Source organism: Ranitomeya imitator, chromosome 4 (genome assembly GCF_032444005.1).
Source record: "Ranitomeya imitator isolate aRanImi1 chromosome 4, aRanImi1.pri, whole genome shotgun sequence".
Lineage (NCBI taxonomy): Eukaryota > Metazoa > Chordata > Amphibia > Anura > Dendrobatidae > Ranitomeya > Ranitomeya imitator.
The window spans coordinates 379519988-379664166 of record NC_091285.1 but is presented as its reverse complement, the minus strand read 5'-3'; the positions used below and the strand labels follow the sequence as shown (position 1 = coordinate 379664166).

Sequence of the window (144179 nt, the reverse complement as noted above, 5' to 3'; positions counted from 1 at the left end):
AAAAAGGGCTCTAAAAATGAACCTGGAAATTATAGGCCAGTAAGTCTAACCTCTATTGTTGGTAAAATATTTGAAGGGTTTCTGAGGGATGTTATTCTGGATTATCTCAATGAGAATAACTGTTTAACTCCATATCAGCATGGGTTTATGAGAAATCGCTCCTGTCAAACCAATCTAATCAGTTTTTATGAAGAGGTAAGCTATAGGCTGGACCACGGTGAGTCATTGGACGTGGTATATCTCGATTTTTCCAAAGCGTTTGATACCGTGCCACACAAGAGGTTGGTACACAAAATGAGAATGCTTGGTCTGGGGGAAAATGTGTGTAAATGGGTGTTAAGTCCTTCTCAGTCCCTGGCTTACTAGAGGTAGGGATCCTGAGTAAATGACACGCAAACAAGGTATTGTGTGATCATATACAAGGGAAGCCCAGGAGCACATCTCTCTCTCTGGGCTTTGCCCTCCCTTTATATAGAAAAGAATTATTCTTTTACAGACATGCGCACAAGCGCTCATATTTCACTATCTCTTACATAAACAATCTATACCAGTCTTTATCAGTAGAAAGTTACATCATCTGGAAGGTGAATGAAAGGCTGCTATTGAAAGAAGGAATGCACACATGATTACTTCCATAAAAGGAAATGTCAAGTCAGCAGAAATGTATCTTGTTGTAAGCGAGATTTCTCAGGAAGAAGACAAGATGGATTCCTTTAGTTCAGTCTGATCTCCACAATTCCCCCCTTTGACATTTTCTTTTATTTATTTTATTACCACAGGGCCAAAGACAAAGCCTTTATTTGGTATTACATATGTACATGCTTGTATTCAATAAGAGAATCAAATCTAGTATTAATTCTTCCGTTTAACTCTCGCAACCTTTTCTTTGTTTTGCAATAAGTACAGATATTACAAAGGGATAGCAAAATAAGCGCAATAATCAGTATTAGCAAAGGATAACATAAGAGAAGAAGGAAAAAAAACTTTATACTCTTGCATCTATTACACAAAGTTTATCTGTGCATACTGAGATACTCTTGAGCACAATCTGGAATAGTACGTATATGACTACAATAATCATAACTATATGTATTATGCTCTGCATAATCCCAGCAACCCACCCACCGATTCCTCTGAACCAGTTGGCTGGGTTAAGAAAAGAAAAGGTATCTGACCACCAGCTATCCTTATTCTGGTCATTGTCTTTGTCATACTGATCTCTGAGTCGTTGTACGTCCTTTAATTTAAATGTCATACTCATAGTACTATTCGGGTCTATATAATGACAGCAGGTGGGTCCGATGATTTGACACATACCCCCTTGTGAGGCAGTTAGGTAATCCAATACCAGGGTATGTTGGTTAGTGACTATTATAAGCTGATTCTGTACAGCTATACTAGTGTTTAGTATATCCAATATATCCCAGATCTGATCATCTAGATAATCCGTGGCTCTAACTAATTTATCCCACATCTGTGTTAACATAGGATAAATAAAAATGGTACTAGCAATTTTGTTAGGAATTCCCATTTGTACTATATGTGGCCTCCCCGAGGGACGTGGTGAGTTATCTGCAGCTCTTTTATACAGTGTGTGCTTGGGCACGGCTTGCATATTCACTTGTTTATTTGAAATTATGAATGTAGCCGGGGTTAGGCGTCCTAATGTACAAGTACCCTTTATACCTACGGGAAGCCATTTATATGCTCCTTCTCCGCATATCCAAAATGTACCTTCAGGCAGATCCCATAGAGCTGAGTGCTGCAATACCAATCTGTGAGCCAAGTCCACAAATCTAGATACATTCTGAAGCATACACCAAGAGGGTTTTTGTCCCAAGGGGCTACAGTACCCGGCTGCGGGATTCCCACATACAGGCATTCCTTTGATATACTCATTGGATTCATTACAAACCAGGTTCCCCAGCTTACTTGTACAACTGTTTGCATCACCTTGGGGGAACAATTTAGAATGTTTCCATTTTCTATTATGTATGTATCTTTCCAATACTACAGGTTTGAAAGCATCAGAGGGGGGGACGGTTGTACTGAAACTAAGCTGTAGATTTTCTGTGGGGACCTGTCCTAAATTAGTTAATCCAGTCTTATTTCTAGGTACCCATTTTCCTCCCCTAAATGCTAAATATTGTAGATGTGTGTTACTCCCTGAGAGATTACCCTGCCACCAAGGAAATTCTACCCATCCCACAATTGGTATGGCGATTGTAGTATTCCACAGCCTAGCATTACCAATTTGGTTGTTGGCCAGGTTGTCTGAACAATTAGGCCAAGCGAATATTTCTTCTGCTAATACGGGAACTGCTAGAAAAGGTATACTTGTGGCTGATACCGGCGAATGGGTACAGATCCAACAATCTGTCAGGGTTTGTGTATTGTTTAACAAGTCATGCACTAATTTTCTATGATGTTGTACGAATCTATTGTTCAAAGGGGCTAGAGAATTCAGTCTATCCCACGCCTCCGTTGAGGTTATCATTATTAACATCAATATCATGAGTTTATACTGCTTTTCTTGCAATGGCTTGCATGTATCCATGATGCCTTTCCTTCAAGCTTGACTGATGTAGGTGTTGTCAACAGGACTTGGAAGGGTCCGTCAAACCTTGGTTCTAGAGCCTTTCTGGTGTGTCTTTTTACATAGACTTGATCACCTGGTTCCAACTTGTGACTTCCTTCTGTGTTGTCAGGATCTGGAAGGGAAGCAAAAACTTGTGCATGCACCTTAGTTAATTGTTTCTGAAGATTTTGCACATAAGAAGTCAATGACTCAATATTTAACACAAGTTGCTGTGGAAAATAACATCCTAAATTGGCAGTCCTGCCAAACAAAATTTCATATGGAGACAGTTTAGTCTTACCCCTTGGGGTATTGCGTATTGAGTAAAGGGCCAGTGGAAGGCATTCTGTCCAAGGCTTTCCTGTTTCAGCCATGGCTTTCTGTATTTTTAATTTTAAAGTTCCATTCATGCATTCTACCTTACCAGAACTTTGAGGATGGTACGGAGTGTGTAACTGACTTTCAACACCCAACATTTTCAGTACATTTTGAAATATTTCTCCAGTGAAATGAGTACCCCTATCTGACTCGATCACTTCAGGGAGACCGTAACGGGGTATCAGTTCGGCAACTAGCTTTACAGCAGTGTTTTTAGCTGAAGCCTTCCGAACTGGATAGGCCTCTGGCCACCCCGAGAACATGTCCACACATACCAACACATACTCATACCCATTACTTTTTGGCAGCTGGATAAAGTCTATTTGTAATCGCTGAAACGGGTAGAGAGGTCGGACGTGGTGCTTCATAGGGGTCTTTGTTGTCTGTCCGGGATTATGTGCCAGGCATATAGCGCATGCAGCACAATAGTCTCTTGCATAGTTGCCAAAACCTGGAGCCAACCAGACTTGCTTTGCCAGTAGTGTCATTGCATTTGCAGACACATGAGTAGGGTGGTGCAGTCCACCAACTACAATCGGATACCAGGCTCTAGGTAGACATATTAGTCCATCTTTCTTCCAAATTCCCGCTTGTTCTTCTGCCCCTTCCTTTTTCCACCTGTCCCTCTCCTCTTCTCCTGCATCTTCCTGTGCTTGTCTCAGTCTATCTTCAGTATTTTCTGTGGGGTTTACAGTATGAACCTGTTGTAAGGGTTTGACAGCTGCTGCTTTGGCTGCTTTATCAGCCCTATCATTTCCCCTAGATTCCCTAGTGTCGAGTCTCACATGTGCAGCTACCTTGATTACTGCTACTTCTTTTGTTTCTTGTGCAGCCTCTAAGATCTGTTTGATCAGAGAAGCATGTTTTACAGGTTGTCCTGACGCTGTCATGTAACCTCTAGCTCTCCAGATTACTCCAAAATCAAACACAATACCATGTGCATACCTAGAATCAGTGTATATATTAGCTGTCTGATTCTCAGCTATTTTTAGAGCTTCAATCAATGCTGTTAGTTCTGCTTCTTGTGCAGACTGTTTCGGTGGAAGTGGTTCTGCTTTGAGAGTTTCAGATTCTGACACAACTGCATACCCTGTATGGAAGTTACCTGTGTCATCTGCAAACCTACTACCATCTATAAACAGCTCTAAATCTGGATTTTGAAGTGGTGTTTCGGATACATTGGGTAAGCCTACCGTTTCTTGTAAAATGAGCTCTGTACAATCATGTGTGTCTGTAGGGAAAAAATTTGCGTGTGGATCAGTGTCCTTATTCCCCCCTTCAGACTCGAGAGGTAGCAGTGTAGCTATATTGAGAGTCTGAAGCCTAGCAAATGTGATAGTAGAGGGGAGCAACAAAGAACACTGTAGCCGCAAATGTCTGGCCATGGAAATGTGTTTTGGTTGGACCTGGTTTAATATCCCATAAACATCATGTGTAGTTTGAACTGTGAGTGGATACTCTAGAACAATTTCTGATGCTTTGTCCAACAATAGTGAGACAGCAACAACTACACGTACACAGGTTGGCGCTGCTCTAGCTACGGGATCTAACCTTGCTGAAAGATATGCAATTGGTCTTTGTTTCCCTGCATGCTTCTGGGTAAGAACTCCTGTAGCATGGGAATCAACTTCTGCAGCCATAAGCTGAAACGGTTTGGTGTAGTCTGGTAGCCCTAACGCTGGAGCTGAAACAAGGGCATCTTTTAATTGTTGGAACGAAATCTGACCTTCTTTTGTCAACAAATAAGGTTCACTTTTTACACAGTCATACAGTGGTTGCATTAGTTGACTGGCATGTATAATCCATTGTCTACAATGAGACACTATTCCTAAAAATGCTCGTAGCTGTTTATGATTTCTAGGCTCATTCATCTGTCTTATTGCTTCAGTTCTTTGTGGTGTAAGATGCTTTTTACCTTGAGAAATGCAATGACCTAGAAAGACCACTTTGGTCTGACAAACTTGTAGCTTTTGTCTATTCACTTTACACCCTTCTTTTTCTAAAAAACATAGTAAACTCACAGTGGACCTTTCTGCAGTTTCTAGATCTGGGCAGCAAAGTAGTAGGTCATCCACATACTGCAAAATTACTACCTGTGGTTCGGGTTCAAACCTCTGAAGGACTGTTTGTAGGGCATTTGAATAAAGAGTAGGGGAGTGTATCATTCCCTGTGGAAGGCGTGTCCACGCCAACTGTTTGCCCTTAAATGTAAATGCAAACAAATGCCAACTATCTTGGTGTAAAGGAACCGAGAAAAATGCATTTGAAAGATCTATTACAGTAAATACTTGAGAACTGGCTGGTATCTGTGATAGTAACGTATGAGGATTGGGTACAACTGGGGTGATTGGATCTAGAACTTTGTTTATTTCTCTTAAATCATGTACCATACGATATTTGGGCATAGAACTCTTATCAAGAGTTCTCTTTTTGACTGGATACAGAGGAGTGTTAGCAGGTGATTGTATCTCTACCAAAACTCCTTTCTCTTTATATCCCTCTATCTGTTTTGTAATCGCTAGTTCCTGCTGGGCACTCACAGGGTATTGTCTGAGCTGTGGGAGAACAGTTCCTGGTTGCACAGATAGTTTTACAGGAGAGATATGCAATAGTCCCACATCGGTGTCACCCTGTGCCCACAGTGTTTCTGGGACCATTGAGAGGTCTAGATCTGTGGTGTACTCTTTTTCTTCAGCATAATCCTCAAAAGCCTGAATTCTAACATATTGTTCTAATGTTTCTGCATCATCAGGGATAGTCAGTATAACTGTGCCATCTTCCCTAAAATTGATGTTAGCTTCTAATTTCTTTAGGACATCAGTTCCTAACAAACATGTTGGGGCACCTCTGGCATACAAAAATCTGGATGCAAAACATTTAGGTCCTAATGAGACCTCTAGGGGCACAGTATATGGCAGTGTTCGAATTACCCCATCATAACCCTCAGCAAAAGTTGTTTGTTCTGAAATATCTTCCGGATTCGGAAGAAAATCTTGATTCAAAATTGAGGAAGTTGCACCTGTATCTATCAAAAATGGAATCTCTCTCCCCCCCACATTCACCTGTATCATAGGTCTTCTAGCTGGTAGGGAAGTTTGTAACACATCGAGTCAATCTGAATCTGGTATGGGACCATCTATGATGGTAGATTTCTGCTGGTTGTCCGTTTGGGGAGGGTTATTTCTGGGAACAAATTTGCCTGACTTTATATCTGCCAACTTCTTCCTGCACTCTCTTTGGAAATGACCTGGCTTTTTACAGTAGTGGCAAGGAAAGTTGTGTCTCACTCTTCCTCCTGTATTAGCTTGTGCTATTCTAACAGGCTTACGATTCTCTCTCATATCCATGACTATTCCTAAACATCGTTGTTTCACAATATTTGGTTGTTCAATTGTTCTCCAATCTGGAGTAGAGGATTTAAATTTTTCTCTGATTTTCGGATCTAGCCCCTCTATTAATTGTTTTGTAAAAAGTCTCCTTACTGAAGCATCAGTCAAATCCAATCCTTCATCCCTAAAGCTATTTTCTAATTCTTGACTATATTCTTCAATACTTTGCCCAAATTTCTGCATAATCACACCCGTAGATCCCCTTTCCCTCTGTTTTTCTCTCATGAAAATTATTAATGCCTCTGTGAACTGGGTACCTGATGCTTCTGTCTGTAAGGCACCCCCTTCTGCCACTGGTCTATTGGGCTGTAGGTGTGTCAATAATTCCTGAAAAAGTCCGGGGGACATTTTCATTCTACATAATTCTTCCCCGTCCGCCCAGACCCCAGCATGAGTCTGCATGATTTGTTGTATGTATTGTGCAAATCGGATGGGATATTGAGTGGGATCAGGCGCATTATGCAGGAGGGACATACCTTCAGCAGGGGACCAAGGAAAATACTGTCGGGTCTGGTGATATCTAGTTCCCATTACCCCGTCAGCACCAGGTTCCCTAAAGGGTCTTGGTACTACCCTAACAGGGGCAAGTACAGCGCCATGTCTAGGTGTACCACAGACTAGGCAATCATTTCTCCAATCTGGATTTTGTTGTCCACAGTGTGAACATACCCATCCTCCTACCCCACCAAGATTGGGATACAAGGCTGGAAATTGTTTTCCTCCTTCTGCTCCTCCAGATGGTACAAATGATTGGGCTTTTGGATCTAGGTAAGGTGGTGGGATTATGTCACAACTTTTTCCCTTCCCCATAATCCATTTGGAAGTGTCTGGATCATACTTCCAATTCTCCTCTTTAGCTGTTTTTGAGACCTCTATCATACAGTGTATGATTTCTTCCCACCCATTGTCTTTGATAATTCCACCTCGTTCTTTACTCAGTTTTTCCCATTCTGTACTGAACATAAGTGCTTCTGAAATTCCCAATTTTTCTCTTACCCTTCTAATCTGACTTCTGACTGTCTTCCCACATCTTTCCTGTATGATATCTGCTGCTTCCACTTGTCCTAAGACGGTTTTTGTCTGTTTATTTCCCATTTTTCTTTTTTATTTTTTTTTTAATATTAGCTATTTCTACCCCAGGTGACGTTTGGACAATCACTTATCCTAGGTGATGTCTCGTTGCCTTCTCTCCTAGGGAGCTAAAATATTGAAGGGCTGATCTGCTCCATTCTTTCTAATGTGCAGAATGTACTTAAGTGCTATTATGCACGCAAACAGACCCAGCAACACCATACAGATCACAAAACTTTCTGTGTCAGTTAGCATACTTGTCCCAGGCTCATGGACCCGCGTCCTGGGCTCATTCTATCAAACCTTATCCAGAAATGAAGGAGGTTAAGCACTTAAATGAGAGTCAAGCATGGGCGGAGGTCTCCCCGAAAGGACGCAACCACATGACCCAGTTAGGCTGACTTCCGTGTATAAGGCTTATACCCCAACTATTTCGGCTTATTTTTCTACGCACTTTTGCTCTTCTTTCACAACATACCACAACCTTCACACTGTTCACACACTGCCAGGGACAGGACTCATAAATCTATACAATATAGTAACCCGAGTTTTATAGGTATCTACTCACTACTAGACTAACCCAGCGTGACACGGCTCATAGAGATCTTTCGGACAATACAAGGCAGATAAAAGAGAACTAATAATGTCTCTTACCTGGCCAGGTTTTTCAGTTCATTTGCCGTCCATTATCCCAGATCTCCATTGTCCGTATCTGCAGGTGAATCTCGAGCAAATACTCTCATCTCGGGTCCCTGTTCGGTGCGCCAAAGAAATGTTAAGTCCTTCTCAGTCCCTGGCTTACTAGAGGTAGGGATCCTGAGTAAATGACACGCAAACAAGGTATTGTGTGATCATATACAAGGGAAGCCCAGGAGCACATCTCTCTCTCTGGGCTTTGCCCTCCCTTTATATAGAAAAGAATTATTCTTTTACAGACATGCGCACAAGCGCTCATATTTCACTATCTCTTACATAAACAATCTATACCAGTCTTTATCAGTAGAAAGTTACATCATCTGGAAGGTGAATGAAAGGCTGCTATTGAAAGAAGGAATGCACACATGATTACTTCCATAAAAGGAAATGTCAAGTCAGCAGAAATGTATCTTGTTGTAAGCGAGATTTCTCAGGAAGAAGACAAGATGGATTCCTTTAGTTCAGTCTGATCTCCACATGGGTTAGTAACTGGCTTAGTGATAGAAAGCAGAGGGTGGTTATAAATGGTATAGTCTCTAACTGGGTCGCTGTGACCAGTGGGGTACCGCAGGGGTCAGTATTGGGACCTGTTCTCTTCAACATATTCATTAATGATCTGGTAGAAGGTTTACACAGTAAAATATCGATATTTGCAGATGATACAAAACTATGTAAAGCAGTTAATACAAGAGAAGATAGTATTCTGCTACAGATGGATCTGGATAAGTTGGAAACTTGGGCTGAAAGGTGGCAGATGAGGTTTAACAATGATAAATGTAAGGTTATACACATGGGAAGAAGGAATCAATATCACCATTACACACTGAACGGGAAACCACTGGGTAAATCTGACAGGGAGAAGGACTTGGGGATCCTAGTTAATGATAAACTTACCTGGAGCAGCCAGTGCCAGGCAGCAGCTGCCAAGGCAAACAGGATCATGGGGTGCATTAAAAGAGGTCTGGATACACATGATGAGAGCATTATACTGCCTCTGTACAAATCCCTAGTTAGACCGTACATGGAGTACTGTGTCCAGTTTTGGGCACCGGTGCTCAGGAAGGATATAATGGAACTAGAGAGAGTACAAAGGAGGGCAACAAAATTAATAAAGGGGATGGGAGAAATACAATACCCAGATAGATTAGCGAAATTAGGATTATTTAGTCTAGAAAAAAGAAGACTGAGGGGCGATCTAATAACCATGTATAAGTATATAAGGGGACAATACAAATATCTCGCTGAGGATCTGTTTATACCAAGGAAGGTGACGGGCACAAGGGGGCATTCTTTGCGTCTGGAGGAGAGAAGGTTTTTCCACCAACATAGAAGAGGATTCTTTACAGTTAGGGCAGTGAGAATCTGGAATTGCTTGCCTGAGGAGGTGGTGATGGCAAACTCAGTCGAGGGGTTCAAGAGAGGCCTGGATGTCTTCCTGGAGCAGAACAATATTGTATCATACAATTATTAGGTTCTGTAGAAGGACGTAGATCTGGGGATTTATTATGATGGAATATAGGCTGAACTGGATGGACAAATGTCTTTTTTCGGCCTTACTAACTATGTTACTATGTTATGTTACTATGTTACTATGTCTTGCGGAAAACTCCAATTAGTAGCTTTCCATTATTGCCATCCCCATGCACATTTACCCATACTGACTCTACATTGTCGCAGCTCCCCCCAATGCCGTTATTGAGCACTGGTCTTAAGTTAGATTTAAGAAAAATACACACCCCTCCGCCTTTTCTGTCTTTCCTGTCCTTTCTAAATGTAGTGTAACCTTCTATGTTTGTCCAGTCATGGCTTTTGTCCAGCAAAGTTTCCGTAATGCCCACCACACCGTTTTCTGTGCCTGACATAAGAGAGTCCCCAGTTCATTCATTTTGTTTGCAAGACTTCTTGCATTTGCCAGTAGATATTTAATATAATTAGCACATTTATTACACATTCTCACCTTCCTATTTTCATTGCATGTCCCAGCCCTGCCCTAAATCCTCATTGATCCCAACTGTCTCACTCTCTCCTCCATCCATCTGATCATTTTTTCCCTAAGCACAGCTGACCTTCACTATTGAGGTACAACCCTTCCCTACTGTAGATCCTGTAGCCGACAGAGAACTTGGCCCAGTTCTCCATGAACCCAAACCCTTCCTTCCTGCACCTATTTGTAAGCCACTTATTTATAAGCTCCCACTGTCTTTCTAGTGATGTGTAGTATTTCTGAAAACTCCACCTTGGAGGTCCTGGCCTTCAACTTCTCTCCTAGTTCCCTGTAATCATTCTTAAGGACCTTCCACCTTCCTCTGTGTCATTGGTACCGATATGTACCATGACCTCTGGGTTTTTCCCAGCCCCTAACAGCAATCTATCTATCCGATCCACAATATACCGAACTCGAGCACCCAGCAGACTGTCAGCATTCACGGTCTCAGCGGCAGATGACCCTGTCTGCCCTCCGAATTATAGAGTCCCCAACCACCAACATCTGTCTGGCCTTTGCTGCACTCCTATCTTCTTTCTTCCTACAGCAGTTGTTTTCCTGGTTGCTAGGAGCAATGTTCTGCTGTAGTGATTCTAGTCGTGGGCTTGCAATATCAGCCAAACAGGCATATTTACTAGGTAGTGCCAGATCAGGACTGAGCTCACTGGCACTTTTCCTGACTACCTCTTATTGTAACTGTAATCCAGCTACATACTTCTGAGTCCTGATCTTCCCCACCTCCACCCTCCTCCATATCATTGGCCCCAGCCAGTGCATGCCCAGTGAACTCTAAACTCCTCTCCAGGTTTGCAGTGCTCTTGAGTGTTGCCAGATGCACATTTAGATCCATTACTTGGGCTTCCAAACATGTAACTCGCTGACAGGGGCGCCGCTACCATGTGGCAAGTTGAGTACTTTGCCTCAAGCGGCACTGCCTTCAATAGAGAGAGAGGGCGGCAGATTCTGCCGCTATAGTAACTGAATTTGCGTCCTGAATCCTTCCTTCCAGCCCTCCCCGCCTCACATGTCTGATCACGTGATCGTGACATCATCACAGGTCCTGAAGCTGCTCCTCTCCTGCATCTGTTTGGGCTGCTCAAAGAAGGCTGTTCTGGTTTCTGTGCATACAGGACCTGTGATGAGGTCACAGGAGGGGAGGAGTCAAGGGTCACATGATCAGTGGCCTCGGCGTATACATGCAGGACTCTGCTGTGCTGGTTGTCTTGATGCTGGATGAGGGGAAGTTTATGTGTGGGGTCAGGAGGGGTTTACAGTGTGGATGTAGTGGAGCCGTGTGTGTCCAAGGAGTTTGGAGCGGAGCCGCGTGTGTACAGAGCAGAGCCGCGTATACGAGGTGTATGGAGCGGAGCCGTATGTGTATGAGGTGTATGGAGCGGAGCCGTGTGTGTGTGAGGTGTATGGAGCGGAGCCGTGTGTGTACGAGGTGTACAGAGTGAATATGCATGTGTACGAGGTGTACGGAGCGGAGCCGCGTGTGTACGGGGTGTATGGAGTGGAGCCGCGTGTGTACGGGGTGTACGGAGCGAAGCCGCATGTGTATGGGGTGTACGGAGCGGAGCCGCATGTGTACGTGGTGTGCGGAGCGGAGCCGCGTGTGAACGGGGTGTACGGAGCGGAGCCGCGTGTGAACGGGGTGTACGGAGCGGAGCCACGTGTGTACGGGGTGTATGGACCGGAGCCGTGTGTGTACAGGCTGTATGGAGCTGAGCCGTGTATGTGTACGGAGCGGAGCAGAGCCGTGTGTCTACGGGGTGTATGGCACGGAGCCGCATAAGTACGTGGTGTACGGAGGGGAGCCGTGTGTGTACAAGGTGTATGGAGCGGAGCCATGTGTGTACTTGGTGTACGGAGCAGAGCCGTGTGTACGGGGTGTAGAGCGGAGCCGGATCTGTACAGGGTGTGCGAAATGGAGCCCTGTGTGTATAAAGTGTACAGAGCTGAGCCATGTGTGTACAGAGCCGAGCAGAGCCTTCTGTGTACGGCGCGTAGCCGCTTAAGTGCAAGGTGTATGGAGCAGAGCCGCATGTGTACAAGGTTTACGGAGTGGAGCCATGTGTGTACGAGGTGTACGTAGTGTGGCAGCGTGTGTATAAGGTTTACTGAGTGGAGCCGTGTGTGTGTGCGAGGTGTACGGAGCGGAGCTGAGTGTGTACAAGGCATACAAAGCGGAAACGTGTGTATGAGGTGTGCAAAGCCATGCATGTACGAAGTCGGTGAATAGTGAGGAGCAAATTTCATACCTCCCAGCCATCCTGGATCCAGCGGGACAGTCCCAGTTTTGAGAGTCTGCCCCGCTGTCCCGTCCGGGAGCTTACTTTTCCCGCGGCACAGGAGTACACGGCGGAGCCCTGAGGAGCACTTTAAAACTCGCACGTGATGTTCCACCGGAAGTGACGTGCTGGAAGCTGACAGGAAATGAGGTGATTTCGGGAGGAGATTGTGACAGAACCATGGAGGCACTTCAGGGAATGATTCAGATCCATCACTGTGTCCTCCGACAGCGGGATCGCCTTAGAATCGGGGATGCCAGCCATGTGAGCGGATCATGATATGTCCTGCATCAGGAGGCTCAGGTGGGCATTACAATGGGAGCTGTTATGATCCGGTGACCTTGGAGCAGCATGAAAACTTTCACTGAAGTAGGTGGTAACTATACTGACCGCAAATCCTGATCTTAACACCGCAACTAGAAGTAGCCGTGGGGTGAACCTAACAAAACCTAGACACCTTGTCACAGCCGGAGGACTAAATACCCCTAAAGATGGAAATAGGAATACTATCTTGCCTCAGAGCAGAACCCCAAAGGATAGGCAGCCCCCCACAAATATTGGCTGTGAGTAGGAGAAGAAAGACACACAGGCAGAAAAACAGGATTTAGCACAATAGGCCACACTAGCTAAAATAGGAAAGGATAGGACAGAGTTCTGTGCGGTCAGTATTAAAACCCTTCCAAAAATATCCACAGCAGATATACAAAAATTCCTCCATCTAACTAAAGACGGGAAATGTATATCTGCAACTCCAGAGAATCCTACATTCAGAGTAGGAACAAAATAAAAAAACAAGCACACAGCCTGTGTGCCATAGAAAAAGAAACAGACACTTATCTTTGCTGAATTGGCAGCTAAGCAGGAGAAGCCAGACAGAGATCCAACACATCCCAAGAAACATAGACAACTGGCAAGGACTAATGAGTCCTGCAAACCTAAATACCCCAGTCAGAATTGCAATTAGCAGATACACCTGTCCAGGCCTGCAGCCCAGGGACAACTGCATTACCACCTACAACCACCGGAGGGAGCCCAAAAGCAGAATTCACAACAGGGAGCCAAGCTGCTGTAGTATCTTTATAGAATCTTTCTTACTCTCTCTGTTTCTTTCTCTCTCTCTGTTTCTTTCTCTCTCTCTGTTCTTTCTTTCCCTCTGTAATCTTTCTTTCTCTCTCTGTTCTTTCTCTCTCTGTTCTTTCTCTGTTCTTTCTTTCTATCTGTTTTTTTTTCTTTCTCTGTTATTTCTCTCTCCTCTTTTTCTTTTTATGCTCTCTGTTCTTTCTATCTCTCTGTTGTTTCTTCCCCTCTTTCTCACTCTCTCTATTTTCTTTCTTTCTCTCACTGTTCTTTCTTTCATTCTTTCCCCTCTTTCTTTTTCTCTGTTCTTTCTTTCTCTCTCTCTCTGTTCTTTCTTTCCCCTCTTTCTTTCTCTCTCTGCTCTTACTTTCTCTCTCTGTTCTTTCTTTCTTTCCCCTCTTTCTTTCTCTCTCTTTTCTTACTTTCTCCTTTCTTTCTCTCTGTTCTTCCTTTCCCTATAACAACTATAGTTTGCTATCAGTTCAGATTAATATTGAGGATCTGAGAGACCAGTGGTACCTTTTTAACAACCCTCCACCCTCCCCTTTTCCTGTTCGTTGGTTATAGGGCACTTCCTTCACTGTGGTACCCCTTGATTTTTGTTTAACTAATTTGGCTTTTTACAATTTTACCTAATAAAGGATAAGTTTTAATATGCACCTTTCTACACAGATAATCTATTTTGTGGATTGTTCAATTCCTGATTTATGCTAATTAAGGGATATTATTACTGCAATGATGTATTTATTTTATTTTTTTGAGGATACTGTTTTAAATAGGGGAGGCTGTCCTGTTAATGTGCAGAGCAACGCTGTCTCTTTTTTTCTTCATCTGGTGTAGTTTAGTGTTATGACCTGGTGGTTAGCAGCACCCGACCTGATAGTTAAACTCATACAGGACGAGCTCTGGGATGTGGGAGCTCTGCTGACCGCAAGCCCTAATCCTATCACACACACTAAAAATAGCCGTGGAGCGCTCCTGACGCTCCCTAGGCGCCTCGTCACAGCCTCAGAGCTAGCTAGCCCTAGAGATAGAAAATAAAGCCTACCTTGCCTCAGAGAAATTCCCCAAAGGAATAGGCAGCCCCCCACATATAATGACTGTGAGAAAAGATGAAAGTCACAAACGCAGAAATGAAATAGGTTTCAGCAAAGAGAGGCCGGACTTACTAAATAGACAGGAAAGGAATCTTTGCGGTCAGCACAAAAACCTACAAAAGACCACGCAGAGTGTGCAAAAAAGACCTCCGCACCGACTCCCGGTGCGGGGGGGGGGGGGGCCACTCTGCATCCCAGAGCTTCCAGCTAGCAAGACAAAATCAGGATAACCAGCTGGACAAAGAAACAATGAGCAAAAATAACAATAAGGAACTTAGCTTCTTAGCTTCTGCAGGAGAAGACAGGTCACCAGGCAGATCCAGGAGCGAACTGAACCAATGCTAAAACATTGACAGCTGGCATGGAGTAACGATCTGAGTGGAGTTAAATAGAGAAGCCAACCAAAGGATAAACCACGTCACCTGTGTAAGGAACCTCAGAAGCAGCAGCTTCACTCATAGCCACCAGAGGGAGCCCATAGACAGAACTCGCCGAAGTACCATTCACGACCACAGGAGGGAGTTCGACAACAGAATTCACAACAGTTTAGACTTTGGGATAAAGTTAAGTAATGTGTTCTGGAAGTGGTGCTCTAGAGAACTTTGTTATTTCCTGCAGAGATGAGCTCTGGCTGGAAGACGTGATGGCGGTCTGTGCTTGATGAAGATTAAAAAAGAAGACAAAGGAATTCACCTAGAGATGTCACTGAAGAGTTAGTGTATTACATGTACACACACACTATACGCTGCATACTATATACAGTGGTCCGGTGTATAATGTCCCCGGTGATCACTGTATTACCTATACATTATATACAGAGCTCCTGTGTATAATGTCACCGGTGATCACTGTATTACCTGCACACTGACATTGTATACAGGGCTCCTGTGTATAATGTCACTGGTGATCACTGTATTACCTGTACACTGACACTATATACAGAGCTCCTGTGTACGTCACTGGTAATCACTGTATAACCTGTACACTGTACACTATATACAGAGCTCCTGTGTATAATGTCACTGGTGATCACTGTATTACCTGTACACAGACACTGCATACTAAGTACAGATCTCCTGTGTATAATAGCACTTAAGGTGATATTAGTATTGTGTTTTTTTTGTTAATGATCAGTATTGTCGTATTCAGTCACTATGTGGTGGTAATATGTGGTTTGGTCATGGTGTGGTGTTTTTTTTTCCTTGTATGTGGTATTATTCTGTCACTGAGGTAGTAATATGGTGTCTGGACATGGTGTGGTGGTATTTGTTCCTTGTATATGGTTTTATAGGTCTCTATGTGGTGTTAATATGTTGTCTGGACATGGTGTGGTGGTATTTGTCCCCTATATGTGATATTATTGATCATTTTAAAAATTGAAAGATAAAAATATACCTAAATTGTATTGGATATTTTAACCCCTTCATGACCCAGCCTATTTTGACCTTAATGACCTGGCCATTTTTTGCAATTTTGACCAGTGTCCTTTATGAGGTAATAACTCGGGAACTCTTCAACGGATCCTAGCGGTTCTGAGATTGTTTTTTTGTGACATATTGGGCTTCATGATAGTGGTAAATTTAGGTCAATAAAGTCTGCGTTTATTTGTGATAAAAACGGAAATTTGGCAAAAATGTTGAAAATTTCGCAATTTTCACATTTTGAATTTTTATTTTGTTAAACCAGAGAGTTATGTGACACAAAATAGTTAATAAATAACATTTCCCACATGTATACTTTACATCAGCACAATTTTGGAAACAAAATATTTTTTTGCTAGGAAGTTATAAGGGTTAAAATTTGACTTTTTGAATGAAAAATTATCTCCATCGTTAGCGGACACCATGTCGCGTTTGGAAAGCCCCTGTGTGCCTAAACATTGGAGCTCCCCCACAAGTGACACCATTTTGGAAACTTGACCCCCCAAGGAACTTATCGAGATGCGTAGGGAGCACTTGAAACCCTCAGGTGCTTCACAAATTGATCCGTAAAAATGAAAAAGTACTTTTTTTTCACAAAAAATTTCTTTTCGCCTCAATTTTTTCATTTTCACATGGGCAATAGGATAAAATGGATCCTAAAATTTGTTGGGCAATTTGTCCCGAGTACGCCGATACCTCATATGTGGGTGTAAACCACTGTTTGGGCACACGGCAGGGCTCAGAAGGGAAGGCGCGCCATTTGACTTTTTGAATGGAAAATTAGCTCCAATTGTTAGCGGACACCATGTCGCGTTTGGAGAGCCCCTGTGTGCCTAAACATTGGAGCTCCCCCACAAGTGACCCCATTTTGGAAACTAGACCCCCCAAGGAACTTATCTAGATGCATATTGAGCACTTTAAACCCCCAGGTGCTTCACAGAAGTTTATAACGCAGAGCCATGAAAATAAAAAATAATTTTTCTTTCCTCAAAAATGATTTTTTAGCCTGGAATTTCCTATTTTGCAAAGGGTAATAGGAGAAATTGGACCCCAAATGTTGTTGTCCAGTTTGTCCTGAGTACGCTGATACCCCATATGTGGGGGCAAACCACTGTTTGGGCGCACGGCAGGGCTCGGAAGGGAAGGCACGCCATTTGGCTTTTTAAATGGAAAATTAGCTCCAATCATTAGCGGACACCATGTCACGTTTGGAGAGCCCCTGTGTGCCTAAACATTGGAGATCCCCCACAAATGACCCCATTTTGGAAACTAGACCCCCAAAGGAACTAATCTAGATGTGTGGTGAGCACTTTGAACCCCCAACTGCTTCACAGAAGTTTATAACGCAAAGCCGTGAAAAAAAAAAAAATTTATTTTCTCAAAAATGATTTTTTAGCCGGCAATTTTTTATTTTCCCAAGAGTAACAGGAGAAATTTGACCCCAAAAGTTGTTGTCCAGTTTGTCCTGAGTACGCTGATACCCCATATGTGGGGGTAAACTACTGTTTGGGCACATGCCGGGGCTCAGAAGTGAAGTAGTGACTTTTGAAATGCAGACTATGATGGAATGCTCTGCGGGCGTCACGTTGCGTTTGCAGAGCCCCTGATGTGGCTAAACAGTAGAAACCCCCCACAAGTGACCCCATTTTGGAAACTAGACCCCGAAAGGAACTTATCTAGATGTGTGGTGAGCACTTTGAACCCCCAAGTGCTTCACAGAAGTTTATAACGCAGAGCTGTGAAAATAATAAATACGTTTTCTTTCCTCAAAAATAATTATTTAGCCCAGAATGTTTTAATTTTCCCAAGGGTAACAGGAGAAATTTGACCCCAATATTTGTTGTCCAGTTTATCCTGAGTACGGTGATACCCCATATGTGGGGGTAAACTACTGTTTGGGCACATGCCGGGGCTCGGAAGTGAAGTAGTGACGTTTTGAAATGCAGACTTTATAGAATGCTCTGAGGGCGTCACGTTGCGTTTGCAGAGACCCTGATGTGGCTAAACAGTAGAAACCCCCCACAAGTGACCCATTTTGGAAACTAGACCCCGAAAGGAACTTATCTAGATATGTGGTGAGCACTTTGAACCCCCAAGTGCTTCACAGAAGTTTATAACGCAGAGCCGTGAAAATAATAAATACGTTTTCTTTCCTCAAAAATGATGTTTTAGCAAGCATTTTTTATTTTCACAAGGGTAACAAGAGAAATTGGACCCCAGTAATTGTTGTGCAGTTTGTCCTGAGTACACTGATACCCCATATGTGGGGGTAAACCACTGTTTGGGCACACGTCGGGGCTCGGAAGTGAGGGAGCACCATTTGACTTTTTGAATACAAGATTGGCTGGAATCAATGGTGGCGCCATGTTGCGTTTGTAGACCCCTGATGTGCCTAAACAATTCTACCTCCAACACTAACCCCAACACACCCCTAACCCTAATCCCAACTGTAGCCATAACCCTAATCACAACCCTAACCACAACCCTAATTCCAACCCTAACCCTAAGGCTATGTGCCCACGTTGCGGATTCGTGTGAGATTTTTCCGCACCATTTTTGAAAAATCCGCGGGTAAAAGGCACTGCGTTTTACCTGCGGATTTCCAGTGTTTTTTGTGCGGATTTCACCTGCGGATTCCTATTGAGGAACAGGTGCAAAACGCTGCAGAATCCGCACAAAGAATTAACATGCTGCGGAAAATACAACGCAGCGTTTCCGCGCTGTATTTTCCGCACCATGGGCACAGTGGATTTGGTTTTCCACAGGTTTACATGGTACAGTAAACCTGATGGAACACTGCTGCGAATCTGCAGCGGCCAATCCGCTGCGGATCCGCAGCCAAATCCGCACCGTGTGCACATAGCCTAATTCTAAAGGTATGTGCACACGCTGCGGAAAATGCTGCAGATCGGGTGAAATTGGAGTTAACCCTTTCACCCGATCTGCAGGGAAGCAATCTTTCCATGACGCCACATAGGCGCCATGGGTCGGATTGGCACCGACTTTCATGACGCTTACGTGGCGTCATGGGTCGGGAAGGGGTTAACAAATGTTTAATATGTTAGAGTAGATTAGAGCTGGGCCAAAAGAGTCTGCCTTTTCGTGGTGGAGGCTTAAAATTTTTTTTCCTATTTCCTAAACATATTTCTATTTAAAAGTGTATGTATTCTACATGTGCGTCAGGTTAGGCTAGTAAAGAGTAAACCAGATTTATTTGTACTGATTTTATGACGGGGAAGGGCACCATTTTGCAGTTCGCCTCAGGCAGCAGAGAGGCTAGGTTCACCCCTGCTCGCTGACATTGAGTGCAGATATATTCACCCTCAAACAGCTGTTCAAGGTATGCATACATCTCACAAGGTGCATGCTGGGCAGCATTGTCCATGGACTGTAGGTAATCAACAGTCAAAAGTAAGGGTCATAAGGTCCAGGGAACATTTATTCAGGATCTGTTCATAAACTTTACATACTGTAACTCGTTTTTTTCCATGAAAATGGTAGGTTTCAGAGGAACCCATAGTCCTTGAGAGATCCTTTGGATGATTATATGGATAAGTAATATATCATCTTTAATACTTGTTCGTTATTCTTTTGTACATCTGTTTACACATTATTTTTTCTATATTTCACTTGTTTTATACACAGTATATCTGAAGGTCTAAACTGAGATAAATCATCTTTGTTCTACATCAACTGAGTGCCAAGCGCTTCACAGATATTATATTACAGATTGGGTTCCTACATGTACACCTGCTGTCAGGAGTGCCGTACTAACTGTACTACTACAATTTTTGTTGCAGACATTTCTGCAAGTAAAATGCTGCATAAAATAAACATACATTTTTTCTTATTCATTAGCATGAGTGAAAAATGTTGCAAAAATTGAACTGCTGAAAATCTGACACAGATCCTATAAGGAACATCCATATTGCATCCAATTTTTACAGTTACCTTAAAGGGGTTGTCCACTACTAGGACAACCCCTTCTTACACTAAATGTTATGCCCTGATAAAATAATAAAGCCTCTCTTCCCTCTCTTACTCTCTTCCCGAGGCTGTGATACGGTATTGTGACACATGACACTGGCGCCCAATCAGCGCTGGTGTCACTGTCTCTGCCTTTGAACTGAACATGGAGAGGAAGCCAGGGCTGCATCTGATCCCGGACTTCCTCTTCATGATCAGTTTGTCTGAAGGCGGAGACAGTGACGTCAGTGCTGATTGGGCATTGGACATTAAAATGTCATTCCACCGTATCACAGCCCCCCGGGGACCGCGAATGCTGACACCGCGGGAATGAAGCCGGCACGGGAGGTGAGTAAAGGCTTTATTATTTTATCGGGGCAGAACAGTTATTTTAAGAATGGGTTGTCCTAGTAGTGGACAACCCCTTTAACCGGGGGGGAACTGTGTTTGATCATGTACATTAAACTGATGATCTATAAATACAGATGAAAATCGTTTGAATTTTTTGGATGAAAATTGGGTGATTTTTCACACAGTTGTCTGACACTAGATCTTAACCATCAGTGATTCTTTTTTTTTTAATACAAGTAAAACTGATGAAAGAATGATGTAGATATCCCAAGCTTCTCCTAGTAGTCAGTGAAAACCAAAGAACACAAAGATGCAACAAAAAAATATCATCAGTGTCAGCATGTGGTTCGAGTTTTCCAAGTATGTTTAAAGTTTGATCCGTGACAGAACCAACAAAGAACATGTTGTTTTTGTTTTTTTCTGGACACATAGGCCCCAATTCATCAAAGCTTTTACAATAGAAAACTGGGAGGAGCACTCGCCAGTCAAAGTCAGCAAACCTGCTAGCAATTCTAGCAATCCGCCCTGAGGCGAACACCACTAATAAGATGTGTCTAATTCGGTAAGTGGTGTACACCTCTCAATTACTTTGGTGCATCGCTACTCCAGTGCGCCCTTCATTAAGACTGGGGAAACCACATAGAAAAAAGACATGTTGTAAAGGAGATCAACAGGACTAAATGGTAAGAAAAATATCAAAAAGTTTTTATTGCACAACATGATAAGCAAACAACACCGTTAAAAGCAATTAAAAACTACCCGTGATAACGGGAATGTAAAACATATCCCACAGACTGAAGTATAGTAATAACAATTGGCACCTGAGAGGTAAAGGACACAATTATTGACAACACGACATCTCCATAATCAAAATAATAGATCAGTTTGTACCAGATTGCTTATATATATATATATATATATATATATATACAGTGGGGCAAAAAAGTATTTAGTCAGTCAGCAATAGTGCAAGTTCCACCACTTAAAAAGATGAGAGGCGTCTGTAATTTACATCATAGGTAGACCTCAACTATGGGAGAGAGCTCTTGCCTCAGAGAAAATTCCCCAAAGGAAAAGGCAGCCCCCCACATATATTGACTGTGAGTAAGATGAAATCACAAACACAGAGATGAAATCGATTTAGCAAAGAGAGGCCCGACTTACTAAACAGACAGAAGATAGGAAAGGTCACTTTGCAGTCAGCACAAAACCCTACAAAAGCCACACAGAGAGTGCAGGGAAAAATACCTTCCGCAGCGACTAACGGAGCGGAGGCGCCCCTCTGCGTCCCAGAGCTTCCAGCAAGCAAGGCAAAATTCACATAAGCATGCTGGACAGAAAAAATAGCAAACAAGAAAAAAGCAAAGAGAAACTTAGCTTCTGCTGGAGGAAACAGGTAACCAGAAAGATCCAGGAGCGAACTAGACCAATGCTACAACATTGACAGCTGGCATGGGGCAAAGATCCAAGTGGAGTTAAATAGAGCAGCCCACTAACGAATTAGCCTCGTCACCTGTGGAAGGAAACTCAGACACACCCACAGGCACCAGAGAAAGTCCATGGACAGAACCAGCCGAAGTACCATTCATGACCACAGGAGGGAGCCCGAAAACAGAATTCACAACAGGAGACAAACTGAGAGAAAAAAAAATCCAGAAAATCACATTGTCTGTTTTTTTAACATTTTATTTGCATATTATGGTGGAAAATAAGTATTTGGTCAGAAACAAAATTTCATCTCAATACTTTGTAACATCTCCTTTGTTGGCAATGACAGAGGTCAAACGTTTTCTGCAAGTCTTCACAAGGTTGCCACACACTGTTGTTGGTACGTTGGCCCATTCCTCCATGCAGATCTCCTCTAGAGCAGTGATGTTTTTGGCTTTTCGCTTGGCAACACGGACTTTCAACTCCCTCCAAAGGTTTTCTATAGGGTTGAGATCTGGAGACTGGCTAGGCCACTCCAGGACCTTGAAATGCTTCTTACGAAGCCACTCCTTCGTTGCCCTGGCGGTGTGCTTTGGATCATTGTCATGTTGAAAGACCCAGCCACGTTTCATCTTCAATGCCCTTGCTGATGGAAGGAGGTTTGCACTCAAAATCTCACGATACATGGCCCCATTCATTCTTTCATGTACCCGGATCAGTCGTCCTGGCCCCTTTGCAGAGAAACAGCCCCAAAGCATGATGTTTCCCCCACCATGCTTTACAGTAGGTATGGTGTTTGATGGATGCAACTCAGTATTCTTTTTCCTCCAAACACGACAAGTTGTGTTTCTACCAAACAGTTCTAGTTTGGTTTCATCAGACCATAGAACATTCTCCCAAAACTCCTCTGGATCATCCAAATGCTCTCTAGCACTCTTCAGACGGGCCCGGACATGTACTGGCTTAAGCAGTGGGACACGTCTGGCACTGCAGGATCTGAGTCCATGGTGGCGTAGTGTGTTACTTATGGTAGGCCTTGTTACATTGGTCCCAGCTCTCTGCAGTTCATTCACTAGGTCCCCCCGCGTGGTTCTGGGATTTTTGCTCACCGTTTTTGTGATCATTCTGACCCCACGGGGTGGGATTTTGCGTGGAGCCCCAGATCGAGGGAGATTATCAGTGGTCTTGTATGTCTTCCATTTTCTAATTATTGCTCCCACTGTTGATTTCTTCACTCCAAGCTGGTTGGCTATTGCAGATTCAGTCTTCCCAGCCTGGTGCAGGGCTACAATTTTGTTTCTGGTGTCCTTTGACAGCTCTTTGGTCTTCACCATAGTGGAGTTTGGAGTCAGACTGTTTGAGGGTGTGCACAGGTGTCTTTTTATACTGATAACAAGTTTAAACAGGTGCCATTACTACAGGTAATGAGTGGAGGAAAGAGGAGACTCTTAAATAAGAAGTTACAGGTCTGTGAGAGCCAGAAATCTTGATTGTTTGTTTCTGACCAAATACTTAATTTCCACCATAATATGCAAAAAAAAATGATAAAAAAACAGACAATGTGATTTTCTGGATTTTTTTTTTCTCAGTTTGTCTCCCATAGTTGAGGTCTACCTATGATGTAAATTACAGACGCCTCTCATCTTTTTAAGTGGTGGAACTTGCACTATTGCTGACTGACTAAATACTTTTTTGCCCCACTGTATATATATACAATGAAATAACAATATGGAATGCCTGTCAAAACTAATGCCTACCAAACATGGTGCATGAAAGAAGTGGAGGATATGGACCACATACAAGTATATGCTCTCTCTCACATACAACTCCTACCATATAAACAGTGAGGACTAGGGTTGAGCGAAACGGGTCGTTCATTTTCAAAAGTCGCCGACTTTTGGCAAAGTCGGGTTTCATGAAACCCGATCCGACCCCTGTGCGGGGTCGGCCATGCGGTACGCGACTTTCGCGCCAAAGTCGCGTTTCAATGACGCGAAAAGCGCCATTTCTCAGCCAATGAAGGTAAACGCAGAGTGTGGGCAGCGTGATGACATAGGTCCTGGTCCCCACCATCTTAGAGAAGGGCATTGCAGTGATTGGCTTGCTGTCCGCGGCGTCACAGGGGCTATAAAGGGGCGTTCCCGCCGACCGCCATGTTACTGCTGCTGATCTGAGCTTAGGGAGAGGTTGCTGCCGCTTCGTCAGAAGCAGGGATAGCATTAGGCAGGGTCCATTAACCACCAAACCGCTTGTGCTGTAGCGATTTCCACTGCCCAACACCACCTTCGGTGTGCAGGGACAGTGGAAGCTACATTTTTTTTTTTTTCCCCTCAGCGCTGTAGCTCATTGGGCTGCCCTAGAAGGCTCCCTGATAGCTGCATTGCTGTGTGTACGCCGCTGTGCAAACCAACTGCTTTTTTCAAAGCACAAATCCTCTTGTTCCTTCCTTTCTGCACAGCTATCTTTTTTGTTTGTCCACACTTTTTATTTAATTTGTGCATCAGTCCACTCCTTATTGCTGCCTGCCATACCTGGCTGAGATTACTGCAGGGAGATAGTAATTGTTGGACACTCCCTGTTTTTTTTTTTTTGTGGGAGATTAAGATTGACATTTCTGCTAGAGTGCCATCCCTGTGTGTGCCATCTCTCACTCAGTGGGCCATAGAAAGCCTATTTATTTTTTTGCTTGATTTGGGTTATAAAATCTACCTGAAAAAATCACTACATCAATCAGTGGGAGAAAAATATTGGCCTCAGGGCTTGTGTGCCACTCCTGACTCCTGTGTGCATCATCACGCACTCAGTGGGCCATAGAAAGCCTATTTTTTTTTTTGCTTTATTTGGGTTCTAAATTCTACCTGAAAAAATCAATAAATCAATCAGTGGGAGATTAATATTGGCCTTTGGGCTTGTGTGCCAGTCCTAAGCGTGCCATCTCTCTCTCTCAGATAGTGGGCCATAGAAAGCCTATTTATTATTTTTTTTATTGGGTTTATAAATTTTCCCTGGAGCAAAAAAAAAAAGTGGGAGATTAATATTGGCCTCTGGGCTTGTGTGCCAGTCCTGAGCGTGCCATCTCTCTCACAAATAGTGGGCCATAGAAAGCCTATTTATTTTTTTTTTTTTGGTTTTATAAATTCTCCCTGAAAAAAAAAAGGGAGATTAATATTGGCCTTTGGGCTTGTGTGCCAGTCCTAAGCGTGCCATCTCTCTCTCTCAGATAGTGGGCCATAGAAAGCCTATTTATTATTTTTTTTATTGGGTTTATAAATTTTCCCTGAAAAAAAATAAAAAGTAGGAGATTAATATTGGCCTCTGGGCTTGTGTGCCAGTCCTGAGCGTGCCATCTCTCTCACAAATAGTGGGCCATAGAAAGCCTATTTATTTTTTTGGTTGATTTGGGTTCTAAATTCTACCTGAAAAAATCAATAAATCCATCAGTGGGAGATAAATATTGGCCTCTGGGCTTGTGTGCCACTCCTGACTCCTGTGTGCGTCATCTCTCACTCAGTGGGCCATAGAAAGGCTATTTTTTGTTTTATTTGTTTTATAAATTCTCCCTGAAAAAATCATTTTTATTTTAATTGGTTTCTAAATTCTTCCTGAAAAAATTATTTTTTTTTTCTAAAGTCTCCCTGGAAAAAAAAAAAAAAAATCAAATCAGTGGGAGATTAATATTGCCCTTTCTGCTTGTGTGCCAGTCTTGACTCCTGGGTGTGCCATCTCTCTCTCTCTCTCCAATTGTGGGCCATAGAAAGCCTATTATTTTTTTAGCTTGATTTGGGTTCCAAAATCTACCTGAAAAAATCACTACATCAATCATTGGGAGAACAATATTGGCCTCTGGGCTTGTGTGCCACTCCTGACTCCTGTGTGCGTCATCTCTCACTCCGTGGGCCATAGAAAGCCTATTTTTTCTTTTATTTGTTTTCTAAATTCTCCCTGAAAAAATCATTTTATTTTATTTGGTTTCTAAATTCTTCCTGAAAAAATCATTTTATTCTATTATTTTTTTTTTCCTAAAGTCTCCCTGAAAAAAAAAAAAAAAATCAAATCAGTGGGAGATTAATATTTACATTTGTGCTTCAGTGACAGTCCTGCGTGTGTGGCATCTCTCTCATTTGTTGCCACCAACAACAGAGTGTGTAACATTGTGCCTGATTTTCGTTGTGGTCTCACTCACCTGTAAAGGGGTAGCTAAATCATACTGAAGTTATAGCTCACCGTGTAAGTTGACAGCAACAAATACCGTTAGTTTGTTTACGTTTTTAAAACAATGAGGAAGTCTGGTGGAAGAGGTCGTGGCCAGGGGCGTTCATTGTCAGCTGGTAATGAGGGTAGTGGTAGTGGTGGAGCATCAGCTGGTCGTGGGAAAAAAAATATTGCACCTAAGTCTGGAGCTGTGGAGCCAGGTCCGTCGTCTGGCTACACAAGGCCGCGAACGCTCCCTTTTCTGGGAGTAGGAAAACCGCTTTTAAAGCCGGAGCAGCAAGAGCAAGTTTTGGCTTATCTTGCTGAATAAGCCTCTAGCTCTTTTGCCTCCTCTCGTGAAACTGGTAAATGTCAAAGCAGCGCGTCGTTAGTGGATGTTCACGGTCAGGGACAAGTCGCTTCCTTGTCCTCTTCAGCAAAAACAACAACAGAGAAGAATGCAGCAGGCGACACAACGGGTTACTCCATGGAGCTCTTTACACATACCGTCCCTGGCTTAGAAAGTGAAGCAGTTAACAGTCCATGCCCATTACAAGTTGAATCTGACATGGAGTGCACTGATCCGTTATAATAAATGAAATGTGGATTACATCCGCGCTGCTGCGACAAATAATAGATACAGATATACACAAAGATCTTTGTGTGGAAACTTCCTGAAGAAGAAGCCTTTGAGCTTCGAAACGCGTTGAATAAACCACCCGAACACCCTAACAGTATATCTGGATCTATTATTTGTCGCAGCAGCGCGGATGTAATCCACATTTCATTTATTATAACGGTTCTGAGAGGTCGCAGCGCCGACCTGTGGATCTGCAGCAGCTGACAACTACACGCTTGTACTGTGTACTACCAGGTGAGCAGTTCTCTCACAATTGATTAAGAACAATCCTGGGGATAAGACCCTATTTGCGCTTTTTTTGTCTCCTATCTTTCAAGACTAATGGAGTGCACTGATGCACAGCCACAGCCAGACTACTATGCTGGTCCTTTGACTCAGACCACAACATTGCCCTCGCAGGGTAATGATCAAGAATCAGACCCTGATGAGACTATGTTGCCCCATCACGAACGCTATACCACCGACCGACACGGTGACACAGACGAAGTTGCACACGAGCTACAAGAAGAGGTAATAGATGACCCAGTTCTTGACCCCGATTGGCAGCCATTGGGGGAACAGGGTGCAGGCGGCAGCAGTTCTGAAGCGGAGGAGGAGGGGCCGCAGCAGGCATCAACATCGCAACAGGTTCCATCTGCCGGGCCCGTATCTTGCCCAAAACGCGTGGCAAAGCCAAAACCTGTTGGAGGACAGCGTGGCCATCCGGTTAAAGCTCAGTCTGCAATGCCTGAAAAGGTATCCGATGCTAGAAAGAGTGCAGTCTGGCATTTTTTTAAACAACATCCAATTGATCAGCGCAAAGTCATCTGTCAAAAATGTTCAACTACCTTAAGCAGAGGACAGAATCTGAAAAGTCTCAATACAAGTTGCATGCATAGACATTTAACCACCATGCATTTTCAAGCCTGGACTAACTACCAAACGTCCCTTAAGGTTGTAGCACCCTCGGCCAATGAAGCTAGTCAGCAACGCAACATCCCTTCCGGCAGTGTAGGGCCACCATTTTCCGCACCACCTGCAGTATCTGTGCAGGTTTCTTTGCCAGGCCAAAGCAGTCAGGGTCAGGGAATCACCAGTTTCGTAGTAGGAAACACTGCATCTAGGGCACCGGCGGCAACAATACCATCTCCCACCGTCTCTCAGTCTGCCATGTCCACCGGCACCCCCGCTAGTTCCACGATCTCCAGCTCTCCAGTCCAGCTCACCCTACATGAGACTATGGTTAGAAAAAGGAAGTACTTAGCCTCGCATCCGCGTACACAGGGTTTGAACGCCCACATAGCTAGACTAATCTCGTTAGAGATGATGCCCTACCGGTTAGTTGAAAGCGAAGCTTTCAAAGCCCTGATGGACTACGCTGTACCACGCTACGAGCTACCCAGTCGACACTTTTTTTCCAGAAAAGCCATCCCAGCCCTCCACCAGCATGTTAAAGAGCGCATCGTCCATGCACTCAGGCAATCTGTGAGCACAAAGGTGCACCTGACAACAGATGCATGGACCAGTAGGCATGGCCAGGGACGTTACGTGTCCATCACGGCACACTGGGTGAATGTTGTGGATGCAGGGTCCACAGGGGACAGCAAGTTTGGGACAGTTCTGCCTAGCCCACGGTCTAGGAAACAATTGGCTGTAGCCGTTCGCACCCCTTCCTCCTCCTCTTCGTCCTCCTGCAGAAGCGAGAGCTCGTCCACAGACCGCAGTCGCACAACCACTCCATCCACAGCTGCCACTGTTGCACACCAGGTCTCCCATTATGGGGCAGCTACTGGCAAACGTCAGCAGGCTGTATTGGCTATGAAGTGTTTGGGCGACAACAGACACACCGCGGAAGTTCTGTCCGAGTTCTTGCAGAAAGAAACGCAGTCGTGGCTGGGCACTGTAGATCTTGAGGCAGGCAAGGTAGTGAGTGATAACGGAAGGAATTTCATGGCTGCCATCTCCCTTTCCCAACTGAAACACATTCCTTGCCTGGCTCACACCTTAAACCTGGTGGTGCAGTGCTTCCTGAAAAGTTATCCGGGGTTATCCGACCTGCTCCTCAAAGTGCGTGGACTTTGCTCACATATCCGCCGTTCGCCCGTACATTCCAGCCGTATGCAGACCTATCAGCGTTCTTTGAACCTTCCCCATCATCGCCTAATCATAGACGTTGCAACAAGGTGGAACTCAACACTGCACATGCTTCAGAGACTGTGCCAACAGAGGCGGGCTGTTATGTTTTTGTGGGAGGATACACATACACGGGCAAGCAGTAGGATGGCAGACATGGAGTTGTCAGGTGTGCAGTGGTCGAAGATTCAAGACATGTGTCAAGTCCTTCAGTGTTTTGAGGAATGCACACGGCTGGTTAGTGCAGACAACGCCATAATAAGCATGAGCATCCCCCTAATGCGTCTGCTGATGCAAAGTTTGACGCACATAAAGGATCAGGCGTCTGCAGCTGAGGAAGAGGAAAGCCTTGATGACAGTCAGCCATTGTCTGGCCAGGGCAGTGTACAGGACGAGTTAGCGGGCGAAGAGGAGGAGGAGGACGAGGAGGATGATGGGGATGATTATATTTTTAATGAGGAAGCTTTTCCGGGGCCACTGGAAATTGGTGGCGCGGCAAGGCCGGGTTCTGGTTTTTGGAGGGACACAAGTGACGTGGATTTGCCTGAAACTGCCCCTCAACCAAGCACAACCGCAGATTTGAGAACTGGAACTTTGGCCCACATGGCGGATTATGCCTTACGTATCCTCAAAAGGGACACACGCATAACTAAAATGATGAACGATGACGATTACTGGTTGGCCTGCCTCCTTGATCCTCGCTATAAAGGCAAATTGCAAAATATAATGCCACATGAGAACTTGGAACTAATATTAGCAACCAAACAATCAACTCTTGTTGACCGTTTGCTTCTGGCATTCCCTGCACACAGCGCCCGTGATCGTTCTCACACGAGCTGCAGGGGCCAGCAGACCAGAGGAGTTAGAGGGGCAGAAATCAGAAGTGGCGTTGGCCAGAGGGGTTTTCTGACCAGGTTGTGGAGTGATTTTGCTATGACCGCAGACAGGACAGGTACTGCAGCATCAATTCAAAGTGACAGGAGACAACATTTGTCCAGTATGGTTACAAACTATTTTTCATCCCTTATCGATGTTCTCCCTCAACCGTCATTCCCATTTGATTACTGGGCATCAAAATTAGACACCTGGCCAGAATTGGCAGAATATGCATTGCAGGAGCTTGCTTGCCCGGCAGCTAGTGTCCTATCAGAAAGAGTATTCAGTGCTGCAGGTTCAATACTAACAGAAAAAAGGACTCGTCTGGCTACCCAAAATGTAGATGATCTAACCTTCATTAAAATGAACCACAACTGGATTTCAAAATCTTTTGCCCCACCTTGCCCGGCTGACACCTAGCTTTCCTATGAAAAGGTCTTGCCTGTGGACTATTCTGAATGCCTTTTCCAATCTCGTAATTTTCTGCACCTGATTGTCCAGCATACGACATGTTTACACCTCACTAAATGGCCAAACTCCCCACACGGGGCCGTGGTATCGACACTTGGCGACAGCACCCGTGAGAGTGCTGTTTGTCTGAAGAGGTGGGTGTGCCCGCTTTTGGTCGACGGCACTGCCACTGGGTCCCTCCTAGTACAATAAAGTGTCTCTGGCGGTGGTGGTGCGCACCCAACGTCAGACACACCGTTGTAATATGAGGGGCCCTGGGCCTGTACCGCCGGCCACAAGACAGTTCCCCCCCCCCCCCCCAGCTCAAACAGTGCTCTACCACTTGCAAAATTATCTCACAGCTCCACCAATGTTTAGTCTATGCGCTGACATCCTTCAATGCCTGCCACTGACAATACCATTGTATTGACATTTTTGTTATGTTAGGCCTTCGAAGCCTGTCTGCGGTCACTCCTTCCACTATGCCTCCACTGACCACACCACTGCTGCCCGTGTACCCCTGGAACCAATTTAAAATTGCCTACAGCCATGTGTTATTATTTTAGGCCTTCGATGCCTGTCTGCGGTCACTCCTTCCACTAGGCCTCCACTGACCACACCACTGCTGCCCGTGTACCCCTGGAACAAATTTAAAATTGCCTACAGCCATGTGTTATTATTTTAGGCCTTCGATGCCTGTCTGCGGTCACTCCTTCCACTAGGCCTCCACTGACCAGGCCACTGCTGCCCGTGTACCCCTGGAACCAATTTAAAATTGCCTACAGCCAGCCCAATTTTTTTATTTTAGGCCTTCGATGCCTGTCTGCGGTCACTCCTTCCACTAGGCCTCCACTGACCACACCACTGCTGCCCGTGTACCCCTGGAACCAATTTAAAATTGCCTACAGCCATGTGTTATTATTTTAGGCCTTCGATGCCTGTCTGCGGTCACTCCTTACAATATGCCTCCACTGACCACACCACTGCTGCCCGTGTACCCCTGGAACCAATTTAAAATTGCCTACAGCCATGTGTTATTATTTTAGGCCTTCGATGCCTGTCTGCGGTCACTCCTTCCACTAGGCCTCCACTGACCACACCACTGCTGCCCGTGTACCCCTGGAACCAATTTAAAATTGCCTACAGCCAGCCCAATTTTTTTATTTTAGGCCTTCGATGCCTGTCTGCGGTCACTCCTTCCACTAGGCCTCCACTGACCACACCACTGCTGCCCGTGTACCCCTGGAACCAATTTAAAATTGCCTACAGCCATGTGTTATTATTTTAGGCCTTCGATGCCTGTCTGCGGTCACTCCTTCCACTAGGCCTCCACTGACCACACCACTGCTGCCCGTGTACCCCTAGAACCTATTTATAATTGCATAGAGCATCCTTTTTTTAATAGTAGGCGTACAAAGTCTGTCTGCGGTTCACTATTGAAATTGTCCTCCACTGCCCAGAGCACTGCAGCTTGTGTACCCCTGTAACTTTTTTCTGCTGCAGTGAGCCACATTTTTGGTTTGAGTCCTACTACCTGTGTCTGTCTGCGCCACTCAATTCAGCTGTGTTCCTTTGAAAAAAGCTGAGCGTCAATAGTCTTGTTTTCAGCCTCTAGGAATTTTAAAACTGCATTGGGTGTACAACTTTGGTAGGGCCTACTAACGGTGTCTGCCTCCCCAAGGCGTTCCCCAGGTTTCCTCTCCATTGCTTCAATCTTCATGCTCTCGTTTAGTAGTTGTTGGAAACTACGCTGCATTAGGCCTACAAATTGGGTATGGGGTGTAGAGAGATGGTGTGTTCCACTCCAAGGTGTTCTCCAGGTTGCCTTTCCTGAGCTTCAATCTTCATGCTCTCGTTTAGTAGTTGTTGGAAACTACGCTGCATTAGGCCTACAAATTGGGTATGGGGTGTAGAGAGATGGTGTGTTCCACTCCAAGGTGTTCTCCAGGTTGCCTTTCCTGAGCTTCAATCTTCATGCTCTCGTTTAGTAGTTGTTGGAAACTACGCTGCATTAGGCCTACAAATTGGGTATGGGGTGTAGAGAGATGGTGTGTTCCACTCCAAGGTGTTCTCCAGGTTGCCTTTCCTGAGCTTCAATCTTCATGCTCTCGTTTAGTAGTTGTTGGAAACTACGCTGCATTAGGCCTACAAATTGGGTATGGGGTGTAGAGAGATGGTGTGTTCCACTCCAAGGTGTTCTCCAGGTTGCCTTTCCTGAGCTTCAATCTTCATGCTCTCGTTTAGTAGTTGTTGGAAACTACGCTGCATTAGGCCTACAAATTGGGTATGGGGTGTAGAGAGATGGTGTGTTCCACTCCAAGGTGTTCTCCAGGTTGCCTTTCCTGAGCTTCAATCTTCATGCTCTCGTTTAGTAGTTGTTGGAAACTACGCTGCATTAGGCCTACAAATTGGGTATGGGGTGTAGAGAGATGGTGTGTTCCACTCCAAGGTGTTCTCCAGGTTGCCTTTCCTGAGCTTCAATCTTCATGCTCTCGTTTAGTAGTTGTTGGAAACTACGCTGCATTAGGCCTACAAATTGGGTATGGGGTGTAGAGAGATGGTGTGTTCCACTCCAAGGTGTTCTCCAGGTTGCCTTTCCTGAGCTTCAATCTTCATGCTCTCGTTTAGTAGTTGTTGGAAACTACGCTGCATTAGGCCTACAAATTGGGTATGGGGTGTAGAGAGATGGTGTGTTCCACTCCAAGGTGTTCTCCAGGTTGCCTTTCCTGAGCTTCAATCTTCATGCTCTCGTTTAGTAGTTGTTGGAAACTACGCTGCATTAGGCCTACAAATTGGGTATGGGGTGTAGAGAGATGGTGTGTTCCACTCCAAGGTGTTCCCCAGGTTTCATCGCCATTGGTTCGATCTTCATGCTCTCGTTTAGTAGTTGTTGGAAACTACGCTGCATTAGGCTTACAAATTGGGTATGGTGTGTAGAGAGATGGTGTGTTCCACTCCAAGGTGTTCCCCAGGTTTCCTCTCCATTGCTTCGATCTTCATGCTCTCGTTTAGTAGTTGTTGTAAACTACGCTGCATTAGGCCTACAAATTGGGTATGGGGTGTAGAGAGATGGTGTGTTCCACTCCAAGGTGTTCTCCAGGTTGCCTTTCCTGAGCTTCGATCTTCATGCTCTCATTTAGTAGTTGTTGGAAACTACGCTGCATTAGGCCTACAAATTGGGTATGGGGTGTAGAGAGATGGTGTGTTCCACTCCAAGGTGTTCCCCAGGTTTCCTCTCCATTGCTTCGATCTTCATGCTCTCGTTTAGTAGTTGTTGGAAACTACGCTGCATTAGGCCTACAAATTGGCTATGGGGTGTAGAGAGATGGTGTGTTCCACTCCAAGGTGTTCCCCAGGTTTCCTCTCCATTGCTTCGATCTTCATGCTCTCGTTTAGTAGTTGTAGAAAACTACACTGCATTAGGCCTACAAATTGGGTATGGGGTGTAGAGAGATGGTGTGTTCCACTCCAAGGTGTTCCCCAGGTTTCGTCCACATTGCTTCGGTCTTCCGACTCTCGTTTAGTAGTTGTAGAAAACTACACTGCATTAGGCCTACAAATTGGGTATGGGGTGTAGAGAGACGGTGTGTTACACTCCAAGGTGTTCCCCAGGTTTCGTCCACATTGCTTCGATCTTCCGACTCTCGTTTAGTAGTTGTTGAAAACTACACTGCATTAGGCCTACAAATTGGGTATGGGGTGTAGAGAGATGGTGTGTTCCACTCCAAGGTGTTCTCCAGGTTGCCTTTCCTGAACTTCTATCTTCAGGCTCTCATTAAATTGTAGTTAAATGGAACAACTGCATTTGGCGTACTAGTTGGTTTGGGGCCTACTATCGGTGTCTGCCACTCCTTGCTGTTCTCCTGGTTTCCTGTCCTGAAATTCCATTTTCAGGCTCTTGTTAAGTAGTTGTTAATGTTAGACTGCATTTGGCCTACTAGTTGGGTTGGGGCCTACTATCGGTGTCTGCCACTCCTTGCTGTTCTCCTCAACTGAACAAAGCTGGGCCGCCTGTTTACTACGATTGCCAATTTTGAACTGCATGTCGACTACTTACTGATTTGGGCCTACTCTCTGTGTCAGCCTCTCATTCCAGTTGTCCTCCACTGCAATGCCCCCTGGTTAGTCCTGTGTTACCAATTTTAAACTGCATTTAGCCCACTTTATTCTTTGGGCCTATATCTGTGTTTCCTCCTCATCCTGCCCATTGCCCAGCCAGTGATAGATGAGTCTGCTGGTACATTGACCCATAACGCAAAATTCCCCGTGCACGCTACACAGCAAGATTGTGACCCTGCTGAAAGTCAGGTTCCTCTTCCCGCATACCATACCACCTTACACGGGGACAAAGAGGAAGGTGCAGATGAAAGTGCAGGTTCCTTCATCAGGTGGGGGGAGGAATACTAGTTGGCAACGTCACTGGCACAGGGCCTCTCATAGTACGCAAAAGTGTTGCTGCCGGTGGGAGGCGCCCCCGCCGTGCAAACACACCGCTGTACTTTGAGGGGCCCTGTGCCAGTGCCAATGCCAACGAGTGGGCCCCCCCTGCTTGCTCAGGATCACAGCACTTGCAAAGTTTAAATACTTACCTCTCCCTGCTCCACTGCCGTGACGTGGTCCAGATTTACTGGGCCCACTAATTACTTGAACCAGCCCTACCCCCCACAACTTTAGCCAAATGACCCCCAATTTCAAATGCCTTCCAATTATTATAAGGTAAATTATGATTGACAAGCTTCTTTAACAAGAATGGATGTTTTTGCCATTAAAATGGGCAGTGTAGGTGTTTTCCTGGCCTCCACTCACTGCCAACTATGCTCCCCCATTGACTTGCATTGGGTTTCGTGCTTCGGGCGATACCCGACTTTTCGCGATAATCGGCCGATTCCACTCGACTAGACTTCTAAGATAGTCGGGTTTCGCGAAACACGGCTCGACTCTAAAATGGTCAAGGTCGCTCAACCCTAGTGAGGACATATCTGCCCGACTACCATGCCGCCATAGTTACTGCTGCATATTGAGTAAGATAGCCCAAGCAGGAAAGTGCAAAAAAGGCAGTCTAAATCACAGGAGATTCACGCATATGCATACCAACAGAGTGCATTACGCTCAGAGCCTATTCAGAGCGATGACAAATAAGTCATGAGGTCCAGTCCGTCCTGTCAATCAAGGTGCCAAGGGAAGTCCGTGGGGCGCAGTTTCTCTTCTAAAGAGCCTTTCCTCTAGCGCCGTGGTGGTGTAGTCCCTTACTGCTAAGCTTCTCATAAGGTCCTCTCAGATGTCATCTCTCTCTCTCTGTCCCCCGGATTGGATAGGACATACCCGTATGACTGGTGACTTGAGGGGGTTTATAGGGACTCTAGCACGCCCCTGCCTGTAAGGTTGTCACCGTGCCTCCTGGGTGTAGGTGCGGACAGGTAACGTGCAATTAGCTGTCCCGCCGGTCTCTGATGTAAGTCATAGAGGTCCTTACAACCTCGGTGTTCCGGCTACCGGTCTCTGTGCCTCTGAATGAGGCAGCCTGCTCGGGGCTGGTCCCCCTCTGATATCCTCTCCTGTGCTTCCTCTCCTGCAAGCTCACTGCAAACAATTCGGCCTTGAAATGTCTCTTTCTCGGAGCTGCAGCTCTTTGGACATGCACAGCTCCTTGGACCCTCTGTCCTCCTCAGATGGACGTCTGGAACTTTCTAACTTTCCCTACAGACTACCAGTTATATATATATGGGGAGTCACCTAGTAAATAGGATCAGAAGCTCCCTCAGGTGGCCTGGAGTGTGAAGTGTTGCATGTTTGTGGAACCTGGATGCAGTAATCCTTCCTTGCCTCCAAACGTAGCATCACTCTCCCTGGGAGGAAAGCAATACCACTGTGATGACCAGGACCCTGGGGTGCCACACTCCCCCCCTTTAAATCCAGTAATCCTGGACTGGGAAAAGAAAAACAACAGTTACAGGTTAGCAAAAAGACATACAAATTTTTTTAAAATGCTATAAAACAAGTTAATATAAACTGGCGCTTCCCTTTATGGGAGGTGAGGACACTTGAACGTTACAAAACATATTTACATGGTAGGCCTACTTTTAAAAACAATTTAATAAAACAGTGCAACAACTAACTATGAAGTGCTACGACCCTCACGGGTATACTATCTGTTAAGTGCAAAATCTTCATCCAACCCCCGCGGGTTACTTTATTTTCTCCATTTTATCAAAAGTGCATCATCTACTTCTTTCTTATAATACTATTTAACTTCAACTCTCAATTTTATTATTATTTACCTTATTAACTCAGTAATATAATAACCTACTACCTTGGATCGTACACTTCTAACTGGTAAGGTGCAATAAGTAAACATTCCCCTTAAGGGTTCAAACAGTATTCAAATCTTTTTCTTTTAATACTGAGGTAGTGCTATCAATACTCAAGTCAATCAATACTTTAGAACAGCAGCAACGATGCGATGAACCCGTCATTAACCCTCAACACTGGTCTTGGGCGGGCTACAAGGCGTGTACTGTTATGACCAGGTAATTCAGTACCACAATGGACATAGAAGTCAGAGCACATACAGTGACCTCACAAAAACCCCAAAACATAGAACGAGCTCTGAGACGTGGGAACTCTGCTGACCGCAATCCCTAATCTTCTCCAACCACACTAGAAGCAGCCGTGGATTGCGCCTAACGCTCCCTATGCAACTCGGCACAGCCTGAGAAACTAGCTAGCCTGAAGATAGAAAATTAGCCTACCTTGCCTCAGAGAAATACCCCAAAGGAAAAGGCAGCCCCCACATATAATGACTGTGAGATAAGATGAAAAGACAAACGTAGAGATGAAATAGATTTAGCAAAGTGAGGCCCGACTTTCTGAACAGAGCGAGGATAGGAAAGTTAACTTTGCGGTCAACACAAAACCCTACAAATAACCACGCAAAGGGGGCAAAAAGACCCTCCGTACCGACTAACGGCACGGAGGTACACCCTCTGCGTCCCAGAGCTTCCAGCAAGCAAGAAAAACAAAACAAGCAAGCTGGACAGAAAAAAACAGCAAACAAAAAATAACAAAAGCGGAACTTAGCTAAGCAGAGCAGCAGGCCACAGGAACGATCCAGCAGGAAGCAAGTCCTATACTAGAACATTGACTGGAGGCCAGGATCAAAGCACTAGGTGGAGTTAAATAGAGCAGCACCTAACGACTTCACCACATCACCTGAGGAAGGAAACTCAGAGGCCGCAGTACCACTCTCCTCCACCAACGGAAGCTCACAGAGAGAATCAGCCGAAGTACCACTTGTGACCACAGGAGGGAGCTCTGCCACAGAATTCACAACAGTACCCCCCCCCCCCTTGAGGAGGGGTCACCGAACCCTCACCAGAGCCCCCAGGACGACCAGGATGAGCCATATGAAAGGCACGAACAAGATCGGGAGCATGGACATCAGAGGCAAAGACCCAGGAATTATCTTCCTGAGCATAACCCTTCCACTTAACCAGATACTGGAGTTTCCGTCTTGAAACACGAGAATCCAAAATCTTCTCCACAATATACTCCAACTCCCCCTCCACCAAAACCGGGGCAGGAGGATGAACAGATGGAACCATAGGTGCCACGTATCTCCGCAACAATGACCTATGGAATACGTTATGGATGGAGAAAGAATCAGGAAGGGTCAAACGAAAAGACACAGGATTAAGAACCTCAGAAATCATATACGGACCAATGAAACGAGGTTTAAACTTAGGAGAGGAAACCTTCATAGGAATATGACGAGAAGACAACCAAACCAAATCCCCAACACGAAGTCGGGGACCCACACAGCGTCTGCGATTAGCGAAACATTGAGCCTTCTCCTGGGACAAGGTCAAATTGTCCACTACATGAGTCCAAATCTGCTGCAACCTGTCCACCACAGTATCCACACCAGGACAGTCCAAAGACTGAACCTGCCCTGAAGAGAAACGAGGATGGAACCCAGAGTTGCAGAAAAACGGCGAAACCAAGGTAGCCGAGCTGGCCCGATTATTAAGAGCGAACTCAGCCAAAGGCAAAAAGGACACCCAGTCATCCTGATCAGCAGAAACAAAGCATCTCAGATATGTTTCCAAGGTCTGATTGGTTCGTTCGGTCTGGCCATTAGTCTGAGGATGGAAAGCCGAGGAAAAAGACAAGTCAATGCCCATCCTTGCACAAAAGGCTCGCCAAAACCTCAAAACAAACTGGGAACCTCTGTCAGAAACGATATTCTCTGGAATGCCATATAAACGAACCACATGCTGGAAGAACAATGGCACCAAATCAGAGGAGGAAGGTAATTTAGACAAGGGTACCAAATGGACCATCTTAGAGAAGCGATCACAAACCACCCAAATGACTGACATTTTTTGAGAGACGGGAAGATCTGAAATAAAATCCATAGAGATATGTGTCCAAGGCCTCTTCGGGACCGGCAAGGGCAAAAGCAACCCACTGGCATGAGAACAGCAGGGCTTAGCCCGAGCACAAATCCCACAGGACTGCACAAAAGAACGCACATCCCGCGACAGAGATGGCCACCAAAAGGATCTAGCCACTAACTCTCTGGTACCAAAGATTCCAGGATGACCAGCCAACACCGAACAATGAACCTCAGAGATAACGTTATTCGTCCACCTATCAGGGACAAACAGTTTCTCCGCTGGGCAACGATCAGGTTTATTAGCCTGAAATTTTTGCAGCACCCGCCGCAAATCAGGGGAGATGGCAGACACAATTACTCCCTCTTTGAGAATACCCGCCGGCTCAGATAAACCCGGAGAGTCGGGCACAAAACTCCTAGACAGGGCATCCGCCTTCACATTTTTAGAGCCCGGAAGGTACGAAACCACAAAGTCAAAACGGGCAAAAAACAGCGACCAACGAGCCTGTCTAGGATTCAACCGCTTGGCAGACTCGAGATAAGTCAAGGTCTTATGATCAGTCAAGACCACCATGCGATGCTTAGCTCCTTCAAGCCAATGACGCCACTCCTCGAATGCCCACTTCATGGCCAGCAACTCTCGATTGCCAACATCATAATTTCGATCAGCAGGCGAAAACTTCCTGGAAAAGAAGGCGCATGGTTTCATCACCGAGCAACCAGAACTTCTCTGCGACAAAACAGCCCCTGCTCCAATCTCAGAAGCATCAACCTCAACCTGGAATGGCAGCGAAACATCTGGTTGACACAACACAGGGGCAGAAGTAAAACGACGCTTCAACTCTTGAAAAGCTTCCACAGCAGCAGAAGACCAATTGACCACATCAGCACCCTTCTTGGTCAAATCGGTCAATGGTTTAGCAATACTAGAAAAATTGCAGATGAAGCGACGATAAAAATTAGCAAAGCCCAGGAACTTTTGCAGACTTTTCAGAGATGTCGGCTGAGTCCAATCATGGATGGCTTGGACCTTAACAGGGTCCATCTCGATAGTAGAAGGGGAAAAAATGAACCCCAAAAATGAAACCTTCTGAACACCAAAGAGACACTTTGATCCCTTCACAAACAAAGAATTAGCACGCAGGACCTGAAACACCGTTCTGACCTGCTTCACATGCGACTCCCAATCATCCGAGAAGACCAAAATATCATCCAAGTATACAATCAGGAATTTATCCAGGTACTCTCGGAAGATGTCATGCATAAAGGACTGAAACACTGATGGAGCATTGGCAAGTCCGAATGGCATTACTAGGTACTCAAAATGGCCCTCGGGCGTATTAAATGCAGTTTTCCATTCATCGCCTCGCTTAATACGCACTAGATTATACGCACCACGAAGATCTATCTTGGTGAACCAACTAGCCCCCTTAATCCGAGCAAACAAATCAGATAACAGCGGCAAGGGGTACTGAAATTTAACCGTGATCTTATTTAGAAGGCGGTAATCTATACAAGGTCTCAACGAACCATCCTTGTTGGCCACAAAAAAGAACCCCGCTCCTAATGGCGACGATGACGGGCGAATATGCCCCTTCTCCAAGGACTCCTTCACGTAACTCCGCATAGCGGCGTGCTCAGGCACAGATAAATTAAACAGTCGACCTTTTGGGAATTTACTACCAGGAATCAAATCGATAGCACAATCACAATCCCTATGCGGAGGTAGGGTATCAGAATTGGGCTCATCAAATACATCCCGGTAATCAGACAAGAACTCTGGGACCTCAGAAGGGGTGGATGACGAAATAGACAGAAATGGGACATCACCATGTACCCCCTGACAACCCCAGCTGGACACAGACATGGATTTCCAATCTAATACTGGATTATGGACTTGTAGCCATGGCAACCCCAACACGACCACATCATGCAGATTATGCAACACCAGAAAGCGAATAACCTCCTGATGTGCAGGAGCCATGCACATGGTCAGCTGGGTCCAGTACTGAGGCTTATTCTTGGCCAAAGGCGTAGCATCAATTCCTCTCAATGGAATAGGACACTGCAAGGGCTCCAAGAAAAACCCACAACGCCTAGCATACTCCAAGTCCATCAAATTCAGGGCAGCGCCTGAATCCACAAATGCCATGACAGAATAAGATGACAAAGAGCAGATCAAGGTTACGGACAAAATACATTTTGACTGTACCGTACCAATGGTGGCAGACCTAGCGAACCGCTTAGTGCGCTTAGGACAATCAGAGATAGCATGAGTGGAATCACCACAGTAGAAACACAGCCCATTCTGACGTCTGTGTTCTTGCCGTTCAACTCTGGTCAAAGTCCTATCGCACTGCATAGGCTCAGGTTTATGCTCAGATAATACCGCCAAATGGTGCACAGATTTACGCTCACGCAAGCGTCGACCGATCTGAATGGCCAAAGACATAGACTCATTCAGACCAGCAGGCATAGGAAATCCCACCATGACATCCTTAAGGGCTTCAGAGAGACCCTTTCTGAAAATAGCTGCGAGCGCACCTTCATTCCATTGAGTGAGTACGGACCACTTTCTAAATTTCTGACAATATACCTCTATCTCATCCTGACCCTGACACAGAGCCAGCAAATTTTTCTCTGCCTGATCCACTGAATTAGGTTCATCGTACAGCAATCCGAGCGCCAGGAAAAACGCATCAATATTACTTAATGCAGGATCTCCTGGCGCAAGAGAAAATGCCCAGTCCTGAGGGTCGCCACGTAAAAAAGAAATAACGATCCTAACTTGTTGAACTGGGTCACCAGAGGAGCGAGGTTTCAAAGCCAAAAATAGTTTACAATTATTTTTGAAACTCAGAAATTTAGTTCTATCTCCAAAAAACAAATCAGGAATAGGAATTCTTGGTTCTAACATAGAATTCTGAACCACAAAGTCTTGAATATTTTGTACTCTTGCCGTGAGCTGATCCACACATGAAGACAGACCTTTAATGTCCATCGCTACACCTTTGTCCTGAACCACCCAAATGTCTAGGGGAAAAAAAAAAAGGCAAAACACAGTGCAGAGAAAAAAAAATGGTCTCAGAACTTCTTTTTTCCCTCTATCATCATTAGTACTTTGGGCCTCCAGTACTGTTATGACCAGGTAATTCAGTACCACAATGGACATAGAAGTCAGAGCACATACAGTGACCTGACAAAAACCCAAAAACATAGAACGAGCTCTGAGACGTGGGAACTCTGCTGACCGCAATCCCTAATCTTCTCCAACCACACTAGAAGCAGCCGTGGATTGCGCCTAACGCTCCCTATGCAACTCGGCACAGCCTGAGAAACTAGCTAGCCTGAAGATAGAAAATAAGCCTACCTTGCCTCAGAGAAATACCCCAAAGGAAAAGGCAGCCCCCACATATAATGACTGTGAGATAAGATGAAAAGACAAACGTAGAGATGAAATAGATTTAGCAAAGTGAGGCCCGACTTTCTGAACAGAGCGAGGATAGGAAAGGTAACTTTGCGGTCAACACAAAACCTTACAAATAACCACGCAAAGGGGGCAAAAAGACCCTCCGTACCGACTAACGGCACGGAGATACACCCTCTGCGTCCCAGAGCTTCCAGCAAGCAAGGAAAACAAAACAAGCAAGCTGGACAGAAAAAAACAGCAAACAAAAAATAACAAAAGCGGAACTTAGCTAAGCAGAGCAGCAGGCCACAGGAACGATCCAGCAGGAAGCAAGTCCTATACTAGAACATTGACTGGAGGCCAGGATCAAAGCACTAGGTGGAGTTAAATAGAGCAGCACCTAACGACTTCACTACATCACCTGAGGAAGGAAACTCAGAAGCCGCAGTACCACTCTCCTCCACCAACGGAAGCTCATAGAGAGAATCAGCCGAAGTACCACTTGTGACCACAGGAGGGAGCTCTGCCACAGAATTCACAACAGTGTACCCAGACCTGGAATTCTACCACGTTTTTCTTCAGGTCTCTGGAAAACAAAGCAGTTCTTACAACAATGTTAGAAGCAGTCTCTTGTCTTTAAAAGCTTCTTTTGTAAAACCAGTAGGAAGCACCTTTAAGAAGGTGCAAACTATTTACAAGCAAAGTCTTGATTATGCACAGTTCATGATTCACAGTTCTTTAAGGCAACTTGTGCAACTTGTGCAAAACATTAGATCCCTTAAAACAGGGGACCCATTTAAATGGAAACCCTAATAGGGTTTGTGAACTTTTAAACAGTAACCGTCATTTTAAATTGGCAGCAGAAGATGAACATGTATCTATTTACAGCCATTTTCAGATTTGTTTGTTCTACTGGGATAGCACTGCGATATGGGCGGCTACCGGGCACCACATAAAGTGAGTCTGCACTCCAGATGGGAGTCTGAGTGCTTACTGTCTTTTGTTCTACAACATCCCGTGTGCATCTCAAGCACAGAACAACGGGTGCTCTGTCACAGATAGGGACGTTCTTCACCTGGCCAGGTGGGGGCGATGATGAGCAATATGGAGCCGCTGGTGGTATTGGCTCCAGGCCGCGAGGTGGCGATTTCGACTCATTTAGCTCACATTTGTGAACATGGAGGGCGTACCATCCTTTGTCTCCCCAATATCTAGTGTAGGTGACGCGGTCTCCAGGATAGAGGTCCCTGTCCGGGTGTCCCTCCATTAGGTGCGCCTCTACATCTCGCCTAGTCACAAAGACTTCGGGGTAAAGATCTGGCTCTTTGATAAAACCCCAGCCGGAATTGAGGCGGAATGTGACTACTATTCCACACCTCCACAGGTCCCGGTCCTCACAACCCACCTTCCGGGCCGGGGTTTGGCCAGCAGGTCCGTGGACCCTCTGTCCTCCTCAGACGGATGTCTGGAACTTTCTAACTTTCCCTACAGAGTCCAAACAACCAAAATATATAATGGAATTACTCCTATCACATATATAGTACTAGTCCTATACTAGTTGTTCTGCCCATATCAAGAGTGCACCTAATTAGACTCCTTAATAAAGTGCATAGTGCTTTTTCTATTGCCTAAAAGTGCATATCTTTAATTAATACCTGGATAGCGTGTCAGCTCAGCTGTGTCTCACACCGACGCTTGTTTCGCCTATCCTTCCCCCAGAAGAAGATTAGCACTATATATGTGATATGAGTAATTCCATTATATATTTTGGTTGTTTGGACTCTTTTGCATATGAAGATTATTGAATACTTTAGGATTTTTTGGTGTATTAGCTTGTGCTGATCTTCTAGCTTGGCTTGAGGCATCCAGAATATACTTGTTTAATATTTTATAATTTTGAATAAACTTCAGTGATTTTATATATACGCTCCTTGTTCCTTAACCCTCCGTCACATACAATATTCGGACTAACGAGTTCACATACAATGTGCCTGTCAGGCGCCTGCTGGAAAAATACCTATAGTATCTAATGTTTGCAATTTCAGTGCTCTAAAAGTGATCAGTGACCTTCATAGGGATGTAATAAAAGAGAATACACATAATCAGTTGCAAAAAAAACATTTACTTAACATAAAACTAATACAGTGGGGCAAAAATATTTAGTCAGTCAGCAATAGTGCAAGTTCCACCACTTAAAAAGATGAGAGGCGTCTGTAATTTACATCAATAGGTAGACCTCAACTATGGGAGACAAACTGAGAAAAAAAAATCCAGAAAATCACATTGTCTGTTTTTTTAACATTTTATTTGCATATTATGGTGGAAAATAAGTATTTGGTCAGAAACAAAATTTCATCTCAATACTTTGTAATATATCCTCTGTTGGCAATGACAGAGGTCAAACGTTTTCTGTAAGTCTTCACAAGGTTGCCACACACTGTTGTTGGTATGTTGGCCCATTCCTCCATGCAGATCTCCTCTAGAGCAGTGATGTTTTTGGCTTTTCGCTTGTCAACACAGACTTTCAACTCCCTCCAAAGGTTTTCTATAGGGTTGAGATCTGGAGACTGGCTAGGCCACTCCAGGACCTTGAAATGCTTCTTACGAAGCCACTCCTTCGTTGCCCTGGCGGTGTGCTTTGGATCATTGTCATGTTGAAAGACCCAGCCACGTTTCATCTTCAATGCCCTTGCTGATGGAAGGAGGTTTGCACTCAAAATCTCACGATACATGGCCCCATTCATTCTTTCATGTACCCGGATCAGTCGTCCTGGCCCCTTTGCAGAGAAACAGCCCCAAAGCATGATGTTTCCACCACCATGCTTTACAGTAGGTATGGTGTTTGATGGATGCAACTCAGTATTCTTTTTCCTCCAAACACGACAAGTTGTGTTTCTACCAAACAGTTCCAGTTTGGTTTCATCAGACCATAGGACATTCTCCCAAAACTCCTCTGGATCATCCAAATGCTCTCTAGCAAACTTCAGACGGGCCCGGACATGTACTGGCTTAAGCAGTGGGACAAGTCTGGCACTGCAGGATCTGAGTCCATGGTGGCGTAGTGTGTTACTTATGGTAGGCCTTGTTACATTGGTCCCAGCTCTCTGCAGTTCATTCACTAGGTCCCCCCGCGTGGTTCTGGGATTTTTGCTCACCGTTCTTGTGATCATTCTGACCCCACGGGGTGGGATTTTGCGTGGAGCCCCAGATCGAGGGAGATTATCAGTGGTCTTGTATGTCTTCCATTTTCTAATTATTGCTCCCACTGTTGATTTCTTCACTCCAAGCTGGTTGGCTATTGCAGATTCAGTCTTCCCAGCCTGGTGCAGGGCTACAATTTTGTTTCTGGTGTCCTTTGACAGCTCTTTGGTCTTCACCATAGTGGAGTTTGGAGTCAGACTGTTTGAGGGTGTGCACAGGTGTCTTTTTATACTGATAACAAGTTTAAACAGGTGCCATTACTACAGGTAATGAGTGGAGGAAAGAGGAGACTCTTAAAGAAGAAGTTACAGGTCTGTGAGAGCCAGAAATCTTGATTGTTTGTTTCTGACCAAATACTTATTTTCCACCATAATATGCAAATAAAATGATAAAAAAACAGACAATGTGATTTTCTGGATTTTTTTTTCTCAGTTTGTCTCCCATAGTTGAGGTCTACCTATGATGTAAATTACAGACGCCTCTCATCTTTATAGGTGGTGGAACTTGCACTATTGCTGACTGACTAAATACTTTTTTGCCCCACTGTAACTATGAAATACAAACTTTTCAAAACTCCCGCCAAATAGTCCCCAGTTCGACTCTCTCAAAAAAATGTACAAAGAAAATTTTTGAACACAAACTTAAAGGGAACCTGTCACCCCGTTTTTTGAGATTGAGATATAAATACTGTTAAATAGGGCCTGTGCTGTGCGTTACTATAGTGTATGTAGTGTACCCTGATTCCCCATGTATGCCGAGAAATACATTACCAAAGTCGGCGTTTTCGCCTGTCAATCAGGCTGGTCTGGTCAGGTGGGCGTGTTCACAGCGTTCTTTTCTTCCCCAGGTTTCCGTTGGTGGCGTAGTGGTGTGCGCATGTCCAAGGTCCGGATTCCCTGTGCCCACGTGAAGACACAGCGCGCGATCTGCGCTGTCATTCCTTTCATCGGTGCGGGCGGCCATCTTCCTGGGGCCGCGCGTGCGCAGATGTAGTGCTCTGCTGCACGGGGCTTCAGGAAAATGGCCGCGGGATGCCGCGCGTGCGCAGAAGAGATCGCGGCGGCCATTTTCCCAAAGCCGAGATGCAAAGTCGGCTTTGGGAAAATGGCCGCCGCGATCTCTTCTGCGCACGCGCGGCATCCCGCGGCCATTTTCCTGAAGCCCCGTGCAGCAGAGCACTACATCTGCGCACGCGCGGCCCCAGGAAGATGGCCGCCCGCACCGATGAAAGGAATGACAGCGCAGATCGCGCGCTGTGTCTTCACGTGGGCACAGGGAATCCGGACCTTGGACATGCGCACACCACTACGCCACCAACGGAAACCTGGGGAAGAAAAGAACGCTGTGAACACGCCCACCTGACCAGACCAGCCTGATTGACAGGCGAAAACGCCGACTTTGGTAATGTATTTCTCGGCATACATGGGGAATCAGGGTACACTACATACACCATAGTAACGCACAGCACAGGCCCTATTTAACAGTATTTATATCTCAATCTCAAAAAACGGGGTGACAGGTTCCCTTTAATTTTAAGGTACCTTAAGTACTATTAAAAACATATTCAATCAGAAGTAGATGCTGAGGTTTCCCCAGAAAAGTCACACTTGCAGAGCAAATAGCAAGAATTACACACCATTTTTGCATGTGTCAGGCAAATTGCTTTATGACATTTGAGACATTCATAATTTGAAAGCCTTCTGGTTCTGCTTTCCGTTTGGCAGGTGGTGCATCTCCTTCTTTTGTGAGGTGGTGCAGATGGTGACTTTTCACCATCATCTTCTGGGCGGAACCTTTTGAGCTGAACTCGAAGGCGAGAGGGGATACCGATTGTTTTCACGCTTCTCCTGTGTAGCTCTCCAAGTACTAGTTCATGGGCCAATTTTTTCAGATACAATCGTCTACGGAGTGGTTCAAGCTTGTTTTCAAGATAAATTACTTCTGAATATATACCACCCAAATTCAACATAGCAAAAAATATGACCATTGGCCAGCGTTTGATGTTTCTGCTGACGTTGAAAGTGGAGCACATCTGATCTGCTGTATCCACACCCCCTTTGGTGGCATTGTAAAATGTAATTATCTCCGGGTTTTTTTCTGCCCCAGTCCCAGGATCGATGGCAGCATCATCATGAAGTGTTGATAGAAGAAGTACGATTTTTTTGGCATGTGGTACATAGGAAACTAAAGCCTTTCCATTATGGAATGCAAACATACTGCTGTACTGTTGTCTCTCTTTCACACTTACAAACTGTGGCGGCAATTCCCTTTTGTTTTTTCTTACAGTTTCCACATATGACAGCTTCTGAATTTTCAGATAATCAATCAGATCACAACTTGTAAACCAATTGTCAGCTGTAATATTGCGACCCGATCCAAATAAGGGTTCAGCCAGTCTTTTTACAACATCAATGGGTTTGTTGCTCACACAGTAAGGACCTTCTGGTTGTTTTCCTGCATAAACTTCCAGGTTGTAAGTGTAGGTCTTACTGGCATCAACAAGGGCATAAATTTTTATTCCATATTTGTTTGGCTTTGATGGAATATATTGACGAAAGGCACATCTACCACGAAAACCAGGGAGCATTTCGTCAATAGTGAGATTCTCTCCAGGGTAATAACTTTGTTTACAGTTTACAACAAATCTTTGAAATATATCACGAATTGGAGCAAGTCGGTCATGTGTTTTGCGTTCGGTTCGGGTAGTTCTGTCGTCAAACCGAAGGCAACTAATTAGAATCTTGAATCTGTTTATGGACATAACAAGGCTAAATTTTTCAACTCCATCCCCATCTTTACCCCAAAGCTGCAAGGTACAGTAATCCAAAAAAAGCACGCAGTTCTATTTCATCTATGGGCTTGATGGTTCTGTTGCAGATGTACTTGTCCTTTATAATGTCTATATATTGGTTGGTATATGTGACAATAGAGTCCAGAATGTCATCTGTAAATATACTGTTCCAGCATTCAACTGCAGTTTTTGCATTACGTGCAGTTCCTATTACTGCAGGAAGGTGAGTAATAATGTTTAAAGGTTCCCAACGTTTTTTCTGGAATGGCTTCTTGTTCCATTTAGTATTTTTATCTTTTCCAATATAATATGATCCAACTTCTTCATCCTCACCACTGTCACCATCTTGCTCTGTTTCAGAATCCAGGACACATTCTTCCACCTCATCATGAGAATCAATCTCACTTTCCTCTCCTAAATCCTCATTCAGTGTGAGGTCTCTATCATCTAACAGCATGTTTGTTACTTCCTCAACATCAAGTTGTTTGGATAAATTGTACATTTTCCTCTCCATTTCAGCAGATAATCTGAAGGAAGAGAAGGAATATGTTAGGGAACTACTGTATATGCCTGAGCAGCACACTTTCTTTTATAAAATCTCCCTTATTTCTATGAAATATCCTCACATTTTGTGCTATACATTCATAAAACAAGCTAAATAAACTATTGTGATGAATAAAAACATAAAATACCAACCTTACTGAATGTGACGTATTCACATACAATGAGCCTGAGAGATCTGTGCAGCTATATCCTCTCCCCTGAAGCTCTGAAATCCAACTGTGATATCAGGTTTCACAGACCTTCAAGAGACAAGAGACTACCTGGAGGGAGGGGGTTTCCTCACAATCTGGTGAGGAAGGAGAAATGAAAGTAAAAGAGAAGCGCCTGTCAGATCAGTTGTATCTGACGGAGGGTTAATTGGTTCTGTGTTGAATACCAGTTATATATACATGGGGAGTCACCTAGTAAATAGGATCAGAAGCTCCCCCTGGTGGCCTGGAGTGTGAAGTGTTGCATGTTTGTGGAACCTGGATGCAGTTATCCTTCCTTGTCTCCAAACGTAGCATCACTCTCCCCGGCAGGAAAGCAATACCACTGTGACGACCAGGACCCTGGGGCACCACACATTGCTTCCTACATGTATATGTAATTATTTTACATAATATGTTGTCCTAATCCACCCTGTGACTGTTATTCCTTTTTTGGGGGATCACACTATCTTATATCCTATTATATGTATTTGTATTTAGTCTTTGTGGTAAATATCTACCCTTAATAAAATATTTATATTTTATGACTCAAGTTCTCCTTCTATTTAATTGATTTCTTTGAGTCTGTATTTTTTTATATCTTTGATTGTGTATATTGTAAGATTGCTCTCACGAAGTGTATTGGGGGACACTCGCTTCGCACGGGATTAACGTAGTCAGGCACGATTTTTCCAAACAAACAGTCCATACGGTTTATTAAATTGTCATAAACCGGGTTATGCACAGTTCATGTTATACGTTCCATAGAACACAACAGGCACCAACTGGTGATATTAACTTGCAACTTTATCTTAACACTTCATTTACGGCTTTGACTCACAGACACGAAACATGCTGGACCTCTCACTTCGCCCAGTTACCATGGGTGTCCGTACGCCGTACAGTTCACCAATGTCCCAAGTCACATACAGCGCATATGACACTGGGTCACGGTCTCAAAACACGCTGAACCTCACTCCGTTCAGTCACCGTGGGAGACCACACTGTTCATAGAACATTACAAGTACCAACAGTATATATAGGTACCTGACGGGAGCTCCTGCTCCACCTGCTGACTCGTCAGTCCACTCCTCCGGGAAAGCTGCCTCACAGGGATCACCTACTTGCCTGGCGGCATATCTTAGTCAGTCCAGACCCACCGAAGAACGGTAGCTTCCCCACATGAACCGCACATGTGACCTGTCCAGGTGCTATTCAGGACCTCGTCCAACACCCCAGGCCACCCGCAAGTCCAAAGCCCCACCATGTGCTATTCAGAACTCCTACTCCCAGGAAATTCAACACAGGTTGTTCAATGTGCTATTCAGGACTCCTACTCCCAGGAAAATCCAACACACCCGGCTCACCAGGTCCAAAGCCCCACCATGTGCTATTCAGAACTCCTACTCCCAGGAAATTCAACACAGGTTGTTCAATGTGCTATTCAGGACTCCTACTCCCAGGAAAATCCAACACACCCGGCTCACCAGGTCCAAAGCCCCACCATGTGCTATTCAGAACTCCTACTCCCAGGAAATTCAACACAGGTGGTTCAGTGTGCTATTCAGGGATCCGGTCCTACTACCAGGACCTCCCAACACACAGGCTCTCCAGGACCTTCCACTGGAACCACACAGGAACCATTAACAGGGACCATGTGACCCACACCCTGGTCACATTATATACCCTTAACCACTCTCCTGGGTGGGAGTGTGGATGTGTGGCTAGTTTGTCCCGCCCATCTCACACAACTAGCCTAGTAAGTCTCCCTTACAGCTACACCATACATGTACACACTTGAGGGACTACAGGTCCCAGAACAACAAGATTGCATCAGACTTACTACGCAGACTCCCTCTGCGACACATATCGGCCATTCACAACACAGCCAGTCACTGTTTCACCACGATTATCACAATAGATATGCCTCCATGCACATCCCAAAGAGCACTCACAGTGCCCCCTAGCTGTCACAGGGGCCACTGCATCACAATATGTACTGGTGACCTATATAAACACTTCAAGAATTGCTCCTTTTTATCTGGCTTTTTGTAAAGGTGACTTGCTTTTTTTAACATTTTCTTGTTCTTTCATGAGCACTTCTTTGATGGTTTTTTCTGGCTTTTTTTGAGCATTTATTAGGTCATTTTCTTTTTACTATTTCTGGACGGTTTTTAAAACCCATTAAATAATGAAGACATTAGCAGGTTTAGAAGCAAGACCAGACAAACTGCATTCCTCCTACGAAAATGCCTGAGGAACGGACTTCGCGTTTAACCACTTATTGCTGAATGCGTCAGAACTAGTGATGAGTGAATATACTCGTTACTCGAGATTTTTCGAGCATGCTCGGGTGTCCTCTGAGTATTTTTTAGTGCTCAGAGATTTAGTTTTTAGCGCCGCAGCTGAATGATTTACATCTGTTAGCCAGCATAAGTACATGTGGGGGTTGCCTGGTTGCTAGGGAATCCCCACATGTAATCAAGCTGGCTAACAGATGTAAATCATTCAGCTGCGGCAATAAAAACTAAATCTTCGAGCACTAAAAAATACTCGGAGGACACCCGAGCGTGCTCGAGAAATCTCGAGTAAGGAGTATATTCTCTCATCACTACTCAGAACACATGAACACGTCATGTAAATTAACCCCTTCATGACCCAGCCTATTTTGACCTTAAAGACCTTGCCGTTTTTTGCAATTCTGACCAGTGTCCCTTTATGAGGTAATAACTCAGGAACGCTTCAACGGATCCTAGCGGTTCTGGCATTGTTTTTTCGTGACATATTGGGCTTCATGTTAGTGGTAAATTTAGGTCAATAAATTCTGCGTTTATTTGTGATAAAAACGGAAATTTGGCGAAAATTTTGAAAATTTTGCAATTTTCACATTTTGAATTTTTATTCTGTTAAACCAGAGAGTTATGTGACACAAAATATTTAATAAATAACATTTCCCACATGTATACTTTACATCAGCACAATTTTGGAAACAACATTTTTTTTGCTAGGAAGTTATAAGGGTTAAAATTTGACCAGCGATTTCTCATTTTTACAACGAAATTTACAAAACCTTTTTTTTAGGGACCACCTCACATTTGAAGTCAGTTTGAGGGGTCTATATGGCTGAAAATACCCAAAAGTGACACCATTCTAAAATATGCACCCCTCAAGGTACTCAAAACCACATTCAAGAAGTTTATTAAGCCTTTAGATACTTCACAGCAGCAGAAGCAACATGGAAGGAAAAAATGAACATTTAACTTTTTAGTCACAAAAATTATCTTTTAGCAACAATTTTTTTATTTTCCCAATGGTAAAAGGAGAAACTGAACCACGAAAGTTGTTGTCCAATTTGTTCTGAGTACGCTGATACCTCATATGTGGGGGTAAACCACTGTTTGGGTGCACGGCAGGGCTTGGAAGGGAAGGAGCGCCATTTGACCTTTTGGAATGAAAAATTGGCTCCACTCTTTAGCGGACACCATGTCACGTTTGGAGAGCCCCCGTGTGCCTAAAAATTGGAGCTCCCCCACAAGTGACACCATTTTGGAAACTAGACACCCCAAGGAACTTATCTAGATGCATAGTGAGCACTTTGAACCCCCAGGTGCTTCACAAATTGATCCGTAAAAATGAAAAAGTACTTTTTTTTCACAAAAAAATTCTTTTAGCCTCAATTTTTTCATTTTCACATGGACAACAGGATAAAATGGATCCTAAAATTTGTTGGGCAATTTCTCCTGAGTACACCAATACCTCACATGTGGGGGTAAACCACTGTTTGGGCACATGGTAAGGCTCGGAAGGGAAGGAGCGCCATTTGACTTTTTGAATGAAAAATTATCTCCATCGTTAGCGGACACCATGTCGCGTTTGGAGAGCCCCTGTGTGCCTAAACATTGGCGCTCCCCCACAAGTGACCCCATGTTGGAAACTAGACCCCCCAAGGAACTTATCTAGATGCCTAGTGAGCACTTTAAACCCTCAGGTGCTTCACAAATTGATCTGTAAAAATGAAAAAGTACTTTTTTCACAAAAAAATTCTTTTCGCCTCAATTTTTTCATTTTCACATGGGCAATAGGATAAAATGGATCATAAAATTTGTTGGGCAATTTCTCCCGAGTACGCCGATACCTCATATGCAGGGGTAAACCACTGTTTGGGCACACGGCAGGGCTCGGAAGGGAAGGCGCGCCATTTGACTTTTTGAATGGAAAATTAGCTCCAATTGTTAGCGGACACCATGTCGCGTTTGGAGAGCCCCTGTGTGCCTAAACATTGGATCTCCCCCACAAGTGACCCCATTTTGGAAACTAGACCCCCCAAGGAACTTATCTAGATGCATATTGAGCACTTTAAACCCCCAGGTGCTTCACAGAAGTTTATAACGCAGAGCCATGAACATAAAAAATAATTTTTCTTTCCTCAAAAATGATTTTTAGCCTGGAATTTCCTATTTTGCCAAGGGTAATAGGAGAAATTGGACCCCAAATGTTGTTGTCCAGTTTGTCCTGAGTACGCTGATACCCCATATGTGGGGGTAAACCACTGTTTGGGCGCACGGCAGGGCTCAGAAGGGAAGGCACGCCATTTGGCTTTTTAAATGGAAAATTAGCTCCAATCATTAGCGGACACCATGTCACGTTTGGAGAGCCCCTGTGTGCCTAAACATTGGAGATCCCCCACAAATGACCCCATTTTGGAAACTAGACCCCCAAAGGAACTAATCTAGATGTGTGGTGAGGACTTTGAACCTCCAAGTGCTTCACAGAAGTTTATAACGCAGAGCAATGAAAATAAAAAAAAAAGTATTTTCTCAAAAATGATCTTTTAGCCTGCAATTTTTTATTTTCCCAAGGGTAACAGGAGAAATTTGACCCCAAAAGTTGTTGTCCAGTTTCTCCTGAGTACGCTGATACCCCATATGTGGGGGTAAACCACTGTTTGGGCACATGCCGGGGCTCGGAATTGAAGTAGTGACGTTTTGAAATGCAGACTTTGATGGAATGCTCTGTGGGCATCACGTTGCGTTTGCAGAGCCCCTGATGTGGCTAAACAGTAGAAACCCCCCACAAGTGACCCCATTTTGGAAACTAGACCCCGAAAGGAACTTATCTAGATGTGTGGTGAGCACTTTGAACCCCCAAGTGCTTCACAGAAGTTTATAATGCAGAGCCGTGAAAATAATAAATACGTTTTCTTTCCTCAAAAATAATTATTTAGCCCAGAATTTTTTATTTTCCCAAGGGTTACAGGAGAAATTGGACCACAATATTTGTTGTCCAGTTTGTCCTGAGTACGCTGATACCCCATGTGTGGGGGTAAACCACTGTTTGGGCACACATCGGGGCTCAGAAGGGAAGTAGTGACTTTTGAAATGCAGACTTTAATGGAATGGTCTGCGGGCGTCACGTTGCGTTTGCAGAGCCCCTGGTGTGCTTAAACAGTAGAAACCCCCCACAAGTGACCCCATTTTAGAAACTAGACCCCCCCAAGGAACTTATCTAGATATGTGGTGAGCACTTTGAACCCCCAAGTGCTTCACAGACGTTTACAACGCAGAGCCGTGAAAATAAAAAATCATTTTTCTTTCCTCAAAAATGATGTTTTAGCAAGCATTTTATTATTTTTACAAGGGTAACAGGAGAAATTGGACCCCAGTAATTGTTGCACAGTTTATCCTGAGTATGCTGGTACCCCATATGTGGGGGTAAACCACTGTTTGGGCGCACGTCGGGGCTCGGAAGTGAGGGAGCACCATTTGACTTTTTGAATACGAGATTGGCTGGAATCAATGGTGGCGCCATGTTGCGTTTGTAGACCCCTGATGTGCCTAAACAGTGGTGACCCCTCAATTCTACCTCCGACACTAACCCCCCCACACCCCTAACCCTAATCCTAACTGTAGCCATAACCCTAATCACAACCCTAACCCCAACACACCCCTAACCCTAATCCCAACTGTAGCCATAACCCTAATCACAACCCTAACCCCAACACACCCCTAACCACAACCCTAACCTTAACACACCCCTAACCCTAACCACAACCCTAATTCCAACCCTAACCCTAAGGCTATGTGCCCACATTGCGGATTCGTGTGAGATTTTTCAGCATCATTTTTGAAAAATCCGCGGGTAAAAGGCACTGCGCTTTACCTGCGGACTTACCGTGGATTTCCAGTGTTTTTTGTGCGGATTTCACCTGCGGATTCCTATTGAGGAACAGGTGTAAAACGCTGCGGAATCCGCACAAAGAATTGACATGCTGCGGAAAATACAACGCAGCGTTTCCGCGCGGTATTTTCCGCACCATGGGCACAGCGGATTTGGTTTTCCATAGGTTTACATGGTACTGTAAACCTGATGGAACACTGCTACGAATCCACAGCGGCCAATCCGCTGCGGATCCGCAGCCAAATCCGCACCGTGTGCACATAGCCTAATTCTAAAGGTATGTGCACACGCTGCGGAAAACGCTGCGGATCCGCTGCAGTTTCCCATGAGTTTACAGTTCAATGTAAACCTATGGGAAACAAAAATCACTGTACACATGCTGCAGAAAAACTGCACGGAAACGCAGCGGTTTACATTCCGCAGCATGTCACTTCTTTGTGCGGATTCCGCAGCGGTTTTACAACTGCTCAAATAGAAAATCACAGTTGTAAAACCGCAGTGAAATGCGCAGAAAAAACGCGGTAAATCCGCCATAAATCCGCAGCGGTTTAGCACTGCGGATTTATCAAATCCGCAGCGGAAAAATCCGCAGAGGACCAGAATACGTGTGCACATACCGAAACCCTAACCCTAACCCTAGCCCTAACCCTAGCCCTAACCCTAGCCCTAACCCTAACCCTATTCTAACATTAGTGGGGAAAAAAAAAATTCTTTATTTTTTTATTGTCCCTACCTATGGGGGTGACAAAGGGGGGGTGTCATTTATTATTTTTTTAATTTTGATCACTGTGATAGGTTATATCTCAGTGATCAAAATGCACTTTGGAACGAATCTGCCGGCCGGCAGATTCGGCGGGTGCACTGCGCATGCTCCCGCCATTTTGGAAGATGGCGGCGCCCAGGGAGAAGACAGACGGACCCCGGCAGGATCGGTAAGTATGATGGGGTGAGGGGGAGCAGGGGGGGGGGGATCGGAGCATGGGGGGGTGGATCGGAGCACGGGGTGGGGGGTGGAACGGAGCGCGGGGGGGTTGAACGGAGCACGGGGGGTGGAACGGAGCACGTGGGGGTGGATCGGAGCACGGGGGTGGATCGGACTGCAGGGGGGTTGGATCGGAGCACGGGGGGGGTGATTGGAGCATGGGGGGAGCGGACAAGAGCACGGGGGGAGCGGACAAGAGCACGGGGGGAGCGGAGCACAGGACGGAGGGGAGCCGGAGCAGTGTACCGGACAGATCGGAGGGCTGGGGGGGCGATCGGTGGGGTGGGGGCACATTAGTGTTTCCAGCCATGGCCGATGATATTGCAGCATCGGCCATGGCTGGATTGTAATATTTCACCGGTTTTAATAGGTGAAATATTACAAATCGCTCTGATTGGCAGTTTCACTTTCAACAGCCAATCAGAGCGATCGTAGCCACAGGGGGGTGAAGCCACCCCCCCTGGGCTAAACTACCACTCCCCCTTTCCCTGCAGATCGGGTGAAATGGGAGTTAACCCTTTCACCCGATCTGCTGGGACGCGATCTTATCTTTCCATGACGCCACATAGGCGTCATGGTTCGGATTGGCACCGACTTTCATGACGCCTACGTGGCGTCATGGGTCGGGAAGGGGTTAAAGGGAATCTGTCACCCCGTTTTTGTGATATGAGGTAAAAATATCCATCAATTCAGTGTCAGTCCTGCATTACAGCAGTACTTTTGATACCCCCTTACTCCCAGCCTTTGATGAATAAATACCTTTTCTATCTCTCGCGTTGTATGTAAATCTCCTCGGTCCGGTCCGATGGGCGGGGCTTATTCTCCTTTCCCCCCCCCCCCTCCTGTCTTGCTCTACGCATTTATATCTCCTCATTCCTGCGTTCACATACAGTTGCCGAGTGTGCGCATTGAATGGCCTCTCGCGCGTGCACAGTCTGCTTCCCCCAACTGTGGTCAAAGCATAAAAATCAGTATTGCGCATGCGTAGGCATTCTTCATTATGTTCTGTGCTACGGAAGTCTTGCCATGCAAGAGGGCGTAGAACGTAATGAAAAATGCGGGCGCATGCGCAAGAGTGATTTTATGCTTTGACCACAGTTGGGGAAAGCAGACTGCGCACGTGTGAGAGGCTATTTCAAGGCGCACGCGCGGATACTGTACTGCAGGGGTGTCAAACTGCATTCCTCGAGGGCCTCAGACCATGCGTGTTTTCAAGATTTCCTTTTGCATTACACAAGGTGCTGGAATCATTATGTGCAGGTGATTAAATTATCACCTGTGCAATACAAGGAAATCCTGAAAACATGACCTGTTTTCGGCACTCGAGGAACGCAGTTTGACACCCCAGCTGTACGGGATCCGTGCTATTCACAGATCACATTACGTCCAGCAAGCTGAGGAGTGGGGGGAGAGGAGAATAAGCCCCGAACCGGACCGAGGAGATTTACATATAATGCAGGAGGTAAAAAAGGTATTTATTCATCAAAGATGGGGAGTCGGGGGGTATAAAAAGTGCTGCTGTAATGCAGAACTGACTTGATGGATAGTTTTACCTCATATCACAAAAATGTGGTGACAGATTCCCTTTAACACAACCATTCTAATGAGCGTATTATTAGCGGCAGTAAATGACACACTGTGAACACAGCGCTAGCTGTATAACTGTTCCTGTCATGTTTATTAACTACTAGCTGAAGAGCCCGGCGTTGCCTGGGCATAGTAAATATCTGTGGTTAGTTATAGCACCTCACTTCTCTTATTTTCCCATCACGCCTCTCATTTTCCCCCTCACATCTCTCATTTTCTTCCTTACACCTCTCATTTTCCCCCTCCCTCCCCTTATTTTCCCCCTCACTCCTCATTCCCCCCTAATACTTGTCATTTCGACCTCACATCTGTCATTTTCTGATCACTCCACTATTTTCCCTCATTCCTCTAATTTTGCACTCACACCTTTTCATTTTCACATCACACCCCTCATTTTCACCTCACACCCCTCATTTTCACCTCACACTTCTCATTTTCCCTTCAGTATATACATGTTTGTCATTTCCCTTATATATAATATACACCTTTATGTCATCTCCTGTATATAGTATATACCTGTATGTCATCTCCCCTGTAAATAGTATATACCTGCTGTATGTCATCTCCTCCTGTATATTGTTTCTACCTATGTGTCATCTCCTCCTGTATATAGTATATACCTGTATGTCTTCTCTTCTGTATATACTATATACCTTTATGTCATCTCCTCCTATATATAGTATATACCTGTATGTCATCTCCTGTATATAGTATATACCTGTATGTCATCTCCCCTGTATATAGTATATACCTGTGTCATCTCCTCCTGTATATAGCATATACCTGTATGTCATCTCTTCTGTATATACTATATACCTGTATGTCATCTCCTCCTATATATAGTATATACCTTTATGTCATCTCCTGTATATAGTATATACCTGTATGTCATCTCCTCCTCTATATACCTATGTGTCATCTTCTCTTTTATATAGTACAGTATATACCTGTATGTCATCTCCTCCTGTATATAGTATATACGTGTGTGATCTATTCCTGTATATACAGTAGTATATACCTGTAAGTCATCTCCTCCTGTATATAGTATATATCAGTATGTCATCTCCTCCTGTATATTAATAAAAATATCAATATTTATTAAATCACAAAAATAGATAAAAACTATAACAAGACTCATAGTATCCAGTGGAAATACATGTTTAGTCCAGGTGACTATCCCCCTGGACGAAGCATACCGCGAAACGCACATCAGGGTCCCTGTACTGAGCTGCGTATCTAGGTAATATGCCTGTTTTTATTCTCATGCCGCTTATATGCACTATATGCACCTTTTACTAGTGGTGCAATATGTTATATGTCCCGCTCTATCTTTTGGTTGTAAGCATATTTGATATATACTGTATCTTATGGTGTTAACCCTTTCCCTCAGTGTTCACTGTTGTGAATTCTGTTGTCAAGCTCCCTCCTGTGGTCATGAATGGTACTTCGGCTGGTTCTGTCCATGGGCTTCCTCTGGTGGTTGTGAGTGGGGCTGCGGCTTCTGAGTTTCCTTCCACAGGTGACAAGGTTAATTCGTTAGCTGGCTGCTCTATTTAACTCCACTTAGATCATTGCTCCATGCCACCTGTCAATGTTCCAGTATTGGTCTAGTTCACTCCTGGATCGTTCTTGTGACCTGTCTTCCCAGCAGAAGCTAAGTTCCTGCTTGTTTTTCTTTGGTTTGCTATTTTTCTGTCCAGCTTGCTATTTTGATTTTTGTCTTGCTTGCTGGAAGCTCTGGGACGCAGAGGGAGCGCCTCCGCACCGTGAGTCGGTGCGGAGGGTCTTTTTGCGCCCTCTGCGTGGTCTTTTTGTAGTTTTGTGCTGACCGCAAAGTTAACTTTCCTATCCTCAGTCTGTTCAGTAAGTCGGGCCTCACTTTGCTAAATCTATTTCATCTCTGTGTTTGTAATTTTCATCTTTACTCACCGTCATTATATGTGGGGGGCTGCTTTTTCCTTTGGGGAATTTCTCTGAGGCAAGGTAGGCTTTATTTTTCTATCTTCAGGGCTAGCTAGTTCCTTAGGCTGTGAGGAGTTGCATAGGGAGCGTTAGGAGCAATCCACGGCTATTTCTAGTGTGTGTGATAGGATTAGGGATTGCGGTCAGCAGAGTTCCCACGTCTCAGAGCTCTTCCTATATTATTAGTAACTATCAGGTCATTCCGTGTGCTCTTAACCACCAGGTCCATTATTGTTCTAACCACCAGGTCATAACAGTACAGGTGGCCCAAAGTATTAATGCATCTCAATAGAGGGATAAGACAAGTTCTGAGACCATTTTTTTTTCTTTGCAGTGTGTTTTGTCTCTCTTTTCCCCTTTACCTCTGGGTGGTTCAGGATACAGGTGTAGATATGGACATTCAAGGTCTGTCCTCTTGTATGGATAATCTCACTGCAAGGGTACAAAACATTCAAGATTTTGTGGTTCAGAATCCGATGTTAGAGCCTAGGAGTCCAATTCCTGATTTGTTTTTTGGGGATAGATCTAAGTTTCTGAATTTCAAAAATAATTGTAAATTGTTTCTTGCTTTGAAACCTCGCTCCTCAGGTGACCCTGTTCAACAAGTGAAAATCATTATTTCTTTGTTACGTGGCGACCCTCAAGACTGGGCATTTTCCCTTGCGCCAGGAGATCCGGCATTGCGTGATGTTGATGCGTTTTTTTCTGGCGCTCGGATTGCTTTATGATGAAACAAATTCAGTGGATCAGGCAGAGAAAATCTTGCTGACTCTGTGTCAGGGTCAGGATTAGGTAGAGATATATTGTCAGAAGTTTAGGAAGTGGTCTGTACTCACTCAGTGGAATGAATGTGCCCTGGCAGCAATTTTCAGAAAGGGTCTCTCTGAAGCCCTTAAGGATGTCATGGTGGGATTTCCCATGCCTGCTGGTCTGAATGAGTCTATGTCTTTGGCCATTCAGATCGATCGACGCTTGCGTGAGTGTAAAGCTGTGCCTATGCAATGTGATAGGACTTTGACCAGAGCTGAACGGTAAGAACACAGACGTCGGAATGGGCTGTGTTTTTACTGTGGTGATTCCACTCATGCTATCTCCGATTGTCCTAAGCGCAATAAGCGTTTCGCTAGGTCTGCCACCATTGGTACGGTACAGTCGAAATTTCTTTTGTCCGTTACTCTGATTTGCTCTTTCTCATCCTATTCTGTTATGGCATTTGTGGATTCAGGCGCTGCCCTGAATTTGATGGACTTGGAGTTTGCTAGGCGCTGTGGTTTTTTCTTGGAGCCCTTGCAGTATCCTATTCCATTGAGAGGAATTGATGCTACGCCTTTGGCCAAGAATAAGCCTCAGTACTGGACCCAATTGACCATGTGCATGGCTCCTGCACATCAGGAGGATATTCGCTTTTTGGTGTTGCATAATCTGCATGATGTGGTCGTTTTGGGGTTGCCATGGCTACAGGTCCATAATCCAGTCTTGGATTGGAAATCTATGTCTGTGTCCAGCTGGGGTTGTCAGGGGGTACATGGTGATGTTCCATTTTTGTCTATTTCGTCATCCACCCCTTCTGAAGTCCCGGAGTTTTTGTCGGATTACCGGGATGTATTTGATGAGCCCAAATCCAGTGCCCTACCTCCTCATAGGGATTGCGATTGTGCTATCAATTTGATTCCTGGTAGTAAGTTTCCTAAGGGCCGACTGTTCAATTTATCTGTGCCAGAGCACGCCGCTATGCGGAGTTATGTAAAGGAATCCTTGGAGAAGGGTCATATTCGCCCGTCGTCGTCACCATTGGGAGCAGGGTTCTTTTTTGTGGCCAAGAAGGATGGTTCTTTGAGACCTTGTATTGACTACCGCCTTCTTAATAAGATCACAGTCAAATTTCAGTACCCTTTGCCGCTGCTGTCTGATTTATTTGCTCGGATTAAGGGGGCTAGTTGGTTCACCAAGATAGATCTTCGTGGTGCGTATAATCTTGTGCGTATTAAACAGGGCGATGAATGGAAAACAGCATTTAATACGTCCGAGGGCAATTTTGAGTACCTGGTTATGCCATTCGGGCTTTCCAATGCTCCATCGGTATTTCAGTCCTTTATGCATGACATCTTCCGAGAGTACCTGGATAAATTCCTGATTGTGTATTTGGATGATATTTTGGTCTTTTCGGATGATTGGCAGTCTCATGTGAAGCAGGTCAGAATGGTGTTCCAGGTCCTTCGTGCAAATTCCTTGTTTGTGAAGGGGTCAAAGTGTCTCTTTGGAGTTCAGAAGGTTTCATTTTTGGGTTTCATTTTTTCCCCTTCTACTATCCAGATGGACCCTGTTAAAGTCCAGGCCATTTATGATTGGACTCAGCCGACATCTGTGAAGAGTCTGCAAAAGTTCCTGGGCTTTGCTAATTTTTATCGTCGCTTCATCAGTAATTTTTCTAGTGTTGCTAAACCGTTGACTGATTTGACCAAGAAGGGTGCTGATGTGGTCAATTGGTCTTCTGCGGCTGTGGAAGCTTTTCAGGAGTTGAAGCGTCGTTTTTCTTTTGCCCCTGTGTTGTTCCAGCCAGATGTTTCGCTCCCGTTTCAGGTCGAGGTTGATGCTTCTGAGATTGGAGCAGGGGCTGTTTTGTCGCAAAGAAGTTCTGATGGCTCGGTGATGAAACCATGTGCCTTCTTTTCTAGAAAGTTTTCGCCTGCTGAGCGCATTTATGATGTTGGCAATCGAGAGTTGTTGGCCATGAAGTGGGCATTCGTGGAGTGGCGTCATTGGCTTGACGGATCACAAGAATTTGACTTATCTCGAGTCTGCCAAGCGGTTGAATCCTAGACAGGCTCGTTGGTCGCTATTTTACTCCCGTTTTGATTTTGTGGTTTCGTACCTTCCAGGCTCTAAGAATGTGAAGGCTGATGCCCTGTCAAGGAGTTTTGTGCCCGACTCTCCGGGTGTTCCTGAGCCGGCGGGTATTCTCAAAGAGGGGGTAATTTTGTCTGCCATCTCCCGATTTGCGGCGGGTGCTGCAAAAATTTCAGGCTGATAAACCTGACCGTTGCCCAGCGGAGAAACTTTGTCCCTGATAAATGGACTAGTAGAGTTATCTCTGAGGTTCATTGTTCGGTGTTGGCTGGTCATCCTGGAATCTTTGGTACCAGAGATTTGGTGGCTAGATCCTTTTGGTGGCCGTCTTTGTCGCGGGATGTGCGTTCTTTTGTGCAGTCCTGTGGGACTTGTGCTCGGGCTAAGCCCTGCTGTTCTCGTGCCAGTGGGTGGCTTTTGCCCTTGCCGGTCCCGAAGAGGCCCTGGACGCATATCTCCATGGATTTTATTTCGGATCTCCCTGTCTCTCAAAAGATGTCGGTCATTTGGGTGGTTTGTGATCGCTTCTCTAAGATGGTCCATTTGGTACCCTTGTCTAAATTGCTTTCCTCCTCTGATTTGGTGCCATTGTTTTTCCAGCATGTGGTTCGTTTACATGGCATTCCGGAGAACATCGTTTCGGACAGAGGTTCCCAGTTTGTTTCGAGGTTTTGGCGAGCCTTTTGTGCTAGGATGGGCATTGATTTGTCTTTTTCCTCGGCTTTCCATCCTCAGACAATTGGCCAAACCGAACGAACTAATCAGACTTTGGAAACATATCTGAGATGCTTTGTTTCTGCGGATCAGGATGATTGGGTGTCCTTTTTGCCTTTGGCTGAGTTCGCCCTTAATAATCGGGCCAGCTCGGCTACTTTGGTTTCGCCGTTTTTCTGCAATTCTGGTTTCCATCCTCGTTTCTCTTCAGGGCAGGTTGAGTCTTCGGACTGTCCTGGTGTAGATACTGTGGTGGATAGGTTGCAGCAGATTTGGACTCATGTGGTGGACAATTTGACATTGTCCCAGGAGAAGGCTCAACGTTTCGCTAACCGCCGACGCTGTGTGGGTCCCCGACTTCGTGTTGGGGATTTGGTTTGGTTGTCGTCTCGTTATGTTCCTATGAAGGTTTCCTCTCCTAAGTTTAAGCCTCGTTTCATTGGTCCGTATAAGATTTCTGAGGTTCTCAATCCTGTGTCGTTTCGTTTGACCCTTCCAGCTTCTTTTGCCATCCATAATGTATTCCATAGGTCGTTGTTGCGGAGATACGTGGCACCTGTGGTTCCATCCGTTGATCCTCCTGCCCCGGTGTTGGTTGAGAGGGAGTTGGAGTATGTGGTGGAGTAGATTTTGGATTCTCGTATTTCGAGACGGAAACTCCAGTACCTGGTCAAGTGGAAGGGTTATGGTCAGGAAGATAATTCCTGGGTCTTTGCCTCCAATGTTCATGCTGCCGATCTAGTTCGTGCCTTTCATTTGGCTCATCCTGATCGGCCTGGGGGCTCTGGTGAGGGTTCGGTGACCCCTCCTCAAGGGGGGGGTACTGTTGTGAATTCTGTTGTCAAGCTCCCTCCTGTGGTCATGAATGGTACTTCGGCTGGTTCTGTCCATGGGCTTCCTCTGGTGGTTGTGAGTGGGGCTGCGGCTTCTGAGTTTCCTTCCACAGGTGACGAGGTTAATTCGTTAGCTGGCTGCTCTTTTTAACTCCACTTAGATCTTTACTCCATGCCACCTGTCAATGTTCCAGTATTGGTCTAGTTCACTCCTGGATCGTTCTTGTGACCTGTCTTCCCAGCAGAAGCTAAGTTCCTGCTTGTTTTTCTTTGGTTTGCTATTTTTCTGTCCAGCTTGCTATTTTGATTTTTGTCTTGCTTGCTGGAAGCTCTGGGACGCAGAGGGAGCGCCTCCGCACCGTGAGTCGGTGCGGAGGGTCTTTTTGCGCCCTCTGCGTGGTCTTTTTGTAGTTTTGTGCTGACCGCAAAGTTACCTTTCCTATCCTCAGTCTGTTCAGTAAGTCGGGCCTCACTTTGCTAAATCTATTTCATCTCTGTGTTTGTAATTTTCATCTTTACTCACAGTCATTATATGTGGGGGGCTGCCTTTTCCTTTGGGGAATTTCTCTGAGGCAAGGTAGGCTTTATTTTTCTATCTTCAGGGCTAGCTAGTTCCTTAGGCAGTGACGAGTTGCATAGGGAGCGTTAGGAGCAATCCACGGCTATTTCTAGTGTGTGTGATAGGATTAGGGATTGCGGTCAGCAGAGTTCCCACGTCTCAGAGCTCGTCCTATATTATTAGTAACTAGATGGCAGCCCGATTCTAAAGAATCGGGAGTCTAGAATCCATATATACTTTATTTATTCAAATGTAAGAATAATACAATTAATAAATAATAGTAAGAAAGAACAAATATAATAGGCAGTATATGGAGAAAACACCAAACAAAAGTTCAAAATTGGTGTGAAAATGTCACTGAACCACTTCACAACTAAATATATATAGTTTTGGTAAATGGTATTATCATTTTTTTGACGAAATTCAGCAGGAGCTTGAAGAGCAACGTCACTGGGCCCGCCTCCACGCAGTAGAAACTTGCTGTGAGGTAAAAATTCAAAAATCACACCAAAATGGCGGGCGGAGTGTGTCACAGTACGGCACGTTTCTGATTGGTCGCTCGCAGCAGGCGGCAACCAATCAGACACTGGACACTGTTGACGTCACTTATCTCCGGACATTAGCTCCGGACATTAGCTCCGGACATTAGCTCCGGACAGGAAGTTGGCACAAATTGCAGGAAGTAGTATTCTAGGCAATTATATATTAGACTATCAGGTCATTCCGTGTGCTCTTAACCACCAGGTCCATTATTGTCCTAACCACCAAGTCATAACAGTTCACTGCAACATTAGAGATCATAGATAGACATCTTGGACTTTTGTGCATATATGTGCCCTCTCCTCATTATTATTGTTAGCTGCTCTGTGTATATATAAGCTTCTTCTTTTCCTACTTAGGCATATGACTCTATAGCTTCTATATATATGCGTTTGTATAGCAACATACTAGTATATGCTCTGACTGTTCTGCAGAGATATTTATGGAGTGGGCTATATTTGATAGGATATTTAAATAACATATAGGTGATTTACTACTACCTATCCTATCATTTTACAATTGTGTGGCTACTGTTTTAGGCATGTGTCTATGTATTACTTGACTTGGTATATTCCAGTATGCAGACAGTATTATTCTGTCACATGTATTTCCACTGGCTACTATGAGACTTGTTATAGTTTTTATCTATTTTTGTGATTTAATAAATATTGATATTTTTATTGGCATTCAAGCTTCCGATTGTTCTTTTTGATTGATCTTGCATTCATGGGAGTGCCTTCTTTAGTTAGGCCTATTATTTGGTTAATCCTCCTGCATATAGTATATACGTGTGTCATGTCCTCCTGTATATAGTATATACCTGTATGTCATCTCCTCCTGTATATAGTATATACCAGTGTCATCTCCTCCTGTATATAGTATATACCTGTGTGTCATATCCTCCTGTATATACCTGTATGTCATCTCCTCCTGTATATAGTATATACCTGTGTGTCATCTCCTCCTGTATATAGTATATACCTGTGTGTCATCTCTCCTGTATATAGTATATATCTGTGTGTCATCTCCCCTGTATATAGTATATACCTGTGTCATCTCCTCCTGTATTAGACCATGTTCACACGTTATTTGCTCAGTATTTTTACCTCAGTATTTGTAAGCTAAATTGGCAGCCTGATAAATCCCCAGCCAACAGGAAGCCCTCCCCCTTGGCAGTATATATTGGCTCATACATACACATAATAGACAGGTCATGTGACTGACAGCTGCCGTATTTCCCATATGGTACATTTGTTGCCTTTGTAGTTTGTCTTCTTATTAATCAGATTTTTATTTTTGAAGGATAATACCAGACTTGTGTGTTTTAGGGTGAGTTTCATGTGTCAAGTTGTGTGTGTTGAGTTGCATGTGGCGACATGCATGTAGCGACTTTTGTGAGATGAGTTTTGTGTGGTGACATGCGTGTAGCAACTTTTTGTGTGTCGAGTTGCATGTGACAGGTTAGTGTAGCAAGTTGTGTGCAGCAAGTTTTACGCATGGCGAGTTTTATGTGCAAGTTTTGTGTGAGGCAACTTTTGCATGTGTCGCAACTTTTGTGCATTTGGCAATTTTTCCGCATGTGGAAGTTTTGCGTGTGGCGAGTTTTCCATGAGGTGAGTTTTGCACTTGTGGCGAGTTTTGCGTGAGCCTAGTTTTTGCATGTGGCGAGTTTTGAGCGGCGACTTTTGTGTTTCGACTTTTATGTGGCGAGGTTGGTGTGTGTGGTGAAATGTGTGCTGAGGGTAATATGTGTTCAAGCACGTGGTAGTGTGTGGCGCATTTTGTGTGTGTGTTCATATCCCCGTGTGTGGTGAGTATCCCATGTCGGGGCCCCACCTTAGCAACTGTACGGTATATACTCTTTGGCGCCATCGCGCTCACTCTTTAAGTCCCCCTTGTTCACATCTGGCAGCTGTCAATTTGCCTCCACTTTACCTTTCACGTTTTCCTCATTGTGTAGATAGGGGCAAAATTGGTGAATTGGAACGCGCGGGGTTAAAAATTCGCATCACAACGTAGCCTATGACGCTCTCGGGGTCCAGACGTGTGACCGTGCAAAATTTTGTGGCTGTAGCTGCGACGGTGCAGATGCCAATCCCGGACATACACACACACACACACACATTCAGCTTTATATATTAGATGACCCCCTGCTGGGGCGTTAGCCGGGGTGTCCGTGTACAGCACTGAGGGGTCCTTAGCAGCGGCTGAGGTGAGGAGAGGACTCTGCACACAGTACAGCGGCCCCTCTGTTCTGTGCAGTGTGACTGTGAGTCAGTCTGTGTGACAACAGGAAACTATGTTGGCGGCAAAACAGTTCGTTCGAGTTAACCGCTCTGGCCGAAGAGCCCGCCCCCTGGTGATGTTGTGGAGGGTGAAGTACGACGGGATTGGCTGTAGTTGGGCGAGCTAGTAGCTACATGCAGAGTCTTGGGTCTGTGACGTCACGACAGGGCGCTGTGATTGGCGGCGGCACAAGATGGCCGCTACGTGTGGAGGTGAGTGGCGTTGCGTGGATTCGCTTTCTGTGATGACATAGACGCGCGGGATACAAATGGAAAAACATGAGCAGCTGCCGGGGCGTCACTGTCCGGCCATAGGCGCCGCTGTGCGGTGGCCGCAGCCGGGCCTCACTCATGTGTCCAGCTGTTTAGTATCTGCGCTGCTGCCCGGTGCTACATATTACATAGGAGCGGGGCGGTTATGGCAGTGCGCACGGTAACCGCGCACGGTGTAGGGTGGCGCAGCAGGGTCGGCACGGCTCGTGTCTTCCTGAGGGAGGGGAACAGCTGTGAGGGCAGCAGCTGACAGGTGCTTGGCACGGACCGGAGGGCACAGCCTCGCCCGCCTGTCACTGTGACCCACTGATCCTCTCACGCTGAGAGACGCGGTGCTGCCTCTGGGATCCGTCAACGGCAGCTCTAGAGTCACCTTTTCTATCAACTTTAACCCCTTCCTGATGCCTGTTTTCGTTTCCCTTTTATTTTTTGTCTTTTCCGTTCTCAAGAAGGAATTATTTTGTTTTTGTCTACAAAGCTGAAGCTGCATTTCTTGATTTGCTTAATATCGGTTTACATTGGTGTTTTTTCTTTAACCCCTCTACCCTGGAATGTGGATTGTTACAATTCTGACCACTGTTAGGTTACTAGGTGGTGGCCCGATTCTAACACATCGGGTATTCTAGAATATGCATGCATACCTCCCAACTTTTGAAGATGAGAAAGAGGGACAAATTAGCGGCGCGCCGCGGCAAATTTTAGGCCACGCCTCTGACCACACCCATTCATAATTAGTCACACCCATATCCACGTCCCAACCACACCCATTTAGCACTGCTGATCATACTGTTTCATATACAATAATTATAAACAAAAAAATATGGCCACACATGATGCTGCATACTGTATAATGACCGCACATGATGCTGCATACTGTATAATGGCCCCACATGATGCTCCATACTGTATAATGACCGCACATGATGCTCCATACTGTATAATGACCGCACATGATGCTCCATACTGTATAATGACCGCACATGATGCTGCATACTGTATAATGGCCACACATGATGCTCCATACTGTATAATGGCCACACATGATGCTGCATACTGTATAATGACCGCACATGATGCTCCATACTGTATAATGACCGCACATGAAGCTCCATACTGTATAATGACCGCACATGATGCTCCATACTGTATAATGACCGCACATGACGCTCCATACTGTATAATGACCGCACATGACGCTCCATACTGTATAATGACCGCACATGACGCTCCATACTGTATAATGACCGCACATGACGCTCCATACTGTATAATGACCGCACATGACGCTCCATACTGTATAATGACCCCACATGACGCTCCATACTGTATAATGACCGCACATGATGCTCCATACTGTATAATGACCGCACATGATGCTCCATACTGTATAATGACCGCACATGATGCTCCATACTGTATAATGACCGCACATGACGCTCCATACTGTATAATGACCGCACATGATGCTCCATACTGTATAATGACCGCACATGATGCTCCATACTGTATAATGACCGCACATGATGCTCCATACTGTATAATGACCGCACATGAAGCTCCATACTGTATAATGACCGCACATGACGCTCCATACTGTATAATGCCCGCACATGACGCTCCATACTGTATAATGCCCGCACATGACGCTCCATACTGTATAATGCCCGCACATGACGCTCCATACTGTATAATGCCCGCACATGACGCTCCATACTGTATAATGCCCGCACATGACGCTCCATACTGTATAATGACCGCACATGACGCTGCATACTGTATAATGACCGCACATGATGCTGCATACTGTATAATGACCGCACATGATGCTGCATACTGTATAATGACCTCACATGATGCTGCATACTGTATAATGACCGCACATGACGCTCCATACTGTATAATGAACGCACATGACGCTCCATACTGTATAATGACCTCACATGACGCTCCATACTGTATAATGCCTGCACATGATGCTCCATACTGTATAATGGCCGCACATGATGCTCCATACTGTATAACGGCCGCACATGACGCTCCATACTGTATAATGAACATACATGATGCTGCATACTGTATATTGGCCGCACATGATGCTCCATACTGTATAATGAACACACATGACGCTCCATACTGTATAATGAACACACATGACGCTCCATACTGTATAATGACCGCACATGACGCTCCATACTGTATAATGACCTCACATGATGCTCCATACTGTATAATGGCCACACATGACGCTCCATACTGTATAATGACCGCACATGACGCTCCATACTGTATAATGACCTCACATGATGCTCCATACTGTATAATGCCTGCACATGATGCTCCATACTGTATAATGGCCGCACATGACGCTCCATACTGTATAATGAACGCACATGACGCTCCATACTGTATAATGACCTCACATGATGCTCCATACTGTATAATGCCTGCACATGATGCTCCATACTGTATAACGGCCGCACATGATGCTCCATACTGTATAACGGCCGCACATGACGCTCCATACTGTATAATGAACATACATGATGCTGCATACTGTATATTGGCCGCACATGACGCTCCATACTGTATAATGAACACACATGACGCTCCATACTGTATAATGAACACACATGATGCTCCATACTGTATAATGACCGCACATGACGCTCCATACTGTATAATGACCTCACATGATGCTCCATACTGTATAATGGCCACACATGACGCTCCATACTGTATAATGACCGCACATGACGCTCCATACTGTATAATGACCTCACATGATGCTCCATACTGTATAATGCCTGCACATGATGCTCCATACTGTATAATGGCCGCACATGACGCTCCATACTGTATAATGAACGCACATGACGCTCCATACTGTATAATGACCTCACATGATGCTCCATACTGTATAATGCCTGCACATGATGCTCCATACTGTATAACGGCCGCACATGATGCTCCATACTGTATAACGGCCGCACATGACGCTCCATACTGTATAATGAACATACATGATGCTGCATACTGTATATTGGCCGCACATGATGCTCCATACTGTATAATGAACACACATGACGCTCCATACTGTATAATGAACACACATGATGCTCCATACTGTATAATGACCGCACATGACGCTCCATACTGTATAATGACCTCACATGATGCTCCATACTGTATAATGGCCACACATGACGCTCCATACTGTATAATGACCGCACATGACGCTCCATACTGTATAATGACCTCACATGATGCTCCATACTGTATAATGCCTGCACATGATGCTCCATACTGTATAATGGCCGCACATGATGCTCTATACTGTATAACGGCCGCACATGACGCTCCATACTGTATAATGAACATACATGATGCTGCATACTGTGTATTGGCCGCACATCATGCTCCATACTGTATAATGAACACACATGACGCTCCATACTGTATAATGAACACACATGATGCTCCATACTGTATAATGCCTGCACATGATGCTCCATACTGTACAACGACCGCACATGATGCTCCATACTGTATAATGAACATACATGATGCTCCATACTGTATAATGACCACACATGATGCTTCATACTGTATAATGAACACACATTGAATGAACACACATCCTTGCAGTGTGCGTGATGTGTGAAGTCACAAGTCTGCAGTCACACTGACTGCAGACTTGTTTTAGACCGAAAAAACCCTTTAATCTTCCCATACATCATATGTTGGGGGAAACTCAGTAGCCCCCCCCCCCACAATACACAAACTGGCAGCCAAGCCCATGTAGATCACTGTGGTTTATCCTGATGAAGTTGTTTACTTGGAAACACGTTGACTATTAACCCCTTAGTGACCGAGCCAAATTTTTGAAATCTGACCAGTGTCACTTTATGTGGTAATAACTCTGCAACGCTTCAACAAATCCCAGTGATTTTGAGATTGTTTTTTCGTGACACATTATACTTTATGATAATGGTAAATTTTGTTCAACATTTTTTGTGTTTATTTATAAAAAATATCAAAAATTTGAGAAAAATGTTAAAAAATTAGCAATTTTCTAAATTTGAATGATTATCCCTTTAATCCAGATAGTCATACAACAGCAAACCATTAATAAATAATATTTCCCACATGTCTGCTTTACATCAGCACCATTTGTAAAATGTTATTTTATTTTGTTAGCATTTTAGGAGGTTTAAAAATGTAGCAGCAATTTTTCATTTTTTCAAAGAAATTTACAAAATTTATTTTTTTAGGGACTTATCCATGTTTGAAGTGACTTTAGGGGTCCCATATATTGGGAAACCCACAAACGTGATACCATTTTAAAAACAGCACCCCTAAACATATTGAAAACTGCTGTCAGGTAGTTTATTAACCCTTCAGGTGCTTTACAGGAATTAATGCAAAGTGGTATGACAGAAATGAAAATGTGTATTTTTACCACCTAAATGTCTCTAACTTCTAAACAGATTACTATAGCCGTCAGACTCTAAGGCCACTATTTGGTCATGAATTGCCATGGCAAACATCAGGACCACACAATCATGATCTGAGGGCACCAATTGTGACAAAGAAGAAGCCCCCACACACTGTTAACCATTTATAATGATGTAGTCACTATTGACAGCAGCATCTAAGGGGTTAAACAGATTTAGATGGTGCAAATACTGATCGTGGCTGGTACAGCAAGTTGTCAGCTATAGTGTACAACCGACAGATGCTGGATTGTCATCTTTATGGGGAGGCTATTCTCTTATATCTCAGGTCAGTTAAAAGACGTATTGGCGGTCATTAAGGGGTTAAACTACATCTCTTTGAAATCTGGCCTTCTCCTTATTGATGGCAGTGCAGGTTAACCCATTCCTTTCCCGTTTTTTCTTTTAAAGGGAACCTGTCAGGTCCCCTGTGCCATCCAACCCAGTAGCATTCACCCATGTATGATTAACCCCCCATTCCCTAACCAGTCCTGTATAACGTAATACAGTTACATAAATGCTTTAAAAAAGCCTCTATAATGTCACCATTTCCTATGGTAATGAGGGCTTTGACGAGTCGATATGTTCAGTAAGTCGGTGTGTACGCTTCCCAGCTTCAGAGACGCACTGCGCATGACCAGAAGTTTAGAAGGTGGTTTCAGCGCAGTGTATGTCTCTGAAGCTGGGTAGCGTACACCCGGACACATTGATGCTGCCGATACGAGCGGTGCACATGTGTAAGATTTCCATGAGCTGCCGATGACACCGCTAGTGCAAATTATGTTATCGCACCCACAAAGACGCCATAATATGGATGGAGGGATGGCTAGTCTGGGGAACTAATGCCCTATCGACTAGTCAAAGCCCTCATTGCCATAGGAAATGGTGACATTATAGAGGCTTTTCTAAAGCGTTTATGTACCTGAATTACGTTATACAGGGCTGGTTAGGGAGGGGGTTAATCATACATAGGTGAATGGTGCTGCCGATACGAGCGGTGCACATGTGTAAGATTTCCATGAGCTGCCGATGACACCGCTAGTGCAAATTATGTTATCGCACCCATATCGCATCCATACTGTATAATGACCACACATGATGCTCCATACTGTATAATGGCCGCACATGATGCTCCATACTGTATAATGAACACACATGATGCTCCATACTGTATAATGCCTGCACATGATGCTCCATACTGTATAATGACCGCACATGATGCTCCATACTGTATAATGACCGCACATGACGCTCCATACTGTATAATGACCGCACATGATGCTCCATACTGTATAATGACCGCACATGATGCTCCATACTGTATAATGACCGCACATGATGCTCCATACTGTATAATGACCGCACATGAAGCTCCATACTGTATAATGACCGCACATGACGCTCCATACTGTATAATGCCCGCACATGACGCTCCATACTGTATAATGCCCGCACATGACGCTCCATACTGTATAATGCCCGCACATGACGCTCCATACTGTATAATGCCCGCACATGACGCTCCATACTGTATAATGCCCGCACATGACGCTCCATACTGTATAATGACCGCACATGACGCTGCATACTGTATAATGACCGCACATGATGCTGCATACTGTATAATGACCGCACATGATGCTGCATACTGTATAATGACCTCACATGATGCTGCATACTGTATAATGACCGCACATGACGCTCCATACTGTATAATGAACGCACATGACGCTCCATACTGTATAATGACCTCACATGACGCTCCATACTGTATAATGCCTGCACATGATGCTCCATACTGTATAATGGCCGCACATGATGCTCCATACTGTATAACGGCCGCACATGACGCTCCATACTGTATAATGAACATACATGATGCTGCATACTGTATATTGGCCGCACATGATGCTCCATACTGTATAATGAACACACATGACGCTCCATACTGTATAATGAACACACATGACGCTCCATACTGTATAATGACCGCACATGACGCTCCATACTGTATAATGACCTCACATGATGCTCCATACTGTATAATGGCCACACATGACGCTCCATACTGTATAATGACCGCACATGACGCTCCATACTGTATAATGACCTCACATGATGCTCCATACTGTATAATGCCTGCACATGATGCTCCATACTGTATAATGGCCGCACATGACGCTCCATACTGTATAATGAACGCACATGACGCTCCATACTGTATAATGACCTCACATGATGCTCCATACTGTATAATGCCTGCACATGATGCTCCATACTGTATAACGGCCGCACATGATGCTCCATACTGTATAACGGCCGCACATGACGCTCCATACTGTATAATGAACATACATGATGCTGCATACTGTATATTGGCCGCACATGACGCTCCATACTGTATAATGAACACACATGACGCTCCATACTGTATAATGAACACACATGATGCTCCATACTGTATAATGACCGCACATGACGCTCCATACTGTATAATGACCTCACATGATGCTCCATACTGTATAATGGCCACACATGACGCTCCATACTGTATAATGACCGCACATGACGCTCCATACTGTATAATGACCTCACATGATGCTCCATACTGTATAATGCCTGCACATGATGCTCCATACTGTATAATGGCCGCACATGACGCTCCATACTGTATAATGAACGCACATGACGCTCCATACTGTATAATGACCTCACATGATGCTCCATACTGTATAATGCCTGCACATGATGCTCCATACTGTATAACGGCCGCACATGATGCTCCATACTGTATAACGGCCGCACATGACGCTCCATACTGTATAATGAACATACATGATGCTGCATACTGTATATTGGCCGCACATGATGCTCCATACTGTATAATGAACACACATGACGCTCCATACTGTATAATGAACACACATGATGCTCCATACTGTATAATGACCGCACATGACGCTCCATACTGTATAATGACCTCACATGATGCTCCATACTGTATAATGGCCACACATGACGCTCCATACTGTATAATGACCGCACATGACGCTCCATACTGTATAATGACCTCACATGATGCTCCATACTGTATAATGCCTGCACATGATGCTCCATACTGTATAATGGCCGCACATGATGCTCTATACTGTATAACGGCCGCACATGACGCTCCATACTGTATAATGAACATACATGATGCTGCATACTGTGTATTGGCCGCACATCATGCTCCATACTGTATAATGAACACACATGACGCTCCATACTGTATAATGAACACACATGATGCTCCATACTGTATAATGCCTGCACATGATGCTCCATACTGTACAACGACCGCACATGATGCTCCATACTGTATAATGAACATACATGATGCTCCATACTGTATAATGACCACACATGATGCTTCATACTGTATAATGAACACACATTGAATGAACACACATCCTTGCAGTGTGCGTGATGTGTGAAGTCACAAGTCTGCAGTCACACTGACTGCAGACTTGTTTTAGACCGAAAAAACCCTTTAATCTTCCCATACATCATATGTTGGGGGAAACTCAGTAGCCCCCCCCCCCACAATACACAAACTGGCAGCCAAGCCCATGTAGATCACTGTGGTTTATCCTGATGAAGTTGTTTACTTGGAAACACGTTGACTATTAACCCCTTAGTGACCGAGCCAAATTTTTGAAATCTGACCAGTGTCACTTTATGTGGTAATAACTCTGCAACGCTTCAACAAATCCCAGTGATTTTGAGATTGTTTTTTCGTGACACATTATACTTTATGATAATGGTAAATTTTGTTCAACATTTTTTGTGTTTATTTATAAAAAATATCAAAAATTTGAGAAAAATGTTAAAAAATTAGCAATTTTCTAAATTTGAATGATTATCCCTTTAATCCAGATAGTCATACAACAGCAAACCATTAATAAATAATATTTCCCACATGTCTGCTTTACATCAGCACCATTTGTAAAATGTTATTTTATTTTGTTAGCATTTTAGGAGGTTTAAAAATGTAGCAGCAATTTTTCATTTTTTCAAAGAAATTTACAAAATTTATTTTTTTAGGGACTTATCCATGTTTGAAGTGACTTTAGGGGTCCCATATATTGGGAAACCCACAAACGTGATACCATTTTAAAAACAGCACCCCTAAACATATTGAAAACTGCTGTCAGGTAGTTTATTAACCCTTCAGGTGCTTTACAGGAATTAATGCAAAGTGGTATGACAGAAATGAAAATGTGTATTTTTACCACCTAAATGTCTCTAACTTCTAAACAGATTACTATAGCCGTCAGACTCTAAGGCCACTATTTGGTCATGAATTGCCATGGCAAACATCAGGACCACACAATCATGATCTGAGGGCACCAATTGTGACAAAGAAGAAGCCCCCACACACTGTTAACCATTTATAATGATGTAGTCACTATTGACAGCAGCATCTAAGGGGTTAAACAGATTTAGATGGTGCAAATACTGATCGTGGCTGGTACAGCAAGTTGTCAGCTATAGTGTACAACCGACAGATGCTGGATTGTCATCTTTATGGGGAGGCTATTCTCTTATATCTCAGGTCAGTTAAAAGACGTATTGGCGGTCATTAAGGGGTTAAACTACATCTCTTTGAAATCTGGCCTTCTCCTTATTGATGGCAGTGCAGGTTAACCCATTCCTTTCCCGTTTTTTCTTTTAAAGGGAACCTGTCAGGTCCCCTGTGCCATCCAACCCAGTAGCATTCACCCATGTATGATTAACCCCCCATTCCCTAACCAGTCCTGTATAACGTAATACAGTTACATAAATGCTTTAAAAAAGCCTCTATAATGTCACCATTTCCTATGGTAATGAGGGCTTTGACGAGTCGATATGTTCAGTAAGTCGGTGTGTACGCTTCCCAGCTTCAGAGACGCACTGCGCATGACCAGAAGTTTAGAAGGTGGTTTCAGCGCAGTGTATGTCTCTGAAGCTGGGTAGCGTACACCCGGACACATTGATGCTGCCGATACGAGCGGTGCACATGTGTAAGATTTCCATGAGCTGCCGATGACACCGCTAGTGCAAATTATGTTATCGCACCCACAAAGACGCCATAATATGGATGGAGGGATGGCTAGTCTGGGGAACTAATGCCCTATCGACTAGTCAAAGCCCTCATTGCCATAGGAAATGGTGACATTATAGAGGCTTTTCTAAAGCGTTTATGTACCTGAATTACGTTATACAGGGCTGGTTAGGGAGGGGGTTAATCATACATAGGTGAATGGTGCTGCCGATACGAGCGGTGCACATGTGTAAGATTTCCATGAGCTGCCGATGACACCGCTAGTGCAAATTATGTTATCGCACCCATATCGCATCCATACTGTATAATGACCACACATGATGCTCCATACTGTATAATGGCCGCACATGATGCTCCATACTGTATAATGAACACACATGATGCTCCATACTGTATAATGCCTGCACATGATGCTCCATACTGTATAACGGCCGCACATGATGCTCCATACTGTATAATGACCACACATGATGCTTCATACTGTATAATGAACACACATGATGCTCCATACTGTATAATGACCACACATGATGCTCCATACTGTATAACGGCCGCACATGATGCTCCATACTGTATAACGACCGCACATGATGCTCCATACTGTATAATGAACATACATGATGCTCCATACTGTATAATGACCACACATGATGCTCCATACTATATAACGACCGCACATGATGCTCCATACTGTATAATGAACATACATGATGCTGCATACTGTATATTGGCCGCACATGATGCTCCATACTGTATAATGACCGCACACGATGCTCCATACTGTATATTGGCCGCACGATACTTCGTACCATATAATGGCCACACATAGCTACTCCTACACACGCGGCTGCGCTCCGTACACTTTGCACACGGCTCCGCTCCGTACACACGGCTCCGCTCCATACACCTCGCACACACACGTGGCTCCGCTCCATACACCTCGCACACACACGTGGCTCCGCTCCATACACCTCGCACACACACGTGGCTCCGCTCCATACACCTCGCACACACACGTGGCTCCGCTCCATACACCTCGCACACACACGTGGCTCCGCTCCATACACCTCGCACACACACTTGGCTCCGCTCCATACACTTCGTACACTCAGGGCTCCGCTCCATACACCTCGCACACACACGTGGCTCCGCTCCATACACTTCGTACACACACGGCTCCGCTCCGTACACCTCGTACACACACGGCTCCGCTCCGTACACCTCGTACACACACGGCTCCGCTCCGTACACCTCGTACACACACGGCTCCGCTCCGCACACCTCGTACACACACGGCTCCGCTCCGTACACCTCGTACACACACGGCTCCGCTCCGTACACCTCGTACACACACGGCTCCGCTCCGTACACCTCGTACACACACGGCTCCGCTCCGTACGCCTCGTACACACACGGCTCTGCTACATGCACACTGTAAACACCTCCTGACCCCACACAAGGCATTACACGCCTTGTCAGCTCTACAGCACTGTATCTGTGAGACTCGTCGGTGGTCCTGGCACAGGAGGGGTAACATCATCCTATCCTCTGCCTTTGCCTATAGGGACCCTGCACATGTCACTGGCTGCAGTAATGTCGCAGCGATTGTTTCTCTCTAGTTGTGAATATCACCATTGATTTCGGTCTCTCTGTCCATTCCTGAGAGTTCAGGGCACACAGCCTGTCCGTCCATCCACCACCTGCTCTGCTGCTCTGTGTTACCAGCACATAGGAATTACAGCTATGGAAAATATCTCTGAACTTCACCTATTTGTTGCTGTGTACGGACAGTGCTTTCTAGATTATTCAGCAATAATAAAGTGATTGTGTTGATCGGCAGCACATTACCTCCTGCAGGACCATGTGGCAAGGTGGCAGCACCCCTAACCAGCACAGCCGAGCCTGCCTTCTGCGAGTATGCACAGGACCTGTGATGAGGTCAGAGGAGGGGAGGAGTCAGGGGTCACATGATCGGCAGATCGGGACCTCCGTGGATTGCAGGACTGAGGCAGCCATATGGAAGGGTAACTTGGCCTGGGGCATGGCTTAACTACACAAAGGGGCGTGTCGGTCCTGCTGTCTGCGGGATCAGAGCGTCCCGTGCGGGGCAAAGGCTGAAAACCGGGACAATCCCGCACAATGAGGGACGGTTGGGAGCTATGTGCATGTCCTCAAAGTGTATTGCCCAGCCACATAGGTAACAGGTTAAAAAATAAACATACTCACCATCCAAAGAGCCCGTTGTAGTTCCGGCGCTTGTGTGCGGTGTCCGGTCCCAGGATTGGTATGAGCGCAGGACCTTCCACGATGTCGCGGTCACCTGACGTCATGAAAAGTCCTTCTCCCATAGCATCTTTGGAAGCAGAACCTGCCGCTTGCAGTGCCGAGGAGAGGACGCGACGGCGGAAGGTGAGAATAAGGTTTTTTTTTTAATATTATTTTTAACATTAGATCGTTTTACTATTGATGCTGCATATGCAGCATCAGTAGTAAAAAGTTGGGGACACATAGGGTTAATAGCGGCGGTAACGGAGTGCGTTATCCGTGGCATAACGTGGTCCGTTACCGCCGGCATTAACCCTGTGTGAGCGGTGACCGGAGGGCACTATGCGGGCAACAGGCACTGACTGCGGGGAGTAAGGAGCGGCCATTTTGTGCCCGTCGCTGATTGGTCGCGGCAGCCATGACAGGCAGCTGCCGAGACCAATCAGCGAATGAATAACCGTGACAGAAGGACAGACAGACGAAAGTGACCCTTAGACAATTATATAGTAGATAACTCTGGAACGCTTCCATGGATCCTGCTGATTCTGAGTTTTTCTCCTGACATATTGTACTTTATGTTAATGGTAAAATTTCTTCGATATCACTTGTGTTTATTTGTGGTAAAAACTCTTGCGAGAATTTTGCAATTTTCAGGGTATGTGCACACGTTGCGGTTTTTGATGCGGATCCGCAGCTGTTTTGACGCTGCGGATCCGCAGCAGTTTTCCATGCGGTGTACAGTACCATGTTAAACTATGGAAAACAAAAACCGCTGTGCACATGCTGCGGAAAAAAACGCGCGGAAACGCTGCGGTTTATTTTCCGCAGCATGTCAATTCTTTGTGCGGAATCCGCAGCGGTTTGGCACCTGCTCCATATTAAAAATCCACAGGTGTCTAAAACCGCAGTGGAAACCGCACGAAAAACCACAATAAATCCGCAGTACTTTTTGCACTGTGGATTTAATCAAATCCGCTGCGGAAAATTCTGTAAGATGCGCCTATTCTGGCACTTGGCCACTCTCTTCCCACTCCCGTGTAGCTGTGGGATATGGGGTAATAAAGGGTTAATGTCACCTTGCTATTGTGACATTAAGCTAGGTTAATAATGGAGAGGTGTCAAGACACCTATCCATTATTAATCCAATAGTAGTAAATGGTTAATAAAACACACATTAGGAATAAAGTATTTTATTGAAATAAAGACACAGGGTGTTAGTTTATTATACTCTCAATCCAATTGAAGACCCTTGTCACCTGAAACAAAGCTAAAATAAAAAATCAACAATATCCCATACCTTCCGTCGTTCAGTCTTGTCCCACGCTGTAAATCCATCTGAAGGGGTTAAATAATTTTACAAGCAGGAGCCTGCTATGCAGCCGCCCCTTCCTGTAAAATCTGGGGAATGAATGAAAGCAGGGGAACGTAGCTACCTAGACTTGCGGTGCTGCGCCCCCTGCTGGCATAACCTCAGATGAACTCGAGCGTGAGAAAATATTCACAAAAATTTGTCCTCATATGACCTCGAGCGTGGGAACTTTTCAGAATATTTTCCCAGCATCGAGGTCATATAAGGACATCCAGCAGAGGGCGCCTCACCGCGACTGAAGGTAACTACAGGTCATTGGCCTACTTTCCATTCATTCGCTGGGGTTCTACAGGCAGGAGCACAGCTGCATTATAGCAGAGCTCCTGCCTGTAAAATAATTTAACCCCTTCAGATGGATTTACATCGTGGGACGTGACAGATCATCGGAAGGTATGAGATATTGTTGTTTTATTTATTTTTCCTTTGTTACAGGTGCTGGGCTTCTGTGACCTTTCCCGGCGCCTGCGCACGCCTAATCTATGCTGGGGCGACGGTTCCTCTTTTGGTCCCGATCTCATTTCCCAAATCCAATCCCCCCCCCCCGGCAAGCACAAAGAGTTCCTGACTCTCATGTTCCTCTCAGGGGCCTGACAGCTGAACAAAGGCCCCCACTTGATGGCGTCACTGCAGCCCCACGACCGACGAAAACCCCCCTGAGGCGTAGATGGATGGAGGGTCCTCTCCGTCACCCGATCAATAAGCATGGATTGAGCGTGCACCCTCAGTGACAGGAGGCCTGCTGCACTGTATGTACCTTCCTCGCGCTTCCCTGCGTCGGAAGGTGCGGTCCTGGTCCCTGGGGAGAGGCGCCGTTGGCCGGGTGCCAGCGGCAGTCAGCAGCATTCCATCGAGGCCGCCGGCACACATCGCCGGCAGGCCCCAGAATTTTAGTCCCTGGCTTTTCAGCCAGACTAGGCTGCGGTGGACATAACTCCGCCCACTGCCGGAACTCCGCCCCCTATCTCGGCACTTCTCCTCTGGGCCATATTGCTTCTCATCTTCTGTGGGGAAATCGGCAGACATCACGCTGACTGACAGCTCCGAAAGCTACGGGACCGCCAAACAGCCATCCTATTCCTCCCCGGGGACACAGGCACAGGACCGTGGGTAAGCTGTACCAGGAGAGCTTAACCCCTTCCCTGCACTATAGCGCATACCCTGCCTATCCTGCCCTTATCTCTAAAGACACACTGTCTCACCCTAAAGAGGCCAAAAGAGTTAACAAAAAGCACAGTGTTTTTCACTTTCTGTGCCACTTGCAATACTGCCCTGCCCTAAGCTCACAATACCCCGTTATGTGCGGACTGTTACCTGACCTGTGTGCAGCCGCCGACCCTGCGGAGCCTAGTCCCCCTGAGTGGGCCTCTTCCCTGTCACGATCTATGGCTTCCCTGGCCAAGGCAATAGACTACCTCCGGGGTCCCTCTATAAGTCAGACCGCGGACGACTCTGGCGACGGTACGGATCCGTCCACCAGCAGAGGGTGTACTCCGTCACTAAGGGCTCCAGAAAACGGACCCATGTCGCGTCCCCTGATCACGGTCGTGCTTGCGTTTCCGCATCTGCGAGCTCAGTTTCTCGTTCCCCTTCTCTGGAGAACTTAAATGACTCTGAATACAAGTCCGAGGCTTCTTTAGTCCAGGATTCCTCGACTTCCCAAGAGACGCTCGATTCTCTCATTGGGGGGTCAACAAGAACCTGAAGGTGGATGAGGAATCCGTATCCACTCCGGAACACGTGGTGTCTTTTAAAAAGACTAAACGTGTACAAAAAGTATTCGTCACTCATCCTGAATTTAAGGAAATTGTACAGAAACACAGGGACTGGCCCGATAAATGCTTCCTGGGTCAAAAGCCTATTGAGTCCAAATACCATTTTGCTCAGGAACTAATGAAGGATTGGCTACAGTCTCCTTCAGTGGATCCTGCCGTATCACATCTTGCTCCAAAACGCTCCTATCTTTGTCTGACGGTTCTTGAGTCAAAAACCCCACTGACCGTCAAATTGACTACCTGGCTTCAAGGCCACAGGAGCGTCTCTCTTTCCATCCTTCGCCGCTTGTTGGGTGGCTAAGGCTATGGTCGCTTGGGCTGAGGTGCTTACCGCAACCATCCGTGACTGTAATCTCCCTCCAGAGGCGATCAACCTGGCTATCCAGATAACTACGAAGTCCCCGGCTTGGGCTAACACCTCAATAGACACGGCCAATTGGGCTGCACAGGCAGCCGCAAATGCAATCTCCATCAGAAGAGCCCTGTGGCTCAGAGATTGGCGAGCAGATTCTGTTTCCAAAAAAATCATTGACATCTCTGCCCTACCAATCCGGTCGCTTATTTGGAGAAAAATTGGACCAAATAATTTCTGACACTACCGGAGGGAAAAGTAAATTTCTTTCTCAACAAAAGCCTACCCGGCCGTTTCGATATCAGCAACAACCTCGATTCCGGCCTTTTCGCAACAATCCCAATTGGTCATCTACATCCTTCTCTCCCGGATCAGGTCAAGTTTCGCGCGGAGACAGAGGTTCCTAGGTCTCATACAGACCTAACCGTAACTGGAAACCCAGACCGAGGTCATCTGGATCTAAGGGAACCAGATCCCTTAGATCCTCCACTCAATGACTCGTCGCAACATCCGGAGGACATCGACAAAGTAGGCGGCCGCCTACTTTCGTTCCGTCAAGCCTGGCTCTCGGTCGTCCACGACTAGTGGGTCAGAGAACTGGTGTCCTCCGGATACAAAATAGACTTTTCTCATTCCGGTCCCCCAAGACCAAAGGTTCAAGGGGTTTTACTCAAACCTATTCGTGGTCCCAAAAAATGACGGATCGCTGCGACCGATACTAGATCTAAAGCTTCTGAACAACTTTGTCAAAATTCGACGCTTCAGAATGGAATCTCTCCGTTCTGTCGTTGCGTCCTTGGAAAAGGGAGAGTTCCTAGCATCCATAGACATCAAAGATGCTAACCTCCACATCCCAATTTTTCCTTCTCATCAACAGTTCCTTCGCTTCGCATTTCGCGAAGAACACTTCCAGTTTTTGGCCTTACCCTTCGGCCTCGCCACCGCTCCCAGAGTTTTCACCAAGGTCATGGCTGCTGCCATGGCCATTCTTCATGCTCGGGGAGTGGTGTTACTTCCGTACCTGGACGACCTACTAATAAAAGGCCCGTCATATCCAGCCTGCGAAGAGTCCATCGATCTCACGGTGGATACTCTCTCTCGCCTGGGTTGGAAGATAAACTTCGACAAATCTCCTGTCCCGTCTCAGCGGATTTCCTTTTCGGGAATGAGCCTGGACACTTCCCGCGGCTTGGTCATTCTCCCTACAGAAAAGGCCTTGGCCTTGCAGCAGGGAGCACGGAGGCTCTCCCGCCCGGTTTCTCACTCCATTCGTTTCAGCATGCGCATTTTTTGAAAAATGGTGGCAGCCATGGCAGCAGTCCCTTACAGTATGCGCTGCTGTCGGCATGGAACGGGAACCCGTCCTCTCTCGACCGTCGTTTCCATCTGTCTTGGCAGGTCAAGCAGACCCTCAGGTGGTGGACGCTGAAGTCCTCCCTGTACCAGGGAAAGTCTTTTCTTCCAGTGCGCTGGCTGGTGGTGACCACCGATGCCAGCCTTTTGGGCTGGGGTGCAGTTTTCAATCACCACACAGCACAGGGGCGGTCATCCACTCGAGAGTCGCGTCTCCCCATCAATATCCTGGAAATTCGAGTGATCAGACTAGAGTTACTCAGCTTTCACCATCTCCTGGCAGATCACCTCATCAGAATCCAGTCTGACAACGCCACAGCGGTGGCGTACATCAACCGTCAAGGGGGAACCCGCAGCAAGACAGCTGTGCTCGAAGTGACCCACATCCTTCGTTGGGCCGAGAGCAACCATTCGCCCATCTCGGCGATCCACATACCAGGTGTGGAAAATTGGGCGGTGGACTTCCTCAGTCGACAGGGTCTCGCCTCGGGCGAGTGGTCCCTCCACCCGGAAGTTTTCCAGCAGATTTGTCATCACTGGGGGACCCCGGACGTGAACCTCATGGCCTCAAGGCTAAACAACAAGGTCCAACAGTTCATTGCCCGATCCCTCGACCCACGTGCCGTTGGAGCAGATGTCCTGGTCCTGCCGTGACATCAATTCCGCCTCCCATACATTTTTCCTCCTCTTCCCCTGTTGTCGAGAGTCCTAAAGAAGATCAGGGCGGAGGGGGTACTAGTGATCCTAGTTGCACCGGACTGGCCACGCCAGGCATGGTACGCGGAACTGGTTCAGCTGGTCAGTGAAGTCCCCAGGCGGCTTCCAGATCGCTTGGATCTTCTCTCACAGGGCCCGATTTACCATCAGAACTCTGGGGCCCTGTCTATGACGGCGTGGCTGTTGAATCCTGGATTCTCCCCCGAGGTATCCTCCACCATGATCAGGGCTAGGAAACCCGTGTCCATGCGCATTTACCACCATATCTGGCAAATTTTCTTTGCATGGTGCAACGCCCATGGACTATCTCCTCTGGTATTCGCCATTCCTTCCATATTGGAATTTCTCCAATCAGGCCTAGAGTCGGGTCTCGCACTTAGCTCTCTCAAAGGACAGGTGTCAGCATTGTCAGTCTTGTTCCAACGAAAAATTGCCACCAGATTACCGGTTAAGACGTTCATTCAGGGAGTTTCCCGTGTGGCGCCTTCCTATAAAATGCCTTTGGTTCCATGGGATCTTAATTTGGTCCTTGGAGCTCTTCAGAAGGCCCCCTTCGAACCAGTGCAGGACGTCTCTGACCTTCCTTTCCTGGAAGGTAGGTTTTCTAGTGGCTATTACGTCAATCAGGTGTGTATCGGAGTTGGCAGCTCTTTCCTGCCGACCCCCGTTTCTGATCTTTCACTCAGATAAGGCAGTCTTGAGGACGTCTCCTTTTCTAGCCAAAGTCGTTTCCTCCTTCCACCTCAATAAGGAGATTACTCTGCCTTCATTCTGTCCGGCACCAGTCCATCGCGTTGAAAAAGCTCTGCACACTCTCGATGTGGTTAGGGCCCTTCGAATGTACATCTCACGGACGGCTCCTTTCCGCAAGTCGGATGTCCTATTCATACTTCCAGAGGGACAAAGGAAGGGCTCCCCGCTTCCAAGACTACTCTAGCCAAGTGGATTCGATCGGCTATTCAGGAATCCTATTGTGTCAGGGGTGTTTCTATCCCAGCAGGGATTAAGGCCCATTCTACTTGGTTAGTGGGCGCCTCTTGGGCCATTCGGCACCAGGCGTCGGCACAACACGTCTGCAAAACTGTGACCTGGTCCAGCTTGCATACTTTTACAAAACATTACCACATTCATTCTCTATCCTCTGCAGACGCTGCCCTTGGCAGGCGCATTCTGCAGTCGGCGGTACCTTAGCTGTAAGCCAGTGGTACATGGGGTATTAGCAGCTATGTTGCTCCCCACCCAGGGACTGCTTTAGGACGTCTCATGGTCCTGTGTCCCCCAATGAGGTGTAGGAGAAATAAGGATTTTTGTGTACTCACCGTAAAATCCTTTTCTCTGAGCCAATCATTGGGGGACACAGCACCCACCCTGGTAGCATTTTGGCTTGTGGTTACACCCATGGTCCTGTATGCATGGTCCTGCATAACACCCATGGTCCTGTTTCCCCCCATGATTGGCTTGGGGAAAAGGATTTTATGGTGAGTACACAAAAATCCCTATTTTATTTAGTTAGCATTTTAGGAGATTTAAAAATGTGGCAATTTTTCATTTTTTCAAGGAAATTTACAAAATTTATTTTTTTAGGGACCTATCCATGTTTGAAGTTCCTTTGTGGGTCCCATATATTGGGAAACCCCCCAAAGTTATATCATTTTAAAAATTGCACCCCCTGACATATTGAAAACTGCTGTCAGGTAGTTTATTAACCCTTCAGGTGCTTTTCAGGAATTAATGCAAAGTGGCATGACAGAAATGAAAAAGTGTATTTTTACCACCTAAATGCTGCTAACTTCTTAACAGGTTACAACATCCGTCAGACTCTAAAGGTACCTTCACACTAAACAACTTCACAACGATATCGCTAGCGATCCGTGACGTTGCAGCGTCCTGGCTAGCGATATCGTTGTGTTTGACACGCAGCAGCGATCAGGATCCTGCTGTGATGTCGTTGGTCGGAGCTAGAAGGCCAGAACTTTATTTCATCGCTGGACTCCCGCAGACATCGCTGAATCAGCGTGTGACGCCGATTCAGCGATGTCTTCACTGGTAACCAGGGTAAACATCGGGTTACTAAGCGCAGGGCCGCGCTTAGTAACCCGATGTTTACCCTGGTTACCAGCGTAAAAGTAAAAAAAACAAACACTACATACTTACCTTCAGCTGTCTGTCCCCAGCACTCTGCTTCCTGCACTGGCTGTGACCGCCGGTCAGCCGGAAAGCAGAGCGGTGACGTCACCGCTGTGCTTTCCGGCCGCTGTGCTCACACAGTGCAGAGGAAAGCAGAGCGCCGGGGACAGACAGCTGAAGGTAAGTATGTAGTGTTTGGTTTTTTTTACTTTTACGATGGTAACCAGGGTAAACATCAGGTTGCTAAGAGCGGCCCTGCGCTTAGTAACCCGATGTTTACCCTGGTTACCGGCATCGTTGGTCGCTGGAGAACTGTCTGTGTGACAGCTCTCCAGCGACCAAACAGCGACGCTGCAGCGATCGACATCGTTGTCGGTATCGCTGCAGCGTCGCTTAGTGTGAAGGTACCTTAAGGCCGCTATTTGGTCATGAATTACCATGGTAAACATCAGGACAACAAAATCATGATATGAGGGCACCAATTGGGATAAAAAGGAAGCATCCACGCTCTGTTTACCATTTATATGATGTAGTCACTATTGACAGCAGCATCTAATGGGTTAAACAGATTTGGGCAGTGCAAACACTGATTGTGGCTGATACAGCAAGTTGTCATCTATAGTGTACAGCTGACAGCTGCTGGATTGTCACCTGTATGGGGAGGCTATTCTCCTATATCACAGGTCAGTTAAGACATATTTGCGGTCATTAAGGGGTAAAGGAATTAAAAAGTAAAATTAAAAAGTCATGTCTGCAGATCGATCCATGTGCTAGTCAGCATTGCAGATAGCTACTTTCTATTGCTGCATTATCCTTAAAATGGGCTAGACTAATGTATGCTCCCTGTGGAAAATCGCTTATTTGCACAGGCCCATAGGTTACTATAGGTCAGGGAGAAAAAAGGGATATAGACATATAGTGTGTGTTATTTTGATTAAGCAATATCTCACTCTACACTCTTTCCTCACAGCTTGGTGTGTGCCATGCCTTGCTTCCAATGAAACACTTCAAGAATTATGTCGGAAAGAGTTGCTCATCTGCCAATGCCTCGGGATTACTAGGAAGAATCTGAAAGACTATGAAGTGGAATATATCTGTAACCACAAAATAGAAAAGGTACAGCATACGGTTGGTAGAGATAATTGCTGTGTAATTAAGGCTTCAAGTCTCATTCATTATACACGTTTAGGGTATGTGCAAAAAATTGAATGTAATGCACATCAATGTTATAACAACATTCTGTGCACATGTTCAATTTTTTTGTTACTACTTTTAAGTACTTCAAGGTTTGGAAACCATGTAGTGGTTAAAACAGGGATACACAACTCCAGTCCTCAAGGGCCACCAACAGTTCATGTTTTCAGGATCTCTCTAGTATTGCACAGTTGATGATTCCAGCACCTTGTGCAATGCTTATGAAATCCTGAAAACATGCACTGTTGGTGGTCTTTGAGGACTGGAGTTGTGCATCCCTGGGTTAAAAGAAGTAATATACTCATTCATTCCTTGGCGTGCCCACTCTTGATAGTTGAAATTACAGGGAAAACACACTGACCGATATCAACTGCAAAACAAAAAGTGAAACCACTTTAGAAAAAAAATCACTGTCTTTTTCCTGAAAGGCTGTGTGTACACGTTGCAGATTTTGCTGCGGATCCATGCGTTTACAGTACAATGTAAACCTATGGAAAACAAAAACCGCTGTGCCCATGCTGCGGAAAAAAACGTGCGGTAACGCTGCGTTGTTTATACCGCAGCATGTCCGTTCTTTGTGCGGATTCCGCAGCTGTTCACACCTGCTCCTGTATAGGAATCCGCAGGTGTAAAACCGCAGGTGGAGTCCGCACAAAATCCGCAAAGAAAACGCGGTAAATCCACAGTAATTCCGCAGGTAATCCGCAGTGCGGTTTACCTGCGGATTTAGAAAAACAGGTGCTGGAAAAATCTGCAGAGATTCAATCTACGTGTGCACATACCCAAACGGCTCCGCTTAGCATATTCAGTGGCTCTAGCATCAGAATTAAGATGTCATGTGTACATACCCTTAGGTGTTGCCTGGCTCCGTAACTATAAACCACTTTTACCACTCCGTGATATGCGGCGTACTAGTAATGCGCTGCGGAAACTGCATTTATGCCAGCCGCAGTACTAGTACGGCGCCACAGTCTCACGGTGAACGCCGTGGCGGTCGGGCGCGTGTGTCAGCTGTATGTGACAGCTGGGGCATAGAGGGGCATCGTGCCGGGACGGGGGCTCCCTTCGCGCTTCCATCAGGATAACGCGATGTGATCGCGTTAATTCTCATGGTCTCCATGGAGACCCCGGGATCCAAGATGGCCGCGGGGTCCTTCCGGGTCCTGCAGTGAGGTGGCTTGCGAACGTCTGCTGAGAGCAGGTGCCGGCAAGGCTCCTTCACTGCCTGTCAGATCGCTGATCTGACACATGAGACAGTGCTGTGCAAAGTGTCAGATCAGCGATCTGATGTAATATAGTGCTGTCCCAACATGGGACAATGTTATAAAGTAAAAAAAAAAAAAATTAGAATGTGTAAAAATATTTTATTTTTTAAAAATCCCCAAATAAGGAAAAAAAATATTTTTCCAATAAATGTATTTATGTAAATAAAAAAAAACAATAAAAGTACACATATTTGGTATCGCGTCCGTATTAATCCGCTCTATAAAATTGTCCCGCTAGTTAACCCCTTGAGTGAACACCATGAAAAAAATAAATAAGAAACGAGGCAAAAAAACAATGCTTTATCATACCGCCGAACAAAAAGTGCAATAGAACACGATCAAAAAGACTCGTGTAAATAAAAATCGTACCGCTGAAAACGTCATCTCGTTCCGCACAAAACAAGCCATCATACAGCTCCATAAGCAGAAAAATAAAAAAAGTTATAGCTCTCAGAATAAAGCGATGCAAAAATAATTTTTGCTATAAAAGTTTTTTTGTATAAAAGCTCCAAAACATAAAAAATATATAAATGAGTTATTGCTGTTATCATACTGACCGGAAGAATAATACTGCTTTATCAATTTTACCACAAGCCCCACCCTCCAAAAAAAAAAAAAAAAGAAATTCAGGTATTGATACTTTTTGTTAACTCTGCCTCCCAAAAATCGGAATAAAAAGCGATCAAAAAATGTCATGTGCCCAAAAATGGTACCAGTAACATCAACTCGTCCCGCAAAAAACAAGACCTCACATGACTCTGGGACAAAATATGGAAAAATTATAGTTCTCAAAATGTGGTGATGAAAAAACTATTTTTTAAATAAAAAGCATCTTTTAGTGTGTGACAGCTGCCAATCATAAAAATACGCTATAAAAATAGGGATTAGGGAAAAATAATAAAATAAAAAACCGTATTTGTTTCCATTATCCCATTAGGGTTAGGGTTGGGGCTAGAGTTGGGATTAGGGTTTTAGGGGTGTAGTTAGGGGTGTGTTGGGATTAGGGTTAGGAGTGTCGTTAGGGTTATGGGTGTGGTTAGGGGTGTGTTGGGGTTGGAGTTAGAATTGGGGGGTCACTGTTTAGTCACATCAGGGGCTCTCCAAACGCGACATCGCTTCCGATCTCAATTCCAGACAATTCTGCGGTGAAAAAGTAAAATGATGCTCCTTCCCTTCCAAGCTCTGCCGTGCACCCAAACAGTGGCTTACCCCCACATATTGGGTATCAGCGTACTCGGGACAAATTGGACAACAACTTTTGCAGTGCAATTCTTCCTGTTACCCTTGGGAAAATAAAAATTTGGGGGCTAAAAAATAATTTTTGTGCGAAAAAAAAAAAAAAAAAAAAAAAAAAAAAAGATTTTCTTTATTTTTTTGGCTCTGCGTTATAAACGGTAGTGAAATACTTGGGGTTCAAAGTTCTCACAACACATCCAGATAAGTTCCTTGGGGGGTGTAGTTTTCAAAATGAGGTCACTTGTGGGGGGGTTTCTACTGTTTAGGCACATTAGTGGCTCTGCAAACACAACATAAAGCCTGCAGACCATTCAATCAAAGTCTGCATTCCATAACGGTTCTCCTTCCCTTCCGAGCTCTGCCATGAGCCCAAACTGTGGTTCCCCCCCACATATGGGGTATCAACGTTCTCAGGACAAATTGCACAACACCTTTTGCAGTCCAATTTCTCCTTTTACCCTTGGGAAAATAAAAATTGGGGGTAAAAAGATCATTTTTTGGGAAAAAAAATTTTTTTTTATTGTTATAGCTCTACATTATAAACTTCTGTGAAGCACTTGGGGGTTAAAAGTGCTCACCACCCATCTAGAGAAGTTCCTTAGGGGGTCTACTTTCCAAAATGGTGTCACTTGTGGGGAGTTTCCACTGTTTAGGCACATCAGGAACTCTCCAAACGCGTCATGGCATCCAATCTCAATTCCAGCCAATTTTGCATTGAAAAGTCAAACGTTGCTCCTTCCCTTCCGAGCTCTGCCATGCGCCCAAACAGTGATTTACCTGCATATGCAGGGTGTCGGTGCACTCAGGACAAATTGTACAACAACTTTTGTGGTCCAATTTCTCCTGTTAGGCCGGGATCACACATACGCGAGATACGTCCGAGTCTCGCAGGTGAAATCCCTCCTCTGGCGCCGGCACTCCGGAGCAGAGCGTGCAGCCGCACAGCAACACATGGAGCTGCACGCTCTGCTCCCAAGTGCCGGCGCCAGAGGAGGGATTTCACCTGCGAGACTCGGCCGTATCACGCGTATGTGTGATCCCGGCCTTACCCTTAGTAAAATAAAACAAATTGGATCTGAAGTAATTTTTTTGTGGAGGAAAAAAAGTTAAATGTTTTTTTTTTTTTTTTTTTTGAACATTCCAAAAATTCCTGTGAAGCACCTGAAGGGTTAATAAACTTCTTGAATATGGTTTTGAGCACCTTGAGGTGCTAGCGTTTTACAAGCGTAATTAGCTTGCAGAATGCCAGCGTTTTCCAAGAGATCTATATCATCGCTTGGAAAACTGATTGACAGGTTGGTCACACTTGTCAAACATAGTGTTTGACAAGTGTGACCAACTTTTTACTATTGATGCTGCCTATGCAGCATCAATAGTAAAAGATAGTGTTAAAAATAATTAAAAAAAAATAAAAAATCATGATATTCTCACCTTCCGGCATCCCCCGGCAGTCTTCCTGCTCCTCGTGATGCTGTGGTCCCAATAATGCTTTGCGGCATGTCCCCAGATGACGTAGGGGTCTCCCGAGACCGCTACGTCATCACAGGTCATTTTCGCAATGCATTACTGGGACCGGAGCGTCGCAAGGAGCGGGAAGCCTGCCGGGGGACGCCAGAAGGTGAGAATATCATGATTTTTTATTTTAATTTTTTTTTTTTTTTTTTTAACAATTATATGGTACCCAGGTCCTGGATGAGAGTCTCCTCTCCTCCACCCTGGGTACCAACCGCACATGATCCGCTTACTTCCCGCATAGTGGGCATAGCCCCATGCGGGAAGTAAGCGGATCAAAGCATTCTTATGTGTGTGGAATCCCTGCGATTCCGCAAAAAGAATGAACATGCTGCGTTTTTTTCCGGAATACGATTCTGCCGCGAAAAAAACACAGCATGTGCACAAAAAAAGCGTAATGCATTCTAATAATAGGATGCTTAATGTGAGCGTGTTTTTCGCAATTTTATAGCGAAAAACATGAACGTGTGCACATAGCCTTACTACCAAGAAATCGGGTTTTGGCTGCAGAAAAAAATCACTGATGAGGCCACTGTACCTAATCCAGGATCCTGAACAAAATAAACAATGATTCCAAAGACGCACTTTAACTTCTGTTAGCATTGATACTTCAACGGAATTGTATCATATTGCAAATTAATAGTCTAAAATTCAGGGAGAATGTGCACGATACATAAAACAAGATAAGATGACGTGCGGCAATTTATGTAGTTACAAGTGTATGCATGATTAGTCAAGATAAATAAAGGGTATATTGTGTCCATCCTGTTAAGTTCTTCTACGAGGTGAAAATCTCTGACAAATGGAGAAATGCACAAAATGCAATATAAACCAGCATGTAGCTTGCAACATGCATGCATAAAAATAAATGAAATGTGTTTACATTAGTGCGGAGCGAATGTGCTCAGAAAAGGTGTTCTCTGAGCATTCCCGTGTGGTAGCCAAGCATCTTGGGCGTACTCAAATAATATATTCGAGTCCCCGAGCCTGCATGTCTCGCGGCTGTAAGACAGCCTCAACTCATGCAGGGATTGCCTAACAAACGGGCATATGGAAACATCATTCCTCCACACAGTGTAAATAATAATCTTTATATAGCGCCAACATATTCCGCTGCGCTTTACAGTTTACCAGTTTCAAACACAACAGTCACAAAGTAACAACGTTAACAATACAATAATTAAAGCAAAATAGGACGACCCTAAGAGCTTACAATCTACAATGAGGTGGGGGAGATACAAAGTACAGGTGTGTATTTACAATGATGGTCCAGCCATCTTGAGGGAGTGTGGGATAGAGATAATGAATGGGCTACACATACACGCTTATACATAAAATGACTTTGATTAGGGAAAGTGATAGGCCGCTCTGAACAAATGTGTTTTGAGGGAGCGCCTAAAACTGCAAGTTGTGGATGGTCCTAATTTCTTGGGGTAGAACATTCCAGAGGATTGGTGCAGCGCGGGAGAAGTCTTGGAGTTGGGAGTGGGAGGTATGGATTAGTGCAGAGGTTAGTCGAAAGTCGTTTGCAGAGCACAGATGTCGGTTAGGCCGATAGACCGAAATGAGGGAGATGTAAGGGGGTGCCGCACTGTGGAGAGCTTTGTGGGTGAGAACAAGTACTTTGAATAGGATCCTATAATGAACGGGCAGCCAATGTAACGACTGGCGAAGAGCGGACACGTCTGACTACTGATTAGTTAGATGGACGACCCTGGCTGCTGCATTAAGGATGGACTGGAGAGGGGAAAGTCGAATAAGGGGGAGGCCAATTAATAGAGCGTTACAGTAGTCCAGGCGGGAGTGGATCAAGGCGGACTGATTATCACTGTTGTTCAGTATTTTTTGCTAATCTACGAGATTAAAGAAAATGCTAGATGGAATCTAAATTCCAGTGTTAGAGTTGTGTGCTGCATACTCCTCTGTCGAAGAATTCCATAAAGATAACAAACACGAGCACATTGACAGTCATCTTAATATATACTTACCATGTGATGTCTTCACATCCTGTTCTGTCTAGATGTGTCCGGATCCCAGAATTCCAAGCTGCGAAAGTTCACCATCCTCCATATTGGGACACTCACTCTCACACTCTATACGCTGTACACAGCCTCTTGCCTGGTACCACCAGCGAAACACCGTTGCGAACATGCCGCCACCAGGAGCAGCCAAATGATTCACTGACCGCCGCCATCTTTGTACAGGAGGAGTGCATGCGCAGTTTTAATGTGGCTATCTGCACAAAGATGGCGGTGGTCTGATTTTACTGCGCCAATTCTGCACAGTGAGTCATTCGGCTGATCCCGGTGGCAGATGCGCGACGTGACATGAGGGAAGAAGATAGCACAGTGGTGGACAGAGGGGGAGAGCACATGGGGTCACAGGTCAAAGAAGAGATGACATGAGAAGAAGACAGATGGGGAGAGAGAAAGCGCTCAGGGGTGAGAGAGACAGCACAGAGGGGAGAACACAGCACAGGAAGGAGAAAGACAGAAGACAAGGGGGATAGCACATGGGGTAGGCAGGTCAAAGAGAGCACAGATGGGAGAAGTCAGCACATAGGGAAAGAGAGTGGATAGGTGGGAAGCACATGGGGGGAGAGATTCTCAACGCTGCAAAGCCTACCCCCATCGTCAGGGGTGTCAAACTGCATTCCTCGAGGGCTTCAAACAGGTCATGTTTTCAGGATTTCCTTGTACTGCACAGGTGATAATTTAATCACCTACACACATAACGATTGCAGCACCTTGTGCAATGCTAAGGAAATCTTGAAAACACGCATGGTTTGCGGCCCTCGAGGAATGCAGTTTGACACCCCTGCCCATCGTGATATTACCGCCCTCCCAATGTGATAGCATCGGGCCTCCATCTAGTATAAGATAAGTCAAGTTACTATGCAGCATCAACCAGTGGACACACCCTTGATGCACATTTCATATTGGCTTTATCAGAAGGTGCTATGTTATCAAGTCAGGAAAGCGTATCCCTTTCCGAGCCCCGCCTTGTGCCCAAACAGTAGTTTCTGACTATGTTTGGGTTATTTGTGTACTCTGAAGAAAATGAGTTATAATTTCTTGTTCAATTTCTCCTGTTACCTTGTGAAAATTAGAAATTTGGGACTAAATCAAAATTTTCATGGAAAAAAATGTTTTTCCTATCGCCACGACAGCACCCACTATGAGAGAGGGGATCTGCCCACCATATAGACAGGAACCTACAGGTTAAAAAGGGGCAGTCACCCTCGCTTCTCCAGTTTGGGTTCCTGTCCCGATGGCGGGGACCTGCAGGATTCTTACCCAGGTCCACCAGGCCTCTGTGCGGTTTTGGGGGGAACGGCAGAATCGGGGACTCTGGAGGCAGCGTCGCGGGTGTACTGCGCACAGACCTCCCTCGTCTGATCGGAACGTGGATGCGATCCCAGGTATCGGGGAAGTGTCGTCCTGGGTCGCATAAGCGCGGCGCTTCTGCGCAGATCCGGGAGCGCTTGTGACCCGGAAGTAGTTTTACTACTTCCGGGGGAGGCCGGGAGGAGAAGCGCGGCATTTATTTAAAAGACAGCTGCAGCAAGGGGAAGTGTGCACTGAGATGTCCTCTGTAGGGGATGCCGAGCACCTGGAGGTGTCTGAACAGCGAAGGAAGAGTGGTGACAGCCGTTCACGCAGCAATGAGGTGATTCATAGGAAGCAGAGCACCCCAGCGTCGCAGGGCACTTTACCTCCTCCGGAACCGGTACTCTTTCATCAGCTGTGGGTGAGTGCATGATTCCACACCTAGTAGCTGACAATTCCGTTTCCTATGCTTTGTTATAGGTTAAGAAAGCCTCAAAAACAAAACACAAGAAGTGTGCATTATGCACAGCTAGCCATTGCCAGACAGCTATGCTAAAAAGTTGTCAGGCTTGTATTTGCCGTACGTTAGAAGAGGAAGCTCACCTCCGTGCATCAAATCTAAGGGAGGTTATTAGGGAAGAAATCAGATGTTCCCTTTAAACTAGACGGCATGGAAAAACCAGTGTGGATATTTTGTCTGATTCTAGCCCCTCTCTGCAGGAGGATGAATGTTTGGATGTTTCATCGCAATCCTCCTCGGATGAGGAAGGAAGACTGTGCTTTGCTAGGGAAAATATGGAAACATTAGTTAAAGCAGTTCGGTCGACCATGGGTGTCAGACAATAGAGAACCTAGGATCCACCCAGGAAATTGTTTGCTGGACTATGTCAGAAAAGTCACAGAGCCTTCCCAGTGGTAGATTTAGTTAAGGATCTAGTTAGAAGGGAATGGGATAAGCAAGATAAGGGGTCTTTACCATCATCTGCAAAAAGAAGATACCCCTTTGATGATGAGCTTTTGTCCCAGTGGGTAAAAGTCCCTAAAGTAGACGCAGCGGTGGCTTCTACCTCAAGATCCGCCTCTCTGCCACTTGAATACGTGGGCATTCTTAAAGACCCATCTGACAGGAAGGCAGACATGTTCCTAAAGAAAGTATGGGAGTCATCTTCAGGAGCCTTTAAGCCGGCGATTGCCAGTACCTGTACCGCCAGATCTATTATGGTCTGGGTAAGTCAGCTAGAGCAGGGGTCCCCAACTCCAGTCCTCAAGGCCCACCAACATGTCATGTTTTCAGGATTTCCTTAGTCTTGACCAGGTAATAATTGCATCACCTGTGCAATGCAAAGGAAATCCTGAAAACATGACCTGTTGTGGGCCTTGAGGACTGGAGTTGGGGAGCCCTGAGCTAGAGGACTAGCTTAACCCCTTTACCCCCAAGGGTGGTTTGCACGTTAATGACCGGGCCAATTTTTACAATTCTGACCACTGTCCCTTTATGAGGTTATAACTCTGGAACGCTTCAACGGATCCCAGTGAATCTGACTTTTTCTCGTGACATATTGTACTTCATGACAATGGTAAAAATTCTTTGATAGTACCTGCGTTTATTTGTGAAAAAAACGGAAATTTGGCGAAAATTATGAAAATTTCGCAATTTTCCAACTTTGAATTTTTGTGCAATTAAATCACAGAGATATGTCACACAAAATACTTAATAAGTAACATTTCCCACATGTCTACTTTACATCAGCACAATTTTGGAACCAAAATTTTTTTTTGTTAGGGAGTTATAAGGGTGAAAATTTGACCAGCAATTTCTCATTTCTACAACACCATTTTTTTTTTTTAGGGACCACATCTCATTTGAAGTCATTTTGAGGGGTCTATATGATAGAAAATACCCAAGTGTGACACCATTCTAAAAACTGCACCCCTCAAGGTGCTCAAAACCACATTCAAGAAGTTTATTAACCCTTCTGGTGCTTCACAGGAATTTTTTGAATGTTTAAATAAAAATGAACATTTAACTTTTTTTCACAAAAAATTTAATTCAGCTCCAATTTGTTTTATTTTACCAAGGGTAACAGGAGAAAATGGACCCCAAACGTTGTTGTACAATTTGTCCTGAGTACACCGATACCCCATATGTGGGGGTAAACCACTGTTTAGGCGCATGGCACAGCTGGGAAGCGAAGGAGCGCCATTTGACTTTTCAATGCAAAATTGACTGGAATTGAGATGGGACGCCATGTTTCGTTTGGAGAGCCCCTGATGTGCCTAAACATTGAAACCCCCCACAAGTGACACCATTTTGGAAAGTAGACCCCCTAAGGAACTTATCTAGAGGTGTGGTGAGCTCTTTGACCCACTAAGTGCTTCACAGACGTTTATAATGTAGAACCGTAAAAATAAAAAATCATATATTTGCACAAAAATTATCTTTTCGCCCCCAATTTTTTATTTTTCCAAGGGTAAGAGAAGAAATTGGACCCCAAAAGTTGTTGTACAATTTGTCCTGAGTACGCTGATACCCCATATGTGGGGGTAAACCACTGTTTGGGCGGATGGGAGAGCTCGGAAAGGAAGGAGCGCCGTTTGACTTTTCAATGCAAAATTGACAGGAATTGAGATGAGACGCCATGTTGCGTTTGCAGAGACCCTAATGTACCTAAATAGTAGAAACCCCTCACAAGTGACACCATTTTGGAAACTAGACTGCCTAAGGAACTTATCTAGATGTGTGGTGAGCGCTTTGACCTACCAAGGGCTTCACAGAAGTTTATAATGGAGAGCCGTAAAAATAAAACAAATTTTTTCCCACAAAAATTATTTTTTAGCCCCCAGTTTTGTATTTTCCCGAGGGTAGCAGGAGAAATTGGACCCCAAAATTTGTTGTCCAATTTGTCCTGAGTGCGCTGATACCCCATATGTGAGGGGGAACCACTGTTTGGACGCATGGGAGGGCTCGGAAGGGAAGGAGCTCCATTTGGAATGCAGACTTAGATGGAATGGTCTGCAGGTGTCACATTGCATTTGCAGAGCCCCTAATGTACCTAAACAGTAGAAACCCCCCACAAGTGACCCCATATTGGAAACTAGACCCCTCAATGAACTTATCTAGATGTGTTGTGAGAACTTTGAACCCCCAAGTGTTTCACTACAGTTTATAACGCAGAGCCGTAAAAATAAAAAATCTTTTTTTTCCCACAAAAATTATTTTTTAGCCCCCAGTTTTGTATTTTCCCAAGGGTATCAGGAGAAATTGGACTCCAACAGTTGTTGTCCTATTTGTCCTGAGTACGCTGATACCCCATATGTTGGGGTAAACCCCTGTTTGGGCACACAGGCGAGCTCGGAAGGGAAGAAGCACTGTTTTACTTTTTCAACGCAGAATTGGCTGGAATTGAGATCGGACGCCATGTCGCTTTTGGAGAGCCCCTGATGTGCCTAAGCAGTGGAACCCCCCCAATTATAACTGAAACCCTAATCCAAACACACTCCTAACCCTAATCCCAACGGTAACCCTAACCACACCTCTAACCCATACACACCCCTAACCCTAATCCCAACCCTATTCCCAACTGTAAATGTAATCTAAACCCTAACTGTAACTTTAGCCCCAACCCAAACTGTAGCCCTAACCCTAGCCCTAATGGGAAAATGGAAATAAATACATTTTCTTTTCATTTTTCCCTAACTAAGGGGGTTACGAAGGGGGGTTTTATTTACTTTTATAGCGGGGTTTTTAGTGGATTTTTATGATTGGCAGCCGTCACACACTGAAAGACGCTTTTTATTGCTAAAAATATTTTTTGCGTTACCACATTTTGAGAGCTATAATTTTTCCATATTTTGGTCCACAGAGTCATGTGAGGTCTTGTTTTTTGCGGGACGAGTTGACGTTTTTATTGGTAACATTTTCGGGCACGTGACATTTTTTGATCGCTTTTTATTCCGATTTTTGTGAGGCAGAATGACCAAAAACCAGCTATTCATGAATTTCTTTTGGGGGAGGCATTTATACCGTTCCGCGTTTGGTAAAATTGATAAAGCCGTTTTATTCTTCGGGTCAGTACAATTTCAGCGACACCTCATTTATATCATTTTTTTATGTTTTGGCGCTTTTATACGATAAAAACTATTTTATAGAAAAAATAATTATTTTGGCATCGCTTTATTCTCAGGACTATAACTTTTTTATTTTTTTGCTGATGATGCTGTATGGCGGCTCGTTTTTTGCGGGACAAGATGACGCTTTCAGCGGTACCATGGTTATTTATATCTGTCCTTTTGATCGCGTGTTATTCCACTTTTTGTTCGGCGGTATGATAATAAAGCGTCGTTTTTTGCCTGGTTTTTTCTTTTCTTACGGTGTTTACTGAAGGGGTTAACTAGTGGGCCAGTTTTATAGGTCGGGCCGTTACGGACGCGGCGATACTAAATATATGTACTTTTATTGTTTTTTATTTATTTAGATAAAGAAATGTATTTATGGGAATAATATATATATTTTTTTTCATTATTTAGGTTTTTTTTTATTTTTTTTTTACACATTTGGAAAAAATTTTTTTTAACTTTTTTACTTTGTCCCAGGGGGGACATCACAGATCGGTGATCTGACAGTTTGCACAGCACTCTGTCAGATCACCGATCTGATAGGAGTGCAGGCTGCTTCACAGTGCCTGCTCTGAGCAGGCTCTGTGAAGCCACCTCCCTCCCTGCAGGACCCGGATCCGCGGCCATCTTGGATCCGGGCCTGGAACAAGCAGGGAGGGAGGTAAGACCCTCGCAGCAACGCGATCACATCGCGTTGCTGCGGGGGGCTCAGGGAAGCCCGCAGGGAGCCCCCTCCCTGCGCGATGCTTCCCTGCACCGCCGGCACATCGCTATCATCTTTGATCGCGGTGTGCCAGGGGTTAATGTGCCGGGGACGGTCCGTGACCGCTCCTGGCACATAGTGCCGGATGTCAGCTGCGATAGGCAGCTGACACCCGGCCGCGATCGGCAGCGCTCCCCCCGTGAGCGCCGCCGATCACGCTGGACGTACTATCCCGTCCGTGGTCATGGGGGCCCACCTCGACGGGATAGTACGTCCCATGTCAGAAAGGGGTTAAAACAAAAGTTCCCAGAGATGAGCTGTTAGACTCCCTGTCCCAGATCCGTGAGGGAGTAGCCTACCTAGTGGACGCGTCGGTAGACTCCTTGAAGTTAGCAGCAAGATCGGCTGGTCTTTCGAATGCTGCTCATCGCACTTTTAAAACCTGGAAAGGGGATGCTCAGGCTAGAGCCAAGTTGTGTACGATTCCATGCAGAGGCGAGTACCTATTTGGCCCCGTGCTGGATGATATCTTTGGGAAGGCAGAGGATAGGAAGAAAGGATTTCCTAAGGTCTTTTATCCTACTTTTAGAAACGCCTTCAGAAGACGGATGCCCTTCCGAAGATTTCCATCTGACCACCCGGGGTATAGCCGAGATTGGGAACCAGCGGAGCAGAAGAAAAAAGGTGCTTTCTTCGGAAGCTCTTCTTCAGTTCTATCTATAGTTGCATCTACGTCTTGATGATGATCTCCCAGAAGGGGGTAGATTAAAATACTTTCTTAACAAATGGACCAAGATAACTTCTAGTAGCTGGATCCTAGGGGTAGTTGCGTCAGGGTTGAAGTTGGAGTTCCAGAAGGTACCTCCGAATCAGTTTATTTTCACTACTCTTGATTCTCCGGTTCAGCAACAGGCCTTAGAGAAAGAGATTCAGCAATTAATTAAAAAGCGAGTTATTGTAGAAGTTCCAAAGGATCAGGAGAAGGGGTTTTATTCTCCCCTATTTTTGATTACTAAGCCTGATGGGTCCTTTGGGACTACAATTTACGGAAGTTGAATACATTTCTCCAATATCACGCTTTTAAAATGGAGTCCATTAAGACGACAACTAAACTTACATGTTACATGTCGGTACTGGATGTAAAAGATGCGTACTACCATCTACCAGTTTACCAGAGATCACCAGCAATTCCTCAGAATGGCGGTGCGGTTAGCAGATCAGGTTAGGCATTTTCAGTTTGTAGCAATGCCCTTTGGCCTGTCCATGGCTCGAAGAATATTTACTAAGATTATTGCAGAGGTAATGGCCGATGTCAGGGAGAGGGATACCCTTGTGGTACCCTACTTGGATGATTTCTTAATAGTTGGAAATTCAATCTGCCAATGTAAGGCCCGTGTAAACGCTATAATATCTTCTCTGCAGGAACTCGGTTGGATGATCAACATAAAAAAAGTCAAAACTGGAACCTTCCACGCGTCAAGTTTTCCTGGGTATTCTTCTAGACTCAGAAAAGAAATCATGTTTTCTACCAGAAGACAAGAAAGAAAGGATTGTGCGCAAAGTCAGAGCAGTGAGGAAGAATCCGTATCTAACTTTAAGAGACGCAATGTCCCTGCTAGGGTCTTTGACATCATGTATACCGGCCGTACAATGGGCTCAAGCTCATACTCGAGTACTGCAATCCGAGATCCTCAAAGCAGAAAAAAGGCTTCAGGGTTATCTGGATGGGAGACTCAGGCTATCACCAGACACACTTTACGATCTAATATGGTGGCTAGACATACTCCATCTGTCAAGAGGAGTTCAATGGAGCATCAGGCCGGACAACCGATGCCAGTCCATTTGGTTGGGGAGCCCACATGGGGGAGGTTCTGGCCCAGGGAAAATGGTCAGGTCTAGAATCCCAAAGCTCTTCAAATTTAAAAGAACTCTTAGCGGTCGGATATGCGCTTCTTTTCTTCCTACCATCCCTGAAGGGTTCACATGTACGGGTACAGACCGATAATACGACAGTGGTGGCCTACCTCAATCATCAAGGAGGGACAAGGTCGCAATCTCTAAGGTCCGCTGCGGCTCATATACTTACTTCAGCCGAAATTCACTTCCTTTCCCTGTCAGCAGTTCACATAAGGGGAGAGCACAATGTAGAAGCGGACTATCTCAGTCGACATTTCCTTCGGCAGGGGGAATGGTCTCTGGACCGACAAATATTTAAACAGATAGTCAGACTCTGGGGGTTACCAGTCATAGATCTGTTTGCTACGAGGGAAAACACAAGTCAGGGAGTTTGCGTCACTCCAGGTAACAGACCGTCCATGCATAGTAGATTCCCTTCAGGTCCGTTGGAGCTTTCCTCTAGCTTATGCGTTTCCACCGATGTGCTTGATTCCTCTAGTTCTCAGGAAGATCAGGGAAGAGAGGGCAAGAATAATTGATTGCCCCCTTCTGGCCCAAGAGACCTTGGTTTTCTCTGCTCGGGGCTATGTCAGTGAACGATCCCTGGGTATTACCAGTAGTTCCGGGGCTCCTTTCTCAAGGTCCAGTTCATCATCCCAATATGGAGAGTCTTCATTTGACGGCGTGGAACTTGAGAGGGAGTTACTAAAACAGAGAGGGTTTTCAGAAACCTTAATATCTACCTTGCTAAAAAGCCGGAAAGAGGTCACTACAAGCATTTATTCTAGGGTCTGGAAGAAATTCCTTAGATTCCATCAGCAACCCCTCACGGATCATGTTCCAATTCCGGCCATTCTGGAATTCCTGCAGAAAGGTCGGGAGTTGGGTTTAGCAGTTAGCACCTTTGGGGTATGTGCACACGATGCAGATTTAGTGCAGAATTCGTCCAGATCTGCAGCAGATTTTTCTGCTGCAGATCTGCACTGTGATTTACAGTACAATGTAAATCAATGTGAAAAAAAAAGCTGTGCAGAAACGCTGCAGATTTCTAAGAAGTGCATGTCACTTCTTTTGTGCGTTTCTGCACCCCTCCATTAATAGAAATCTGCAGTGGTAAAAACTGCACAAAATCCACATCAATTCCGCATAAAAAACCGCACTAAAACTGCATAAAAAAACGCATCAAAAACGCACCTGCGGATTCTGCAAGGAGATGCAGATTTAGTGCAGAAAATTCTGCACCACATTTCCTACGTGTGCACGTAGCCTTAGGCTATGTTCACACTTCGCGGATTTTGCTGCGGATCCGCAGCGGATTTGACCGCTGCGGATCCGCAGCCGTTTCCCATGAGTTTACAGTACAATGTAAACCTATGGGAAACAAAAAACGCTGTGCACATGCTGCGGAAAAAACTGCGTGGAAACGCAGCGGAGTACATTCCGCAGCATGTCACTTCTTTACTGCGGATTTTCACCTGCTCCAATAGGAAAATGCAGATGAAAATCCGCATAAGAAACCGCAGTAAAAACCGCGATAAATCCGCAGTAAAAACCGCAACGGGTTTTCACTGCGGATTTTGGAATTCCGCTGCGGAAAAATCCGCAGTGGAATCCGCAAAGTGTGCACATAGCCTTAGGGTTCAGGTTTCAGCCTTAGGAGCCCTATATAATAGTAATGTGGCAGGGAATAGGTGGATTTCTAGGTTTATTAAAGCGACTGAGCGCAGTAACCCAGTTCATAATGCTGGATTGCCACCTTGGGATCTAAATTTAGTGCTTGATGCGTTAACACAACCCCCCCCCCCCCCCCCCCTTTGAACCAATTGAGTCTACTTCAATTACAATTTTAACCTTAAAGACGGTTCTTCTCTTGGCATTAACATCTGCTAGGAGGGTTAGCGATATCCAAGCGTTGTCAGTCGATCCTCCCTACCTAATGATCCTTCAGGACAAAATTGTTTTGAAACCAGATCCTGCATACTTACCAAAGGTAGCGTCTAGGTTTCATAGGAGTCAGGAGATATATCTACCATCCTTTTTTTGATAATCCAGTCTCAGAAGAGGATAAAAGATGTCATACTCTAGATCAGTGTTCCCCAACTCCGGTCCTCAAGAGCCACCAACAGGTCATGTTTTGAGGATTTCCTTAGTATTGCACAGGTCATTGAATGCTTGCCTGTCCATGTGATGCAATTATCACCTATGCAATACTAAGGAAATCCTGAAAACATGACCTGTTGGTGGCTCTTGAGGACCGGACTTGGGGAACACTGCTCTAGATGTTAAAAGAGCAGTAATAGAGTATTTGAATAGGACACAAAGCTGGAGGCAGAGTAGGGCTTTGTTTGTTTCTTTCCAGAATCGGAAGAAGGGTTCGAGTGTCACAAAAAGTACTATCGCTAGATGGATCAGGGATGCGATATGCCTTGCATATTCTGCCAAAGGAGAGACTCCACCAGAAGGCATCAGGGCACACGCCACTCGAGCTATGGCGTCATCCTGGGCGGAAAAGGCGGATGTTCCCATTGATATGATATGTAAGGCGGCAACATGGTCATCACCTTCCACCTTTTATAAACACTATCGCCTTGATCTATCTGCCAATTCCAGCATACACTTTGGGCGTTTAGTGCTGTGGTCCCACCCAGATAAATAGTCTTTGAAAGTCTCTCGTAGTGGGTGCTGTCGTGGCGATGGGAAAACTGGTTTTTACTTAGGCTAGGTTCCCATTGCGTTAATGGGACCGTGCTAACGGACAGCGTTGCACGGCGAAATTAATGCCGTGCAACGCGTCCGTTAGCGCGCCCATTCACAGCAATGGGAACGCGCATCACTAGCGCGTGCCATGTTCGGCAGGCGCTAGCGATGTGCCGTTTTGTGGCGCGCCGCGGACGCTGCTTGCAGCGTCCGCAGCGCGCCCGAGGTCCGTTCCCCGCTCTCGCAGATCTCCGATCTGCGAGAGCGGGGACGTTACCGCGACCCCTTTTAAACACATTGCGTTAGCGCAATCCGCTAGCGCTAGGCGCTAAACGGATTGCACTAACGCAATCTGAACCTAGCCTTACCGGTAATAGGATTTTACAGAGTCCGCGACAGCACCCGTACATTCCCCCCCGTGTTTAATCACTAATTCTTGCACTCTAGTGGAAGGTGTGCTTTGGAGTTAAAAATTGGATCAATTTTAGGAAGGAGGAAGGTTCTTCTTTTTTACCACTTCAAGTGCTCTGGAATTGCAACATGACATATGCAAGCTCTATGAGCCAAATTTGCGCTCCTTCCCTGCTGTTCCCTTTCACGCGCCCAAACAGTAATTTCTAACATACGGGGTATTGGCGTACTCAGGAGAAATTACACAAATAGTGGGATACATTGTTATTGAAAATGAGGTAATTTTTGGCTAAATCAACTTTTTTGTGGATAAACATTTCACCTTTACCGCACATTGTTAGAAAATTTATATCACCAGAGAATTCAAAATGCTCACTAAATCCCTAGTTAAATTCATCAAGGGATGTAGTCTGTAAAGCCCTTTCAAGTTCAAGATGATTATCAAATCCCTAGATGAATTCCTTAAGGGGTGTACTTTCGAAAATGAAGTCATTTGTGGGTCACTTCAGGGGCTTCCCAAATGTGACATGGCTTCTGCAATCTAGTCCAGCAAAACGTGCATTCTAAGGCTATGTGCACACGTTCAGGAATCCATGCAGAAAATTCCTGTGAAAATCCGGACATTTCTGGGAGATTTCCGCATGAAATCCGCATGCGGTTTTGACGCGTTTTTTTGTGCGTTTTTTCCCGGACATTTCCAAATGCATTAGAAAACCTCGAAAAAAAACGCAAAATTAATGAGCAGGTTCATTATTTTTCCGCAATGCGTTTTTCATGCGGAAAACCGCACATCATGTGCACAGAAATTGCGGATTTCATAAAAAATTATAGGATGCTTAATGTATGCAGATTATTTGCGGTTTTATAGCGTTTTTATAGCGCAAAAACGCTAGAAAACCGTAAATAATCTGCAACGTGTGCACATAGCCTAAAAGAGAAATGGCTCTCCTTCTCTTACAAGCTCACCCATGTGCTCAAACAGTAGTTTCTGACCAAATTTTGGAGTAACTGTAGGAAACGGACACCATAATCTGTTGTGTGTATGTGTATATATTCTCTCTCTCTCTCTCTATAGATAGGTATGTATGTATGTATACACACATACATACCTTATGTATGTGTATATATATACATACATACATACCGTATATACTCGAGTATAAGCCGACCCCCCCTAATTTTGCCACAAAAAACTGGGAAAACTTATTGACTCGAGTATAAGCCTAGGGTGGAAAATGCAGCAGCTACCAGTGAATTTCAAAAATAAAAATAGATGCTCCATATCGTTCATTATGGCCCCATAGCTGTGCCATATAGTGCTCTGCACCGTTCATTATTGCCCCATAGATGTACCATAGAAAGGTGTGCCATATAGTGCTCTGCACCGGTCATTCTTGCCCCATAGCTGTGCCATATAGTGCTCTGCACCGTTCATTCTTGCCCCATAGCTGTGCCATATAGTGCTCTGCACCGTTCATTCTTGCCCCATAGCTGTGCCATATAGTGCTCTGCACTGTTCATTATTGCCCCATAACTGTGCCATATAGTGCTCTGCACCGTTCATTCTTGCCCCATAGCTGTGCCATATAGTGCTCTGCACCGTTCATTCTTGCCCCATAGCTGTGCCATATAGTGCTCTGCACCGTTCATTCTTGCCCCATAGCTGTGCCATATAGTGCTCTGCACTGTTCATTATTGCCCCATAACTGTGCCATATAGTGCTCTGCACCGTTCATTCTTGCCCCATAGCTGTGCCATATAGTGCTCTGCACCGTTCATTCTTGCCCCATAGCTGTGCCATATAGTGCTCTGCACTGTTCATTCTTGCCCCATAGCTGTGCCATATAGTGCTCTGCACCGTTCATTATTGCCCCATAACTGTGCCATATAGTGCTATGCACGTTCATTATTGCCCCATAGCTGTGCCATATAGTGCTCTGCACCGTTCATTCTTGCCCCATAGCTGTGCCATATAGTGCTCTGCACCGTTCATTCTTGCCCCATAGCTGTGCCATATAGTGCTCTGCACCGTTCATTGTAGCCCCATAGCTGTGCCATATAGTGCTCTGCACCGTTCATTGTAGCCCCATAGCTGTGCCATATAGTGCTCTGCACCGTTCATTATTGCCCCATAGCTGTGCCATATAGTGCTCTGCACCGTTCATTCTTGCCCCATAGCTGTGCCATCTTCAAGAAAATGTGTCTTCAAGAAAATGGCGCCGGAAAGCGTGGACTGCGCAGGTGCCGATTCCGGCAGCAGGACCAAGAAAATGGCGGCGGAACGGAATCAGGTAGCGTGTGCACAGGAATGGTGGCGGAGAGGAATCAGGTGGCGTAAGTAACAAATAGCTGTGGCATGAAGTGCCACAGCTTCATGCCACAGCAATTTGTTACTTGCGCCACCTGATTCCTTTCCGCCGCCATTTTCTTCGTCCTCCTGCTGCCGGGATCGGCGCTTGCGCAGTCAGCGCTTTCCGGCGCCATTTTCTTGAACACACACTGCACTGCGGCGGAAAGGAATGGCGTAAGTAACAAATTGCTGTGGCATGAAGTGCCACAGCATAATCAGGGTGCAAATATGTGCACGGTGTCCCCCTGCCCCCGACCCCCTGCTCCCGGCAGTCCGCGCCTTCGGCGCCATTTTTTTTTTCCTGACACTCTATAATGTAACGCTAGGAGCGTCGCGCCTGCGCAGTCTATAAAGGCTTCGGACAGAGTGACGCTCCCAGCGTTATATTATAGATATATTTATATTTATCCTTTTGGGTGTTGTGCTATCTCCTGTAGCAGCAGAATGGGAGAGACAGGTGCTGACCCTTTCACTTCCAGCATCCTTAATCAGATGAAAAATGAAGATGTTCTGATATCAGTGAAGCTGAAGGCAGGCAAATAAGCTGTGAGAAAACAGGTTTGGAAACTACATAAATGCAATTTATTTTTCCATGAATGAAGACAAATTCCCTAGACAGTATATGCATCGCTGGCGTGATAAAGGAATCTAAAGATTTACTGTGCATGCTCAGACACATAAGAGCAGTTGTATCAAATGAGTCAGAAGACAGGCAATACTCCTTTTATAATTTAACTAGATGGCAGCCCGATTCTAAAGAATCGGGAGTCTAGAATCCATATATACTTTATTTATTCAAATGTAAGAATAATACAATTAATAAATAATAGTAAGAAAGAACAAAAATAATAGGCAGTATATGGAGAAAACACCAAACAAAAGTTCAAAATTGGTGTGAAAATGTCACTGAACCACTTCACAACTAAATATATATAGTTTTGGTAAATGGTATTATCATTTTTTTGACGAAATTCGGCAGGAGCTTGAAGAGCAACGTCACTGGGCCCGCCTCCACGCAGTAGAAACTTGCTGTGAGGTAAAAATTCAAAAATCACACCAAAATGGCGGGCGGAGTGTGTCACAGTACGGCACGTTTCTGATTGGTCGCTCGCAGCAGGCGGCAACCAATCAGACACTGGACACTGTTGACGTCACTTGGCTCCGGACATTAGCTCCGGACATTAGCTCCGGACAAAGCCACGGAAGTTGGCACAAATTGCAGGAAGTAGTATTCTAGGCAATTATATATTAGATTTACTTGCTTATATAACACCATTATACCCTTAGTGACGGAGCCAAATTTTTAAAATCTGACCAGTGTCACTTTGTGGTAATAACTATGGAACGCTTCAAAAAATCCTGGTAATTTTGAGATTGTTTTTTCGTGACACATTATACTTTATGATATTGGTAAATTTAGGTCAATATGTGTTGTTTATTTATAAAAGAAAATATCAGAAATTTGAGAAAAATGTTAAAAAAAATTAACAATTTTCAAACTTTGAATGATTATCCCTTTAATCCAGATAATCATACCACAGCAAAACATTAATAAGTAACATTTCCCTTATGTCTGCTTTACATCAGCACCATTTGTAAAATGTTTTTATTTTGTTAGCATTTTAGGAGGTTTAAAAATGTTTCATTTTTTCAAAGAAATTTACGAATTTTATTTTTTTAGGGACTTATCCAGGATTGAAGTGCCTTTAGGGGTCCCATATATTGGGAAACCCTCAAAAGTTAAACCATTTTAAAAACAGCACCCCCTGACATATTGAACACTGCAGTCAGGTAGTTTATTAACCCTTCAGGTGCTTTTCAGGAATTAATGCAAAGTGGCATGACAGAAATGAAAATGTGTATTTTTACCACCTAAATGCCTCTAACTTCTGAACAGATTACTACAGCCTTCAGACTCTAATGCCGTTATTTGGTCGTGAAATGTCATGGCAAACATCAGGACCACACAATCATGATCTGAGGGCACCAATTGGGATAAAGAGGAAGCCCCCACACTCTGTTAACCATTTATATGATGTGGTCACTATTAACAGCAGCATCTAAGGGGTTAAACAGATTTGGAAGGTGCAAACACTGATCGTGGCTTATGCAGCAAATTGGCAGCTATAGTGGACAGCTGACAGCTACTGGATTCTCACCTGTATGGGGATGCTATTCTCTTATATCTCAGGTCAGTTAAAAGACGTATTGGCTTTCATTAAGGGGTTAATTTGAACAATACTTAAAACACCTCATTACTGTCCCTATTGGGACTCACAATCTAGATTTCCTATAAGTATGTCTTTGGAATGTGGGAGGAAACCCACACTAACATGGAGAGAACATACAAACTCCTTGTAGATGTTCTCCTTGGTGGGATTTGAACTCAGTGCTACAGCGTTAACCACTAAGCCATTACCTTACCCACCCTTCTATTGGCAGTGTCTTCATCCTTCTTCTGCACAGGCGCCAGCGAGTCAATGTTACTGTGCAGAAGGATGAAGACACTGCCTATAGAATAGCGGATAAGGTAGGATAATAGCGCAAGTACAAGGCGTGGGATTGCAGGGAGGAGGGTGCTATGATAATGAAGACCGGAGGCAGATTTTTTTCCAGTAACCACACGCTCCAGAGCCTGGAAGAAATTGTTGACATAAAAGATTAAAACTCTATTTTTCAACAACTAGACTGCAGCTATGAGGCACAAAGGTGAGACTATTTTAACCATTCTATAAGGCTACTTTCACACTAGCGTTAACTGCAATCCGTCACAATGCGTCGTTTTGCAGAAAAAACGCATCCTGCAAAAGTGCTTGCAGGATGCGTTTTTTCCCCATAGACTTGTATTGACGACGGATTGCCACACGTCGCATCCGTCGTGCGACGGATGCGTCGTGCTTCTGCAGACCGTCGGGAGAAAAAAACACTACATGTAACGTTTTTTGCTCCTGACGGACCGCTTTTTCCGACCGCACATGCGCAGCCGGAACTCCGCCCCAACCTCCCCGCACCTTACAATGTGGCAGCGGATGCGCCGGAGAAATGCATCCGCTGCCTCCATTGTGCAATGCGTTAAACGCTAGCGTCGGAATCTCTCCCCGACACATTGCGACGGGGAGATTCCGACGCTAGTGTGAAAGTAGCCTTACCTGTATGCCCATAGTAATAGGTTATATTCGTCTCAGGGGGTGACAGATTCCCTTTAAGCCATAATGTCTTTTAAAACTGTCTGGTAAATATCTATGTGGGTGATACTCGCCTCATGCACATGACTTTCGTCGCCAACTGAATAGCTTGTACAGCTGATTTGTGCTTGCAACATAACATAAAAACGCTAACCGCTCTATTTTCTTGTTCTTGTAGGGTAATGAATATTTCCTTGTGAAATGGAAAGGATGGCCAGAGTCACAAAATACATGGGAACCCAAACAAAACCTTAAATGTTCGTCACTTTTGAAGCAGTTTTACAGTGACCTCTTCAACTATTTAGCTCAACTAAAGCCTGGTAAAACAAAAGTGTTTAAAAACAGCATTAAATGTTTGGATCATTCGATTGCTGACTATATAGTTAAAAAGGCTAAACAACGAATTGCACTCAAGCGATGGGAAGAAGAACTGAACAGGAAAAAAAATCACAATGGAATGCTTTATGTTGAAAATGATGTGGATCTGGAGGGTCCCCCCAGAGACTTCTATTACATAAACGATTATAAAGCTACCCCAGGCGTCAACACTTTGGGAGAAGCCATTGTCGGTTGTGATTGTACAGACTGCTTTACTGGTAAATGTTGCCCTACTGAAGCAGGGGTTGTTTTTGCATACAACGAGCACAAACAGATTAAGATCCAACCTGGACGGCCTATTTATGAATGCAACTCTAGATGTAAATGTGGTCCGGATTGTCCAAATCGTGTAGTACAGAAAGGGCCTCCCTATTCTTTGTGCATTTTTAGGACACACAATGGATGTGGCTGGGGAGTTAAAACACTTCAGAAAATCAAGAAGCACAGCTTCGTCATGGAATATGTTGGTGAGGTATGCAATGTGACCACCTTTCAACATTATTAACGGTCAGCAGTGAGCGTTAGATTTTCTGTAAGATGGTATAAATGCTCCAATATCTGGGGGCAAAAAAATAATAGATATATCTACAGCCTTTGCTCCTGAAGGTTAGCATTTTGTAACAGCGACATGGTACCGTTGGTCTGAATGGAGTGCTCTCCCATGTTGCAAGGATAAGCAGCTTTGACCATGCAGCATGGGAGAATCGCAGTTTCAGAGCAGTGCTTTCAGACTTAGTTAAGTCCATATATATTTGGACAGAGACAACATTTTTCTAATTTTGGTTATAGACATTACCACAATGAATTTTAAACAAAACAATTCAGATGCAGTTGAAGTTCAGACTTTCAGTTTTCATTTGAGGGTATCCACATTAAAATTGGATGAAGGGTTTAGGAGTTTCAGCTCCTTAACATGTGCCACCCTGTTTTTAAAGGGACCAAAAGTAATTGGACAATTGACTCCAAGGCCATTTCATGGACAGGTGTGGGCAATCCCTTCGTTATGTCATTCTCATTTTAAGCAGATAAAAGGCCTGGAGTTGATTTGAGGTGTGGTGTTTGCATTTGGAAGGTTTTGCTGTGAAGTAAACATGCGGTCAAAGGAGCTCTCCATGCAGGTGAAACAAGCCATCCTTAAGCTGCGACATCCGAGAAATTGCAAAATCTATAGTTTGGTACATCCTGAGAAAGAAAGAAAGCACTGGTGAACTCATCAATGCAAAAAGACCTGGGCGCCCACGTAAGACAACAGTGGTGGATGATCGCAGAATAATCTCCATGGTGAAGAGAAACCCCTTCACAACAGCCAACCAAGTGAACAACACTCTCCAGGAGGTCGGCGTATCAATATCCAAATCTACCATAAAGAGAAGACTGCATGAAAGTAAATACAGAGGGTTCACTGCACGGTGCAAGCCACTCATAAGCATCAAGAATAAAAAGGCTAGACTGGACTTTGCTAAAAAAAAAAAAAATCTTCTAAAAAAGCCAGCACAGTTCTGGAAGAACATTCTTTGGACAGATGAAGCCAAGATCAACCTCTACCAGAATGATGGAAAGAGAAAAGTATGGCGAAGGCGTGGTACAGCTCATCACCCAAAGCATTCCACATCATCTGTAAAACACGGCGGAGGCAGTGTGATGGCTTGGGCATGCATGGCTGCCAGTGGCACTGGGTCACTAGTGTTTATTGATGATGTGACACAGGACAGAAGCAGCCAAATGAATTCTGAGGTATTCAGAGACATACTGTGTGCACAGATCCAGCCAAATGCAGCCAAACTGATTGGTTGTCGTTTCATACTACAGATGGACAATGACCCAAAACATAAAGCCAAAACAACCCAGGAGGTTATTAAAGCAAAGAAGTGGAATATTCTTGAATGGCCAAGTCAGTCACCTGATCTCAACCCAATTGAGCATGTATTTCACTTGTTAAAGACTAAACTTCAGACAGAAAGGCCCACAAACAAACAGCAACTGAAAACCACCGCAGTGAAGGCCTGGCAGAGCATCAAAAAGGAGGAAACACAGCGTCTGGTGATGTCCATGAGTTCAAGACTTCAGGCAGTCATTGCCATCAAAGGGTTTTCAACCAAGTACTAGAAATGAACATTTTATTTAAATTAATGAATCTGTCCAATTACTTTTGGTCCCTTTAAAAACAGGGTGGCACATGTTAAGGAGCTGAAACTCCTGAACCCTTCACCCAATTTTAATGTGGATACCCTCAAATGAAAGCTGAAAGTCTGAACTTCAACCGCATCTGAATTGTTTTGTTTAAAATTCATTGTGGTAATGTCTATAACCAAAATTAGAAAAATGTTGCCTCTGTCCAAATATATATGGACTTAACTGTATAAAGAAAACATGCTTCCTTCCTAGGAATAGCGACCGCCTGTGAGAATGGTCGGTTACTTGTGTGACTAGCTGTGCACCATAGGTTTAAAAATCCATCTGTTCTTGAGAACAAAGTATTTTTAATAACACATACATTGAAAAGTTACTTGTTTTTATAAGCACTTTTCAATTTTACTCATTTAATAAGATGAATTAACCTCTTGTAGGCTACAATTTTTATTTAAAAAAGCATTAATTTATATTAACATAGTAACATAGTTAGTAAGGCCGAAAAAAGACATTTGTCCATCCAGTTCAGCCTATATTCCATCATAATAAAGCCCCAGATCTACGTCCTTCTACAGAACCTAATAATTGTATGATACAATATTGTTCTGCTCCAGGAAGACATCCAGGCCTCTCTTGAACCCCTCGACTGAGTTCGCCATCACCACCTCCTCAGGCAAGCAATTCCAGATTCTCACTGCCCTAACAGTAAAGAATCCTCTTCTATGTTGGTGGAAAAACCTTCTCTCCTCCAGACGCAAAGAATGCCCCCTTGTGCCCGTCACCTTCCTTGGTATAAACAGATCCTCAGCGAGATATTTGTATTGTCCCCTTATATACTTATACATGGTTATTAGATCGCCCCTCAGTCGTCTTTTTTCTAGACTAAATAATCCTAATTTCGCTAATCTATCTGGGTATTGTAGTTCTCCCATCCCCTTTATTCATTTTGTTGCCCTCCTTTGTACTCTTTCTAGTTCCATTATATCCTTCCTGAGCATCGGTGCCCAAAACTGGACACAGTACTCCATGTGCGGTCTAACTAGGGATTTGTACAGAGGCAGTATAATGCTCTCATCATGTGTATCCAGACCTCTTTTAATGCACCCCATGATCCTGTTTGCCTTGGCAGCTGCTGCCTGGCACTGGCTGCTCCAGGTAAGTTTATCATTAACTAGGATCCCCAAGTCCTTCTCCCTGTCAGATTTACCCAGTGGTTTCCCATTCAGTGTGTAATGGTGATATTGATTCCTTCTTCCCATGTGTATAACCTTACATTTATCATTGTTAAACCTCATCTGCCACCTTTCAGCCCAAGTTTCCAACTTATCCAGATCCATCTGTAGCAGAATACTATCTTCTCTTGTATTAACTGCTTTACATAGTTTTGTATCATCTGCAAATATCGATATTTTACTGTGTAAACCTTCTACCAGATCATTAATGAATATGTTGAAGAGAACAGGTCCCAATACCGACCCCTGCGGTACCCCACTGGTCACAGCAACCCAGTTAGAGACTATACCATTTATAACCACCCTCTGCTTTCTATCACTAAGCCAGTTACTAACCCATTTACACACATTTTCCCCCAGACCAAGCATTCTCATTTTGTGTACCAACCTCTTGTGCGGCACGGTATCAAACGCTTTGGAAAAATCGAGATATACCACGTCCAATGACTCACCGTGGTCCAGCCTATAGCTTACCTCTTCATAAACAGGCTGCACAATCTGGGGCCTCTGGCTAGCAGTGCTCAAGAGACTTCCCATGCCAGATGTTGCCAGAATGCCTAGGACGCAATAGTGAGTACGGACCAGTGGTACAAGTCCAAGAGCTTGCAGGGGTGTTTGTTTTATTTTCTCGGTCGCTTTTTTGAATAACCTAAAAACAATGGGTTTGTATGCTGCCACGAAGAATGCATCTTGTAAAAAAAAAAAAAAAAACCTGACTCCTCCTCAATACTACACCTAAGTAGTCAACACTCAGCTATTTAGTTTAGCTTCATGTCATTCGAAGGCATACATGGGTCTGAGTAGCAGACTGGTCATGGCTTTGGTTAGGTACTAACTAGTGATGAGTAGAGATGAGCGAATTTGCTCGGGTTCCCGCTTATTCGGCAACCTATAGCACATACCAAATGAGCTGCAGAGGGAACTCTGCTTCCTAGATTGCGCCAGCTGATCGGCGCCGCAGCTGCATGTGTCGTGGCTGTGTGATGACAAACAGGCTCTCCATACATATATCGTGCTTGTCACACAGCTGCGGCGCTGATCGGCCAGCGCGATCCAGGAAGCCGGTTTCCTATAGCTTGCCAAATAAGAGGGAACCTGAGCAAATTCGCTCATCTCTAGTGTTATCTGGGCATGCTCAACTGCTGAGTGTCATCGGCGTGCTCGAATAATATGTTTGAGTCCCTGTGCCTGCATGTCTCACAACACATGCATGGATTTCCTGTTTGTTAGGCAATCCATGCATGTGGCAGAGGCAGAGTTATCTTACAAGAAGTGTCCTCCCCAGAGACTAGAAGAGGTCATTAAAGTGATAAAAGATTATTTCTCAGCAACAAGGCATCTGATATGAGACACACAGGTAACCCTGTTTTCAGCATTCTGTAGCCTGTATGCCCATATTAATAGTTTAGATAGGTCAAATGTGGTGAGTGATTCCATTTAAAAAGGAGGCAGGTAACTGAATAATCCTTGACCTGTCCAAGAAGCCGAGAAGGCTGGTGGTGGAGGGGTGTAGAAAACCAGAAGACTCTGCCACCACATCGCGCCCCAAGGCACCCAAGATGTGTAATTGAGAACTACTTTTGAGGCACCGTGTAAAGCTCAGAAGGGAAGGAGCACTATATTACAGTGCATACTTTACTGTTATGGTTTGCGGGTGCCAGAACAGAACCCCCTCCCCATAAGTGACCCCATTTTACAAACTACACTTCTTACTAAATTTATCTAAGGGTGCAGTGATCATATTGACACAATGGGTGTACCACAGAATTTTATACCATTGTTCAGTGAAGAAACAATTACATTTTTACCACAAACTTAGTTTTAGCCTGAGAGTTTAAATTTTCACACAGCGAAATGGGTAAAAATGGCACCAAAATTTTCCACACAGTTTTTGCTGAACTTGAAAATACCTCATATGTGGCTGTACAGTACTGCTTAGCCACATGGTGAGACTCGTCGGGAGGAACGGAGCGCTATTTGCTTCCTGGAGCGCAGATTTTCTTAGAATAGTTGGCAGACTCCATATACAGAGCCCTGATGTGCTAGAAGGGCAGAATTCAAGTGACCCCATTTTGGAAATTATACCCTCTGCCAAACATGTGGATGCCAAATGTAGTTTAGGCACACTGTGGCTCAGAAGGGAGGAGAGCATTTGGATAGGGAGCGGCGAATTTGCTGGATTTCTTTTGGGGGGATGAGGAGCCACTTTTCCAGAGCATTTATGCTACCCGTAATGTGGAAGCCCCTAATATATCCATTGACAGATGACTGTTTTTTTTTTTTTTTTTTTGTGGATTGAGTTGAAGCTTTTATTGGGATCAGATACATAATGTTAGGCTACTTTCACACATCAGGTTTTTTGTTTCAGGCTAAATCTGACTCTTTAGAGAAAAACTGGAACTGGAAAAAATAAAAACCGGAACCGTTTTCCCCCCCATTGACTTCTATTAGCGCCGGATTGCGCCGCATGGCCCAGCGTTTCTTCCGTTTTTTTCCAGATCCGGCTAAAATTCTGATTCCGTCGTCTGGAAAAAACGTCTAAGGCAACGTTTTTTGTCTCCGGCGAAAAAGCCTGGAGCACCGGATCCGGCGCTTCCAGTTGTTTGCTAGAATGGAAGCCTATGTGAGCCGGAAGGTGCCAGATCCGGAAGGTGCCGGATCCGGAAAAAGGCGGATCCGGCGGCCTGATCCAGTTTTTTAAACTGAGCATGCTCCAATTTTTTTTTATCCAATAATCTGGATAGGCTAGCCGGATCCGTCAAAAAAACTGATCCGTCGCATCAGTTTTTCACAATATGCGCCGGATCCAGTTTTTCCAACATTCGCCGGATTTAGCCTGACACTGAAAACCTGATGTGTGAAAGTAGCCTTAGGCTAGTTTCACACTAGTGTTCCCCTGATGTGCGGCGGGCTGCGGACTTCCTCCGTGAAGCCTCGGCCGCACCTCCGCTGCTAGCTCCGCCTACATCTGCATGCGGCCTGCGTACCTATATTTAACATTAGGTACGCAGGTCGTGCGGCTGTATGCGGATGGTGCTGCATGTGTCGTTTTGACGATGCAGAAAAAAAAAATGCTACATGGTTGCGTCTCCGCTGGTCGCCGTATCGTCTAAACGACGCATGCGGCACCATCCACATACAGCCACACGACCTGCGTACCTAATGTTAAATATAGGTATGCGGGCCGCATGCAGATGTAGGCGGAGCTAGCAATGGAGGTGCGGCTGAGGGCGGGGCTTCACGGAGGAAGTCCGCAGCCCGCCGCACATCAGGGGAACGCTAGTGTGAAACTAGCCTTAGTGATCATGTTTACAGCGCTCTACACTGAACAGCTCAGGGTTTTTATCTGAATCTCCAAATGATGTGATTCAGATGACACCCCAAGGGAGCCAATCACTATAATATGGCTATTAATATCTGCCCTCAGTCACTGGCTTTACCACTCTGGCGGAGAAAATTGCGCAGGAGTGCCAGTTTTTTTCCGTGATTTAACCCTTTATTTTACCAGCTAGAGCGCCCAAATTTTGCACATACACACTACTAACATTAGTAGTGAGGAATATGCCAAAAAAAAAAGGGATATGAAAAGGTTTACTGTATTAAAACCGTGTCTCATATCCTGTCTGGTTTGGGAAGGAGATGGCAAAAGCCGGCAATTGAATTACCGGCTTTTAAGCTATCTAGCGCTGTATGAAATATAATATAGTATAATATATACCGCTATGTGTATACGGATCAGTAAAATACCTGATAGGAGCTGGGCCATAGAGAATCATTGTACCGTGTGCAATCCGTATTTTCTGCGCCTCTCATACGTCCGTAAAACTCGCTAGTGTGACGCCGGCCTTACTGTGACCTTTGGGACTCAGCAGCAGGCCAAGAATTGGTTTATTTATTTTTATACCGTTCCTCGTGTGGTATAAGTGATTAGACTACTTTATTCTTCCGGTTGGTGCAATTACAGCAATGCCAAATTTATTTATTTTTTATGTTTGGCTGCTGAACACACTAAACGCTTGTTTTTGCGGGGGTGGGGGGGGGAATTTGCATCACCATATTTTGAGAGCTAGCATTTTTCCATATTTCGGCCAACAGTCATGTGGAGGCTTGGTTTTTTGCAGGACAAGTTGATGATTTTATTGGTACCATTTTTGGGCGCACAACTGTTTTTTGATCACTGTCTTTTCCAATTTTTTATTTTTGGGAGTCAGAATGAACAAAAACCAGGAATTACTGTTTTGTTTTTTTTTTAATGCTGATTCGCATGTGGTAAATTTGATAAGGCAGCTTTATTCCTCGGGTTATTAAGATTTCAGCAATACCTAACATATCTTTTATGTTTTGGTGCTGTTACACAATAAAAACTTTTGTAGAAAAAAGTTATTTTGAATTTTTCGATTGCATCGTCTAGGGTGAAGGACGGTGTTGTCTCCATTCCAGACTCACACCAGGAGCTCGGCCATTAGTAGTGCTGAGCTCCTGCACTGATTGGGCAGGAGGTGCTGACATTTCAGCACCTCCTGCGCCATCATGCTGTGATCGGTCAGTCAGATTACCTGAGCGATCACAGCTGTCGGAGTCCTGGGACCACTGGCTTGGGTCCCCCACACCTCTTCCCGTGCCACTCTGCTGTCGGTGACATCTGTTGGCATGGAACGGTCAAACTGGTTTAAAGTTATGATGGGCATAGCACGTCATGGTGTGGGAACTGACACCCACTCATAACGTGCTATTTCCGTCATTCGTTGTAAATCATGATGGAAGCAGATATGTAACAAACATTGCACAAAGCAAAAATCACTAAGTCCTCTTTCACATGTGCGTACCTGGCCAGCATTCTGCATCAGCCCCTGCATGCCATAACCTGGAGGGGGAGATTTGCTAACAGTAGAAAGGCTGCTATGGGTTTTAAATTGTTCCTAGTTTTGCTTTATTCACTGTAATGAAGGGTGGCTACACGTCAGAAACGTTTCACTATTTTCTATGGAGTATATTCAATACTACGATTTGCTGTTTTTTTAATTTTATTCCATCTTGTTTAACCCCTTAATCCCATTGGACGTACTATCCCGTCAAGGTGACCTGGGACTTAATTCCCAGTGACGGGATAGTACGTCCAGTACGCTCAGCCGCGCTCACGGGGGGAGTGCGGCCGATCGCAGCCGACATCTGGCACTATGTGCCAGGAGTGGTCACGGACCACCCCCGGCACATTAACCCCCGGCACACTGCGATCAAACATGATCACAGTGTTCCGGCGGTATAGGGAAGCATCGCGCAGGGAGGGGGCTCCCTGCGTGCTTCCCTGAGACCCTCAGAGCAACGCGATGTGATCGCGTTGCTCCCAGGGTCTCTTACCTCCTCCCTGCAGGCCCGGATCCAAAATGGCCACGGGGCTGCATCCGGGTCCTGCGGGGAGGTGGCTTACCAGCGCCTGCTCGGAGCAGGTGCTGGTAAGCCTCCAGGAGTGCACGTCAGATCGCTGATCTGACACAGTGCACAGCAAAGTGTCAGATTAGCGATCTGTCATTATAATGTGGGGCTAGGTAAAAAAAAAAAAATTCCTTAATAAAAAAAAATATATGTATGTATATTGTTCCAATAAATACATTCAATTATCTAAATAAAAAACAAAACAGTAAGAGTACACATATTTAGTATCGCCGCGTCCGTAACGACCCGACCTATAAAACTGTCCCACTAGTTAAGCCCTTCAGTGAACACCATAAAAATTAAAAAAAAAAAAAAAAGAGGCAAAAAAAACCCCTTTATTATCATACCGCCAAACAACAAGTGGAATAACACGCGATCAAAAAGACAAACATGGTACCGCTGAAAACGTCATCTTGTCCCGCAAAAAACAACGCTGTATGGCGGTTCATCAGTGAAAAAATAAAAAAGTTAGTCCTCTGAATAAAGCGATGCAAAAATAATCATTTTTTTCTATAAAATAGTTTTTATCATATAAAAGCGCCAAAACATAAAAAAATTATCTAAATAAGGTATCGCTGTAATCATACTGACCCGAAGAATAAACCAGCACCCCCCCCAAAAAAAAAAAAAAGAAATTCATGAATAGCTGTTTTTTTTTGTCATACTGCCTCACAAAAATCAGAATAAAAAGCAATAAAAAAGTCACGTGCCTGAAAATGTTACTAATTAGAAACGTCAGCTCGTCCCGCAAAAAACAAGACCTCACATGACTCAGTGGACCAAAATATGGAAAAATTATAGCTCTTAAAATGTGGTAACGCAAATAAAAAATTTTTGCAAGTATGTGACAGCTGGCAATCATAAAAATCTGCTAAAAAAACGCTATAAAAGTAAATCAAACCTCCCTTCATCACCCCCTTAGTTAGGAAAAAATAAATAAATGTATTTATTTACATTTTCCTATTAGGGTTAGGGTTGAGGCTAGGGTTGGGGTTTGGATTACATTTACGGTTGGGATTAGGGTTAGGGGTGTGGTTAGGGTTATGGTTGTGTTGGAGTTAGGGGTGTGATTATGGTTGGGATTAAGGGTGTGTTTGGGTTAGGTTTCAGTTATAATTGGGGGGTTTCCACTGTTTAGGCACATCAGGGGTTCTCCAAACGTGACATGGCGTCCAATCTCAAATCCAGCCAATTCTGCGTTGAAAAAGTAAAACAGTGCTCCTTCCCTTCCGAGCTCTGCCGTGCGCCCAAACAGGGGTTTACCCCAACATATGGGGTATCAGCGTACTCAGGACAAATTGGACAACAACTTCTGGGGTATAATTTCTCTTGCTACCCTTGGGAAAACAAACATTTTGGGGGCTAAAAAAACAATTTTGTAGGAAAAAAAAAGATTTTTTATTTTCACGGCTCTGCGTTATAAACTGTAGTGAAATACTTGGGGGTTCAAAGTTCTCACAACACATCTAGATAAGTTCCTTTGGGGGTCTAGGTTCCAATGTGGGGTCACTTGTGGGGGGGTTTCTACTGTTTAGGTACATCAGGGGCTCTGCAAATGCAACGTGATGCCTGCAGATCAATCCATCTAAGTCTGCATTGTCCAAATGGCGCTCCTTCTCTTCGGAGCCATGCGCCCAAACAGTGGTTCCCCCCGCATATGGGGTATTAGTGTACTCAGGACAAATTGGACAACAACTTTTGTGGACCAATTTCTCCTGTTACCCTTGGGAAAATACAAAACTGGGGGCTAAAAAATAATTTTTGTGGAAAAAAAAAAGAATTTTTATTTTCATGGCTCTGCGTCATAAACTAGTGAAACACTTGGGGGTTCAAAGCTCTCACAACACATCTAGATAAGATCCTTAGGGGGTCTACTTTCCAAAATGGTGTCACTTGTGGGGAGTTTCAATGTTTAAGCACATCAGGGGCTCTCCATATGCAGCATGGCGTCCCATCTTAATTCCAGCCAATTTTGCATTGAAAAGTCAAACGGCGCTCCTTCCCTTCCGAGCCCTGCCATGCATCCAAACAGTGATTTTCCTCACATTTGAGGTATCCGCGTACTCAGGACAAATTGCACAACAACCTTTGGGGTACAATTTCTTCTGGTACCCTTGGGAAAATAAAAAAATTGGGGGTGAAAAGTTCATTTTTGTGAAAAAATATTAGATTTTATTTTTACGGCTCTACATTAGAAACTTCTGTGAAGCACTTGGTGGTTCAAAGGGCTCACCACACATCTAGAGAAGTTCCTTAAGGGGTCTACTTTCCAAAATGGTGTCACTTGTGGGGGGGTTTCAATGTTTAGGCACATCAGGGGCTCTCCAAACGCGACATGGCGTCCCATCTCAATTCCAGTCAATTTTGCATTGAAAAGTCAAACTGTGCTCCTTCCCTTCCGAGCTCTGCCATGCTCCCAAACAGTGGTTTCCCCCCCACATATGGGGTATCGGGGTACTCAGGAGAAAATGGACCCCAAAAGTTGTTGTACAATTTGTCCTGTTACCCTTTGTAAAATAAAACAAATTGGAGCTGAAGTAAATTTTTTGAGAGAAAAAGTTAAATGTTCATTTTTTTTTTTTTTAAACATTCCAAAAATTCCTGTGAAGCACCAGAAGGGTTAATAAACTTCTTGAATGTGGTTTTGAGTACCTTGAGGGGTGCAGTTTTTAGAATGGTGTCACACTTGGCTATTTTCTATCATATAGACCCCTCAAAATGACTTCAAATGAGATGTGGTCCCTTAAAAAAAATGGTGTTGTAAAAATGAGAAATTGCTGGTCAAATTCTAACCCTTATAACTCCCTAACAAAAAAAAAAATTTGGTTCCAAAATTGTGCTTATGTAAAGTAGACATGTGGGAAATGTTACTTATTAAGTATTTTGTGTGACATATCTCTGTGATTTAAAGGCATAAAAATTCAAAGTTGGAAAATTGCGAAATTTTTGCAAAATTCCATTTTTTTTTCACAAATAAACGCAGGTAATATTGAAGAAATTTTACCATTGTCATGAAGTACAATATGTCACGAGAAAACAATGTCAGATTCACTGGGATCCGTTGAAGCGTTTCAGAGTTATAACCTCATAAAGGGACAGTGGTCAGAATTGTAAAAATTGGCCCGGTCATTAACATGCAAACCACCCTCAGGGCTTAAGGGGTTAAAAAAAATAATTTTTTTTTTATACAAATGCAGCATTCAGAGAACTGAAATTTGCAGCTGAGAAGTTGTTTTATCTAAATGGCAGCATTCAGTCTAGTAAGGGTTACATCGCTGGATTCTGGGTCACTGCCCTTATTCATGATGCTGTTAGATGGGGTAGCAAAAACTTGGTGACTGATTCCCTTTAACCTCCTCCATTGGATTGTAACTAGGTCTAGGCGTCTAGGCAGGCAGTAGTAGCCAAGCACCATGAAAACCAGCTGCACACTAGGAAAGAGAAAAGCTTTCAGTGCAGGAAAATCACAGCGGATATAAAAGTTAAGTCCATTACAAATTTATTTTTATGCTTTCTAATTAAAGCAATTTCATAATTTGAGAATACTCTTCTAAAGAGGCTTTATATATTGTACACAAAGTTATCCATCACAAGTATATTATGAGCTTTTCAAGAGATATGTTAAACAGGGGGCATATAGATAATGGATGTCACAACATGTTTAATGATTACTTCTGCAGCTTTGACAATTTTTTTTTATTTAACAATCCAACAGTGTAATTTTCCATCTTATTCACATTTTCCTGTGATGTTTTTTTTCTCTCCTGGCATTTATTTCAGGTAATAACAAGTGAAGTGGCTGAGAGAAGGGGACAGCAGTATGATAGTACAGGAATCACTTACCTCTTTGACTTGGACTATGAATCAGATGAGTTCACTGTCGATGCTGCTCGATATGGGAATGTCTCACACTTTGTAAACCACAGTGTAAGTAGAATTGTAATATTTATTCTTGCTTTATAATGTTTTTAGACGTTAAAAACTTCAGGAAACCTAGGCCCATTGGAAGAACATGAGGAATCGGCTGTCCATCTGTTATCTATGGAGCTGTCCCAATTCTTTATTATGAGACTTAACTGTGAAGAGGCTTGAGCGTGTTAGATTTAAAGGGAACCTGTCATGTCCAATAATGTTATTAACCTGCTTATATCGGGTTGATCTGCAGATTAAAAGCGATATGAAGGTGTCAAGCTGCATTATGGAAAGTGTTTCCACAGTAGAAAATTCACTTTTTTTTTTCCTGGGAGATGCCCAAATTGGCTGAAAGCTGGCAAGTCCAGAGCAATTAGTCACCGCTCATGTCACTAAGAGCGATGTCTGTAAGCACACCTTGGCACTGACTGACAGCTGGCGCTACTTTTCATCAGTGCAGAGCCGGTTATCAGTCATTACCAGGACATACTTATTTTGGCCACAATATTGACCAATACTTGTATGTTTTAGGGCATTACTGCTGTATTGGGCCCTGTGAGCAGCAGTACAGAGGGGGACCTTCTGTTCACCGGGCCCCATCGTGCAATGAAGTTCTGTGTGCGGCACACACTTCAGCGGTGGGAGTTTTTCTCGGAGCTCTACAGCCGTCTAACCTGGACTGCTGTGCAGCCCCCGCTCCCTCTGGACTTTTGGTCAAGTGACGATGCGTAAGTGCCGTCCTGTACCAGGACACCAGAGCTGCACCTGCAGGGGATTGTCAGTGAGGTAAGTATGAAACACATTTTGTCTTTTCTTTATAAAATGAATTAAATGGGGGAGGTGGAGGGGAACTGCAAATGATGAAGTGAGGGAGGGGGATTACAAATGATGAATCGAAGGTGGTGGAAGAGCAAATTATGATTTTTTTTTTCAGGGTGGGGGAGGTAAATTATGTATTGAGACTGGTGGATGGAGGACAACAAATGATGAATTGGGGTGAGGGCAGCAAATGATAAATTTGAGGGTGGTGGAGAGTAAATGATGTATTGATTGTGGGGGAGAGAACGTGATAATGAATAGAGGGTGAGATGGGAGAGAGAAGATATGACCTAATTAATTGGGGGCAGAAGGGGCATGTAAATGTAATAAATCGGGGGAGCAGGAGGTACATAGTGGGGGGGGCCATGGAAGATACAGTGACTGGTATCTTGGGGGGGGGAGGAGTACAGGGGCTAATTAATTCCTATATTAGGTGAGGGAAAGTGGCTATTTATAGTTGGTGGGGGCACAGTGGTGGATTATAATTTTTATATTTGTAATGTTGAGTTGCACGATTTATTATGTATTGTGGGTGCATGCCCGTATTCAGCTGTGTAGTGTAGAACAAAGGAAAAATGGGGAACGTTCTCTGGAAGCGGTGTGCTAGATAACTATTTTATGTAGAGACGAGTCCTGACTGGAAGAACTGATGGCGGTCTGCGCTGGATGAAGAAAGGATGAAGGACTTCAAAAAGAGACGTCACTGGTAAGTCAATGTGTTACCTGTATACTGACACTATATACTGTACTGTGTCACTGGTGATCACTGTATTATGTGGGCACTGACACTGTATACAGAGCTCTTGTGTATAATGGCACTTAGTATTTTTTTTTTTATTATTAATGATCAGTATTGTAGTTTTTGGTCACTGTGGTAGTAATATGTGATCTAGTCATGGTGTGGCAATATTTGTTCGTTGCATGTAGTATTCGGTCATTATGTGGGTGGTGTTAATATGTGGTCTGGTTACGGTGTGGCGGTACTTTTTCCTTGTATGTGGTATTATTGGTCATTTTAAAAAATGTATGTGACTCATTCCCGTAAAGAAAAATAAATAAAAATATACCTATAAAGAGTGTTGTAGATTGGAGAATGCCTGGTCACAACAATAACGTTGCCATACCATATGGGCTAATAATGTCCATTTTTTTCATTTTTTGGCGTGCTGCCTGCTTTTTTCCTTTTATATTACTTCTACAAATTGATATTTGTTTGGAATGCCTTGCACCATAAATTCCCTTTTACAGTTCTGTTCCATTTTTTCTCTTTAAAAAGAGTATTGGATATTTTCAGAAATGTTTAAAGGGACTCTGTCACCCCACAAATCGCATATGAGCTAAGGCTACTGCCATCAGGGGCTTATCTACAGCATTCTGTAATGCTGTAGATAAACCCCCGATTTATCCTGAAAGAGAGGTTATATTATACTCACCCAGGGGCGGTCCTGGTTCTGTTCCGATGGGTGTCGCGGTCCGGCGCCTCCTATCTTCATACGATGACGTCCTGTTCTGGTCTTCACACTGCGGCTCCGGCGCAGGTGTACTTTGTCTGCCCTGTTGAGGGCAGAGCAAAGTACTGCAGTGCGCAGGCGCCAGAAGAGGCCCGGTGCCTATGCACTGCAGTACTTTACGCTGCCCTCAACAGGGCAAAGTACGCCTGCGCCGCAGCCTGAAGACAAGAAGAGGACGTCATCGTAAGAAGATGGGAGGCCCTGGACTGCAACGCCCATTGGAACAGAACCGGGACCGCCCCTGGGTGAGTATAATCGAACGTCTTTCTCCTTCGCCTCATTGGGGGACACAGGACCATGGGTTATGCTGCTGTCACTAGGAGGCTGACACTAAGCTGAGACAAAAAAGGGTTAGCTCCTCCCCTGCAGTATACACCCTCATGCTGGCATCCAGAGACCCGGTTTAAGCTTAGTGTCCGTAGGAGGCACACTGAATTTTTATTCCTTATGGTTTCTTTTTTTTTCTTTTATCTATTCCGGATGAAGGGGGCGACGGATTCTTCTAAGGTCCGATCTCCCCCGAACCAACAACAGGCGAGCACGGGAGTTTCACCTCACCGTATCCTCTCCTGCGACGTGGGAGCCACTGCCTGAGCTGTCCTTTTTTGGGCGACGGTTTCTCCCCTAAAGGGCCCCGATCTCCCCTCTTTTTATACAGACGAGCACTGGTGTTTTTACCTCCAGTATCCTCCTCTGCAGCCAGGCCCCTTTTTTATTGCCGGACATCTGCCCTCTCCACCAGGTTCTACCCTCGGCTGTACAGTGGCCTTATCCCCGTGGCGTCCGTGCAGACCACACTGCATCACCAATGCTCTGAGTGACTCAGGTGGTGGACGGTTCCTCTCCACCCCCCATCCGGGGCCAGTGGATAGAGGCTTCCCAACCCCTGCACCGTCCCTATTACATGGCAGAATCCAGCAAGGAGAAATGGGGATTTTTTCCCTCTCACCTCCATATCAGGGTAAGTGTCCGGTGGGGGGTTTGGGGGGGATCGCCGGCGGTCCGGAGGGCTCCGCAAACTTGGGGCACATCTGCAGGCTGATACCGTTCGTTGGGCGGTGTCCCCGTCTTTTTCCGGCTCTTGCGGCCGCGCGCCGGGCCGAGGCCGAAAATTTAGCCCCCGGCTTCGGCCTAGCCGCTGGTCGCCACCGTTAGGCTCCGCCCACTCCTGTCAGCGTCACAGCGGCGCCGCCCCCCCGGTCCTGGCGCTTCTCGCAGCCGCCGAGATCTCTCTCCTGATCTCGGCGGCCATCTTGCAGCCGGCTTCTTCTTCTTCTCTGAGGGGAATCCTATAGCAGCTCGTCTCTCCTGGATTGCGGGACACAGGACCGGGGTAAGGAGACATCGTTAGCTCCCTTCTGCAGCGCCGCACTCTCTGGCTCGGTTTTCTTTTTATAGACCCTGTGTTTTTTCTGCATTAGAATCATGTCGCAGTCAAGGTCTAAAAAATATTCTAAGGTGCATACGACCTTTTTTTCTGCGTGTACCACCTGCCAGGTCCCACTTCCCAGGCCTCAAAGCTCTCCCCTCTGTTCTGCCTGCGATGCCCCATGTGCCCAGGAGCCCGCCACCGACTCCGGCGTACCTAGTCCCCCCCCCCGTGGGTCGCCTCGCTTTCACAGTCCGTGGATTTTTTAGCTAACGCCATCAAATCCATTCATAATCCTACCGGGGAACGAGGCAATCCGTTACAGGTGTTAAGAGATCCCTCCATAGCAGGGGAATCGTCGGCCAGCAGGGGCCGCTCTCCTCTTAAGGAGGCACGGTCATCCAGAAAACGGATCCGTACTACCTCTCCTGAGCGTTCTCCTCGCCACTCAGACTCTGGCAGCTCCACCTCTCGCTCTCCCTCTTTGGGGGCTCGCAGCGTTCACGACTCTGAACATGAGTCCGAGATATCTTTGGACCCGGAGGCTCCGGAGTTCAGAGCTACGGTTGACTCCCTTATTGTAGCAGTCAATCACGCACTTAAGGTGGATGACGACTCTAATTCCGCTCCGGAACACGCGGTCTCCTTTTCCAGAACCAAGCGTTCTCACAAATCTTTTGCCTCTCATCCAGCCTTCCTGTCACAGGGAGCGCCCAGACAAGCGCTTCACGGGTAAGAAGGACTTGGTTTCCAAGTATCCCTTCTCGGCTGATCTCGTGAAAGACTGGACGGATCCCCCTACCGTAGATCCTCCGGTCTCGCGCCTGGCTTCTAAAACTCTTCTCTCAGTCCCAGAGGGCGCTTCAATTAAGAGTCCCACTGAACGCCAGATAGACTCTCTAGCTCGGTCAGTGTACGAAGCCTCTGGCTCTTCCCTGTCTCCCTCCTTCGCTGCGGCTTGGGTGACCAAGGCTATGGTTTCCTGGGCGGATGCCCTAGCGAAATCCATTAATGAACAGGATCTCCCCTCTGAAATGGCGGACCTGGCTAAACAGTTAGCCATGGCCAGTGATTATGTGATGTTCGCATCTCTCGACGCGGCGAACTGCGCAGCATCGGCGGCTTCCAACGCCATCGCTATTAGAAGGGCCCTTTGGCTCAGAGATTGGCGCGCAGATTCCTCATCTAAAAAATCCCTGTTTTCTCTCCCTTTTCAAAGCGGGCGTCTTTTCGGCGAAAAGCTTGACCAACTTATTTCCGACGCCACAGGGGGAAAGAGCAAGTTTCTTCCCCAACAGAGGCCCAAGGCGGCCTTCCAGCGCCAGCCTTATTTTCGTTTTCGGCCTTTTCGTACCAGCTCAGCCTAGTCCAATCCCACCGGTCTTCCCAGATCGGACCGTTCCGCCCGCGCAGACAGAGACGCTCGTCCATCCTTTAGGCCTAATCCTTCCTGGCGCGGAAAACCGAGGCAGCCCAGGACCAGAGGTTCGAGACCCCCCAGATTCCCGTCTCAATGACTCGGGAACGGCGCCAGTCGATACCAGCAGAGTAGGCGGTCGTCTACTCCTTTTCCAGCAAGCCTGGCTCTCCGTCGTTTCCGACGAATGGGTCAGAGATCTGGTATCGTCTGGCTACAAGATAGAGTTCTCCTCTACTCCTCCAACCCGGTTTTTCCCCTCTCGTCTCCCCAGTTCGGAAGCTCAGTCTCGCGCCCTTCTTTGCGCCATCCACTCCCTCCGCCAGAGCGGGGTCATTGTTCCGGTCCCGGAACACGAGAGGTTCAAAGGCTTCTACTCAAACCTCTTCGTCGTGCCAAAGAAGGACGGGAAGGTGCGTCCCATTTTGGATCTGAAGCTCCTGAACAAGTGCGTAAGAGTCCGGCACTTCAGGATGGAATCGCTCAGATCGGTCATCTCTTCCATGGAAAGAGGGGAATTCTTGGCCTCGATAGACATCAAGGATGCCTATCTTCACATCCCAATTTTCCCGCCTCATCAGAGGTTCCTCCGCTTTGCCATTCTGGAGGATCACTTCCAGTTCACGGCCCTACCCTTCGGCCTCGCCACGGCGCCCAGGGTATTCACCAAGGTCATAGCGGCTGTCATGGCCATTCTTCACTCTCGAGGGGTCGTCGTGTTACCGTACTTAGACGACCTCCTCATAAAGGGCCCGTCTTTCCAAGCCTGCGAGTCAAGCGTCCACATTACCCTGGATTCTCTTTCGCGCCTGGGCTGGCTGATCAACTTGGACAAGTCCTCTCCCGTTCCTGCCCGTCGGATCTCCTTTCTGGGAATGATCCTGGACACTTCAAGGGGGCTGGTCTTGCTTCCTCGGTCCAAGGTCCAAGCGCTCCAACAGGGGGCCCGTACGCTCTGCCATTCTCGCCCGCGAACTATTCAGTTCGCCATGAAGATCCTGGGAAAGATGGTTGCGGCAATCGAAGCGGTTCCCTTCGCTCAACTCCACCTCCGCCCCCTGCAACAGGCTCTGCTGGACAACTGGGACAGGAGTCCCTTTTCTCTCGACCACCCTTGTCCCCTGTCCCCAAGGGTCAGACAGTCTCTCGTTTGGTGGACCCTGGGACCATCTCTTCGCCAGGGGAAGTCCTTCCTTCCGATCCGCTGGTTAGTGGTGACCACCGACGCCAGTCTTCTTGGCTGGGGGGCGGTGTTTCTTCACCACTCTGCCCAGGGCCGTTGGACTGTTCAGGAGTCCAGTCTCCCCATCAACATTCTAGAAATTCGTGCTATCAGACTTGCTCTGAGTCACTTCCACGCTCTGCTCGCGGGTCACCCAATACGAGTCCAATCGGACAACGTCACGGCGGTGGCTTACATCAACCACCAGGGGGGTACCCGCAGCAGGGCGGCGATGCGGGAAGTCTCCCTCATCCTTCGTTGGGCCGAAACCAACCACTCCATCATCTCGGCGGTGCACATTCCGGGAGTCGAGAACTGGGCGGCGGACTTCCTGAGCCGCCAGGGCCTTGCCTCGGGGGAGTGGGAACTCCACCCAGAGGTTTTTCACCAGATCTGTCTTCGCTGGGGGACCCCGGACGTGGATCTGATGGCGTCCAGATTGAACACCAAAGTCCACAACTTCATTGCTCGATCTCGGGATCCCCAGGCCATAGGAGTGGACGCGCTGATTTTTCCGTGGCATCAATTTCAGCTCCCATACGTGTTCCCTCCCCTTCCCTTACTGCCGAAGGTCATCCGAAAGATCAAGACGGAGGGAGTTCCGGTCATTCTGGTCGCTCCAGACTGGCCTTGTCGCGCGTGGTACGCGGAACTCGTCCAGCTCGTAGCCGACGTTCCCTTGCGGTTGCCAGACCGCCCAGACCTACTTCGCCAAGGACCGATCTACCACCAGAGCTCAGGGGCCCTACGTTTAACGGCGTGGCTGTTGAAACCTGGATTCTAACTCGTGCTGGTTTCTCTCAGCAGGTCATTCCCACCATGCTAAGTGCTCGCAAGGCGTCTTCCGCCTCTATCTACCACCGCGTCTGGAAGACCTTCTTCTCATGGTGCAGGCTCCGAGGGCACCCTCCGCTCAGGTTCTCTATCCCTTGTATCCTGAATTTCCTTCAGTCTGGTCTGGATTCCGGTTTGGCCCTGAGCTCTCTTAAAGGTCAGATCTCAGCCTTATCCGTGCTGTTCCAGCGTAGGATCGCCATCAACCTTCAGGTCAAGACTTTCATTCAGGGAGTCTCCCATGTTGTTCCTCCCTACAGGATGCCATTGGAGACCTGGGATCTCAACTTGGTCCTGGGGGTTCTCCAGGAACCGCCGTTCGAACCCCTTCAAGACGTTCCGCTCTCTGTCCTCTCTTGGAAGGTCGCCTTCCTGGTAGCGGTAACGTCCATCAGAAGGGTTTCAGAGCTCGCCGCTCTATCCTGCCGGGCACCTTTCCTTGCCTTTCATCAGGACAAGGTAGTCCTACGTCCTTCTCCGGCGTTTCTTCCAAAGGTGGTATCATCTTTCCACCTTAACGAGGACATCATTCTTCCCTCCTTTTGTCCGCAGCCCAAACATAGGGTCGAGAAGGCTCTCCATACTCTGGACGTGGTACGGGCCCTCAGGAGGTACATTTCCAGAACGGCGCACTTCAGAAAATCGGACGCCCTTTTCGTGCTCCCGGAGGGTCACAGAAAGGGTTTGGCTGCGTCTAAATCCACGATAGCCAGATGGATCCGATCTGCTATCCAGGAATCCTATCGGGTCAGGGGCAGTCCTATCCCGGCGGGGATTAGAGCTCACTCCACTCGGTCGATGGGTGCTTCCTGGGCCATCCGGCACCAGGCATCAGCGGAGCAGGTTTGCAAGGCCGCAACGTGGTCCAGCCTGCATACCTTCACAAAGCATTACAATGTTCACATCCAATCCTCTGCGGACGCGGCCCTTGGCAGGTGTATCCTGCAGGCGGCCGTTGCGCATTTGTAGTCAGATGGTACACGGAGTTACTTGGTTGTATTGTTTCCCTCCCAGGGACTGCTTTGGGACGTCCCATGGTCCTGTGTCCCCCAATGAGGCGAAGGAGAAATAGGGATTTTTGTGTGTACTCACCGTAAAATCCTTTTCTCCGAGCCGCTCATTGGGGGACACAGCACCCACCCTGGTAGCCTTACGGCTAGTTATCTTTTTTAGTCTTTGACTGTTGTTTGACATGTTATGTTCCAATGTTTTTTGATATATTGTTCTCATTATCCTACTGCTTTTGCACTTAACTGGGTCTCTGGATGCCAGCATGAGGGTGTATACTGCAGGGGAGGAGCTAACCCTTTTTTGTCTCAGCTTAGTGTCAGCCTCCTAGTGACAGCAGCATAACCCATGGTCCTGTGTCCCCCAATGAGCGGCTCGGAGAAAAGGATTTTGCGGTGAGTACACACAAAAATCCCTATTTTTCTCCTCTTTCAGGATACATCGGGGGCTTATCTACAGCATTACAGAATGCTGTAGATAAGCCCCTGATGCCGGTGGCCTTATCTCATATACGATTTTTGGGGTGAGAGAGTCCCTTTAATAGGTTAGAATAGAGTAGGACTTGACCAAAAGAGTCAATCTTGTTGTGGTGGCGGCTTAAAAAAAAAAAAAAATCTTTGGGCTCAAACAACAGCTGCTGGCTATGTATGTGATCTGTTGTTCAATGGGACCTGTTAATGTGAGGGGCCCGAAAATGTGACCTGTATGGGGCCTGAAATATCTAGTGGCAGCCCTGTGTATGTGTATAAAATGCACATTTTGTTTCATTTCCATGCAGAATACAGCCTAAGGTTCCTGTTCCTGTGGGATGCACTTTGTGTTTGCAGCCCACCTAATGTAATAGTATGGGCATCACTACTAGGCTGTAAGCCGGACACTGCACTCCATCAGTGTGCCTGGCGCCCTGTACTAGCCTTATCCGTGTGCAGTTCTAATACTAGGTGACCCCTCCATGAATTGGTAGGTGTGTGACTGCTTGTCTCATCAGTATTTTGCGCCTTTATCTCTTCCTTTATCATTGGGGTTGCTGCATCCTGTACTGCATTATCAGACCTGACAGGTTCCCTTTTAACATGTTCAATCTCTTGTTCTCATGGCAGATCAGCCATTTCCAAAGTTGCTTGGCTGAGGCTTATTGCCCTCTACCAATAAAGAACTCGTGCACGCTCTGCTCAGCATGTATCCTATAGGAGTTGGGAAGAATAGCTAACCTACAGCCATCCATGGCATCCTTCACAATTCCATATAAAACACGTTGAAAACTTTTAATTCTCTTACACGTTGCAATGTTAAACACATACAACACATGGATGGAAACAGTGCTGTATGTATTTGTTTTTTTACAGACCCATAGACTTGTATTGGCTCTTGTCATTCTTGCTGCCAGATTAAACAGACCTGTCTCCTTGTGTTTTGCATTGTCCATCGCAGCATGGGCTATAAAGGCTACATGTGGCATCTGTGGAAAAAAAAACGGATGCCACACGTACTCCAAACATGGACATGCAAAGGAGGCCTAAGGCGTGTTGCCATTTTTACAGCTGGAAAATACTGACCTTGCAGTTTTCTTCCTGACCATGCATCTTTTTTTTTCTTTGTAATTCGGACTACCTCTCAGACTACTCAGTATTCACCAGTCTGCCCTCCCCCACCTGTTCATTCATTCATTGCTTTATACAGATTTTTTGATACATAAAAACGTTCATAATATTGATTTGTACCTAACCCTTACAGGTCTTGTTTATTGTCTTGGATTTTAGTGTGATCCCAATCTTCAGGTATACAACGTATTTATTGATAATCTGGATGTACGTCTACCTCGAATTGCACTATTTTCAACAAGACCGATTAAAGCTGGAGAGGAACTGACATTTGATTACCAAATGAAAGGTATGAGTGTTGTAACTCATATATGTAATAGGCTGCAGAATGTAAGATAAACACATTGTGCATGTTACATCAGATGGACATTTTGTGCAGATGCATTCAGCTGTATAATCTTGTGCCTCCATCCACTTATTTTGATAGGTCTCCCGTTGACACACACATTTTTTTTTTTGTAGCGCTGTAGTGGTGCTCCTAATCTAAGGTCCCTGCAGTTAATCTTGTACTTACCCACCGCAGTGGTCACTTTCTATTGCTGCTGCCCCCGCCAGTGGCCAGTAGTTTGTGACCTGCTGGATTACTCTTGTTTGCTGGGTGAGTCAGAGGTCACTTTTCAGTGTATTTCTGAGAGCCTCGTTCTGGCAGATTTGCATGGAGAGCTTGTGACAAGTTACTTCTGACTTCCGACCAGTCAGAAATTATGGTCACAAGATGGCACCGTAGGACCAGAGTAGTTCCTATTAAAGGTAAAGACAGCGGCAGGTAAGTAGAAGACTACGGGAAGGGATCTGAAATTTGAAGCACCACTACAGTGCTGAAAAAAAAGTTTGAGTATTTCTTTAAATGGACTTGCCATCCTTTAAAAGGCAATGTAAACTACTTATACTGTAATATAAAAGATTTGGTCCCTAATGAGGTCTCCCCAGTGCACGCTTGCCATGACAGTGGGCTCGCTGCACCATTCCGCCCCCTCTTTCAACATGCTGTGCTCCTGTCCTTAGCTTGATTGACAGCACTGGTTTGCATAGCAAACGCTGCCTGAATTGAATCACTAGCTCTGCTTGTCCACTGACACTGCAGACAATCCAGGCAGCGTTTGCTCTAAGCAAGCGAGCACTGTTCTTTAAGCTTAAAGGGGGGTGTAATGGTGCTCCGAACCCTTAGCCCCGAACACTTACAGTCATGGCCAAAAGTATTCACACTCCTGCAATTCTGTCAGATAATACTCATTTTCTTCCTGAAAATGATTGCAAACACAAATTGTTTGGTATAATTATCTTCATTTAATTTGTCTTAAATATAAATAAAAAAACACAAAAAGAATTGTCCTAAAGCCAAATTGGACATAATTCCACACCAAACATAAAAAAGGGGGTGGACAAAAGTATTAGCACTGTTCGAAAAATCATGTGATTCTTCTCTAATTTGTGTAATTAACAGCACCTGTAACTGACCTGTGGCACCGAACAGGTGTTGGCAATAACTAAATCACACTTGCAGCCAGTTGACATGGATTAAAGTTGACTCAACCTGTGTCCTTGTGTGTACCACATTGAGCATGGAGAAAAGAAAGAAGACCAAAGAACTGTCTGAGGACTTGAGAAACCAAATTGTGAGGAACCATGAGCAATCTCAAGGCTACAAGTCCATCTCCAAAGACCTGAATGTTCCTGTGTCTACCGAGCGCAGTGTCATCAAGAAGTTTAAAGCCCATGGCACTGTGGCTAACCTCCATAGATGTGGACGAAAAAGAAAAATTGACAAGAGATTTCAACGCAAGATTGTGCAGATGTTGGATAAAGAACCTCGACTAACATCCAAACAAGTTCAAGCTGCCCTGCAGTCCGAGGGTACAACAGTGTCAACCCGTACTATCCGTCGGCATCTGAATGAAAAGGGACTGTATGGTAGGAGACCCAGGAAGACCCCACTTCTTACCCCGAGACACAAAAAAGCCAGGCTGGAGTTTGCCAAAACTTACCTGAAAAAGCCTAAAACATTTTGGAAGAATGTTCTCTGGTCAGATGAGACAAAAGTAGAGCTTTTTGGGCAAATGCATCAACATAGAGTTTACAGGAGAAAAAAAGAGGCATTCAAAGAAAAGAACACTGTCCCTACAGTCAAACTTGGCGGAGGTTGCCTGATGTTTTGGGGTTGCTTTGCTGCCTCTGGCACTGGACTGCTTGACCGTGTGCATGGCATTATGAAGTCTGAAGACTACCAACAAATTTTGCAGCATAATGTAGGGCCCAGTGTGAGAAAGCTGGGTCTCCCTCAGAGGTCATGGGTCTTCCAGCAGGACAATGACCCAAAACACACTTCAAAAAGCACTAGAAAATGGTTTGAGAGAAAGCACTTGAGACTTCTAAGGTGGCCAGCAATGAGTCCAGACCTGAATCCCATAGAACACCTCTGAAGAGATCTAAAAATGGCAGTTTGGAGAAGGCACCCTTCAAATATCAGGGACCTGGAGCAGTTTGCCAAAGAAAAATGGTCTAAAATTCCAGCAGAGCATTGTAAAGAAACTCATTGATGGTTACCGGAAGCGGTTAGTCGCAGTTATTTTGGCTAAAGGTTGTGCAACCAAGTTTTAGGCTGAGGGTGCCAATACTTTTGTCTGGCCCATTTTTGGAGTTTTGTGTGAAATGATCAATGTTTTGCTTTTTGCTTCATTCTCTTTTGTGTTTTTTTTTCATTTAAGACAAATTAAATGAAGATAATACCAAAGAATTAGATGGTAGATATTAATAAGAGTATTATCTGACAGAATTGCAGGGGTGTGAATACTTTTGGCCATGACTGTACACATCAAATAAAGTTGTTTTTTTTTTCCTGACAAAGGAGGGTAAATCTTTACTGCAGGTATAAGTTTTATAGGGTTAAGTCTTCTATGACACAATAAGTAGTTTTAAATAGCATTTTAAGGGTGACTAGCTGCTTTTAATGTGTAAGACTATCAAAGCCTCGCTCTGGATCTGATGGTCTTGCATTGAGATGTGACCTCCAGCTCGCCCCGCGGACTGGAGCGATCCGACAGGTCACAAACCTCAGAAGACAACCAGAGCGGCGCCAATAACTGATGAAGATGGCGGATAGTTAGTACATTACAAGGGTAGGGAATTTACATTAGTGGCACCACTTCAGCAGTAGAATTAAAAAAAAAAAAAAAAAAAAAAAAATGTGGTGCTTTAGCTGGAATAAGGAATGATGTGAACAAACCTCAATTTAGTTTTACGTCTCTTTTGTTCAAAGAGGATGTTGCCAGATTTCTTATTTAAAACTGACTGCATTGTTTAAAAAAAGTTTTCTAGGTAAACTCCTGCAGTCACTGGATATTTCCTGATTGTGAAACTCATGATTTCCCTGTAGTTACAGCACAAGTGGGCTTTAAAATATGCAGGTTGCAGGCTAGATTCTTCTTCTGTCAATATTCTACTGATAAGGATGTTTGTACATTCCTGTAAAGGGAACCTGTCACCCCTAAAATCGAAGATGCGCTAAGCCCACCGGCATCAGGGTTTATCTACAGCATTCTGGAGTGCTGTAGATAAGCCCCCCGATGTATCGTGAAAGATGAGAAAAATAGGTTAGATTATACACACCCAGGGGCGGGGCGGTCCGTTCCGATGGGCGTCGCGGTCCGGGGCCTCCTATCTTCTTATGATGACATCCTTTTCTTGTCTTCACGCTGCAGCTCCGGCTCCGACGTACTTTGTCTGCCCTGTTGAGGGCAGATCAAAGTACTGCAGTGTGCAGGCGCTGGGCCTCTCTGACCTTTCTCAGCACCTGCGCACTGCAGTACTTTGCTCTGTCCTCAACAGGGCAGACAAAGTACGCCGGAGCCGCAGCGTGAAGACAAGAAGAGGACGTCATCGTAAGAAGATGGGAGGCCCTGGACTGGACCGCGACGCCCATCGGACCGGAACAGAACCGGGACCGCCCCTGGGTGAGTATAATCTAACCTCTTTTTCTCATCTTTCAGGATACATCGGGGGCTTATCTACAGCATTCCAGAATGCTGTAGATAAGCCCCTGATGCCAGTGGGCTCAGCTCACCTTTGATTTTGGGGGGTGACAGGTTCCCTTTAACTCAATCTCTGCCCTCCTTGCTTGACTGACAGCTCCTCAGTGTCTGTACTGCCACAGAGATCTCACACTGCTCTTTACTAGTGGTCAGGCTGGGTGGGCTTAAGCTGAATGTATTTAGATTTATGAGATGTTTCATTCTATAATTTGACTCCTCTTAACATTTTAATATAGAGCTGATAACTGTTTATTAAGTACAGTATATTGCTATAAACTCTATCCTCTAGTTGACCATTTTAATCCATGGTGAAAGGGATTTAAAAGGAGAAACCTAGTCAATGTGATCACATTAGTGAAGTGTCTGATCATAAACCTCTGTGTATTACTAGAACAAAAGGGCTCAGATGTGCTTCATTGATTCTAATAAATATCTGTGCACTATAGAGCTACTTCATTTTGGAAATAGGTGATGTAATCTTCTTACAGTGACCATAAGGCATGTGGTAGATACTTGTATTTTCTTCTCTGTTGACAGATGCAACTGTTAAAGTAGATGTGATTTAACCTGTACTTTTTTGGTTGCAGGTTCAGGAGACCTCAGCACAGATTCTATTGAATTGAGTCCAGCTAAGAAGCGAGTGAGAACGGCATGCAGATGTGGAGCTGCTAGCTGTAGACGATACCTTTAAATTAATGTTTTCTTATTTTACTATGCTGTGATAAGGTTTATTTTAAAAGGCACAATGAGAGCGTTCCTTTTTTTTTTTTTTTTTTGAGTATAAAGTATGTGATCTTCTAATGTGCAAAATAAATGCAACTGTTTTCTTTTTATTCTGGTATAAACTTAAATTGTATATTATAAATTTATTTTATTCTATTTTATTTTTTTAAGTGGTTTCCATATAAAGTGGGAATGAAGTAAAAAAACAGCAAGCAAATAGTGTTATATGTACTTATTTTGGTAAAAGCAGCTCTTTATTCTGTGGAGTATTTTATTAAACATGCTGTCAAGGATTTTCAAAAGGCTGTCCATTCCATTACTTATCATTACTCACACAAAAGACTCCAAACAGCTAAGAGTGCCCTTAACCATTCAGTCATTTTCTGCAATGAAATTCAATGGAAAGGCTCAAAAGACGCAATGGTGGTTTTTTATTATTATTTAGCATTTTTAAGACTTCCCACAAAGTATGAGAGAGAAAAAATAAAAAAAATGCTGCCAGTCTAAGAAAGACAGACATGGGCTCAGGAAATTACCAAATGGATGCTTCAGGACAAACTCTTGGGAAAACTCATCTTTATTCGGACTCCCATGACAGCACTACGAGAGAGGGGATCCGCCCTTCAGGAACAGGAAACCTACAGATACAAAAGGGCGGCACCTCTCCCCCTGCATCAGTTGGTTTCCTGTTCCTGGAGGGACAGGATCCTACAGATTTCATCTCGTAAGGAGCCCAGGCCGGCCGGTCGAATCTGGTAGCGGGGGGGTCTCCTACCTCGACCGGTGCGGAAAGTCCTGGAGACGCCACGGTGGTCCAGGCTGGACTGCACGTCAGTGGCGTTGGCAGCAGGGAGCAGGGTCCGGAGGATTCCTTGTCTCCGGAAGCCGGCGTTGGTAAGTTTCATTTCCCCCCCCCTGAGCAGACGGCGGCAGTGAGGTGCGGTGGTGTGGTTGCGGCGTCGGAAGTGGGCGCCGTCCGGAGCACTGCTGGGCATTCCCGGCGTCCTGCATCGCTCACTGAGCGTTTCCGGAACGCTGGGGCGCCGGGGGTGGAGCCGGCAGGCGCTTCCGGTTTGCGGGTTGACTGCGCATGCGCGGTCCTTCCAAGATGGCGGCGCCCATGGTCCGGTCGCCGGTTCTTCTGTACTACCACCGCTAACCTCCCAGCTGCAGCCTGATCATCAGGAACCAATGGGGACACGCCAGATGGCCTGCTGACCGGAATACAGGGGGATATAAGCAGGTGTTGGCGATAGAACCCTGCTTTTGGCCACAGCTTCATCATGGCAGATGATGGTGAGCAGCAGCCTCAACTTCTGGATAAAGTACGGCAGGAAGCCGTGGGAAAGGATATCAGAAGTGACCAGTCCAGCCGTAAAAGCTCGTCCAGGCAAGGATCTAGAGCTTCGACTGGCAAGGAGCCCCCTCGTGTTCCGGTACCTTTCTCTTTCACGTACACTGGTAAGTGATCTACGTGAGTGTTCACTCAGTGACGCGGGCCCCTTATACTTTGTCATTCTAGGGGAAGAGAAGTGCAAAGTCGAAACATAAGGAGTGTGCCCTATGTGAAGTTCCCTTACCAGATTCCTACCCTAAAAAATTGTGTGCCTCCTGTATACAACAGACGGTGAGGTTTACAGGAGTGGAAGGGTTGAGTGACATCAGGCTAGATAGATGGTATCTCCCTTATTGTCCTCCCCTAGGTAGCGGAAGAATCTGCTTCTACGGCTAATCTGCGTGAGATGATCCGTACAGAAGTAAGGGAATCCCTGCGGTCTATGTCCCAGGCGGGAAGTTCAAAACAGAGAGCCTCGGTGATCTCTGATTCGTCAGAGGAAGATAAAGAGGAAGGTTCTTATCGCTCAAATCTCTCTTCCTCGTCATCAGAAGAGGAATCTGGCCGATTCTGTCTGCCTCTGGACCGGGTGGATAAGTTAGTCAAGTCGGTCAGAGGTACGATGGGCCTAGAAGAGCCTAAGACTCAGCTTTCCCGTCAGGAGCTAATGTTCAGCGGCTTGGAACACAAGAAACGCAGATCCTTCCCGGTGATTGATAAGATTCAAGACCTGATTCTCCGGGAATGGAAAAAACCGGAGAAGAAAGGTTCTTTGCCACCGGCTTTAAAGCGCAGGTATCCCTTTGAAGATACGGATGTGGATACCTGGGACAAGGCCCCTAAATTAGATGCGGCGGTGGCGAAGGCATCTAAGAAAGCAGCTTTACCTTTCGAGGACATGGGGTCCCTTAAAGACCCTCTTGACAGGAAGGCGGAGATCTTCCTTAAGGGTACGTGGGAGATGGCAGCCGGATCCTTGAGGCCAGCAGTGGCTGCGACTTGTACAGCCAGATCCCTAATGGTCTGGTTGGAACAGTTGGAATCCCAGCTTAAAGAAGGCGCCTCCAGGAATTCTATTCTAGGTGCGCTTCCAGTGATTCAGGATGCTGCGGCTTTCTTGTCGGACGCGTCAGTGGACTCGGTCAGAATGGCGGCCAGAGCAGCAGGACTCTCCAACGCGGCTCGTAGAGCCTTATGGTTGAAGTGTTGGTCGGGGGATATCCAGTCAAGATCCAAATTATGCGCTATCCCATGTAAAGGGGAATATCTCTTTGGGCCAACCTTGGATGAGCTGCTCGAAAAGGCTGGAGATGATAAGAAGAAATTTCCTAATTTGTCATCAGCTTCTTACCGGCGTCCATTTAACAGAAGGAGATTTGGTCGTGGAAGGAAGCGCGCATCCTCACCCTCTAGAGAAAATTTTAGATGGGAGGATAGACGCAGGAGAGGTACGGGTTACATGTTTCGCCGTTCCTCAAAAGAACGTAAGAAACCAGACCAATGACTAGCAATCCCTGTGGGAGGGAGATTGTCAACCTTCTCTTCCGCTTGGACTAACATCACGAATAGTGTCTGGGTCCGAGGTATTGTATCGGAAGGCCTAAAATTGGAATTTGTTCATTGGCCTCGTGATAAGTTTATGTTAACCCCCTTGCGTTCCTCCACTATTGAGCAGACGGCCTTAGAGTCAGAGGTCATGACTTTATGCCGTAAAAATGTACTGATTGAGGTTCCGGAGTCAGAGAGAGGAAGAGGATTCTACTCTCCTCTTTTTTTGATTCAAAAACCAGACAAGTCGTTCAGGACTATTATCAATCTTAAATCCCTTAATGAATACCTGGTTAATAACACGTTTAAAATGGAGTCAATCAGTTCTGCAATAAAGATGTTGTTTAAACACTGCTTCATGGTAGTTGTGGACTTAAAGGATGCATACTATCATGTTCCTATCCACGAAAACTTCCAGAAGTTTCTACGTGTGGCGGTGTCTATGGGAGGTATTGTTCGCCATTTTCAATTTAGAGCCCTTCCCTTCGGCCTCTCAACGTCTCCCCGGGTATTTACTAAAGTAGTTGCGGAGGTTATGGCGCACTTACGTGAATCCGATATTCTCATTGTTCCTTATCTGGATGATTTCCTAATAGTGGGGAACTCAGTAGACCATTGCCTGGCTCAGGTTAAAACAGCTATATTTAAACTGGAAAATCTGGGCTGGATCATAAATTATGATAAATCCCGATTGCAACCCCTAAAGACCCAGAGGTTCCTAGGGCTGCTGTTAAATTCCGAGTCCCAACAATGCTGTCTTCCGCCTGATAAATTGCTTCATATCCAACAACAGGTGTTAAAAGCAATTAATAAACCATCCATGACCCTTAGACAGGCTATGTCTTTGTTAGGTTCCCTAACTTCCTGTATCCCCGCCGTCCGTTGGGCCCAGTTCCACTCCAGGCCTTTACAGTTTGACGTACTACATTATGATAGGGTCTTACAGGGTTCCTTGCAGGGTCAGATGACATTGAGTCCAGGGGTTCTTACATCTCTTAGATGGTGGCTAGAGGAAGACAATCTGTCAGCAGGAGTTCCCTGGGTGACTCAGGTGACTCGGGTAATCACAACAGACGCCAGCCCCACGGGGTGGGGGGCACACATGGGTGACGTGGTAGTCCAGGGTCTATGGGACCCCCAAATGTCAGCCTCTTCCAATCAGAAGGAGTTGATGGCAATTGAATTCTCAATTAAGGAACTCCTCGTGTATCTACAGGGTCACCATGTCAAAATCCTCTCCGACAACCAGGTGGCAGTGGCCTACGTGAATCACCAAGGTGGAACACGCTCCGAGTTCCTGATGGAAATAGCGGACCGCCTGCTCCGGATAGCGGAAGACCATTTTCTATCTTTAACAGCAGTGCATATAAAAGGGAAGGAAAATATAAGGGCGGACTTTCTAAGTCGAAACACCTTAAGACAAGGAGAATGGTCTCTGAACTCAAAAATCTTCAACCAAATTGTCCGCAGGTGGGGTCATCCAGAGGTGGACTTATTTGCCAGCAAGGACAACAGAAAAACGAAAATATTCTGTTCCTTGAATCCCAGGGAATATCCGCTGGCAGTGGATGCCTTCCTGATCAGATGGGATTTCCGATTGGCATATGCGTTCCCCCCGCTAAACCTGTTGCCTCTGGTGGTCAGAAAGATAAGGGAAGATCAAGCGAGAATCATACTGATCGCTCCGTTCTGGCCCCGAAGAGCTTGGTTCTCCTGGCTCAGGACCATGTCGGTGGAAGACCCCTGGGTACTGCCGGACATCCCGGACCTACTTCATCAAGGTCCGATCAACCATCCACAAGTGAAGGGTCTCCATTTGACGGCATGGTCTTTGAGAGGTCACTGTTAAAAAACAGAGGATTTTCTCCAAATCTCATTGATACCCTTATGAAGAGTAGAAAACTCATAACAACTAAGATCTACTCTAGAACTTGGAGGAAGTTTCTGGCCTCTTCAAATTTTAATATCGAAGAGGGTTTACCAATTAACCAGATTCTAGAATTCCTGCAGAGAGGGCTAGAGCTAAATCTATCCACGAGTACGCTAAAAGTACAAGTCTCAGCCCTAGGGGCCCTATTTTCTTGTAACATTGCTGGTAATTATTGGGTATCAAGGTTCATCAAAGCAGCTAGTAGGTCCAGACCTATACACAGGAATAGGTCAATGCCTTGGGATCTCAATCTAGTCCTCTCTGCTTTGACTAAAGAACCGTTTGAGCCTTTACATTCAGCCTCACTTAAATTACTATCCCTCAAAACAGCATTTTTGGTGGCAATTACATCTCCTCGTAGGGTAGGAGACATACAGGCTCTTTCTAGGCTGTCCCCCTATACAGAGTTTCTACAGGACAGAGTAGTCCTCAGACCAGATCCAGCTTATTTACCTAAGGTGGTCTCAGATTTTCATAGATCTCAGGAGATAGTTCTACCATCATTTCTCCCTAATCCTTCTAATTCCAAAGAACAGTTACTCCATACGTTAGATGTTAGGAGATGTCTCTTAGAATATATTTCAGTCACTGATGCTTGGAAGAGAGAGGAGGCTTTGTTTCTATCCTTCCAAGGTCCCAGGAAGGGTCTTAGAGTGTCAAAGTGCACGTTAGCGAAGTGGATTAGGGAGGCTATCTCTCTGGCTTATACTGCAGGTGGAGGTCCTGTTCCGCAGAATCTGAGGGCACATTCCACCCGGGCCATGGCTACATCCTGGGCTGAAAGATCTGGAGTTTCCATCGACCAGATATGTAAGGCGGCTACGTGGTCATCCCCTTCCACCTTTTTCAAGCACTATAGGTTGGACTTGGGGTTCTCTTCTGATCTCACCTTCGGGTTAAGGGTGCTACAGGCTATAGTCCCTCCCTAAGGTAGTTTACATCTCTGTAATTCTCTCGTAGTGCTGTCATGGGAGTCCGAATAAAGCATTAAGCTACTTACTGGTAGCAGCATTTTTC

At 45.3% G+C, this 144179-nt stretch overlaps 1 protein-coding gene across 2 annotated transcripts; it reads left to right on the top strand.

The window, feature by feature from the left end:
* The first annotated feature begins 67191 nt into the window (after positions 1 to 67191).
* Positions 67192 to 138650, top strand: SUV39H2 (SUV39H2 histone lysine methyltransferase). Of its 2 annotated transcripts, none has more exons than XM_069765171.1 (6): positions 67192 to 67243; positions 87808 to 87953; positions 110910 to 111581; positions 123685 to 123831; positions 133757 to 133886; positions 138213 to 138650. In XM_069765171.1, exons 1-6 carry the CDS (start codon positions 67225 to 67227, stop codon positions 138314 to 138316), a joined length of 1218 nt encoding a protein of 405 aa, XP_069621272.1. In that variant the 5' UTR covers positions 67192 to 67224; the 3' UTR covers positions 138317 to 138650. The 2 variants fall into 2 exon arrangements, with proteins under 2 accessions (XP_069621272.1, XP_069621273.1); XM_069765172.1 differs by having other exon boundaries at positions 67199 to 67243; positions 133731 to 133886.
* The last annotated feature ends 5529 nt before the right edge of the window (positions 138651 to 144179 follow it).

Bases quoted from the DNA above. Each gene is read 5' to 3' on its own strand.
- SUV39H2 (XM_069765171.1), top strand. The intron at 111,582-123,684 runs GTATGCAATGTG...CATTTATTTCAG, and splicing joins TCATGGAATATGTTGGTGAG to GTAATAACAAGTGAAGTGGC. The intron at 123,832-133,756 runs GTAAGTAGAATT...CTTGGATTTTAG, and splicing joins CACACTTTGTAAACCACAGT to TGTGATCCCAATCTTCAGGT.